The sequence below is a fragment of the Homo sapiens genome, chromosome 12, assembly GCF_000001405.40.
Source record: "Homo sapiens chromosome 12, GRCh38.p14 Primary Assembly".
Classification (NCBI taxonomy): Eukaryota; Metazoa; Chordata; class Mammalia; order Primates; family Hominidae; genus Homo; species Homo sapiens.
In genome coordinates this window covers 30403375-30547553 of record NC_000012.12, presented here as the reverse complement: position 1 = coordinate 30547553, position 144179 = coordinate 30403375, and the positions used below count along the sequence as shown (strand labels likewise).

The 144179-nt window shown below is 38.9% G+C and overlaps 1 pseudogene, besides 5 other annotated features; it reads right to left on the bottom strand.

Moving 5' to 3' along the window:
- Positions 8946-9115: an enhancer, noted in NCBI's record as "experimental_28118 CRE fragment used in MPRA reporter constructs". NCBI's record gives its function as "activates a minimal promoter by MPRAs in K562 erythroleukemia cells, with activity observed for the non-introgressed 12:30691457 or rs140383347 variant allele {active_cell/tissue: K562}" and the evidence as "EXISTENCE:reporter gene assay evidence [ECO:0000049][PMID:34662402]".
- Position 9030: a transcriptional cis regulatory region, noted in NCBI's record as "Neanderthal adaptively introgressed variant 12:30691457 (GRCh37/hg19 assembly coordinates) or rs140383347 in the experimental_28118 CRE". NCBI's record gives its function as "modulates activity of the experimental_28118 enhancer by MPRAs in K562 erythroleukemia cells {active_cell/tissue: K562}" and the evidence as "EXISTENCE:reporter gene assay evidence [ECO:0000049][PMID:34662402]".
- Positions 27101-92635, bottom strand: LOC100422352 (transmembrane O-mannosyltransferase targeting cadherins 1 pseudogene; annotated as a pseudogene).
- Positions 50107-50276: an enhancer, noted in NCBI's record as "experimental_28085 CRE fragment used in MPRA reporter constructs". NCBI's record gives its function as "activates a minimal promoter by MPRAs in K562 erythroleukemia cells, with activity observed for both the introgressed and non-introgressed 12:30650296 or rs77349035 variant alleles {active_cell/tissue: K562}" and the evidence as "EXISTENCE:reporter gene assay evidence [ECO:0000049][PMID:34662402]".
- Position 50191: a transcriptional cis regulatory region, noted in NCBI's record as "Neanderthal adaptively introgressed variant 12:30650296 (GRCh37/hg19 assembly coordinates) or rs77349035 in the experimental_28085 CRE". NCBI's record gives its function as "modulates activity of the experimental_28085 enhancer by MPRAs in K562 erythroleukemia cells {active_cell/tissue: K562}" and the evidence as "EXISTENCE:reporter gene assay evidence [ECO:0000049][PMID:34662402]".
- Positions 61967-62501: an enhancer, noted in NCBI's record as "H3K27ac-H3K4me1 hESC enhancer chr12:30637986-30638520 (GRCh37/hg19 assembly coordinates)". NCBI's record gives its function as "activates a minimal SCP1, AML or CMV promoter by ChIP-STARR-seq in naive H9 embryonic stem cells {active_cell/tissue: H9 hESC(naive)}" and the evidence as "EXISTENCE:reporter gene assay evidence [ECO:0000049][PMID:30033119]".

Genomic DNA, 144179 nt, shown 5'->3' with positions numbered 1-144179 from the left:
GATAGTCACCAATTTCATCAATTTGGATGGTACTGATTTTCTTTCTCAAAGAAAATAATATTTAAAACATCATAAATGATATCCTAATTTTACATGTAAGAATAAAAGCTAGGCTGCTGAGTTTTAAATGAATTCATTATATTATTATAATCATAAATTATATTATTTATGTTCTAGAAAACAGGAAAATTCTAAATGTACCAGAAAATACAATCTTCTTTGAACTTGTCATATTAAAAAAATTATTAAAACTGAATTTTATTGCAGGCAGGCAGTCTATTAGTCAATGAGAATGAAATCATGTTCTTGAAACCAGGAATCCCGAGAGGACCCACATATCCTCTGAAAGAAGCCAACTGCTCCTGCAGGACCCGGGAGACACCCAAAATACTGTAAGTGCCCCAACTGCTGAAGTAGAAAAAAGAGATCCTCCACACACGCGCACTAGGGAAACTCAAGGTCTGTTTGTTGGAGGAGTTTTTGACCTTACCTGGAGCTGAGTCAATTTAGAGAGCAGGCGGGGCGTGATGGCTCACACCTGTAATCCCAGCACTTTGGAAGGCTGAGGTGGGCGGATCACGAGGTCAGGAGTTTGAGACCAGCCTGACCAACATGGTGAAACCCTGTCTCTACCAAAAATACAAAAATTAGCCAGGTGTGGTGGTACGCACCTATAATCCCATCTACTCAGGAGGCTGAGGCAGGAGAATCACTTGAACCCAGGAGGTGGGGGTTGCAGTGAGCCGAGATCTCACCATTGCCCTCCAGCATCGGTGACAGAGCGAGACTCCATCTCAAAAAAAAAAAAAAAAAAAAAAATTAGAGAGCAGAGTGAAATACAGGGGTAGAGGAAGCAGTGGGAAAGGTCTTGAGAGCTCTCTGGATCCCCAAGCAGGCCATTCCAGCCTGGCAACACAGGGATCCTTCAGGAGGGCAGCCAGAGGTGCAGGGGAAAATGCCACAGGGAGAAGAAAGTCTCCAGCTGAACTTTGTAACAATTTGAACCTGGCAACCTCCTGGCCAGAACTTGGGAGGGCATGAATCTGGTGTGCAGACTCCACAGGTGGGGGAAGAACCAAGCCCTTAGCTTTTGCAGCTGGGAAGTGGGTAGCCTGGGGCAAGTTCTCAAGCCCTGCTCGCCCACTGCCTGGAAACAGACTCGGGGCTATTAGGAGGGTCATGTGGGAGTGAGACCAGCCCTTTGGTTTGCGTGGGAGCTGTGTGAGGCCTGTGATTGCTGGCTTTTCTCCACTTCCATGACAACCTGCATGACTCAGCAGAGGCAGCCATAATCCTCCTATGTACACAACTCCATTCACCTGGGAACCTCACCTCCCATCCCCCACAGCAGCCACAGCAAGACCCACCCAAGGAAAGTCTGAGCTCAGACACGCCCAGCCCTGCCCTCACCTGATGGGCCTTCCCTATCCACCCTGGTAGCTGAAGACAAATGGCATATACTCTTGGAAGTTCTAGGGCCCTGCCCACTGCTGGTTCCTCTCCATACTACCACAGCTGATGCTCTCTGGAAAGCGCCACCTCTCAGCAGGAGTCCAACAAGCACAAAAGTAGAGCATTAAATCACCAAAGCTAAGAACCCTCACTGAGTCCATTTCACCCCCCTGCCACCTCTACCAGCACAGGTGGTAGTATCATAGCTGAGAGACCTATAGATGGTTCACATCACAGGGCTCTGGGCAGACAGGCCTCAGTACCATCCTGGAGCTGGGCAGACTTGCTGGGTGGCTAGACCCAGAAGAGACATTAACAATTACTGCAGCTCTGCTCACAGGAAGTCACATCAATAGGAAAAGAGGGAGAGTACTACATCAAGGTAATACCCCGTGGGACAAAAGAATCTGAAAAACAGCCTTCAGCCCTAGACCTTCCCTCTGACAGAGCCTACCCAAATGAGAAGGAGCCAGAAAACCAACTCTGGTAATATGATCAAACGAGGCTCTTTAACACCCCCCAAAAATCACACTAATTCACCAGCAATGGATCCAAAACAAGAAGAAATCCCTGATTTACCTGAAAAAGAATTCAGGAAGTTAGTTATTAAGCTAATCAGGGAGGCACCAGAGAAAGATGAAGCCCAATGCAAGGAAATCCAAAAGATGATACAAGAAGTGAAGGCAGAAATATTCAAGGAAATAGATCACATAAATAAAAAACAATCAAAACTTCAAGAAACATTGTACACACTTATAGAAATGCAAAATGCTCTGGAAAGTCTCAGCAACAGAATTGAACAAGTAGAAGAAAGAAATTCAGAGCTTGAAGACAAGGTCTTTGAATTAACCCAATTCAACACAAACAAAGATAAAAGCATAAGAAAATGTGAACAAAGACTCCAAGAAGTCTGGGATTATGTTAAACAACCAAACCTAAGATAATCAGTGTTTCTGAGCAAGAAAAGAAATGTAAAAGTTTGGAAAACATATTTGGGGGAATAATCGAGGAAAACTCCCCTGGCCTTACTAGAGACCTGGACATCCAAATACAAGAAGCACAAAGAACACCTGGGAAATTCATCACAAAAAGATAGTCACCTAGGCACATTGTCATCAGGTTATCTAAAGTTAAGATAAAGGAAAGAATCTTAGGAGCTGTGAGACAAAAGCTCCAGGTAATCTATGAAGGAAAACCTATTAGATTAACAGCAGATTTCTCAGCAGAAACCCTACAAGCTAGATGAAATTGGGGCCCTATCTTCAGCCTCCTCAAACAAAACAATTATCAGCCAAGAATTTTGTATCCAGTGAAACTAAGCATTATATATGAAGGAAAGCTACGGTGTTTTTCAGACAAACGAATGCTGAGAGAATTTGCCACCACCAAGCCACCACTACAAGAACTGTGAAAAGGAGCTCTAAATCTTGAAACAAATACTGGAAACAAATCAAAACACAACCTCTTTAAAGCATAAATCACATAGGACCTATAAAACAAAAATACAAGTTAAAAACAAAAACAAAAACAAAAAACAAGGTACACAGGCAACAAATAGCATGGTGAATGCAAAGGTACCTCACATCTCAATACTAATATTGAATGTAAATGACCTAAATGCTCCACTTAAAAGATACAGAACTGCAGAATGGATAAGAACTCACCAACCAACTATCTGCTGCCTTTAGGAGACTCATCTAACACATAAGGACTCACATAAACTTAAAGTCAAGGGGTGGAAAAAGGCATTTCATGCAAACGGACACCAAAAGCAGCAGGGGTAGCTATTCTTATATCAGACAAAACAATCTTTAAAGCAACAGCAGCTAAAAGAGACAAAGAGAGATATTATATAATGGTAAAAGTCCTTGTCCAACAGGAAAATATCACAATCCTAAACGTATATGCACCTAACACCGGAGCTCCCAAATTTATAAAACACTTACTAATAGACCTAAGAAATGAGATAGACAGCAACACAATAATAGTGGGAGACTTCAATACTCCACTGACAGCACTAGACAGGTCATCAAGACAGAAAGTCAACATACAATGGATTTAAACTACACCTTGGAACAAATGGTCTTAACAGATATATACAGAACATTTCATCCAACAACTACAGAATACACATTCTATTCAACAGCGCATGGAACTTTCTCCAAGATAGACCATATGCTAGGCCATAAAATGAGCCTTATTTTAATACCACTATTAAGAATTTGAAAACTTCTTTAATCACATTCAATATAACCAAAAGAACAACACTAATTGACATTGCTTGGGCTTTTTCTCCCTTTGTTTAAAATGTCATTTGTTGAGCAAGGGTTGTATAGTATTATCTACTTGAGGCTGTTAATTTTTCATTACAGTGTTTTGTAACTGTATCCATGAGACCATAATGCATTGTTTTGTGCTCAAATTGTGTTTTGTAATTAAACCATTTTGAATGACGTGTATTTTGTAAGCATTTAATATTTATGCTCTTTAGAATGGAACACAGAAAACAAACCTTATAAGGCCTGATTACATTAATCTGAACCAATAACCTGTGTGGCCCACAAAGTATAATTCTGCTAAATGTTTTTTAAAACACCTTTTTTTCTAATTAAAATCTTTACAAGTGAATACAAAATACAAAAGATAAATGAAACAAAAGTTGGTTCTTCGAAAAGATAAATAAAATCAATAGACCATTACCAAGATTCACCAAGGAAAGAAGAGAGAAAATCAAATAACCTCATTAAGAAACAAAATGGGAGATATTACAACTGACACCACTGAAATGCAAAAGATCGTTCAGGGCTACTATGAACACTTTATACACATAAACTAGAAAACCTAGAAGAAATGGATAAATTCCTGGAAAAATACAACCCTCCCAGCTTAAATCAGGAAGAATTAGATACCCTGAACAGACCAATAACAAGCAGCAAGATCGAGATGGTAATTAGAAGATTGCCAACAGAAAAAAGTCCAGGACCAGATGGATTCACAGCAGAATTCTACCAGACATTCAGAGAAGAATTGGTACCAATCCTTTTGACATTATTCCACAAAATAGAGAAAGAGGGAACCCTTCCAAATTCATTATATGAAGCCAGCATCACCCTAATACCAAAACCAGGAAAGGACATAACCAAAAACGAAAACTACAGGCTGATATCCCTGATGAACATAGCACTGTTAGCGGGGCATGAGGGGACCGAGACTGGCCTTGCCAACTGCATGGGAGCTGGGTGAGGCCTGTCACTACCTTCTCTAAATCTTGAAACAAACCCCAAACCTCGTAGAAGAAAAGAAATAACAGATCAGAGCAGAACCAAATGAAATTGAAACAATACAAAAGATAAACAAAAAGCTAATTATTTGAAAATATAAACAAAATTGATAGACCATTAGTGAGATTAACCAAAAGGAGAAGAGAGAAGATCCAAATAAACTCAATTGGAAATGAAATGGTAGATATTACAACCAATACCACAGAAATACAAAAGATTATTCAAAGTTACTATGAACATCTTTATGTGCACATACTAGAAAATCTAGAGAAGATAAATAAATTCCAGGAAATATACAACCCTCCTAGATTAAATCAGGAAGAACTAGAAATTCTGAAAAGACCAATAACAAGTAGCAAGATTGAAACAGCAATAAAAAAATTGTCAACAAAAATGTGTCCAAGATCAGATGGATTCACAGCTGAATTCTATGAGGCATTCAAAGAAGAATTGGTGCCAATCTTACTGAAACTATTCCAAAAGATAGAGAAAGAGGAAATCCTCCCTAAATCATTCTAGAAAGCCAGTATCACCCTAATACCAAAACCAGGAAAGGACATAACAAAAAAAGAAAACTACAGACCAATATCCCCGATGAACATAGATGCAAAAATCCTCAATAAAATACTAGCTAATTGAATCCAACAGCATATCAAAAAGATAATCCACCATGATCAAGGAGGTATCATACCAGGGATGCAGGGATGGTTTAACATATGCAAGTCAACAAATGTGATATTTTGTATAAACAGAATTAAAAACAAAAATCGTATGACCATCTCAATAGACACAGAACAAGCATTTTACACAATCCAGCGTCCCTTTATGATTAAACCCTCAGCAAAATCGGCATAGAAGAGACATATCTTAGGGCAATAAAAGCCATCTATGACAAACCCACAGCCAACGTTATACTAAAGGGGGAAAAGTTGAAAGCATTTCCCCTGAGAACTGGAACAAGACAAGGATGCTCACTTTCACCACTGCTATTCAACATTTTATGTCCCAGCAATCAGACAAGAAAAAGAAATAAATGGCATCCAAATTAGTAAAGAGGAAGTCAGATTGTCGCTGTTCACCAATGATATTACTGTGTACCTAGAAAACCCTAAACACTTATTCAAAAAGCTCTTAAATCTGATAAATGAATTCAGTAAAGTTTCAGGATATGAAATCAATGTACACAAATAAGTAGCCCTGCTATACACCAACAATGACTAAGCTGAGAATCAAATAAAAAACTCAACCCCTTTTACAACTGCTGCAAAAACAAAACAAAAAACAAAGAAACAAAAAAACATAGGGATATGTCTAACCAAGGAGTTGAAAGACCTCTGCGAGGAAAACTACAAAACACTACTGAAAGAAATCATAGATGACACAAACAAATGGAAACATATCCCATGCTCATGGATGGGTAGAATCAATTTTATGAAAGTGGCCATACTGCCAAAAGCAATCTACAGATACAATGTCATTTCCATCAAAACACCATCATGATTCTTCACAGAACTAGAAAAAAACAATCCTAAAATTCATAAAGAACCAAAAAAGAGCCCGCATAACCAAAGTGAGACTGAGCAAAAAGAACAAATCTGGAGGCATCACATTATCTGATGTTAAACTATACTACAAGACTATGTTACCAAAACAGCATGGCACTGTTATAAAAATAGGCATGTAGATCAATGGAACAGAATAGAAAGCCTAGAAATAAAGCCAAATGTTTACAGCCAACTGATCTTCAACAAAGCAAACAAAAACATAAAGTGGGGAAGGGACACCCTATTCAACAAATGGTGTGGGGATAATTGGCAAGCCATATGTAGAAGAATGAAGCTGGATCCTCATCTCTCACCTTATACAAAAATCAACTCAAGATGGATCAAAGACTTAAATCTGAGACCTGAAACCATAAAACTCCTAGAAGATAACATCATAAAAACTCTTGTAGACATTGGCTTAGGCAAAGAGTTCATGACCAAGAACCCAAAAGCAAATGCAACAAAAACAAACATAAATAGATGGGACCTAATTAAACTATAAAGCTTCTGCACAGCAAAATAAATAATCAACAGAGTAAACAGACCACCCACAGAGTGGGAGGAAATATTAGGAAACCATGCATCCAACAAAAAACTAATATCCAGAATCTACAAGGAATTCAAGCAAACCAGCCAGAAAAAACAAATAATCCTATCAAAAAGTGGGCAAAGCATAAGAATAGACAATTCTTAAAAGAAGATATACAAGGCCAGGTGTGGTGGCTCAAGCCTGTAATCCCAGCACTTTGGGAGGCCGAGGTGAGCGGATCACGAGGTCAGGAGATCGAGACCATCCTGGCTAACACGGTGAAACCATGTTAAAAATTACTACTGTATAGAAATTTTAGTAGAAAAATTGTATAGAAATTTTACTACTGTATAGAAATTTTTTTAGTAGAAAAATTGTATTTTTCTACTAAAAATACAAAAAATTACCTGGGCGTGGTGGCAGGCACCTATAGTCCCAGCTACTCGGGAGGCTGAGGCAGGAGAATGGTGTCAACCTGGGAGGCAGAGCTTGTAGTGAGCCGAGATTGCTCCACTGCACTCCAGACTGGGCGAAAGTGCAAGACTGTGTCTCAAAAAAAAAAAAAAACAAACAAAAAAAAAAACAAAGAAGATATATAAATGGCCAACAAACTTATGAAAAAATGCCTAACATTATTAATTATCAGGGAAATTCAAATTCAAACCACAATGTACTACCACATTATTCCTGCAAGAATGCCCATAATTAAAAACAAAACAAAACAAAACAGATGTTGGCATGGATATGGTGAAAAGGGAACACTTTTACACTGCTGGTGGGAATGTAAACCAGTAAACCACTATGAAAACAGTATGGAGATTCCTTAAAGAACTAAAAGTAGAAGTACCATTTGATGCAGCAATTCTATTATTGGTTATCTACCCAGAGGAAAAGAAGTTATTACAGGTAAAAGACGCTTGCACATTCATGTTTATAGCAGCACAATTTGCAGCTGCAAAAATATGGAACCAGCCTAAATGCCCATCAGCTAGTGAGTGGATAAAGAAAATGTGGATATATACACAATGGAATACTACTTGGCCATAAAAAAGAATGAAATAGTGCCATTTGCAGCAGCCTGGATGGAGTTGGAGACCATTATTCTAAGTGAAGTAACTCAGGAATAGAAAACCAAATATCATATGTTCTCACTTATAAATGGGAGCTAAGCTATGAGAATGCAAAGGCATAAGAATGATACAATGGACTTTGGGAACTCAGGGTGAAGTGTGGGAGAGGGTGAGGGACAAAAGACTACACATTGTGTACAGTGTGCCATGCTCAGGTGATGGGTGCACCAATATCTCAGAAATCACCACGAAAGAATTTTCCATACAACCAAACACCACCTGTTCCCCCAAAACGATTGAAATAAAAAAAGAGATAAAAAAACCCCAACCCCACAATGAGATATCACCTCACAGATGTAAGGAAGGCTTTTTCAAAAAGTCAGAAGATTAGTGTTGGTGAGGGTGTGGAGAAAAGAGAACCTTTGTACATTGTTGGTGGGAATGTAAGTTGGTACGGCAATTATGGAAAATAGTATGAAGATTTCTCAAAAAATTAAAATAGAACTACCATATGATTCAGCAGTCCCACTTTTGGGTATGTATCAAAAGGAAAAGAAACCCCATCGTGAAGAGATATCTGCAATTTAATGTTTATTGCAGCATTATTAAAAACAGTCAAGATATGGAAACAACCTAAGTGTCTTTTTTTAATTAAAAAATTTTTATTTAGAGACAGGGTCTTGTTTTGTCACCCAGGCTAGAGTGCAGTGGCATGATCATAGCTCACTGCAGCCTTGAACTCCTGGACTTATGCTAACCTCCCACCTTGCCCTTGCAAAATGCTGCGATTACAGACACCCAGCCGATAAGTGCCCTTTGATAGATAAAAGAATAAACAAAATATTGTATATACATGCATTTTATTTTATTTATTATTATATATTTTCTGAGGCAGAGTCTCACTTTGTTACCCAGGCTGGAGTGGAGTGGCACGATCTCAGCTCACTGCAACCTCTGCCTCCTGGGTTCAAGCAATTCTCCCGCCTCAACCTCCCTAGTAGCTGGGATTACAGGCGTGCACCACCACACCTGGTTAATTTCTTGTATTTTCAGCAGAGACAGGGTTTCACCATGCTAGCCAGGCTGGTCTTGAACTCCTGACCTCCTGATCTGCCCGCCTCAGACTCCCAAAGTGCTGGAATTACAGGCGTGAGCCACCGCACCCAGCCTAATCCTGCCATCTGTGACAACATGGATGAACCTGGAGGACATTATGTTGAATGAAATAAACCAAACAAATAAAGATAAATGCTGCCTGATACATGTGGAATCTAAAAAAGTTGAGCTCATAGATGCAGAGTAGAATGGTGGTTACCAGGAGCTGGGAGGTGGAGAAAGTAGGGAGAGGGTATGTTGCAGTTAGACAGTGTAAATCTGTTCTAGAGATCTGATGTACAATATGGTGACTATAGTTAAGATTAATGTACAGTCATGCACTGCGTAACAACATTTTAGTCAACAACGGACCAGATATATGATGGCAGTTCTCATAGGATTATAAGGGAACTGAAAATTTCCCATCACCTAGTGACCTTGTAGCTATCCTAATGTCATAGACAACACATCACTCATGTGTTTGAGATGATGCTGGTGTAAACAAAGCTGCTGCACTGCTGGTTACATGAAAGTATAGCACATACACAGCATAATATTTGATGATGATAATAAATGACAAGGTTACTGGTTTATATATTTATTATACTTTTTATTATTTTGGAGTGTTCTCCTTCTACATTAGAAAAACTTACTGTAAAACAGCCTCAGGCAGGTCCTTCAGGAGCTATTCCAGAAACAGGCATTGTTATCATAGGAGATGACAATTCCATGCATGTTATTGTCCCTGAAGACCTTCCAGTGGGACAGGATTTGGAGGTGGAAGACAGCAATATTGATGATCTTGACCCTGTGTATGTCTAGGCTAAGGTGTGTGTTTGTGTCTTAGTTTTTAACAAAATAGTTCCCAAAATTAAAAAAATTAAACAATAGAAAAAAGCTTATAAAATAAGGATATAAAGAAAGAAAATACTTTTGTACAGCTGTACAATATGTGTTTTAAGCTAAGTGTTATGACAAAAGAGTCAAAAAATTTTTAAAAATTTAAAAGTTAATAAAGTAAAATGTTACAGTAAGCTAAGGTTATTATTGAAGAAGAGAACATTAAATAAATAAATTTAGTGTAGCCTAAGTATACAGTGTTTGTAGCCTGCAGTAGTGTACAGTAATGGCCTAGGCCTCCACAGTGACTTACCACTCACTCGCTGAGTCACCCAGAGCAACTTTCAACCCTGCAAACTTCATTCATGTTACGTGCCCTGTACAGGTGTATCATTTTTTGTCTTGTTTACAGCATTTTCACTGTACCTTTTCTATGTTTAGCTATGTTTAGATACACAAATACTTACCATTGTGTTACAATTGCCTGTGGTATTAAGTCAGTAACATGCTATACAGGTTTGTTGCCTAGGAGCAATAGGCCATACTACATAGCCTAGGTGTGTCATAGGCTTCCCACCTAGATTTGTGTAAGTGCACTCCACGATGTTCGCACAACAATGAAATCTCTTAATGATGCATTTCCCAGAACATATTCCCATCATCAAGCGATGCATGAATGTATTATATACTTGAAATTTGCTAAGAGAGTAGATGTTAAGTGTTTTTACCACACACAAAAAGGTAACTGTGTGAGGTAATGGATATGTCAATTAGCTTGATTGCGGTAATCATTTCATGATGTGTACATGCATTAAATCATCATGTAGTATGCCTTAAATGTATACTTTTTTTATTTTGTCAATCATATCTCACTAAATCTGGAAAAAAATCCATATTCTCTTTTAAACCTGCACTGCATAATTCACCTGGGGAGGTTTTGTGTGTTTATGGGAGCTCATGCAGATTATGGGGAGGGCTTTTGTTTATTCTTTCCATACTTGAAAGATTTCCACAGCCTGCAGCTGCTAACACACTGAACTATTTGCTACTCAAAATAACCAAACTGTATTTCCCCACTCGGCAGGAAGCACTGACCCACCTCTCAATCCTACCTGTGTCCCAGGGTCCAGATCAATGGCACTTCCTGCGTATATTGTTCCTCTCATCGCCCCTGCCTCGGGTCTTTGGCATTTGCATGACTCTAGGCATTATTGCTTTCTAGTTTGGATAACAGATAATGATGTTCTGTCTCTGCACCAAGAGCACAATCAGGCTCACACTGCCTAAGCCAGAGAATGCATACCACTAAACAGATTATATTTAGCTTGGTCCACAAAATAAAATTATTTAATAAGTTGTAAACACTGAGAAATTTTACCAAAAAAAAAAAACACCAAACAACCCCTCTAGTCTTTTGGCTTCTCTTGGAAAACCAGAAGGTCTGGCATCAAGACTCAGACTCCTTTAATAGATACCGTGAACAGAAACCTACTCCCCATTAAATGAGGACTTACGCTCTTCATTTCACTTGAATTTCCACCGCAGGCATTTGAATGTGCCACTGCTTGTTTAGGCCGTGCTTGGCAGAAGATGCCCAAACTCATTGTTGAACGAAACACACAACCAACAAAGCAAGCATATCTTCTCACTTACCAAGTTGCCTTATTTATTTCTGGTACCTTCCCCATTCTTAAGGGCTTTAGTACAGCCTTAATAACAGTTGACAGCACTGTCTCTTTCAATCCTAATTTGATTCATTTGCGTAGCATGTCATGTTCTCACATGTTAAACTGAGAGCCTGCCCCTGCCACTAATTCATTTCTGGTCACTGTCCAGCAGGGATCAAGAGCAGCCAATTAACTTTCATAGTTGTTTTTAACCACATTTTTAGGGTTTCTTTCTCTGTTCATTAATTCACTTTTGAGGGGAAGTTTTGAGTCCATTCACGTGAGGCATTTTAAGTAGCTCTGATTTAGACAAGTGCCTCGTGATCCTGTCTACACTGCTGTGCTTCTGTCATCTTAACTTGTGGCGGGACAGTGTTACCCGCTAGCAGACAGACCAGGGTCAGTAAGCCACAGATCATGCCGTGTCCTGGAGCCACCTGAGACCACCACTTGCACCTACACCCAAAGTCAGGATAAAACCAGGTGCCCTGGAGAAGTCTACTTGAATTATTCCTCAATAGAAAATTAAGCCCTGTAGAAGCTGAGTGCAGCTCCTCACAGTGATCCAGACCACACTCATAGCTACTAGTTGAATACACCATAAGAACACTTACTTTATAAGCTTTTAGATTTCAAACTACACATTTTTACAGCTAAAATCATCTCATCAGATTTTCACCTTTACATTATAGCTGGTGGAACTGAATTAATATATGTAAACCACAGAGATTCAGCCATGATAAAATAATTTCACAACTTCATAGCATAGCTATGAGGACAAAGTAAGTGACCCAGCATAAATCTCACAGCAATACTTTCTTTTTCTTTTTCTTTTTTTTTTTTTGTTTGAGACGCAGTCTCGCTCTGTCGCCCAGGCTGGAGCGCAGTGGCGCCATCTCGGCTCGCTGCAAGCTCTGCCTCCCGGGTTCACACCATTCTCCTGACTCAGCCTCCTGAGTAGCTGGGACTATAGGCACCTGCCACCACGCCCGGCTAATTTTTTGTATTTTTAGTAGATACGGGGTTTCACTGTGTTAGCCAGGATGGTCTCGATCTCCTGACCTCGTGATCCACCCGCCTCAGCCTCCCAAAGTGCTGGGATTACAGGCTTGAGCCACCGTGCCCGGCCAGCAATACTTTCTTTAAGATGTTCTGAGTACAGACATTTTTCATAACTGTCTGCCAAATTGCTGCTGCTGAGTATTCAACCAGAAAAATGAAAAAGAAATGTAGTGATAATTAAATTAACAATTTCTCATAGACCTTTAGCATGTGAATAAATGTGTTAGAAATTCGCATCAGGTGCTGTGAAGATCCAAATGCCATCCTATCCTCCACCTGCTGTCATTGGCTCCAGCAGCGTGTCTACCATAAAGAGTTGCTTAAAACAACAGTCTGTGAATACCTTAGATTTCAAAAGCATCATTTTAACCAAACTCTGTGAATTGAAAGTAGTTTTCCTGAAAAGAAATATTAAAATCCATTCCCTCACATTGTAAGTTTTAGAAGTAAAATATGACAGTAAACAGTTTTTCCAAAGTGCAATGACTAACTTTTTAACTTTCCCCCACTTTTTTGCCACTTAAAATGAGCAAAGACATCATTTTTTTTTTTGGCCTAAAATATTTTACTCCCATTTCTGGATTTCTGAGCTGGATTTCAATTCCAAGTCCTAAAAGGTATCCCAAATGACCATGTGTTTCAAGAGCTAATCTTCTCTTTAACAACTTCGACCTCGAGAATAGCCTCATAACTCTGGCTTAATGGAAAGTGTTCTCAGTAACTGGCCTTCCCTTTCTCTAATGATTCTAAGTTTTGTTAACTTAAAAAAAATCACTCAATTATAAGTTTGGAAAAGAGAGAAGGAGACTTTACTTTTTATAAAGGGTTTTAGCCTACAAGGTGGCCATCCTGCAGGCTGGGAAGCATGCCTCAGGCCAAGACCAGCAACAAGCACTTGGAAGGAGGAGGGGAGGGGTAGGAGTTTTATGTTGAACTGGTTGGCAAAACATACATATTCAACAGCTTACAGGAGGAGCTATGAATATTCATGAAGACAATCTTGGCACATGTATATTGAACAAACATGTATGTAACATATGACCTATGTTCACTTTAGGGTGGAGGCTGAACATTTCAATGCATTATAGTTAGGCCTTATATATCAAAAGGTCTTTTCAGGGCGTGAAGGCAGGCAAGTGCACAGTCTCTGTAAACTGGTCAGGAGCAGTCCGTGGTGGGTGGTCTTCTCATCAGGAGAAAGATACTGAAATCAGTTTCTTGTCCAATCAGAGCTGTACTTTTGGCTAATGGAACAGGGCATTAGTCAGCATCCGGGAACGGATGAGTTATAATTGTTTTAATATTGCTGATCTTGAGGCCAGTGCTTGTTTAGCTACCAGGGAAAAAGAAAAAGTTTGTGGCCATTAGAACATAGTTTATGCTCTAAGTCTAGGGGTGCATGACTTAACCTTTGCCTGACACGGCCTTTTTATAATTTCACATCTGTCCTGTTTATACTTTCACATCTTATTGCCACAAAGAGTCTGGTCAGCCTTATGATCTCTATTTTAATATTAATGCTAGTCAGTTGTGTCTAAACTCCAAAAGGAAAGGGTATAACGAGGCATGTCTGACCTCCTGCCATGTTTTTAAGGTTTTTCTGGGGTCCTCTTGGCCAAGAGGGGGGTCTGTTCAGCTGGTCGGGGGCTTAGGATTTTATTTTACTTTACAGTTTGAAGAATGATTAAGGCTCTACTTATAAAATATATGAAAGGGAAGCACTGTAGAAGGGAAATTTGAAAAATCTTATCTTCATATTCTCTGGGAAGACAATGCATTATTTTTAAGTAGTCTAATTACTGAAGCTCAGTTTCAAGCAGTTCATCTTCCACTGAATTCATCAAGTTATAAGGTTCCGAACTAAGCCTGGCCATTCGTGGTCTCTATTGACTTCGTGGGTTCAGGAGGAAAAGAAGACAAAGCATACATGGGAAATCTTTAATTTAAAAAGCACACTTCCTGGAGGTCAGCCCTGAACAGCCACACTGTCTGCTGCATACGAGTTCCCAACCAGTCACTGGCTCACCGTGCATCAGCCTTGTAGACAGCAAGTTGAGGGGCAGTGTTTCATAGTGGGGTCTTCTCTGCAGATTACAAACATTTGCAGTGGGGTGAAAATGAAAGTGAGCCATGGTGGGAGAACAGAACGCACAAAATACCCCCTTCTTCCCTTCTTATGTAAGGGAATTACCTACTTTGGCATGTTTTTTTATAAAGTGAGAAAGAAAAAGTGAAAAATTGATTTTCTGAAGAACGTGAAGGACACTTGAAGAGTATGTTTCTCTTGGCACAATGAATACATTTGGAAAACTGTCCTTGTGACTTGAGTAGCAATGGCTTGGAGGAGAAATGGGCATTTACTTAATGGATGGTCTATAATACTGTGTACCCTAACTGTCTAGAAGAGATAGGGTGGGGTACACTAAGTGGTGAAGCAGCTGTGGAAGGGGAGATGGATCCGTGAGCTGCCACCTCTGGAAACTTGTCTAGTGCTCTGACCTCACAGTGGTGTGTCTGAACTGCTTTCTGGAAGTCCCTTCACTCTTATCCCTGCTGTAAGGACATAGCCTGAGTTATCTCCCCAACAGAGAGCTCTAGAAAGTTGAGGACCAATGGGAGTGTAGGCTTATGCTAATTGTTTTCCTAAGAAACATGCAATCCAAAACACATCAGTTCAAAAAACAAAGCCAAGATACCTCTTCCTTTACACTCTCTATGAAACCGTTCTCCCACTCATTCATCATCCTTGTGCACATTTACGAGAAACACTTTTCGGTATTTGTTCTCTCATTCATCCTTCATGAATAGTTTAATCTGGTGTTCTCTCTACTTACCTACCCAACAAATGTTTTGTTTTGTTTTGTTTTTCTAATTTGGAGTTTTCTCAGCACCTAGCAGGATGTGATCAATATAACTGGGTGACAATTTAAGCAAGAATGAAATATCACTTTAAAGAGGAAATGCAAAGAATTGTAAAAGTTAAACACAAGGGTAATGTGAACCATGAGCTACAAAGACAGAGGTATAGCACTGCCAGGAGACCATAAAAATAGCCACATGGCAGGCGATAGTAGCTCCTATCCCTCTACTCCACACTCACTCTCATCTCAGCCATGTTTGCTTTCCTTCTCTGCACTTCCAGGAACTGACTTTTCTGTTCCTGGAATCTTTACGGTAAGGTACAGTTTACTTTGACTTGCCCGTTCACGTAGTGGCATGAGTGAAAAATACCCAAGTGATTGTACTTGTAAAAAAAGAAAAACTGGCCCTGGATTCTGTAGTCTTGGTCTCTACTGCAAACTTACATTTTATTGGCCCAATTTTTTTTTTTATCCCTGTGCCGGGTGAAGACATAGACTAAAATGCATGAAAAGAAAATATTTTATTGGATGTGCTGTTTAATTCATCAGTGTATCTTTTTCAATAGTTCACAAACCTGGGGCTAGTAAGTAATGACTTTTAGGCAGTCAGAATCATAAAAGAATATTGATTTTTAAAATATCTTTTACCGCCTATGACTATAACCTGGGGCAGAACTAGGCAGCTTATAATGTTTGTGGGCTTGTAAATGTTTACAAGGCTATCTGTAAAGCCAGTTCACCATGCCAGAGGATCAGAGGACTCAGGAAGCCAGAGACCACCCCCTTTCCAAATCCAAGAATTTCCCTTTCTTTCTCAGTTAAAAAAATTTCTTTGCTGCTTGACACAGTGAGGCTGTTACCTTCTGTTGGACAAAGTTTTCATCTTTAACTTCTGTGGCACTGCATTCCCATTGTTCTCTTTATTACCCACTTTTCCTTCTCTTCCCTACTTTCCACTCAGCCTCATTTACCTATTACTTATAAGACCTTGGACAAGCCACTAAACGGTGCACTTTGTCTGTAAAATAAGAAAGTTAAAAATATTTCATTAAGGTTCATCTTTCAACATGATTCTCCATTTTATTCATTCTCTTGGAGAATGTACCTGTTTGTTTCGTTTATGATCTATATATGAAAAAGTCCTAAAATTGTATTTCTAGTCCCAATTTCTCTCACTCTAAACTATCCAGATACCATTCCAATATAAATGTTCCATTAATATTCAAGACTTTGGTGTTGACCACTGCCAGTGAGAGTAGATAGGAATTGGTACCCTCTTTTGGAAGCAAATTAATAATATGTCTTAAAAGTCATGAAATATATTCAGACTTGTTGACCCAGGAATTCTGCTTCTAGGAATCTATCATAATAATTAAAAAATATATTTTTGGAAAACCGTAAGCATAAATATGCTCATTGCCCCTTTCCCCAAATGGAAAGGAATCTAAATGACCAATAGAAAAGGAATTAGGTAATGTATGATACATTAACTTGATAAATACTAAAACACTCTTAAAATGGTTTAGTTTCATGTGACTACATGGAAATATGTGCAATATATAATGTAATATAATATAATATAATATAATATAATATAATAATATAATAGCATGTGAGGGAAACCAACTATAGCTCTTACAAAGTTCTTGCAGAAAATATACCAAAATTATAATAATTGTGTGTTCAGGTGTCAGATCATACAAAAATATTAGGTAGTATGTTGTTATAGCATAATCCTTAAAGAATCATGGTTAATGGCTAACATTAGCATTTTTTTGGTATTTGGAAAATGGAATTTAAAAATAACAGACTCTCAGTCTCAGACCAAATACTAGGAAGGATTATAACACCCATGGATTTTTTGTCACTGAAGGCAAGAAACAGTGGTTAATAGAAGCAATGAGACCAAGACATTCCAGACTCCTTTGCTAGAATTCATTAGCTTTGATCAGGGGAATGGTTTGAGCACAGTATTTGTCAAAACATTTTTGACAGCCTTGTGGATAAGACTGTGAAATGTGAGCTGGATGATAATAACTTGGGTAAATTCATAGCTGGTTGAGAAACACCAAGAATCTTGATTAAGACATAGATCAACTCGAAAAGTAGGTTCTGCAGACTCACAACAAGGTACTGATGATCTATCTGGTGCGGATCTTTTTAGCATTTTTGTCAATCACTTAAATAAATAATCAGAAGGTGTTCTTGTCAAATGTGTCCAATTAAAATAGCTAGAAAGATTTTTTTTTTACAGTGGATGTCAGAAAAAGAAGAAAAAAGTCCTGCAAAGCCTAAAATTTTAGACCAATGTCAAGAAGATGAAACAAAGTACAGGTAACCATGACTCCTTCAACCCATGTTTAAAAAGTTGGCTCCTCAGCTGTTGGGTGGGTGAGACTTGGTTTAACCAAAGTTCGTATGGACAAAAAAGATTGCCAGAGGTTTTAGTTGATCGTATCTCCAATATGAGTCACACAGTTATATAGAGGCAAAAACCAGAAAAAGTCATCTGGGGGTAGTATGATAGAGTCCAGAGCAAAGGAAGTAACTATTCTCACTTTACCCTCAACTTCTTGAACCAGAGCTTCAGAAACCTGTTTAATTCCAGGTGTCTTATTTTAATGAGGGAAATGGACAATACAAAGGTAATGCAAGCAATATGACCAGAAAGAAAAATGCATGGATACCAGGACAAATGAGGAAGAGGTTAAAAAAAGTGTTGTGACAGCTGGGCTCATATACATAGCAGGCTCTCAGGTGAAAGAGGATGGAGGTCCGACAGAGGAGTCAGTGTTTGCAAACAATGCTTTCTTTTCTTTCTTTCTTTTTTTTTTATTGATCTTAGCTCCATTATTTACTTCTTTTCTTTGTTTTATTATTATACTTTAAGTTCTAGGATGCATGTGCACAACGTGCAGGTTTGTTACATATGTATACATGTGCCATGTTGGTGTGCTGCACCCATTAACTCGTCACGTGCTGTAGTGCCAGCAATGCTGGGCTGCTGCACGAAGTGGAGTCACCATGAAATGAATTCCTTTGCTGCTAATGAACGAGTCAAACTAATTTTTCCTTACTAGCATCTCTGTGCCTGATATGTGTGTCTAAAACATTCTACAGAAATCAACACGTGAAGAGGGAATCTTTTTTTTTTAAATTTTTTACTTTAAGTTCTGGGATGCATGTGCTGAATGTGCAGGTTGGTTATATAGGTTTACATGTGCCATGGTGGTTTGCTGTACCTATCAGCCCGTCATCTAGGTTTTAAGACCCGCATGCAAATTAGGTATTTGTCCTAACACTTTCCCTCCCCTTACCCCCTATCCCCCGACAGGCCCTAGTGTGTGATGTTCCCCTCCCTGTGTCCATGTGTTCTCATTGTTCAACTCCCACTTATGAGTGGGAACATGCGGTGTTTGGTTTTCTGTTCCTGTGTCAGTTTGGTGAGAATGATGGCTTCTAGTTTCATCTGTGTCCCTACAAAGGATGTGATCATGAAGTCAGGGAGGGGGAAAGCTGCTCTGTGTAGTTTGTCCTGAAATAAATAGCCCAAGGAGGTGAAGTGAGAACTTTGTAATCTTTCAATGGCACTCACAGATCTCATGGCATTTTAGAGTCAAATTGAAGGTACGAAAGATTGGCAAAGGATGTGTGACCTTTGGATTTAGGAAAAGGTGTAGTCTTAATAATGTGCTGTTTTTCTTAGAAACTGTTCATAATGTCAGCTATGTGAAATGCAAAACTGCTTGTCAGTTTACCCTTGTGATTTATTTAGCTGAAACCTATCTTATTATTGATTCAAAATATGGCACCTGCCATTTCTTAAAGATAAATGAGGTAAAAAATCTATTTTTTGGACCATTTTTAACTTCCACCTCCAACTGAAAAATGTCAAGAGTAAGAATGAATGTAAAAACACAGCAGAGATGGACTAAACTCAATTTCAAGGTCGTTAAACATCTCAATCCTTTTTTTAAATAGTGACTTCTCATAAACTTGAAGCTCATTAATTTTGAATTGTTGATCATTTCAAGGCTAAAATTCAGCTTTGTCCTCTTTCAAATAAAAGTTAAAACTTCAGAGTATTATTAAAAAGATAAACTGCTTTTTCAAAAAAAATTCGTGTATTAATGCTAATTTCTAATACAAATACTAATTTCAAAAGAAATTTGAATTTATGGATACATAGTAGTTATACATGAGGTGCATATAATATTTTGATCCAAACATACAGTGTATAAGGATCAAAACTGGGTAATTGGGATATCTATCACCCCAAACATTTATCATTTCTTTGTGTTGGGAACATCCCAAATGTTCTCTTCTAGCTATTTTCAAATACGCGATAAATTATTTGTAACTATAGTCGCCCTATTATGTTAGCGAACACTAGAACTTTTTCCTTCTACCTAGCTGTATGTTTGTATCATTAACCACCTTCTCCTCATCCCTTTTCCCAGCCTCAGGTAATCACCATTCTATTCAACACTTCCATGAGATCAATTTGTTTAGTCCACACAGAGGAGTACAAACATTTTATTTGTCTTTGTGTGCCTCACTTAGGAACTTTAAATTATTGATTTAAAGTAGTGGTTGGTGGTTAGTTGATGTTGGGGATACTAAAAAATAGTAAACAAAAAGAAACATTAACGATCATTTAGTATTATTTTTCAAAATTGGAAACAGGCCAAGGAGAGGACAAGCAAGTCCTTGCCTAAGCTAGTGCTGCTGGTCACTGGAGGGTGAGGTCTAGAACTCAGGTCCCGTAGTTCGTGGTCAAATGCTCTTTATATAACACCACGGGGCAACTGAAACTCAAAGTAAATTAAGCCAAGGAATATTGCATTGAGCGCCTCGTTTGTAGAATGTACTGTGCTAAGTCCTGGTAAGAGGACTGAGTATACAGAGAGGACACAACACTTTTCTTTCTTTTTTTTTTTTTTTTTTTGAGACGGGGTCTCACTCTGTCGCCCGGGCTGGAGTGCAGTGGTGCAATCTCAGCTCACTGCAAGCTCTGCCTCCTGGGTTCACGCCATTCTCCTGCCTCAGCCTCCCGAGTAGCTGGGACTACAGGCATATGCCACCATACCCGGCTAATTTTTTGTATTTTCAGTAGAGACGGGGTTTCACCATGTTAGCCAGGATAGTCTCGATCTCCTGACCTGATGATCTGCCCGCCTCAGCCTCCCAAAGTGCTGGGATTACAGGCCTGAGCCACTGCGCCTGGCCACACATTTCTTAAAGAAACTCAGGCTTAGCTAGGAGATAAGTCTGAAAACCTAAAAAATCAATAAAGGCAGAGCCCAATAAAAGCTGTTCTATTATAGCCAAAGCAGAGAGGTCCATGTGTCCAGTTCTCTAATGATCTGTCTTGAAAAAAAAGAGTAAAATTTAGAACACAGGTAGGAATGGTGGACAACCTATTCTTCATATTCTTTATCTCTTAAAAGAGTAGCATGTGAGAATGGGGCAGCAGAGAGTTCTAGGGTTAAATTCTCTGGTGAGAATGGATAGGGGGTCTATGCTTGGTTGGAAGTTCACAGTTTAATGTGCGTGACAACCGGCCAGACAAGGCAATGGGAGGATCCTTTCATGAAAATAAAGGACTCAGGGCTGAGTGGGCTAAGGAATATAGGTGGATAGAGCCACATTTTCTTCAGAAAACCTGTGTCTGCTTCAACACACAAGACAAGTAGGTGGGTGAAGTCTGATAGTATATACCATAGAGCGTAATCAACGTTATTTTAATTTAAGTATTTATTTAAACATGCATTAAATTAACTTATCGTAGCCACGGAAAAACTCACTAAAATATCTATTTACTTTCCGATGAATTCACCATGATTAATTAAATGCAAATTGTACCCTTATGTAACTGACCTGCCTATATCATTAGATATAGGCCAATTGATTCATTAGATAGAAATCATTAGATTTAAGCTGTAGGGCATTTGCAAAGGTGGTAAATTTGATTCTAAAGACATTCTATGTGGCATAAGCATCATAAAGAATCTATTGTTCGTTTAGAGTATATCTATGTATCTATAAAACTATGTATCAATTTAGAGAGGACAACTAACTTTAAAAAAATCTCAATAGCAGGAGAGCGTGGAACTAGAGCATTGAAAAGTAGTATTAAATCATGTAGAAACAAGTTAAAAAGAGGGAGGGGAGGTCAAGATAATCTCTATTTCTTGCCACTAGAAATGTTGTCTTTCAGGAGCACATCCTCTGTGATCTTCTGAGATGTGTTAAGGTATATGTTCTTTCTGCTTGTCAATAATTAATCTTATTTTGAGGTCACGCGTCCTCATCCATAACCAATTCCCCAGCAAAGACTGATGAGTAAAAGGCAATAACACCTGAAAACAACCTTATGTTTTTTCCAGATAGATTTTGCCCCAAGGTAAATGACAATATATGAATGGCTGATAGATTGTCCTGGCCTAAAACCCATCTACATACACCACTGGAATAGTGAATTTTATGTGAGAAATCTAGGCTTGTAATTTTTGTCAAGAAGAAAATTGACATAGATATTAGATGTCTGTTTTGAGTCCCCCTAAAATTAACATGTTGATTCCCTGATCCCCAGTGCAACTGTATTTAAAGATAGGGCCTTTGAGGGAGTAATTGAGGTTAGATGAGATCATTAGAGTGGGGCCCTAAACCAATGGGACTGCAACCTAATAAGAAGAGGAAGAGACATCAGAGATCTTTCTCTCTCTCCGGCACAGAGAAGAGGTCATGTGAGGACACAGAGAGAACTGTAGCTTTCTGCAAGGCAGGAAGAGAGGCTGCACCAGCAACCAACCCTGCCGGCACCTTGACCTTGGATGTCTGGCCTCCAGAACACTGAGAAAATAAATGTTGTTTAAGCCACGCAGTTTGTGGTATTTTGTTATGGGATCCCAAGCAGACTAACACAAGGTCCAACATGAACTATGAATTAAAGCCCATAGCGTAAAAATCTATGCAATATTAATTTATAAGATTAACAGTTAAATTAACAAATTTGTGTGAAATTGAAGGAAACAAATGCCTGCTTAGCCAACAATGAAGCCAAACCGGAAAATGCACTTGCGAACCCTGGATCAAATTTAATAAAATATTTCAGTAAGATGTTTTTCACTTGGGACTCACAGCCTATGGGGAAAGGGGTTTACCTTTATTAATATTTTGTTTAAGCACTTTGAGAATATTTAAAAATCTCTCTTGTTTTAGCACAGATTTACTATGGATTTTCACTGAAAGTTGATTAAACCAGACTTTCTCAAGGTGCTGACAGATTCTCTGCCTCTGAATCCTCGGTAGAAAGAGATGTTAAGATTTAAGTGGGGCTGCAGGTAATTCTGTATTTTTTTTTCTACTGCATTCCTGCCATGCTGCTTGGGAATTTGTTTAGTATTTTACAAGTTGTTCACAAGACTTTCACTTGATCTTCAGCAGAGCATCTTCCAGGGCAATACCAGTGGCCTGGGAGCCTCAGGAACTAGTTTCACAATGCTCTGGAGGAAGAATGGGACTTTAAGGTACTAGTCACACTGCTGCAGGCTGTGCTCCAAGGGTGGTTGAGGCACCTGCCAGTGACAGGCCTCGCCATGTATGAAAGATGGAGGAATTTCATGTACAATTTATGAAACTGTGAGGCATGTGCAACTTCAGCAGAAAGGAAAGATCAGCTATTCTAATGCTGTATTTGTACCTGAAAAAGCTAGTTTTGTCTTTGACTGCTGGCTCAGAAAGACTCCAGGCCCTCAAAGTACCACTTTCTTGGTGAAGATTCTTTCATTGGTGCCACAGGGAGCCATCAGGTCACTATCCAGGCATTAATGTCTTTACAGCCAAAATGTTCAGGTATCAATCCACTGTGCTACTAACTGAACTTCACAAATGCTGCTTGAAGCCCTGCTCAGTGCTGGGCACGGTCCTTGGAATGTAGTGCGGTGAGGGGTGGAGCCCTCTTAACTATTGACAGCACCTAACCTGGGCTTGCTATTTACAGTCAGCAATCATCTACTGAGCATCACTCTGTAAAAGGTATGCTCTTACATTTTTGAAAAAATTATTTTCATATTCAGGAAAACTATCTCACGTGCAGAGACACACGTAGGCTCAAAATAAAGGGATGGAGGGAGATCTACCAAGAAAATGGAAAACAAAAAAAGGCAGGGGTTGCAATCCTAGTCTCTGATAAAACCGACTTTAAACCAACAAAGATCAAAAGAGACAAAGAAGGCCATTACATAATGGTAAAGGGATCAATTCAACAAGAAGAACTAACTATCCTAAATATATATGCACCCAATACAGGAGCACCCAGATTCATAAAGCAAGTCCTTAGTGACCTACAAAGAGACTTAGACTCCCACACAATAATAATGGGAGACTTTAACACTCCACTGTCAACATTAGACAGATCAACAAGACAGAAAGTTAACAAGGATATCCAGGAATTGAACTCAGCTCTGCACTAAGTGGACCTAATAGACATCTACAGAACTCTCCACCCCAAATCAACAGAATATACATTCTTCTCAGCACCACACCGCACTTATTCCAAAATTGACCACATAGTTGGAAGTAAAGCACTCCTCAGCAATGTAAAAGAACAGAAATTATAACAAACTGTCTCTCAGACCACAGTGCAATCAAACTAGAACTCAGGATTAAGAAACTCACTCAAAACCGCTCAACTACATGGAAACTGAACAACCTGCTCCTGAATGACTACTGGGTACATAACGAAATGAAGGCAGAAATAAAGATGTTTTTTGAAACCAATGAGAACAAAGACACAACATACCAGAATCTCTGGGACACATTCAAAGCAGTGTGTAGAGGGAAATTTATAGCACTAAATGCCCACAAGAGAAAGCAGGAAAGATCTAAAATTGACACCATAACATAGCAATGAAAAGAACTAGAGAAGCAAGAGCAAACACATTCGAAAGCTAGCAGAAGGCAAGAAATAACTCAGATCAGAGCAGAACTGAAGGAGCTAGAGACACAAAAAACCCTTCAAAAAATCAATGAATCCAGGAGCTAGTTTTTTGAAAAGATCAACAAAATTGATAGACCGCTAGCAAGACTAATGAAGAAAAGAGAAAAGAATCAAATAGATGCAATAAAAAATGATAAAGGGGATATCACCACCGATCCCACAGAAATACAAACTACCATCAGAGAATACTATAAACACCTCTATGCAAATAAACTAGAAAATCTAGAAGAAATGGATAAATTCCTTGACACATACACCCATCCAAGATTAAACCAGGAAGAAGTTGAATCTCTGAATACACCAATAACAGGCTCTGAAATTGAGGCAATAATTAATAGCTTACCAACCAAAAAAAGTCCAGGACCAAATGGATTCACAGCCAAATTCTACCCGAGGTACAAGGAGGAACTGGTACCATTCCTTCTGAAACTATTCCAATCAACAGAAACAGAGGGAATCCTCCCTAACTCATTTTATGAGGCCAGCATCATCCTGATACCAAAGCCTGGCAGAGACACAACAGAAAAAGAGAATTTTAGACCAATATCCCTGATGAATATCAATGCAAAAATCCTCAATAAAATACTGGCAAACCGAATCCAGCAGCACATCAAGAAGCTTATCCACCATGATCAAGTGGGCTTCATCCCTGGGATGCAAGGCTGGTTCAACATATGCAAATCAATAAACATAATCCAGCATATAAACAGAACCAATGACAAAAACCATATGATTATCTCAATAGATGCAGAAAAGGCCTTTGACAAAATTCAACAGCCCTTCATGCTAAAAATTCTCAATAAATTAGGTATTGATGGAACGTATCTCAAAATAATAAGAGCTATCTATGACAAACCCACAGCCAATATCATACTGAATGGGCAAAAACTGGAAGCATTCCCTTTGAAAACAGGCACAAGACAGGGATGCCCTCTCTCACCACTCCTATTCAACATAGTGTTGGAAGTTCTGGCCAGGGCAATCAGGCAGGAGAAAGAAATAAAGGGGATTCAATTAGGAAAAGAGGAAGTCAAATTGTCCCTGTTTGCAGATGACATGATTGTATATCTAGAAAACCCATTGTCTCAGCCCAAAATCTCCTTAAGCTGATAGGCAACTTCAGCAAAGTCTCAGGATACAAAATCAATGTACAAAAATCACAAGCATTCTTATACACCAATAACAGACAAACAGAGAGCCAAATCATGAGTGAACTCCCATTCACTATTGCTTCAAAGAGAATAAAATACCCAGGAATCCAACTTACAAGGGATGTGAAGGACCTCTTCAAGGATAACTACAAACCACTGCTCAGTGAAATAAAAGAGGATACAAACAAATGGAAGAGCATTCCAAGCTCATGGATAGGAAGAATCAATATCGTGAAAATGGCCACACTGCCCAAGGTAATTTATAGATTTAATGCCATCCCCATCAAGCTACCAATGACTTTCTTCACATAATTGGAAAAAACTACTTTAAAGTTCATATGGAACCAAAAAAGAGCCTGCATTGCCAAGTCAATCCTAAGCCAAAAGAACAAAGCTGGAGGCATCACACTACCTGACTTCAAACTATACTACAAGGCTACAGTAACCAAAACAGCATGGTACTGGTACCAAAACAGAGATATAGACCAATGGAACAGAACAGAGCCTTCAGAAATAATGCTGCATATCTACAACTATCTGATCTTTGACAAACCTGACAAAAACAAGCAATGGGGAAAGGATTCCCTATTTAATAAATGGTGCTGGGAAAACTGGCTAGCCATATGTAGAAAGCTGAAACTGGATCCCTTCCTTACACCTTATACAAAAATTAATTCAAGATGGATTAAAGACTTAAATGTTAGACCTAAAACCATTAAAACCCTAGAAGAAAACCTAGGCAATACCATTCAGGAGATAGGCATGGGCAAGGACTTCATGTCTAAAACACCAAAAGCAATGGCAACAAAAGCCAAAATTGACAAATGGGATCTAATTCAACTAAAGAGCTTCTGCACAGCAAAAGAAACGACCATCAGAGTGAACAGGCAACCTACAGAATGGGAGAACATTTCTGCAATCTACTCATCTGACAAAGGGCTAATATCCAGAATCTACAATGAACTCAAACAAATTTACCAGAAAAAAACAAACAACCCCATCAAAAAGTGGGTGAAGGATATGAACAGACACTTCTCAAAAGAAGACATTTATGCAGCCAACAGACACATGAAAAAATGCTCATCATCACTGGCCATCAGAGAAATGCCAATCAAAACCACAATGAGATACCATCTCACACCAGTTAGAATGGCGATCATTACAAAGTCAGGAAACAACAGGTGCTGGAGAGGATGTGGAGAAATAGGAATACTTTTACGCTGTTGGTGGGAGTGTAAACTAGTTCAACCATTGTGGAAGTCAGTGTGGTGATTCCTCAGGGATCTAGAACTAGAAATACCATTTGACCCAGACATCCCATTACTGGGTATATACCCAAAGGACTATAAATCATGCTGCTATAAAGACACATGCACACATATGTTTATTGTGGCACTATTCATAATAGCAAAGACTTGGAACCAACCCAAATGTCCAACAACGATAGACTGGATTAAGAAAATGTGGCACATATACATCATGGAATACTATGCAGCCATAAAAAATGATGAGTTCATGTCCTTTGTAGGGACATGGATGAAACTGGAAATCATCATTCTCAGCAAACTATTGCAAGGACAAAAAACCAAACACCGCATGTTCTCACTCATAGGTGGGAACTGAACAATGAGAACACATGGACACAGGAAGGGGAACATCACACACCGGGGCCTGTTGTGGGGTGGGGGTAGTGGGGAGCGATAGCATTAGGAGATATACCTAATGTTAAATGACGAGTTAATGGGTGCAGCACAGCAACGTGGCACATGTATACATACGTAACTAACCTGCACGTTGTGCACATGTACCCTAAAACTTAAAGTATAATAAAAAAGTGAAGTAAGTTGCAAAAAAAATTATTTTCATTTTTAATTGACATATAATCATTGTACATATTTATGGAGTACAGTGTGATGTTTCAATTTCAACTTTGTGTAATGATCAAATCAGGGTAACTGCCATATCCATCACCTCAAAAATTTATCATTTCTTTGTGGTGGGAACATTCAAATCCTCTCTTGTAGCTATCTTGAGATATGCAATACCTATTGTTGACAATGGTCACCCTAGTGTGTAGTGGGACATCAGAACACATTCTTCTTTTCTAATTGTAACTTTTGTTAAATTTAGCCTAAAACTGCCTCCTTACATATTTCAAGCCCAACCTAAAGGTTTCTCAGTACCTAGTGAACTGTAACCTTACTGGTTGTGTAAACAGATAGTAGCCTACTCTTGTGCCAATTAAATATGGCCAACTGTTCAAACTGAGGTTGTTCCCGGAACAAAGCCAGGTCCGGCTGCGTTTTCTCAAGGCCCAATAAGGAGAAGCAGACAAACTAGGAAAGAAGGGAATTTATGGCTATAATCGGATGCAGGGAGAAGGCCAGAGATAATTCCAGCAGACCAACTCGAAAGTGTTACAATTTTCTTAGTGCTTATATAGGTTGGGGTTATGCGCCTGTGTGCAGTGTAGCATTCGCCTAAGTCTATTGGTAACTAATTTTGTTTCAACTAAAAGGTCAGAGGCAAACTAAGTCTGATTAAAAGGGCCTCAGTACCTTCAAGGCCTGTCTGCTGTGGTACCAGAGTGATTATTTCTATCTTATCTCCTTTACAGCTTGGTCCGGAGAGCTGCCTTAGACTCTCCAATGAATCTATTCGAACAGCTGCCTCTGTTACCTTGACTGTCTCAGATTTCGTTGACCCGAGACGGGTCCTGGCACTAGGAATGAAAGACTGTCTCTATTATTTTGGTTTGCTCCAGGTTAGGGAGAAGCCCACGCAAGGCTCCTACTGACCATATGTTTCATTTCTAGCTTTGCTGTCTGGGCGCCGATTTTGCCGGGTTTAACTATTTGCTCAATGTTAAGGCAGCTCTGTGAAAATTTGTCTGTGTAACTGGAGTGCTATGCAGGCCTGTCTGTGTGACTGTCATGCAGGCCTGTTTGTGTGTTTGTCAGGGAAAACTGGCCTGCCACGAGGTTGCATAAGGCAAATGCGGAGCGGTAAACGACCGGATCGCTTCTGTACCTCACTTCCGTTTTCTGTAGGCCACTTTCCTTTTTCTGCCTGTAAATCTTCCACCACGTGGCTGCGCTGGACTCTCTCTGTGCCTACTCTGGTTTGGGGGTTGTCTAATTCGTGAATTGTTCCTTGCTCAATTAAACTCAGTGAAATTTAATTTGCCTTAGTTTTTGTTCTGAAGTGCCTGAAGCAGCTTGTTACAAGGGATTTCACATAGAAGGCAGTTTGCTCTCACAGACCTTGAACAAAATTGTATTTCCCACACAGACCTTACTTGTTAATGACTCAGTTTAGCAAATATTTATCATTGTTTGTTCTGTGCCAGGCACTGTGTGAAGTGCAGGTCTTAGTGATTTCCCTAGGGAAGTAGCCAAACACGTGACTCCTTGCTTATTGTGATTAGGCCAATTACTGTTTTTTTTGGTTTTTGTTTTCTTGAGACGGAGTCTCTCACTCTGTTGCCCAGGCTGGAGTGCAGTGGTGCGATCTCGGCTCACTGCAAGCTCCACCTCGCGGGTTCACGCCATTCTCCTGCCTCAGCCTCCCGAGCAGCTGGGACTATAGGCACCCGCCACCATGCCTGGCTAATTTTTTGTATTTTTAGTAGAGAGGGGGTTTCACCGTGTTCGCCAGGATGGTCTCCATCTCCTGACCTCGTGATCTGCCCGCCTCTGCCTCCCAAAGTGCTGGGATTACAGGCGTGAGCCACTGCACCTGGCCAATTCCTGGTCTTAAAGTTGCATGTTTATAATAAAATTACAGCTGTACTTCTTTCTTTTTTGAGACAGGATCTCGCTGTGTCATCTAGGCTGGAGTGCAGTGGCACCATCATAGTTCATTGCAGCCTTGATCTCCTGGGCTTAAGTGATCCTCCCACCTCAGCCTCCTGAGTAGCTGGGAATGCAGGAACACGCCACCACACCCAGCTAATTTTTCTACTTTTTTGTGGAGACAAGGCCTTGCTGTGTTGCCTAAGCTGGTCTCGCACTCCTGGGCTCAAGCAATCCTCCTGCCTTGGCCTCCCAAAATGCTGGGATTACAGGCCTGAGACATCACACCAACTTTGTACTTCTCTTTTTTTTTCAAGTATATAATACATAATTATTACCTATCATCAACCTGCTGTCCAGTAGGTCCCTGCACTTCCCTTAATGCAGCTTTCTTGTTGATTCATTCATTTACTCAAACAACATCTAATTCATTTGATAAGAAAGACCTTTAGGTGGTATGCAAAGCATTGTAGAGGGCTATTATGTATAGATGTGTGCATTTATGTGTGCATATATATTTGTGTTTTCACACAAAATTATGTCTGGAAGAAATCCTTTAATGGGAATTTTTAAAAAGAAAGATCTAAAATGCTCCTGGTAATTTTCCTCCTGGTGTTACAGTTAGCAGAGCTCCACTTCTGAAGTTTCCTAAGTCTTTATCAACATCACCTTGGGAATTATCGCAAGGACAAATACAGACTTAGGAAGCCAAGGTTGAAATTTGAATCCCTCAGGACATGTGATCTCTACCATAATTTGACTTGGATGCTATTCAGAGTCTGCTGAGGAATATAATTTTTTTTCAATATTTTAAATTTTCATTTCAAATGGAAGTTTGTAAGACTTTTTGTACTAAGTCTCTAGAATAACTGGCACTTAAGACAATCAGTGAATTTAAATACTTGGGGTCCTCCATTAATAACAAAGTCGCATGCTAGGAGTTCTGCTTCTAATGAAAAACTACACCTCTTGAAATCCCTTGAGGGGGTGACATATTTCCAGGAAATTCATCTTGTTGGGTAATTTTGTTTTGCATGGGACTATTAAAAGATGCCTAGACTTCAGGCGTAAGACTTCTTAGCTGTGCATTCTAGGATAATCCTACTTTTTCTTGGGGATCTTTTGGGGGTAATTAGTCACTGATTCAGGCTGACTGGTTTCTTATACCTTGAAAGTTTAAAATGTTTTTGTAGGAAGTCTTTGACATGGAGAAATTGATCAGTAATAATTTAATATTTTAAAATCAGCGTGAGTTATAATATACACACTATCAAATACACATTTTAAGTGCATAATTCAATGAGTTTTGATGTGCGTAAGTACCACTACAGTGAAGATATAGGACATGTCCATCATCCTAGAAAGTCTCCTCATTTACTGCGTACTAATTCTCTGCCAGGTACTTTGCTAAGTGATTTATTTGCATTGTTGCTTTTAATTTTCCTTAAATATTAGAAACAGGCTATTATGGGCTGAATTTTGTCCCCCACCCCCAAATTCATATGTTGAAGCCCTAACTCCCTAATAACTCAGAATGTGACTGTATTTGACAATAGGGCTTTAAGAAAGTAATTAAGTTAAAATGAGGCCATTAGGATAGGCCCTAATCCAATCTGACTGATGTCCTTATAATGAGAGGAAATTTAGAGGCACATAGATACCAGGGACATGCACACACACGGGAAAGACCATGAGAGGACGCAGTGAGAAAGCAGCCACCTATGAGCCAAGGAAAAAGGCCTCAGAAGAAACCAGACCTGCTGACACCTTGATCTTAGACTTCCAGCCTCTGGAACTGTGAGAAGATCCATTTCTGTGGTTTCCATCACCTACCCAGTCAGTGGTATTTTGTTATGGCAGCCCTAGCAGACTAAGACACAGGAATTAGCTTAGCTTTCCTTTTTAACAATAAAAAAACATAAAACGCGGTGTAGGAATGCCACAGAATTTGCCCACAGTCACCCAGTTAGCTAGGAACTTTGCTTAGGGTAGGGCAGTGGTTGGGTCCTTCATGTATCTGGCTCCGAGTCCGTGCTCTTAATCACGGCACATACTGACTCCTCAAGTACCCAAACACGCTAAATAGTCTGAAAACTTCTGGTAAAGGTGTTCAGTTGACATTAATAGAACTCTTAGGGGCTCTGGGTTAAATGCGATAAGCACCTTAGGGTAACGGTGGCTCCCGGATCAGCACCAACATCACGTTTTGCCATCCTGTATTTTCTTGTCCGTTCAATAACTGTCGGGTGGTAATCTATAATTCTCGATGATAGAGGTTCTCAAACTTTGTTACAGATTAGAATCACCTGGAGAGCTTTTAAAAATGTAACTAACTGGGAGGCTGAGGCAGGAGGATGGCTGGAGCCCAGAAGTTTGAGTCCAGCCTGGGCAACCTAGTGAGCCTCCCATCTCTAAAAAGAAAAATCAATATCTAAATGGCCCAGTCACACTCCATACCAATTAACAAGAGTGTCTGGGCATGAGAGCCAGGCATCGATCATTTTAAAGAGGTTCCTACATTATCTTATTGTGTAACAAAGTTTGGGAAGTGGTACCACTGGCTGGCTGACTTGCTGTATCTAACAAGACACTTTGAAAAGGGATTTGAGAAACACCAGTTACAGAATTAAACAGATTTAGCAAACCACTTGGTGGCAGTAAACTCCCTATTAACCACAATATGAGTCTACGCTATGGGTGGGCTTCTTAATTTCTATTCCTTTGTGGGAATCTTTTAAAATGTTTTCTTTACTTTTTGATCCCCAAACAATGTCAATTCTCAAATGAAAAAGGGTAAGTTTTCCTCCTTTTTTCTGCCAGACTAAATTATGCATAAAGACTAGACATTGCAATCTCTTATAAAAAATTGACTTTTGAGAGTTAAATTGTAAAAAGTCTGAATTAGAGAATCTTTTAGGAGCACGTATTTTTCTATGGCTGTATCATCCAGTCTGAATAAACACACATAGAGAAAAAAATTGAATTACATTTTGTGCACTCCTTTATATGTTCAAGATGTCACAATAACTTGGAAAAAACATCTACTATTCCATAGAAATATCTTTAAATGTTCTCCACAAAATTTGTCACGGTACTTTCTTCATCTTTTATCCATTTAAGGGAAGACGAAAATGCCTAAAAATGCAATTCAACAACAATTATAAGTAACTAGATCAGGTGTTCACATATTTGGAACTGAAAAATTTGAGCTTGGTCAATGAAAAACCTCAATAGGCTAGTTAATTATGATGTAAGTGGATTTAGTACTTATGCTGGTCCTGGTGAAAATGACAGTCGTATGAGTTTTTAAAACACTGAATTCCACACCAGGGTTTGTCACCAACGGCTGTGCAAGCCTGGGCAGGCTGCTTAAACTCCCTGAGCCTCAGTTCCGCATCTGAAAATGATTAGATAGTCAGAAAGAACCCCCCCGCCCCGGGCCTTTTTTCTTCCCTCTAGAATTTGGTAAAAAATGATATAAAGTGCCAAGTTTTCCAAGTGCATCCCTGGGAAATATAGTGGTGATACAACATCTAGTTTTGGGGGTTGGGAGGTGGTCTTCTGAATCGACTTTATGCACAAGCCATATATAAAAACTTTCTGGAGGATATAAATTCATATTACATGGTGGTGATAAAAGAAACTTTCTTCAATTCACAAATCAGAGAGGAAATCAGTTGTTCCCCCTCGTTTGGCTAATTAGTCTACAGTATCAGATTTGGGTCGTTGCAGCAACCCCATAAGGCAGCCTGGGAGACTCTCCCACATGGTGTGATTAGAAAAGCGTTGGTTGCCTTGGTGCATTTTACTCTCCCCTGCTGAAGACGGAAGAGTAAAATTATTCAAAAGTTCTGGCTCTGTATAGAGGAAGAAAAGAAATGGAGATTACTCACATAAGAGGCCTCACACAGGGTCTGGCAGAGAGTAGGTACTAGTAATTTTAGTTTCAACCCTCTTTGCATTTGGTCCTTTGAAATACCTTGTATTCATCAGCTCTTTGAGGCAATTGCTTCTGAACCCCAGCAGGCAGCTGCTTCCCACATTATGGGGATTCCTCTGCATATTTGGAGCCAGTTCCCTGTTAAGGGCAACTCAACTTAGGCAAGATGGGAATTTAGTCCCAAGTCTAAATCATTTCAATATTTATGCACATATTTTTGCCAAACCATTACCTGATTTGATGGAAAGCATAAAAAATAATGCTCTAAACATCAACAGAAAACATACAACTAAAATTATACTTGGTCAGGCGTGGTGGCTCATGCCTATAATCCTAGCAGTTTGGGAGGCTGAGGTAGGAGGATTACTTGAAGCCAGAAGGTCAGGACCAATCTGAGCAACATAATGAGACCTCATCTCTACAAAAAATTAAAATATTATCTGGGCGTGATAGTGTACACTTGTAGTTCCAGCTACTTGGATGCTGAGATGGGAAGATCACTTGAACTCAGGAGTTCAAGGCTGCAGTGAGCCATGATTGTGCCACTGCACTCCAGCCTGAGCAACAGATCACGACCCCATTTCTAAGATACACACACACACACACACACACACACACACACACACCAATTAATACTTGCTATGGTCTGAATGTTTGTGTTCATTCGTATGTTGAAATCCTAGCCCATAAGATGATGGTATTAGGAGACAGGTCCTTTAGGAGGTGATTAGATCACGAAAGCAGAGCTCTCATGAATAGGATTAGTGCCCTTACAAAAGAGGTCCAAGGGAGTGCATTTGCTGCTTCCACCAAGTGAGGACACGGCAAACTCAAAGTGCCATCTACGAGCCACAAAGCATGCACGCCTTCACCAGAAACCAGATCTGTCATGATCTTGCACTTCTCAACCTTCAGAACTGTGAGAAACACATTTCTGTTGTTTATAAGCCACCCAGTTGATGGCATTTTGTTATAATAGCACAAACAGACTAAGACAATGGGGAAAGACTAATATTGGGAACAAGACGAGGATGTCTATTCTTGTTACTTTAATTCATCATTGTACTAGAGGTCCTAGTCTGTACAATAAGGCAAAGAGCCAGGCACAGTGGCTTACGCCTATAATCCCAGCACTTTGGTAGGCCTAGGTGGGTGGATCACCTGAGGTCAGGAGTTCGCAGGCTGGCCAACAAGGTGAAACTCCGTCTCTACTAAAAATACAAAAATTAGCTGGGCGTGGTGGCAGGTGCCTGTAATCCCAGCTACTCGGAAGCCTGAGGCAGGAGAATCGCTTGAACCCAGGAGGCGGAGGTTGTAGTGAGCTGAGAATCGCGCCACTGCACTCCAGTCTGGACAACAGAGCAAGACTCTGTCACACACACACACACACACACACACACACACACACACACACTATATATATATATGTATACAGATTGAATAAGAAGTAAAATGATCTTTATTTATAGACGATATGATTACATATGTAGAAAATTCCAAGTGCTCACCAAAAAAATAATAAAATCTACTATAACTAGTAAGTCAATTTAGCAAAGTTGCTAGATAAAAGGCCAATATGCAAAGATTAATTGTTTTCCTATATACTAGCCATAGACAATTAAAAAAAACTGTAAAAGATACAATTTACAGTAGCACCACAAAAGCATGAAGATAATTTAGGAGACATTTTAACAAAGTATTTATAACACCTCTATGTTGAAACTATAAAACGTTCCCACAAGGAATTAAAGAAGAGCCAAAAAAATGGAGAGATAAACCATGTTCTTGAGTTAAAAAACTCAAGTTGTTAAGATGTCATTATGCCCAAATTAATGTATAAACTAAGTGAAATCCCAATCATAAATTTCAGGAGGGCTTTTGTAGAAATTGACAAATTGACTTTAAAATATAGAAGTATACAGAATAGCCAAAACATTTTGGAAGACTTAACTACCTAACTTTGACATTTAACATAAGGTTACAGTAATCAAGACAGTGTAGTCTTGTCATAAATGCAACATTTAGATGAATGAACATAATAGAGTCCAGAAATTGGCTGACACAAATACAGACAATTGATTTTGGACAAAGATGCAACGGCAATTCAATTGGGTAAGGATAATCTTTTCAACAAATTATGTTGAAGCAATTGGACATCAATATGTGGAAAATTAAAAAATTCAACTTAAACCTCATTCCTTAGACAAAAGTTAACTAAAAATGGACCATCGATCTAAACATAATTTTTTTTTTTTTTTGAGACGGAGTCTCACTCTCGCCCAGGCTGGAGTGCAGTGGCGCGATCTCGGCTCACTGCAAGCTCCACCTCCCAGGTTCACGCCATTCTCCTGCCTCAGCCTCCGAAGTAGCTGGGACTACAGGCGCCTGCTACCATGCCCACCTATTTTTTTTGTATTTTTAGTAGAGACGGCGTTTCACCGTGTTAACCAGGATGCCTCGATCTCCTGACCTCGTGATCCGCCCACCTCGGCCTCCCAAAGTGATGGGCTTACAGGCATGAGCCATCGCGCCTGGCCTAAACATAAAATTTAAAACTATAAAAGGTTTAGAAGAAAACATACAGAAAAATCTTCCCTATCTGGTGTTAGGCCAATAATTCTTTAAATGCGACATCCAAACTACAATTTATAAAAGAAAAATTTGAAAAACTGGACTTCACCAAAATTTAAACTGTTGTGCCTCAAAGGACACCATCAAGAAAGTAAAAAGGCAGCCCACAGAATATTTGTTGTGGGCGAAAATATTTGTAAATCATATATCTGATAAGGGACTTACATCCAGAATAAAGAACTCGTATACTGCAGTGATCGAAAGACAAATAAGCCACTTTAAAAGGAGCAAAGGATGTGAACAGATACTTCACTCAAAAAAGAAATATGGCTTGCCAATAATCACATGAAAAGATGCTCAATGTCATTACTCACTAGAGAAGTGCCAAGAGAAACTACAATGATCGACTACCTCATAGGCATTAGGACGGTAGCCCAAGCTATAATAAAAAAAAGATGGACAATAAACAAATATTGGAGAGGATGTGAGAAATTGGAACCCTCATTCAATAATAGGGAAAATGTAAAATGGTGCAGTCACTTTGGGAAACAGTTTGGTTAACTCCTCAAAAACTCAAAGTTACCATATGACCCAGCAATTCTATTCCTGGATATTTACCTGAGAGAAATGGAAATATATTGTCCCACAAAGCCTTTTTCCATGAATGTTGATAGCAGCATTGTTCATAGAAGCCAAAAAGTGGAAACAATCCCATGTCCATTAACAGATGAATGGATAAAAATGTGGTATATCCATGGAATGGACTATTGTTTTGCCGTAATAGGGAATGAAGTACTGATACACACTGTAACATGGATAAGCCTAGAAAATGTGCTGAGCATAAGAAGCCAGACACATATGGTATGATTCCATTTATATGACATGTTCAGAAAAGACCAAATCATAGAGACAGAAAGTAGATTAATGGAAGCCAGGGGGTGGAGGTAGGGGAGAATGGGAGCGAGTGTTAATGGGTACAGAGCTTCTTCTTCTTCTTTTTGTTTTTTTTGAGACGGAGTCTCCCTCTGTCACCCAGGCTGGAGTGCAATGGCGCGATCTCTGCTCACAGCAACCTCTGCCTCCCGGGTTCAAGTGATTCTCCTGCCCCAGCCTCCTGAGTAGCTGGGATTACAGGCACCTGCCACCATGCCTGGCCAATTTTTGTATTTTTAGTAGAGGCAGGGTTTCACCATGTTGGCCAGGCTGGTCTCAAACTCCTGACCTCAGGTGATCTGCCCACCTCAGCCTCCTAAAGTGCTGGGATTACTGGCATGAGCCACTGCACCCGGCTGGTACAGAGCTTCTTTTTGGGGTGATGAAAATGTTCTAGTGTGAGATCATGGGGATGGTTGCACAATTTTGTGAATGTACTAAAAACCACTAAATTGTACTTAAAAAAAAACCTAAAAATTGACAAGGATTACTCAGGCCTGTAATCCCAACACTTTGGGAGGCCGATGTGGCAAGATCTCTTGAACCCAGGGAGTTTGAGGTTATAGTGAGCTATGATTGTGCCACTGCACTCTAACCTGGGTAAAAGAGCAAGATCTTGTCTCTTAAAAATAAAAACCTATTAAAAACCCACCTATGCACAATTACACTGATATAGTTTGGATGTGTGCTCCAGCCCAAACTTCATGTTGCAATGTAATCCCCAATGTTGGAGGTAGGGCCTGGTGGGAGGTGTTTGGATCGTGGGGTTGGACTTCTCACGAGAAGTTTAGCACTATCCCTCTGGTGCTGTCTTCATGATAGTAAGTGAATTCTTGCGTGATTTGGTTGTTTAAAAGTGTGTGGCACCTTCTCTCTCTCTCTTGCTCTGGCTTTCGCCATGTGATGTGAAAGCTCCTGCTTCACTTTCTGCCATGATTGTAAACTCCCTGAGGCTTCCCTGGAAGCAGATACCAGTGTTATGCTTCCTGTACAGCCTGCAGAACCATAAGCCAATTAAAGCTTTTTTCTTATAAATTACCCAGTCTCAAGTGTTTTTTTATAGCAGTGCAAGAAGGGCCTAATTCAAACACCATGTAGCTTTCAAGGAGACGCACCTGTCTAAGGTAAACTTAGACATATTACAGTAAGTGCCCTTGGGGTGGAGGGGAAAAATAAAATAAGAACAACAGCAACAAAAACCCACAAAAAACTGTAAAAACAGAGAATACATCAGTGGTTGCTAGAGGGGGTAAGGGCTGGGCAGGATTTGACTACAAAAGAGCAGCATAAAGAAGTCTTTTGACCAGTGATGAAATTGTTCTGTATCCTGATTGTTGTGGTGGTTTCACAAATCTGTACATTTGTTAAAACTCACAGAATTGTACACCAAAAGTCATTTTTTAAAATGAATACAAAGTTTTTTTAAAAACAGTGTTCTGAGGCACCTATGTTTTTGTATTTATTATCTCTTAACCCTTTTCCATTTTTTCATAAAATTCCTGTCTTACTCTATGTGAGCAACCTCCCTTAGTTTGTTTTTTACTGCGGTAAGCTTTTATCAATTTGTTGGTTACTTCTCAGCCCATGTAAGGTGAGCTGCATAAATATTATTCAAGCTTTTGTAGGCAGAATTTCAGAGATAGATGGACCTTACATATTATTTACCTATTCACATATAAAGGTGTAGATTGCTTTGACATTAGAAGCTGCCTTAAAATGTTTTCAGCATTAGGCTTGAATATAGTCATTTGCCAGTAAAAACCCAAGGCCTGTGTTCAAAGGCAGAAGCTAATGATGTACAGGAGCTTCCATTCTGGGTTCATAATGTAACTGAACTCAGGTCCAGGCCCCTCATTGCTTCAAAGCCAAAATTTAAGGGACAAGCTTTTGGCAAAAATGAAAGTTAGCTTTATTTGCAAAGCCAACAACCTGGGGGGAAAGAGTGAACTTGTGTTCAAAGATCACCTCTCTGAGTTGTGCCTCCAGATCAGGAGGTTTTTAAGGCAAATTAGTGGGGTGCAAATGATGATCAAAGCATTCTTGTGAAATGTACATACTCTCAGGCAGGCAGTTAAATTATTACTTTCCTGGTCAATGTCCTGTGGCCTTCTGCAGGTGCTGTCAAGCTGTTCTTATCAGGCTGGTCAGCCATTCCCAGAGTCATTGGTCAGCGTATTTTCTTTTATCTCTGTTGAAGGTCCTGTTTTCCTGAGGCTGTTTTTAATGAATAATCTACAAACTCAAGGAAAACAATAATTATACTCAAGCAAACAAGCTTTTAACATGGAATCAGTACTGTTACAGTAATGCTTGCTGTCTGATGTTGACCATGACCATTATGGGTGGTATTACCACTTGCGTCAGGCTCTGTTTGCCGTGTATAATTTTAAGTGTCTTTTTTCAGAACATTGACTGTATTTGTAATTTCTGCCATACGTCAGTGGTGATCATCTTATTTTGGTTCTTCCTCTAATGTTGTAATATTGAAAAAATTGATATTTGCTCTTCATCCTGTTTCTTGACATATGTTCAAGTCAAAATAAAAATGTAGAGATGAATAGGGAATTCAAATTTAATGTTTTATTTGGGAAGGAAGAATTGTGATTTGGGGTATACATGCAGACTGGGTGGTCTTCAGTATGTCCGAAGAACAAAGAGGAGGATGGAGGTTTTACAAAAAGGAAAAATGTTATGTGTTACTCTTTGAGAATGTTCATTGGCCTAGTAAGGTTCTGGGGAGCTGGCAAGTATTAACTGGCGAGTGATGGTGGTGGGTAAAATTTGCCTTAGAATTGTAGGGGGTCATTTCAGCAGCTATAGATCAAACTGGTTCCAGGTTATAATAGGCAGTTTCAGTGGCTGGACTTGAGAGAATCGCATTTTTGGAGCAATGTTACATGCCTCCAGTATGGGGGCTGGGCACTGGAAAGATCAAGGTAGGGTTAGAGAGCTCGGACTTTCAGCTCCAACCCCCAGCCTCCTGGGAGGGGAGAGGAAAGGGGCTGAAGGTTGAGTTGATCACCAAGGGCCAGTAGTTTAATCAATGATGCTTACATAATGAAGTCTCCATAAAAACCCAAAAGGACAGGGTTTGAAGAGCTTCCAAATAGCTGAACGCATGGAGGTTCCTGGAGGGTGGTGTGCACTGGGAGGGCATCGAACCACTGCACCCCTGCCCATACCTTGCCCCACGCATCTCTTCATCTGTATCCTTTATAATATTTTTTATAATACCCTTTATAATAGACCAGTAAACATGGACCCTGACTTCTGTGAGCTGCTCTAGCAAAGTAATCAAATCCAAGGAGGGGGCTGTGGGATCTCTGATTTATAGCCGGTCAGTCAGGGCATGGGTAAAACAACCTGGGACTTCAGATAGGCGTCGGAAGTCAGGGGCAGCCTTGTGGGACTGAGCCCTCAACCTGCAGTGTCTGACACTATCTCCAGGTAGATAGTGTTGGAATTGGATTGGAGAATGCCCAACTGGTGTCTGCTGAAGAATTGATTGCTTGCCTCTTGGTGGGGACCCCCTCATCCAGTATTTGGTTACAAAAGTCTTCTGTGTAGATTGTTGTGGTGTGAAAGCAAAGGAAAAACAGTTTGTGTTTTCCACTCACAAATGTTCTTTGTGAGGCAGGGAATACGCAAGGGTTTCACCATAGCAGCTCTCTATCTGAAACCCTTGCTAGAGATGACATCACATACATTTCTCTGGGAATATATGTTTCTTCTGTGCCTGTGTAAAATTTAACATCAGAATAAATCTAACTGTGCCAATATCATAAAAAAGAGGATTGTTTATTTCAGTTGTAACATTGAGCTTTCATTTTGATTTCAACTGACTTTGTATTTCACTTTCAGTTTTTGATGACTATCTACGCACAGGCTATTTATAAGTATTTATAAATACTCCTAATTAAAGTATTGTAGGACTTTCTCTTCAGTTCAGCTAAAAACCAGGTTCTTGTCACACGACCAGGAAAGGTTAGGCTTGTGGACACCTAGAAGGGTGAGAAAAATGGAAATTATTGGGTGAAAAGGAAAAAGACTCTCCACAAAGCAAGAGGGGTTCCTGTTAACAGATCCCCATCTCACATATTGAATCCCAGGTCACCGCCCAGGAACAGGAGAGGCCAGGCTCCTCCCGGCTGCAAATGGTGTGAACTTCTCGAGGCCCTGCCCCATCCTCCCAGTGCACAGGCTGGTAGAAGGTTCTCTGGGGAGACCTTTTTACTTGGCTGTCTCGAAAACATAGAAATATCATACATTTTCGACACGCACATATGAATCACACAATAATCATGGTAGTTAATATTAGATTTAGATAATGAAAACATCCTTTTATGTACTTCCTTTGTCTTTTTTTTTCTTCTTCAGTTTTCTATTTTTCAACTAACATGTTGCTTTGTGTTTCATTGAAGATGTACTTTCTGATTTCCACATAGAGCTGCAAATGTCCAGTTCACATCACAACACCAAGGAGAAGCAGCTCCTTGTTTTTCCTTTCGCCACTTCACCCTCAGGTCCACCCTCAGCAGCCAGCTCTCTGGGATAGTCCTGATCTTCTCCCAGCACAATCAGTTAAAAATCCCATTGTAAATCCTGCTGTTGGGTAAATGGAAGTCAGTGCGTCAGAATGGCAATAAGCACTTACCAGAATGAATTGTATGCAAAAAAAATCTGATGCCTTTTCTGTAGGACTGTCTAAAAAAGAGGAAAATGGTTTAAATACTCATTTTATGCACTACTAGATATGTTTCTGAAAAACTGTGTGTGAATGGAAAACTTTGAACCTATTTCAAGTGCATAAGGGTACCTGACTACATAAATAAAACCTCTGGAGAATTCTTTTCAAAATGGTAGAATTAATCTCTATTTAGTCACTTTCTTAGTTTGGAATTTTATATGGTAGAACCCTCTGCATGCTAGAATGTGGTGAATTGTTTTTTTTCTAGCTTTAATTTTTGACAACCCTTTGAGAAGCCAGGAGAAATTAATCTAGATGTTGAGGACAGAGAGTCCATTTCAGGCTTTCTCATTTTTTGGCATCTTATATGGGGCAAATCCTTGTGAAGAGGGTTCAGGGTGAAGAGGGCTAATTAGGCCTCATGATTAGGGGAGGAAGGAACCACAGGATAGAGCCTGCGGGACGGAGCTTGTCAGGGAGGGCTTGGAAGTGCAGAGGTGACCTTGGATGGTGCAGACCAGTGATCTTAAAAACATTTCAGCTATGGAACCCATTCTTCAAAGAAGTCGTACTCAGAAGTCTGATACATTAAACATGTAAAAGCCAAGCTGCTCTGCCTGAAGCGATGTGGGGAGCCTGGAGTCCTGCTGAGGAAGGGTATTTTGACCATGCTGTTTAATGCGTGTCACTGATTAGAGGGTAAAGCAACTGCTACATAAGTCTGTCTCTTCTATGCACCAGCTGTGTGACTTGGGTCAGCTGCATCACCTCTGTGAGCCTCAGGGCCCTAATCTGTGAAATGAAGGTTAAGCACTACCTCTCTAGTTTCATGTAAGGGCTTAAGAAACTAACACGGCACTGTGCTTGACACAGGTTGTCTGTACATGATAATTTGACAAATGTTAAAACCATTGCTCCTTCCCACCAACCCATCAGCTTCCTACCTGACCTAAAATTTCCATCCAAAAAAAAATCACTAACAGATTTCACAACAAAGGCAGGGGGACTTGTCTCCAGAAGGAACCATTAACATGGAAATATTGCCTCTGAAGAGAAAAGTTTCTGTTGTTTCTTCTCTGGGCTTCTTTAGTTGACATTCGGGTTTAAGAGTTGATATTGTTAGAGCCATAATCACAAGCACAGGTTCTTAGAACTGTGATAAAAGAGCACCGAGTCAACAAGTTTTACATGTATGAAAACTGAGTGTTCAAGAGGTTATTGCGTACCCAAGGCCAAGCAATCACAGTGGAAGGACATGGATTATTCACATTTCTAAGTTCTGATTTAGATTCATTTTACTATTAGGTTGGTGCAAACATAACTGCAGTTTTTGCCACTAAAAGTAATCACTTTTATACCAACCTAATATAAGAAGCTGTTTTTAGAAACTGGAAGCAAGAATTCACTGAAAAGAGGCACAAGGAAAATTTCTGAGCTGATGGAAATGTTCTTTATCTTGATGGGGATGTAGTTTCCATGGTTTTGATGCATTTCTCAAAATTCATTGAACTGTACATTTAAGATCTATGCAATTTACTATAAAAAATTATGTCTCCATTTAAAAATGAGTAAGTGTTATGTATCCCCCCAAATTCATGTGTTTAAATCTTAATTCTCAGTACCTCAGAAAGTGACCTTACTTGGATGTAGGGTTTTCACAGAGGTAATCAAAATAAAATGAGGTCATTAGAGTGGGTCTTAATTCAATAAGCCTGCTGCCTTTATAAGAAGGGAATATTTGGACACAGAGGCTTATGAAGAGATGACAGCCATCCACAACCCATGAGAGGGGTCTGAAACACGTTTCTCTCCCAGCCCTCAAAAAAGAACCAATCCTGCCAACACCAAGATGTTGGCAGATATACCTTAAATAAAGGTATTTTATATAAGGTGTATCTCTTATAAGGAACATAATATTTATTTTTTTTCCTTTCAGACAAGATCAGTTGTGTTCAGGGTGGTATGGCCATAGATGGTTTCTTCTTTTCAATTCAGACTAATAATCTTAATTTTTAAATTGAAGCATTCAGTCTATTTGTATTTAATGCAACTCCTGACATATTTCAATGTATTTACTTTTTTCTTAATTAACCAGGCCAGTTTTGTGTTCTTTTTTGCTGTTTGGTATTTATATTATTTTGATTTTATAAATGAGCAATCCTTGACTTTGAGAGGTAATACAAATTAACTAAGTTCGTATCCTGGTAAATAGCAGAGTTCCTGAGGAAAGAAAACAGAAAACTGGCCAACAGGACAGTGTGGTAGAGGAGAAAGAGCTCTGGGATTAGAATCCAAAATACCAGCTCCCCACTGAACTGCTGTGTGACTTTCTCCAGTCTACTTCCTTTTCTGAAAGTTAAGAGTGATGATACATATCCTACCAACCACTCTGAGTGGTTCAGTTCACATGAGAAGTGAAAGTGCTTTGTGAATTGGTTTTCCACAGGACTGGGCCCTGTTTGAGGGGTGGAAACAGGAGGTTGGTAGAGAGACCTGCCCAAGGTGACTGAAGAAAGGATGGGGAGTCATCACGTGAGGACAGGGATTTGAGGGCAGGCAGCTCCCGCACAGCAGGCGGGCTCCAGAGGCAACTCATGGAGTGTTGCACTTCTTTGTTTATTTATTTTTTCCTTATTGCTATTAATCTAAAATTGTTCACGTTTCTCTTTCAGAACACTTTTAGATTGGAAAGATTTTGATCATCTCAAAAGTCTTGGATATAAAAATTCAGTCTGTGTGGCAGGGAACAGCTCACTCCTGACTGGTTGAAGATAGGAGGTTGAAGAAATAAATGAACTTGAAGCAGACTTGAAGTTTCATGCCTGAGATCCTAAAGTAAGATAATGTTTGTAAGGCTGATTGCTAATCAAGATGCCTTATTTCTCAGATTTTTTTAATCTGAATTATTCCTTCCTCAACCAACATCCCGATTTAGGAGCTGTTATAAGTCATCACTCAAGATAAGGATTTAAAAGGACTGGATTGCAAATGCAGCCAGCAAAGCTTAGAAGCCTAAAGGGGTGGGAAAATGAACTCCCCAATATGGGAAATAAATGGCAGTTCTGATGATTGGCAAAGCGGTCTGGCTTCTTCCAGAAATATTTATAAAGGCATAAATTAATGGCATTCCAGTTTCTCAAGGAGAATGAAAATAAAAATCCCCAAACATTCTAATTTCTCTAAGAGAATATAAACATAAAAGCAAGAGGGTCCTAACAGTGTCGCTCGTATCCACAGTGCTTCTGTGCAGAACCGTCTTCTCTGCACAGTTTCCTGCAGCCATCATGGCAAAAAATAGAATGATGGGAAAGATATTCCCTTCCAAATCAGGAGATTCCATGCTATGGGTTTCTTAACAACCTTCTCAGGTTAAGAACTTCAACAGAAATTGTAAGTTGAATAGATGATCTGGCGAGGAGGGGGATAGAGAGTCACTTGCAATGTCATTTCAATAATTAACAATCCGTTTATATACAAATAACTCCCAAATGTTGAGAAAGTGGGAAAGTACTTTCACCACCATTTTATAGATAACTCAGTTTTATATAAAAAGCTAAGCATAAACATATTCTAAATGAACTGAAAAAGTCCTGAATAAAAACACGTTCTACATGAAGTGAAAGAATTCTCATTCTCACCTTATACAAAGCATTTAAATGAATTTCTTTGGAACAATTCCGTTTGATAAGTTTCTAATATGTAAGGTTACTTATTTTCTCCTGAGAACAAATACAAGATTTCTGGGTCAGAGACACGCTGATTGTTTACTTATAGGATATCTTGGTGTTGGTTTTCCAGTCCCCCGTTTCCCCTTTGGGTGATTCTATGGGAGCAGATGTCACCCTGGATGTACAGAGGTGTAGAAGGAGAATACAATATGGAAGAACTCCCAAATTGTGAATGCAAGTGCTTATATAGGAACTGCTGGTTCCTATACAACCTATTCAAATGTTGGTTCAGGTGCTCCCTCCTTTTTAGGGGGAAGGAGGGAAACCTTATGTTTTTAATGCAAAGAAATCCTCTGTTGGAAAAAAAGCAAAAGGTCCTAGATGTTATAGCTCTTTAAAATATAAATGTTAGGCTCAGGAATTTATTACCATTTGAACTGTAAATAAAGAAACCCAGAGGCAAATAAACCTGTAAATCTCTCAGGAGTAATTCACTGTCTCCAACTTCCAAGGCGTGGCTGTTGATCAACTTGTTGTTAACCCAAGTTGCTGGTAGTTTTTGCTCAGGAAGCCATGACTCTGCGGAACACAAAAAATACTGGTTATTTCTTAACACCATAAAATGTATTTTGGTAGCATTGTATTTCCCATGCATGGACAAGTAATTATTTTATCTGGAGGCTGCACAGCATAAGAGTGTAGAAGATAATGGTGAAAAGTAACTGGATTATGAAAAGTCCTGAATGCTAAAAAGTTTGGACAATATATGTGTAGACAATGGGTAATCAATGAATATCTCTGACCTCCTAAATTTAGAGGAGGAGTGTTATCAGATACAGAAGGAACAAACTACGTGACCACATCAGCACAGAATAAGAGACTTTCAAAAAAGTGAGGGTCAGAGTCCGTAGGAGTAAAAAAGTAGGAGAATAGGAGGAATGGGAATGGCAAGAGATTCAACAGTGTCAAACCCTTCATTTTTGAGGAAAACAAGAGGGCTGAAGCCCAAGAGAAGGCCCTTAGGAATTCACTTTAGATGAACTCTGTATTCTCTCTCTCTTTTTTTTTTTCTTTTTTTATGAGACAGAGTCTCGCGCCATCTCTCAGGCTGGAGTGCAGTGGCTCCATCTCGGCTCACTGCAACCTCTGCCTTCCAGGTTCAAGTGATTCTCCTGCCTCAGCCTCTGGAGTTGCTGGGACTACAGGCCCCCGCTATCACGCCTGGCTAATTTTTGTATTTTTAGTAGAGACAGGGTTTCGCCATGTTGGCCAGGCTGGTCTCGAACGCCTGGCCTCAGGTGATCCACCCGCCTCGGCCTCCTAAAGTGCTGGGATTACAGGTGTGAGCCACCATGCCCAACCGAACTCTTTATTCTTAGTAAAAGTTCTGAATGACGTCATCTGCTGCTGAGTGTGTATGGGGCATAGAGAAAGGTAGCAAAGGGGCACGATGAGGAAAGAAAGTATTTATTCACAGAAGAAAAATTTTAATTTTTTCATCATGTTTTCCTTAAAGTTTTCTAAGTGTTGCCATTTATCTCAAGTTTGTCATATTCTTGAAACCGTGGAGCCCTACGTGAAGGCCTAGCAAAAGCTGAAAGCAGGCAGTGGGGTTACCTAGGGTTGGGGCCTGGTCAAACAGTTACAAGAAGAATCAGCATGTGAAAAAGTCTAGGGTGACACTACACACATTAATGAGATGGCCGAGTGTGGTTAAAGATGGCTTAGGGATTGTGAAGAAAGTGAGAAGCAGAGAGACCAGAAACCCTAACAATAGTAACAACCAGGGCCAGCATGAACGAGGGAGTGGAAGTGGAGAAACCCTGCCATTTAAAGTCAAGGAGTGGAATGCAGGGTTAAGGTCTGAGAAGAGGGTGGTGAGTACAGAGAAGAGTTGAGCAGCTTCAGTTCTTGATCATAATCCCTCCAAAGATCAAGGTCAGCAAGAGTGAGAGGGTGGAAGAATAGGAAAAATGGTAAAGGAAAGAGGTTCAGGTAAAAGGGGCACATTTCAAGCTTTGGGTATTAGAAGAAGTCTCAGTGATGAAGAGGTCGATGGTATAACCATGCTGGGGAGGAGGCATTAAGGCCCTGGATTTATGGAGGCACAGGAATCAGGAAAGGGATGAGTATGTGTTGGGCACATTTAAAGCTGAGTGGGATATAATGGACAGGGAGTACAATGAGAGAAAGGAAGGCTGGAGATATGCTGGAGATGAGTGGGTCTTTGGGGCACAGTTACATTTTACTCTAAGATGAGGATGTAGAACTTGTCATTCTCAGAGTTCTAACTGGAGTGCTGGCATGACAACATGATGCAGTGGCTCTCTGAAAAGCTTTTCCTTAACTTACTGGGCTTGGCACTATGGATTCTGTGGAGCTTCAGTTAGAAAGTAGGAAAGGTTTGAACTGCAGTCCTGATATGATAAAAGTGAAATGAAAGTTGGTACAGCTGGTATATTTCAAAAATAATTGTATTTCAAAAATAATTGCTTGAAATTATTTTTCAGGATGTGAAAAAGTCTAGGGTGACACTACACACATTAACGAGATGGCCAAGTGTGGTTAAAGATGGCTTAGGGGTTGTGAAGAAAGAGAGAAGCAGAGAGACCAGAAACCCTAACAGCAGTAACAACCAGGGCCAGCATGGGATATATTTGAATGTATTTCAAAAATAATTGCTACTAAAAATTATTACATTTCTTATTGTTCCTTAATTTCTTAAAATTTAATTTTCTAAAGAATCAGAGTAAAACACATTCAATATGTGCTATTATCAAAATAATATTGCACATATTTTAATGAGTATTGCTTGTAAAGCTTATTCTAACAATATTTATAATATCACTGAGGATAGTATCAAGGAAGGGGAGGTATGGCATATATGAGAAGTTGTTTTTATCTTTAGTTTCAGTAGTACACATCAACAAATATTTCACCCAAGACCAAATCTAAATATTCTATTGTAATATTCTGATCCTTTAGAGACTTATGCTCATCCATACAAAGTTCATGCTAATCTTGCTTACTTTCAGAAACCATAATATTTTTACACTTTTGTCTCCAAGCAAAATCAGCGGTAATTAATGTAAATTGAGGATGCCATTGTGGAGAGCTGTTTCTTACCAGTCTCTCACACTGTAACTGTCCTGCATAGAATCTTAATGGATTCACTTCAAGTTTCCGTGAAAGGGTCATGAGAGAAGCTTAATGTGTTTGTGTCATATCAGGATCAGTGTGGTCTGTTGCTACAAAAAGGCCCAAAGCTGGCCAGGCTTATAGTTTCAAGGCTCCAAATAAAATTTATTCTCAGTGATCTCAGATGTTCCTGTGGGAATGGCATGTTCTGGTAGAACCATGTCTTTAGAGTTTTTAGGCTGGACAAAGCCGCACATTTCTGTCGTAGCCTAGATCATTAATAAAGAACTCTTGGCAGTATCCCAGCTCTGAGGTAGGCATGGGGAGTAGAGGCAGTAGAATGTGATGCTTGTGTTTATGATTTGACGCTGGGCTTTGGAAACTTGCTCATCTCTCTATCTTACTTACTTTATATTCTTATTGTCTTAGTCTGTTTCAGCTGCTATAACAGGGCACCACAAACAGAGTAGCTTGTAAAGAAGAGAAGTTTATATCTTACAGTTCTGGAAGCTGGGAAGTCCAAGATCAAGGCAGGTCAGTGTCTGGTGAGGGCCTGCCTTCTGGCTTATAGATAGTGTCGCCTTGCTGTGACCTCACATGGTGGAAGGGATAAGGCCTCTTTTATAAGGACACTAATCCTATTCATGTGGGCTCTGCCCTTGTGACCTAATCACCTCCCACAGGCCCCACTCCTAATATCATCATCTTGGCAGTTGGAATATGTATTTTGGGGGAAGACACAAAAATCACACCATGACACTTACATTAATTCTTAGTTTCTTTTTTACTTTTTTTTTTTTTTTTTTTTGAGATGGAGTCTCACTTTGTTGTCCAGGCTGGAGTGCAGTGGCGTGACCTTGGCTCACTGCAAGCTCCGCCTCCTGGGTTCATGCCATTCTCTTGCCTCAGCCTCCCAAGTAGCTGGGACTACAGGTGCCAGCCACCACACCCAGCTAATTTTTTGAATTTTTTTTTTAGTAGAGATGGGGTTTCACCGTGTTAGCCAGGATGAGTCTCGATCTCCTGACCTTGTGATCCCCCGCCTCAGCCTCCTAAAGTGCTGGGATTACAGGCATGAGCCACTGCGCTCAGCCTAGTTTCTTATATTCGTAATATAAGAATACTGATAGTACTTACAAGAATGCTCTAGTCTAGTCTAATCTCATCATATCTAATGAGCAAACCTGGGTTTTAGAATAAATATTACATTCCAGGATTACAGGATTTTTTAAAAGGTAAAATCATGATTGTCATGCAAATATAAACTAAACATATATTAAAGATTTCATTTAACCCATTAATGAGAGAAACAGTACAATATTGTAATTATGAAAAAGGAGAATTCAGAGGAATGCTGAGATGAATTTCCAAATAGAAATAAAACTGGTCAATATTTACAGGGCAATAATCAATTGCATTCTTCTGAAAACAATCTACATTGCTGTAGACAAGAATCATTTGTATTACATCAATTCTCTACAAGTCTTTCATAACTTTTCAGATATAAATTATATAAAGGACAATGGTTTTTAAAGATACAAATTTAGACTGGGCGCGGTGGCTCACGCCTGTAGTCCCAGCACTTTGGGAGGCCAAGGTGGGTGGATCACCTGAGGTCAGGAGTTCAAGACCAGCCTGGCCAACATGGCAAAACCCTGTCTCTACTAAAAACACAACATTTAGCTGGGCATGGTGGCGCATGCCTGTAATCCCAGCTACTAGGAGGGCTGAGGCAGGAGGATCACTTGAACATGGGAGGCGGAGGTTGCAGTGACCTGAGATCATGCCACTGCACTCCAGCCTGGGCAACAGAGTGAGACTCCATCCCCTCCCCTGCCAAAAAAAGATGCAAATTTAAAAAAGTTAGCTGCCCACTGAGAAATAAACAAAATTGATTATTAAATAAGTAATATTATTATTATTATTAAATAAGTAATACCATTAATTAAGTGAAAATCATGTTGAAAATGTCTCTCTTTCTGCCTTTGGCTCATTGCTGTACTTTAACAGCAGATATATCTTAAGGAAGAGTACTAAAGCTCAGAGTCATCTAAATGTGATGATCTCTGCTGTTTTCTAGGTCACCTCTCTCTGTTACTGAGGGATGCTGGCTTAGGAAATGTGCACTAACTTTATTGTCTCCATAAGAAATATATACAATAATGCATCAATTAATGATAAGCACCAAGAAATGCAGCTTAGGCAATTTCATTTTTGTGCAAACATCATAGACTGTACTTACACAAACCTAGATAGTATAGGCTACTCCACACCTAGGATATATGGTAGAGCCTATCGCTCCTAGGCTACAAACTTGTACAGCATGTTACTGTACTGAATACTACAGGCTGTTGTAACACACTGGTAAATATTTCTAAATCTAAACATAGAAAAGTTACAGTAAAAATTCAGTATAAAAAATAAAATATGATATGCCTATATAGGGCACTTACCATGAATGGAGCTTGCAGGACTGGAAGTTGCTCTGGTGAGTGAGTGAGTGGTGAATGAATGTGAAGGCCTAGAATGCTGTTGTACACTACTGTAGGCTTTATAAACACTGTACACTTTGGCTACACTAAATTTATATAAAAAATTTCTTCTTCAATAATAAATTAACCTTAGTTTACTGTAACTTTTTGACTTTGTAAACTTGGAATTTTTAAAACTTTTTGACTCTAGCAATGGAACTTAGCTTAAAACACAAACACACTGTATAGTTATACAAAAATATTTTTCTTTCTTTATATCCCTATTCTAAAAGTTTTTCTGTATTTAAAATTTTGTATTACTCTTTCAACTTTTTTATAAAAACTAAGACAAAAGCACACATTAGCCTAGGCCTACACAGAATTGGGATCATCAATATCATTGTCTTTCACCTCCATACTTTATCCCACTGGAAGGTTTAGGGGCAATAACACACATGGAGCTGTCATCTTCTATGACAACAATGCCTTCTGAAATACCTCGTGCAGGACCTGCCTGAAGCTGTTTTACATTTTTTTTATAAGTAGAAGGTGTGCACTAAAATATTGATAACTATTATAAAATGGTAAATATATAACTATGTAACAGACATTTATTATCAAGTCTTATGTACTATACATAGTTGTATGTGCTAGACATTTATATGACTGACAGCGCAGTAGGTTTGTTTACACCAGCATCACCACAAACACGTGAGTAACGCCTTGCACTATGCCCACATAAGGATAGCTATGATATCACTAAGCAATAGTAATTTTTCAGCTCCATTATAATCCTATGGGACCACTGTTGTACATGTGGTCTGTGGTTGATGGAGAGGTTGTTATTGGGGCATGACTGTAGTTAGGAAGATGCTTTTTCCCAAAGAGACAAAAAGACATCATCATAAAATTAAATATAAATTTCTGCATTTGAGAGTTACTTGAGCAGCTTAGAGACAAGCAACTAGGATTCAAAGACCCGAGTCTTCTACAGCCAAGGCCAAAGTCATTTGATATTGTCAAATCTCAGTTGTTTTATTTAAATGGGAATGGTCACAATAATACTAACCTCAAAATGTTGTTAGAAAGATGAATTAAATAATTTATGTGGAAGAACCCTATAAACTGGAAAGTTTTATTCACATGGTAGCTGTCATTACTATTTTAATCTACTAGATTGAGTTACACTGTCTGTACCACAGAGAAACAGGCACTCTGCATGTGGAGGAGCAGATGGTAAAGTGGGGCGGTAACCCCACCTCTGAAAGTAATTTGCTATGTGACCCTGGACAAGTCATTGAACCTTCAAGGCTTTCATTGCCTCTTTGTCCCTTTTTATTTAGCGGACGAATTGTGAGTTTCTACTGAAGTAATAACTGCCACTCAGAAATCTACAAAGTACTCTACAAGTGTAAAACATTGTCATTAGTGTCAACAATGTGTTACATTTGATTTTACCAAAATGGAATTAGATTTTTTTATTTATTGGTTATGTATAAATATAAAATATTTTTCTTTATTTAATTCATACATACCAATTAAAAATAATATGTGACTCAAAAGGAAAGTCCCCAGTATCATTCTCTTGCTCAGGATTTGGCTAATGAAATATGAGAGAATCTCTGCTATCATTTTCATTTGGAGTCAAAATTTTCATAATGTTAAAACCACAGCTGAAGGAAATCTCCCATTAAAGTGAAATGGCATTTGTAGCTAGGTCATTAAGGGTGGTTTCTTTAGAAAGGATTGTCTAAAAAAAAAAAAAAAAAAGACATTCACGTGAGTCCTGAAATAGGATTTTAATGATGCTACATGGCCCAGGAAGCCAAAAAGTAATTTAAAGGAATTTTTCCAGCTTTTTTGTGTTCTGATCCCAAAGTAGTACATATGAGATATAGCAATGATTTTAAAAAATGTGCCCATAAAAACTTAAAAATAGTAGAGTAAAATAATAAGCATCATATGTTTCTAAAAACTAATATATCAATAACTAGTACTCATATTCCCCAATTCCTTGATTATTTATTTTATTTTATTTTTTCTGAGACAGAGCCTTGCTCTGTCGCCCAGGCTGGGGTGCAGTGGCGTGTTCTGGGCTCATTGCAAGCTCTGCCTCCTGGGTTCACGCCGTTGTCCTGCCTCAGCCTCCCAAGTAGCTGGGACTACAGGCGCCCGCCACCATGCCCGGCTAATTTTTTGTATTTTTAGTAGAGACAGGGTTTCACCGTGTTAGCCACGATGGTCTCGATCTCCTGACCTTGTGATCCGCCTGCCTCGGCCTCCCGAAGTGCTGGGATTACAGGCGTGAGCCACAATGCCCGACCTCCTTGATTACTTTTTATTTTCTTAGGGAATTTCCTGGTGCAAAAATGGTACAGCTTTCAAAGCATTCACTCCTTGATTGAATTTCACCATTTTTAGTTTATACCAAATTATAGCAATAGATTATATGATTTTCAAACTTATTTAGCTTGTACTGTTATTAGGAATTCTAGAGTAATTATTGAGATGTGACATAAACACTTATACATAAAAAGGCAAACCCAGCTTTATCACCACATTCAAAACAGTTTACTAAATTTTGAGTTAAAAAACTTTTAGCTTATTTTTGAAGACAAGTTTAATGGTAATTCTAGCTTTTCATCTTTGCTGATAAAATGGGGTGTTACACTAGCATGACGTGGGATAACCAAACTTCTGACGAGTCATTTGCAACAACATGGATGGAACTGGAGGTCATTATGTTAAGTGAAATAATCATGGCACAGAAAGACAAACTTTGCATGTTCTCACTTGTTTGTGGAAGCTCAAAATTAAAACATTTGAACTCATGGAGATAGCGAGTAGAAAGACGGTTACCAGAGGCTGAGAAGGGTAGTGGGTAGGGTAGGGGGAAAGTGGGATGGTTAATGGGTACAAAAAAATAGAAAGAATGAATAAGACCTTAGTATTTGTTAGCACAACAGGGTGACAATTGTCAATAATAATTTAATTGTACATTTTAAAATAACTGAAATAATATAATTGAATTGTTTATAACACAAAGGATAAATGCCTGAGAGGATGGATACCCCACTTACCATGATGTAATTATTATGCATTATATGCCTATATCAAAGTATCTCATATACTCCATATGTACCTACTATGTACCTATATATATGAAAAATAAAAAATCAAAAAAAGAAACATTGTAGGCACTTTAAGATGTACAGAAATGAACACATGGACATATATTTATCTTGTCCTTTTGAAACTTCTAAACATGGAAACCATTTCAGTATGAGTGTTAATACCCTGACAAGTAGAAATAAACATACCACTATTTTCCCTTATTCCAATCATCTAAACCTTTGTTTTGCCATTTATATTGACTTCCACATGACTATTACGTTCAGAAGTTCAACCTTTATTTCCACCCCTACTCACCCACTACCACTTCCATCGTGGCCATTGCCACCATTACCAACATGCCTAACAGAAATACCGAGATACAACACACAGAACTCCACTTGTCCCAGTCTTCAGTAATCCTGCATGTGTTACCAATTCTTAAGTGAGTAGTGAGTGAAAGAGCAAAACCCGTTGATTGTCTACAAGTTATTCATAAGAGCAAAAGTTACCACTACTAATTGCAGTTGAATCTCACACCCTCTGTCCCTTTTTAGTACAAATTGTAGTCAGAAATTGCAGTAATGCTATTTTGGTTATAACACTTCAAGGCATTGCCCCCCTCATGTGTTTTCTAGACCAATGCTTTCCCAAAAGTATATTCATGGAATGCTTTATCCTGGGAAAGCTCTACCGGAAAATTTTCTTGGAAAATTCTTTTGTTTTTGTTTTTAGAGACAGGGTCTTGTTCTGTTGCCCAGGCTGGAGTGCAGTGGTGGAATCATACCTCTCTGCAGGCTTGAACTTCTGGAGTCAAGTAATCATCCTACTTCAGCCTCCTAAGAAGCTAGGACTACAGGTGCACACCATCACACCTAGCTAATTTTTAAAGATTTTTTTTTGTAGCATCAGAATCTCGCTATATTGCCCAGGCTGGTCTTAAACTCCTGGCCTCAGGTGATCCTCCTGCCTCAGACTCCCAAGAAAATTCTGAATATTCCTTTCCTGAAAAGTCATGAGTTAACATCTATTAATGATTCTTGTAACAAAGGAACCTATTTTGTGTAACTCAGCATTTCCTAAGTTTATTTGACCACTGGACTCCTCACTGACCTCACTTAATGGGCAGCTATGAACATCCCTCAGACCTTGTATTTCCAGGAAAGACACTCCGGTAAATGCTTCTCTTGACTGACAAAAGAGAGAATCCATTTAGATGAATGACACATCCTCCCTAAACTTGAAAGTCCCAATAGCTCCAGGAAGAGGCGGTGGCACCACAACTAAATGAGTGTCGAGAAGGAAAGGGTTTATTTGAATCACAAGACTGCTTGATCAGTGATAAACATTCCACTTACTGAGGAAGAGTAGACTCTTCTTGTCAAGATCTTGTCAATCTTGGCAAGAGCTGGGTTATGCTGTGGATGGAGCTGGAGAGCCCTTTGACTGCATTTTTTGTCCCTGCTGTGTCTCTTGTCAGGGTTTCAAGGTTGTTCGGGGCACTCGCATGGTGCAATATGACTTAAAAAATAAGAAATTTATTTTCTAATTAAATTTTTTTCTGATTTATGTATTTTTATTTTGGTAAGATAGATATAAAATTTACCATTTTAACTAAATTTAACTAAAAACTAGAAATGTTAAACTACAATTGTTCAAATACCCCTAAGTGTGGCATAGTTTGCTTGTTCTCTTTTTCCCCCGGGTGTTCCATGACTAAAATAAAAAACTGAATTTGTCCTTTACTTTCACTTTAGAAAGGATATGAATGTGCCAATCTTTATGGTCACCTTTTTTGTTTTTTAAAAAATAGTTTTTTAAAGGTTATTTTAACATTTTACTGCTGGAGATAAATTTGGCATTGATCTGATACATATTAGTATAAATATAGCCCTTAAGTAATGGAAGATTTAGAAATATTTACAGAGCTAGCATGATTAAATAAACTTCAACCTTTTATGGCTTATTGAGATACTTTCAAGTTCTTTTGGTAGAAAATTCTCACAAGGAGCAGAGTTTCTGGCCTGGTGGTATTGCTGACAACCTGCTTATCTAGTGCCTTCTATTTACACATGATGGTGGGAATTCTGTGGTTTGGATACGAGAGATTTACATAAACACCTTTGGATCAGGGCATCAGTAAAGCTGGTGTTACTAAGAAGAAGGCTACACAAAATTCATGCATGAAAAATGAAAAATAAATCGTATCTCTAAAACGGTACTTCAACTGGATTCATTATTTTGTTTTATTTCCTTCTTCTGCCACGAGGATACACCTTGTCTGATGTAGTTCATAGCATGAAAATCCTGGCAAAACACATAAAAATAAAAATATTAAGTGATGCACAATTCCATATAAAAAGGCCAACAGTCCCAAAGTTCAAAACCAAGTTCAAAGGAGGTCTCCATGTGCATGCATCAATACAGAAAATTTGGGCTGCTATAGGAAACAAGGGGATCAGCTTACTTCCTACACAATAAAAAGCCAAATTAGCACAGCTACATAATGTAGCTGTTTCTGCTACATTTAGAGTGGACATATTTGGCAATTTAATAGGTCCTCTTCATCTTTGTTGCCCAAGGAACAAAACTGTGGAGCTAACTGAATGTAGAAAAGCCAAGATAATGTCCGAGTGATAAAAGCAGGACCTGTGCTTGTCTAATCCCTTGATAAGCAGAAGCCATCCTTGCTCCCCATTCTGCCCTATTTAAGAAGATCAATTTAATTTTGGAGCAGAAGAAGTTCTACTAAAAGGCCAAAGAAGACAAATTGCATTAGCTTAAAAGGCCCATACTCCAGCTTAGGAAGCTGTTTTGAGAAACATACTGTAAGAGGCAGCTGGACAGAGAAAACACACGGAGCTGCTACTTCTTTGCGAACATCTCTAATTGGCAAAGACAGTTCTAGGGCTTTTTCTTTTTCTTTTCTTCTTTTTTTTTTTTTTTTTTTTTTCCTGAGATGGAGTCTTGCTCTGTCGCCAGGCTGGAGTACAGTGGTATAATCTCCGCTCACTGCAACCTCTGTCTCCTGGGTTCAAGCGATTCTCTTACCTCAGCCTCCGGAGTAGGTGGGACTAGAGGCGTGCGCCTCCAAGCCCGGCTAATTTTTGTATTTTTAGTCGAGACAGGGTTTCACTATGTGGCCAGGCTGGTCTTGAACTCCTGACCTCGTGATCCGCCCGCATCGGCCTCCCAAAGTGCTGGGATTACAGGCGTGTGCTGCCATGCCCAGTCTCTAGGGCCTTTTATATTCACCAAGCATATGTCAGCAGTAACTGAGGGACAGCAAAATCCAAGAGCTGTCCTGAGAAGTGAAAGAATATTGTAACTACCACCACCCCTCCCCACCACACACAAAATCCTTATGTGCTGAAAATAATACTCCTGTGCACCTTTCATGCCCGTGAAAGATCCTGGTTTCTAAGGCTCAAAAAGTACACTGTTACTCCCTGGAAGTGATTACAAAAAGCATCCTCAGCCAGAACCTACTTGCTTAGGTAAAGCTCTCTGACCTCTAACAGATTTAAGGCGTGTCCAGTGAATACGCTGATGGCAATTCCCATGCTCATTGTTTCCTTGATTTCAAGCAAAGCATCCCTGGGACCTTCTCTTCCCTTTATTACAGAAAAGACATTTTTAAAACTTGATCTTTTTCTCTTGATCCTTATTTCTCTGGATTTGGGGACCTTGGAGTAAACATCTGAGGTAAAAGCACTCTGGGAAAAGTCAGACCAAATTTTATATGAGCTTCTCCCTCAGGTTACCCATGTGTTAAGGTGCCTGATTGCTCTCCAAGAAACTGGTCCTCTCCTGCTGGTCCTCAGCCCACCTTCTGAGATTTTATATTCACTCATGATTCCACTGCCAGGTGGACAGTCATGATCACTAACTACAGAATTGTTTTTCTCTTCTTTTTCTTTTTGATTAGGAACAGAAAATAAGTTTACTCTGAGCTCTCCAAACCAGGAGCAAACATCAAGATGAAGAAGAAAAAATATATAAGCACTGTGAGCAGAGAAGTCCTTTAATATATATTGTGCTCAGAGTCTGAGTAGAGACTTTGTTATAACAAATAGCCCTGGACTAGAATAGGCTCGTTGGCATTTATTGTAATTTACTGATTTTATTACCAAGCACAGTCCTCCATATGGATAATATGTAGACATTTTTTTTGTTCTTGGTAATAGCAAAGGTCTGCAGGTAATATCCTCTCGTTCTCCAGGAAAAAATTTCTGCATACTTAACCCAACCACAGGCAAGCACTACATTATTTACAAAACAAAGCTGAATTTTATTAAAAATATTCTTCAAGGGCAAGTAAAAGTTATCACTTTGATTATAAATTTAGTTTTATAAAACATATATTTTTCTCTATCACACACTCATGCAAAGATAAAACCTACTTTGTGTTTTTCTTCTTTAATTAAACGTGTTTGAATTATATTGGAGCTCAAGGTCTTCAGAAAAGCCAAGTGGGGATTATTTCTACTGGAAAGTTGAATAATTTAAGAGATTTGTTCCCATGTCAATTGTCAGAATAAATGTAAGCATATCTTGAATCTGACTTCTTTAGGTATGTCATACAAAGGTTCTGTTTGTAGTTTTTTGTGAACCCATAGAAAGAAACTTAGAGTTCCACTGATATAAAAAACAAATACTTCACTGAACTGGAAAAGACTGGTGAGTTCTAGCCCACTTTTGAAGACCCAGTGTGAATACCATTTGGTTGCTCTCAGCATTTAAAAAAATCATTTTTGCTCATCAGATGAATTAAAAACTTTTATTGTAAGAGCACGTATAGCATACTCAAGCAAAAAAATTTTTTCACTTTAAAAGACAAATATAAGTACAGAGAAAAATAATTCTGCATAAATAAGAGACAGCTGTCACAGAAAAAATCTGTAATCTATTGATAATGTTAATCTAATATTGGAAAGCTTAAATGTTTGATAAACATAACATGTATTTAAGCATTTAAGAGGCTCTTAATTTGCATCTAACAACATTTCATTAAGCAAAAGTAAAGTAGGTAGGCAAGAAAATTATTTCCTTTCCTCCAAGCCATTGCATTTGCTTAAGAGAAAAATAAAATGCAGGAATAAAATAAATCCAGATGATCTAAAATAGTGGTAATGATATCATACATTTGTCTTGCACTTTGCAGCTTGTAGAATACTTTCCCAGATATTATATCATTTAATTTTCTATTTTTTAAGTTAAAATGATTATTTTACTTACTTTATAGTTTAGTAAACAAAGTCTAGGAGAAACTAAATAAATTATGAATTATAACAAACAAAATATTATCTCAGAATCACTGGTGTTTCTATAGTGTTAAGAGGCAGAGGATTTTGGTAAATCTATTTATTTTCCCCAAAAATATGAGCAACGGCCTAGCCGTCAACATAAGTGACTACAGTCCTTTGAGCTATAATCATATAGCTCAGTAGCCACATAGCATATGCAGCATATGCTATGTCTAAATATGCTGCTACCAACTGTGGAATAATTGTTTTTTTTTTTCCGTGGACAGTCCATTCAACTATAATATCTTGGCAAATAGTACTCCAAGAGAAGTAAAACATTTCTAAAGAAACTGAACTAGGCCGGGCGCAGTGGCTCACGCCTATAACCCCAGCACTTTGGGAGGCCGAACTAGGCAGATCACTTGAGGTCAGGAGTTCAAAACCAGCCTGGCCAACATGGCAAAACCCTGTCTCTACTAAAAATACAGAAATTAGCCGGGTGTGGTGGCATGTGCCTGTGATCTCAGCTACTCAGGAGGCTGAGGCAGGAGAATCGCTTGAACCCGGGAGGTGGAAGTTGCAGTGAGTCGAGATCGTGCCACTGCACTCCAGCCTGGGCAGCAGAGCAAGACTCTGTCTCAAACGAACAAACAAACAAACTCAACTAATTAGATTTCTTATTTAACTGGAAAAATGTGCTGCCTATCACAAAAAGTGAAAATTACGTCTGTGAAAACTATTACATAATAGAAAACCTCTTTAGAATCAATAACACTCAGTAAATAAACTTGGCTTACCAGGTGTTAATATAAAAATTATGTAGTAGTAGTGCTTTTGGCTCTACTATTTTTAAGCTCTATCTTTGACCAAAGAACTATAGGCTTGAATCTCAAAAAAAGTATCATATAGAAGACCATAAAGAGAATAGCAACTGATAGAAGTTATGCAACTAAAATTTAGATTTATTTTTTATTTCAAGCATTTCCTTCAGAGTTTGCACAATCTGTTCAAAAGTCATGGATGCCATCAGTTTGTCATTGTTCAAAGTGATTTGTAAGAAATTTCAGTGTTTAGGTAAAATTGCATCATGTACTCTAGTTTGCAATTTCCTTTGAGTGTGCCCACCCTGATTTGCTTGTCTGATTTTCATTCTCAATTTTTATTTGTTGGAGGTTATCTATACTTAAGGTCAGATATTTATTTTCTATTTTTTGTTGAGAAAAAAATCAAAGAGAAAAACATGACTGTTTAAAAAAATCATTCAGAAAACCTCAATTTTTCGTGACTAAAATATAGCCCAGGTAAACTCAATTTCAGGATGCAGTACCGTATTTTCACCATGTTAGCCTTTCCCCTGCTCCTCCCTTATCCCCAGGAAGTAATGATCAATCAACCTAAGCTGAACTCCCCTCCTGTTCAGCTCTGGATCACACAGGGGATCCCGAAAACCTCCCTTCTATTAATTTGCCAACAAGATTTAAAATAAAACCAAAGCTGAAGAGGCAGGAAATGAATCCTCTAAATAGTTGACTCTTCTGAGAGTTGAGAATCAACCCTGTAAGTACCAGAAGGTAGGACATTTATCAAATGAAATTCTTTTTAAAAGACAGTCTCATACTTCTCTGCCTTGTAAATGGAATATTGTGAATGTAACTTATGCTATTCTTGTTTTGAGGGTAGGATGGATGGAAAGCTGCTTTGGTGAAGTGGAAACAGAATGGGATTGCAGCCCTGGGCTCCATTATGACTATGGCACTTTCCAGCTACGTGGCTTGGATTTATGTCTGTGCCCAAGTTTATTTCTCTGTAAAAGTGGACCCAGTAGCACATCTTGCTAGGCTGCCAGTGAACCACTGAGGTGATTTTTGTACAAGTACCCATGGCCACACCCACTACATTCTGACTAACAAATATGGTTATTTCTTCTCTGAGCCCATTCCTTCAAATAACCAGTGTGTTTTAGGATTCTTGGATCTTACTTGTAGAGATGAAGAGGAGCTTGTGGAGCTGTAGGACCTCTTGAGTGTTGACTCAGTTGTCACCCCAGGCCTAATGAACCCATGTCAAGCTGAAACATCCAGCTCTTCCCATCTCCCATGGCTTTCTCATCTTCCAAAAAAATAATTTTCTTCATTGCTGTCAGCAGCCTTCAACTTGCTCCCACCAGTCAAAACATCATCTATTAGTACTTCTTCATAATTAACAGTGAACACTCAAGGCATCTTGCATTCATCTGTTTCTTCCACGATGTGTGTTCCTGGATGACAAGTGTTCTTGGGTTCCTGAGTCAAAAAGATTGACAATGAAATTTGTTAATCACACAGTTCACATGCTAAAAAGCAGCATCAGTAGTGTGCATGTACATGCAGTTTTAAGTTATTCAACAAATATTTATTGTAGGCCTACCATGTGCTTCATACTGTCCTATGTGCTGGGGATATAAACAAAGATATAAGCTCTTGTGGAGACTACCTTCTAGAAGAGTGAGGCACACAGTTTACATAACACCAAGTATATTAGAGGGTGATGAGAGTTGTGTAGAATATAGATCAGTGCAAAGGGACAGAAAGTGCTGGGGCGGCAGGACTGTTGCGATTTCATGTGGGGTGGTCAGAGAAGGCCTCAGGAAGAAGGTGACAGATGTCTTGGAGGAAGTGTGGAGGTAAGGCATGCAAACACTAGGGGAGAAGCACTCTGGGCAGTGGGAACAGCGAGTGTAGAAGCCCAGACGCAGGGCCGTGCCTGTGGTGTGCGTCCCAGGGGCCTCAAATCGCCCACTGTGGCTGGAGCTGAGGAACCACAGAGGGAGCAGCAGGAAATGGGGACAGAGAGGGAATGGCCATGGCAAGGCAGACAGTCAGGGCTTCCACTCCGGATGAGGTAGGGCCGGTGCAGGACTCTATTAATGGAAGAGTAATTTGAACCAGGGATCCATGAATCCCCCAGGGTGCCTTGGTGGTGGAGGCAGGAGGAGGAGCGGAAGTTGTGGCTGTGGCAGGGCTGGGAAAATGGCGGCTCCTGGGGAGAAGGAGGAGTGAAGCAGTGAAGGCAGCGGTCAGACTCTGAGTGCAGTAACTGCTGATGCAGTGCTCAGCAGCCGGCCAGGGCACCTTGCTAAGCACTTCACAGGAATTCTCACAAGAACTCTGTGAGGTAGCTGCCACTACCGATTCCATTTAAATGGAGAATCTAAACAACATCCTGTCAAAATTGCCTCATTGACTCAGAATAGATCGCCTGTTAAGCTAGTTTTTGGTGTGCAAGAATGGTATGAAGGAAAAAAGTCTTCGAATAAAAATTATAGTGCTATGATTTTAAAGTATACCTACACGTGACCACTATAAGACTAAAAAGATTCTCGTTTATATTTTACGTAAAACACTGCTTCTTGGATTTGGTGAACAAAACTGCCAGACTTAACACAACATGTATAGTGAGAATGTAATTTCATCAACAGAAGACACAAAAATAATGCCAGAATTTCACATGAGATATCATAAAGGATGTCCAGAGCTCTAAATGTGAGGACCAATACAGTGATAACACCACTCCAGCTGAGGCGCCGTCACCATGTGTCACACCCGGGCAACAAGTGGTGTTGGAATTTTAATTCCTTCCAGAAGCACATGGCAGCTGGCATCTAAGGCCATCTGTAGTTATGAAAGTTATTTTAAAAGTTTGTCCAAAATAAGCTACATAAATAAGTGGTGTTTTTTCCTGATTCAACGGTTTCTAGTTTTTACAATGTTCAAACTGCACGTTTTGTTGAGCATTCATAGGAAATTTGATACAATAATTGTACTGAAGGAACTTAGGATATCATTAAAAGGTAGGTTAATTGGCAGCTGCAGTGAGCTTTTGTCATATACCGTTATAGCTCTAATATATGATATTTCATTAATGTTCACACATTTATTTCTTTCTAAAATAAATATTTTTTTCTTATTGAAAAAATATATATCCAAGTCTTATAGAATTTTCTTGATAAATTCTGGTTGTCCACACAAGCAGGATGATTAAGTACTGTACCAACAAGCATTATTATAAGAAATGTCTACTTTATGAATTAAATAACTTTCAACAAAACATTGTCAGCCCCTTACTTTACCATGTTTTAGCAAATTAAAGAGTGGGATAGGGTTTCATTTATACAGAATCATGAAATGTATGCTCCTTACATTTTAGATACACCAACAGAAAACAACACGATCAGGAACTTCAATCCTGTTTCAGCAGTTTTCTTTTCCTTCATATTTTCTGTTTAAGACATCAGTAACAGACATATTAGGAACATATAAGGCCATTCTAAAGGTCTCACGAATGCTTAGGCGCACTTGAGTCTTCCAAGGAGCAGTGTAATACATCTTCCATTTGATTGCAATACGGGGGGAGAAAATCAACTTTAGTTGATTTACTGTATATTTCATGCTGAAACGGTGTGTGTGAAGAGGAAAATAACTGTCTGGGTGACTGAGGATCTCAGCCCTTTTATCAGGATTAAATCCTGCCGTGTGGCTGATATCCAAACACCTGAGGCACATCAGCGAATCTTGCAGTACTGGGTGCAGCAGGGCGTTATGAGATGAAGTGGTAGGAAGGACATCTAGGTGAACAAATGTTCAGTGGAACATGGGGTCATATTCTGGTGATACTGGAGAGACCAGCCTGACACATTGGGCAGCCTTATTCTGTATTCCCAGATGCAGGATTCTTGATGCCCAGCAGAAAATAACCAAAAATTGTCATCTAATGAGTCTGAACAATAGTAGAAACCATAGTTTTTACTAATTTACCTAGAGTTGATATATTTTCTCTTTTAAATAACGTCCTATTAAAAAGTCACCAGATTACTAGAGAGTCTCCAATCCTTCTGTGAAATTTACTGAGTTATGCCCGCATCCACACTTCAGGAGTGCACTGCTCTTTTGTAAGCCTGTGTACCTGTTTCCACTGATTGAGTTGTTTGATTGCCAGTAGTCAGTTGTATTTATTCCTGTTTATTTCAGTTGTATTTTAAAAATCATAATCGTATAATTCAGTAAAATATCCTCTAAACAGATACAATCTGAGTGTGACAAGAGTTGTCATTTCGGTGAAAACCAAGGAAATATTTTACAAAAGCTAAAAAAGTGAAGTTGCCAAGAAATAGAAAACTGCTGTTCAATTAGGTGTGGAGATGATGTAAAAGACTGGAGGAAAAAAATCATGAAATTCATAGATTTTCTACTCAACTTACTTTGCAAGAATCTTTAAATTTTTGTTCTACTTTGAAGTTGTCCAAACTGATAGTAGTCGTAGATGATGCATTTTGGATATAGTTTATGTGAAAATGGTGATTTGGTTTTTTAACTGATGGGTTCTTATTGAAAAGCCTTTGCTCAACTTTAAAATGTGGTTGAATGGAAGTACATTTGTATGTTTTAGGCTAAAACAGTGTTCAGAGTTATATATTGTCTGCTTTATCCACCTTAACTTTTAAAATTAATTAACCAAACTATTGGCCAATCAGAAGTTCTCCAAGGGGCATCTTCTGACCCACAGGCAGGGTCACTGTGGGTTAATATATTAGCAAAGGTCTTTTGTAAGAGTTCTGTGTTGGAAGAACTGAGATATTGGGTGGTCTTTGAACTCTCTACTCCCATTAAGTGGAGTTGAATGGCAGAAACCTTTCCTGAAATAACTCAATGGTCAGAAAGCTTTGGAAGCATATCGCAGATCTACCAGTGGTTTTCTGATTTTCCATCATATATGATCCCAAGCTTTATAGGACCCAGAATAGGTATAAGCATGAAAGCTGCTCTCACAGCAAAGCAAAGCAAAGCAAAGCTAACATTCATATTTGTTGAAAATTTAAGTTAAGCATTCTTTCTTTCTTTGTTTGTTTGTTTGTTTCTTTCTTTTTCTTTTCTTTCTTTTTTTTAAATGATTTAGGGTTTTAACTGAATCTGTAACTTAATAATGCAGCACTTTTCCAGGGGAGGTTTCTCACACTATACAAAAATACTTAAATTGGCTATGGCTAAAGGGAAGGTGCAGAGGCAATTCTGCAAGATTGTAAAAATAAAATAAAAATGTAAAAGAAACAATAGAGTCATGTTGTATATAATTACCAGTTTACTATGAGCTAGTTTGAGAAATATAAGCCAGCCAAAAAAAAAAAATGATTGGCTGGCAATAAATACAATTTGAATGATTAACTTCACTACTGCTTTGGGAATCTGTACAATCACTGATAGCTGTAGTAGATGATTGTTGGAACTGATTTTTAGATCCTTTAACTTTGTATTTCCCCATTATTCTCCTTCTTGCTGTCTGCAAATATGGAGAAAATTAGATTCACTGAAATGGGAAGGGAGACACTTAGAAGGGGAAAGACTTCCTCTGTCAGCCAATTTCATAGGAAATTAGCAATATCAAAATAAAATGAGCAATCTTCTGGTCATCTAGATTAACAATCACCAAAATGATGAACAGTCACAGTATCTTTTCCTTTCTCTCTAATGATGATAAAAAGTGAAAATTTATTTTAAAAGACACCAACATCCATTGAACAGTCATAGCAGGGGACTGCACACTATAAGGAGGATGCTCTCAAACCAGACAGAGTTTTGAGTCTGGACTGAGAGCACAGAATATTTCACCAATCACTGTATGATATATTTGTAGCTTTATTTTTTTTGTTTTTCATTTCTCAAGAGACATACATTTTACAAAAGCAGAATTAATGCAGCAACATATATTTTTATGCTTTCACTGGTGATACCTCAAATTATCTAACTGCAATAATTATTTTTTTATTTTTTTGAGATGGAATCTCGCTTTGCCACCCAGGCTGGGGTGCAGTGACGTGATCTCTACTTACTGCAACCTCCCCCTACTGGGTTCAAGCGATTCTCCTGCCTTATCTTCCTGAGTAGCTGGGACTACAGGTGTGTGCCACCATGCCCAGCTAATTTTTGCATTTTTAGTAGAGATGGGGTTTCACCATGTTGGTAAGACTGGTCTTGAACTCCTGACCTCAGGTGATCTGCCCACCTCAGCCTCCCAAAGTGCTGGGATTACAGGTGTAAGTCATCATGCCTGGCCTACAATGATTCTTTTAAAACAGCTACCAGTGAATCATACCCACTATTCCAAGTGTCTTAAAGCCTGCCTCACTTTACCCATTTAAAGATGACAGCAAGTACACTTTAAGAATGAAAAATAAAATACTAAAACATTTCTTTTCATCCAATTTTTTCAGGTAAACTTAGTATTCATTTTCTCCACACAATAATGCAGTGTTAAATGTTACTTCATTGTTAAAGTAAAAATATACCTGATCTGTGCCCTTAAAGTTTAAAATGATATTTTCTTATTGCTAAAGTATAGCATTTAAAAATGTAAAATTCAACAGCATCTCATCAATTTAAAATAGAGTTGTAATCTTTTGGTAAACTGCTTCCCAGAGAAAGAATATGACTGTTCTTTCTTAATATACTTTCCCAGAGGAAGAATATACTTTCCCAGAGAAAGAACATGATTGTTCTTTCTAAATATACTTAATGCTTTAAGTATATTTCCCACTCCTCAATTAAAACATGAAGGTTTATTCTTACTTTCCATGGGGAACTTCCATTTCTTGTGATCTGGAGAATGTTTCTGGTGGCTAACTTTTTGGGTACTGTTTTAAGTTTGGGCCCTGGTGTATGTTAAGTAATTCATGAATAATATGCTGGCACAGAATACTATTCCAAAAGATAGTATAGAAGCAAAACCCAAAAAGCATTCTGGTGAATGATGATTTTTAAAACAAAGCTTTAAGAACATCTTGGTAGGAATTTTAGAAAACAGACTCTCAATATCCTAAGTGAAATATATTATTCAGTTACCCATACCTACTGGTATATGTGTATATGTGTGTATTAGTTCATTCTCACACTGCTCTAAAGATACTACCCAAGACTGGGTAATTTATAAAGAAAAAAGGTTTAATTGACTCACAGTCCCGCATGGCTAAGGAGGCCTCAGGAAACTTACAATCATGGTGGAAGGGGAAGAGGCATGTCTTAAATGGTGGCAGGCAAGAGTGAGCAAGAGCAGGGTAAACTGCCAGATTTTGTGAGAACTCACTCACTATCACGAAAACAGCATGGGAGAAACTACCCCCATGATCTAGTACTTCCCACCTGGTACCTCCCTCAACACGTGATGATTAGGGGATTACAATCAAGATGAGATTTGGGTGGGGACACAGAGACAAACCATGTCAATATGTTTTAAGCATTTACAAAAGTGGAATTGTATTAGAGAAGTCAACTAAATATGGGCCCATTGGTGGGGTACAGAATCCTGTCAAAAGGACTTCTCTTAGTGTATTCAATAGAGGAGAGAACTCACCTCGCTTTATTGTACTCTCATGTATTTTATTCATCAAGTCTCCATGTGTTAAAGGTCAAATATATTTCTTATCTGGAATCTTGAGAGATAGCCACCATGAAAACTCTGCATGGAGATATGAAAAGAGTCTCTGAGAGTACCACAGCTATGGGCTTTTCTTAAGAATGAAATACAGCCACAACTATAAGCATGTTTGATATGCTGCATCCCATGATGGCTATGAGGAGTACATCAGAGCTTTTTACCTTGGAAAAGTATAATTACATACATGTTTTCAAAAGCCTTAAAGTCAAAACCTGGCCATGAAGTGCCTTCTCATTTTACTCCTAATTTAACACACATGTAAAGGCATCTTCATTGCTTTAAATGTTTCCATAGAAATCTTCCTCATGCAGTGGCAAGCCAAGATTTTCCCATACACTCTATTAATAATTCACTGGAATACATGCCCTGAGAACTTACCACTATATTTTTAGCAACCAATTTCTGTCTTCCTGCATATATATACTCAACTGAGTGTCACTTCACTGCATAATGTGTAGCACTGGAAAATTTTCCAGGAAACACCAAGAGTTAGATGCAAAGTAGAGTTATTGAATTAATACCAGACTTGAATATTGAGCTAAAAGACTCACAGTCCAAGAGCTACACCACCTCCAAGGATCAGTTCACTGTCAAGAGAAACAAACAAACTCCCCATATATTGGGATGGGATGAGTGAAATAAGTATCTTCAAAGTACAGTGGCCAGTACCCTTCCTGTATGGTTTATGTGAGGGCCGTTCTATAGCGGTAGGTTCCTTCCTTGTTCTGACCTGGGTCTTCAGGAAATTGGCATAGTTGTAGTAAACCTTGGCATTGTGAGGCAGATTTTGAACTCCAGACCTAAAATTAATGCATTTTTTTAAAAAGCAGTAATGAATTCTAATTAGGAATGTTGTCAGTTTACTTCACATTTTACTTACAGTTGTATGGACCTGTATTTGAAATAGTCTGTTTTCTCTAAGTTAGGACATCTTTAAGTTTGTGAATTATATGAGACAGTAAACATGCATATATGGAATATGAAAAAGACAGATGTGCATCCGAACAAATGTACTGTGTATGAACAAAATGCCCTCAGCAGGTAAACATACGGCCTTTGCTTGTGCCTAAGACATAGCAGGAGCCTTAGTAAGTCTCTGTCACCTCACCTGAGGCATCTTCTGGGAGCACAGCAAGGCCTAACGGTAGACCTGAGAGCATATCATACAACAAGAGCTGTACATAACCTCACAGTTATCAGGCCAATGTGGCTTTCCTAATTTATGATGCGGGGGCAGATGCACCCACACTGGGGCTACTGCACAGTTAGGCCCTGCCAAGGCTGGTTACAAACCCTCTTCCTTCTAGGGAGAATTGCAGCATTAAGCCAGCCCTTCTTTCCTTTTGTGTCTGTCTTGTGGGGGCTTTTTATTCATGGATACTTGATGAAATAGCCTAAGGGATCTCCGAATGCACAATAAAGAGCCAGAGAAAGAAAAGATTTGGTGGTTTTCATAATGAGAATAGCTCATAACAACAACCTCCTCTATAAAACATGAGACATAATATCTGGTGCCCTCTATTCTGTTTTCTTTCCCTTTATTCTTTTCCACCATTCTTGTTTCCTTCAATGTGGGAACCCGTGGAATTGGTTAGTGTGAAAGACTCTCTCACTCTTCTCCCAGCTACAAAGTCATGGTTTCCTCCTTGGTACGCAGAGTTCCCAGGGGTACCATGATGGAAAAAAAACACATTCCAACCCTAGGGGTATGCAAGGAGACTTGCAAAGTTCCTTAGTTACTCAATTTTGGTGGACAGTAATATTGCGCTTGATTGAGAAAATGATTACGTTTGTCCTAGTCAACAATGAGAACAATGGAGCTCAAGGGGCACGCAAGGAAGGAAAAGGTGAAGGACTGTGCAAACCATAGCAGAATCATTAATAAAGGAAAATTCCAGAAATGAGATGGTTCTGGACAAATTAATTTTCAAGCTTTTCTGTGATCTGAAATAATTGATGTGGTCATTCAGTATATATGAAGGGCCTGCTATGTCCCAGGTGCTGTGCCAGATGCTGAGGACAGTCAGAGATCCTGCCTTCAAGGATGTACTTGAGGGCAGGAAATATGGGCAATGACAAAATGGCTTGCAACAATGGTGATAAGGGTGCCAAGGGAGCAGAGAAGTGGATGCTTATCCAAGATGTGGAGAACAGGAAAGGCTTCTGGGAGTCAGCGTCAGCTAAGCTGAGACTTTAAGAAGAGATAAAAGTTAGCTTCTAGAAGGGAAGAGGTATCTAGAGCAGAATGTCTTAACCAGAAGCCCCAGGGAAAAAAGAGCATGAGGCTTCTGAGGGATTACAATAAATGAAGAGTGGCTGGATCATAGAAAGCTAAGTCTGGAAGTAAAGAGGCCCTAAAAAAGTCTCCTTTTTGAAAATTAATTTTTTATTTTTAATTTTTGTGTTTACAAAGTATGGGCATATATTTATGGAATACATGAGATGTTTTGATAAGGGCATGCAATTCATAAAATAACATCATGGAAGATGGGGTATCCATCCCCTCAAGCATTTATCCTTTGCGTTACAAACAATCCAATTATATGTTTAGCTATTTTTAAATGTATAATTAAATTATTAATGACTACAGTCACTCTGTTGTGCTATCAAATACTAGGCCATATTCTTTCCTTCTAACTATGTTTTTGTACACATTAACCATCCTCTCAACCCCTCCACTACCCTTCCCAGCCTCTGGTAACCATCTTTCTACTCTCTCTCTCCATGGGTTCAATTGTTTTGATTTTTAGGTTCCACAAATAAGTGAGAACATGTGATGTTTGTCTTTCTGTACCTGGCTTATTTCACTTAATATAATAACCTCCAGTTTCATCCATGTTGTTGCAAATGACTGAATTTTTTTTATGGCTGAATAGTATTTTGTTTGTATAAGTATCACTTTTCTTTATCCACTCATCTATTTATGGACACTTGAGTGGCTTCCAAATCTTGGCTATTGTGAACAGTGCTGCAACAAACATAGGAGTGCAGATATCTCTTTGATATATTGATTTTCTTTCTTCTGGGTACATGCCCAGCGGTGGGATTGCTGGGAAGTATGGTAGCTCTATTTTTAGTTTTTTGAAGAACCTCCAAGCTGTTCTCCACAGTGGTTGTGTTAATTTACATTCTCACCAACAGTGTACAAGGGTTCCCTTTTGTCCACATCCTTGCCAGCACTTGTTATTGCTTGCCTTTTGGATAAAAGCCATCTTAACTTGGATGAGATGATATCTCATTGTAGTTTTGATTTGCATTTCTCTGATGATCAGTGATGTTAAGCACCTTTTCATATGCCTGTTTGCCACTGAGAAATATTTATTCAAATATTTTGTCCATTTTTAAATCAGGTAACTAAACGTTTTCCTAGAGAGTTGTTTGAGCTCCTTATATATTCTGGTCATTATTAATCCCTTGTGAGATGAGTATCTTGCAGATGTTTTCTCCCATTCTGTGAGTTGTCTCTTCACTTTGTTGATTTTTTCCTTTGCTATGCAGAAGCTTTTTAACTTGATATGATCCCATTTGTCCATTTTTGCTTTGGTCGTCTGTGCTTGTGGAGTATTAATAAATCTTTGCCCAGACCAATGTCTTGGAAATGTTTCCCCAATGTTTTCTTGTAGCAGTTTCATAGTTTGAGGTCTTATATTTAAGTCTTTAATCCATTTTGACTTGACTTTTATATATGGCAAAAGATGAGTCTAGCTTCATTGTTCTGCATATGGATATCCAGTTTTCCAGCACTATTTATTGAAAAACCGTCTTTTCCCCAGTGTATGTTCTTGGCACCTTTGCCAAAAATGAGTTCACTCTAGGTGTGTGGATTTGTTTCTGAGTTCTCTATTCTTTCCATTGGTCTATATATCTGTTTCCATGCCAGTACCATCCTGTTTTGCTTACTGTAGCTCTGTAGAATAATTTGAAGTAAGGTCATGTGATTCCTTTACTTTTGTTCTTTTTGCTTAGAATAGCTTTGGCTATTCTGGGTCGTTTGTGATTTCATATACATTTTAGGATTTTTTTTCTATTTGTGTAATGAATGTCACTGGTATTTTGATAGTGATTGCATTGGGCCTGTAGATTGCTTTCGGTAGTATGGACATTTTAACAATATCGATTCTTCCAATCCAGGAACATGGAGTGTTTTACTATTTTTTGTGTTCTCTTCAATTTCTTGCATCAGTGTTTTATAGTTTACATTATAGAGATTTTTCGATTCTTAATTTCTAGGTACTTGATTTTATTTCTGGCTATTGTAAATGGGACTACTTTTTAAATTTCTTTTGCAGTTTGTTCACTGTTGGCATGTAGAATGCTACCAATTTTTGTATGTTGATTTTGTATCCTGCAACTTTACTAAAATTTGTTTATCAGTTCTAATTCTTTAGGTTTTCCAAATATAAGATCACGTCATCTGCAAACAAGGGTAATTTGACTTCTTCCTTTCCTATTTTGATGGCTTTTATAACTTTCTCTTGTCTGGTTACTCTAGTTAGGACTTCCAGTACTATAATGAATAACAGTGGTGACAGTGGGCATCCTTATTCCAGATCTTAGAGGAAAGGCTTTCAGTTTTTCCCCATTGAGTATGATACTAGTGTGGGTCTGTCATATATGACTTTTATTATGTTGAGGTATGTTCCTTCTATGCTCAGTTTGTTTATCACGAAGAGATGTTGAATTTTATCAAATGCTTTTTCAGCATCAATTGAAATGATTGTATGGTTTTGGTTTTTATCCTTCATTCTGTTGATATGATATATCACATTGATTGATTTGCATGTGTTGAACCATTCTTCCATCCCATAAATCCCATTTGGTCATGATGAGTGATTTTTTTAATGCATTGTTGAATTCAGTTTGCTAATATTTTGTTGAGGATTTTTGCATCAATATTCATCAGGGATATTGGCCTGAAGTTTTCTTCTTTTGATGTGTCTTTGGTTTTGGTATTAGGGTAATACTGGCCTCACAGAATGAGTTTGAAAATGTTTTTTTCTCTATTTGTCACAATACTTTGAGGAGTATTGGTATTAGCTCTTCTTTAAATGTTTGGTAGAATTCAGTAGTGAAGCTATTGGGTCCTGGGCTTTTCTTTACTGGAAGACTTTTTATTACAACTTCGATCTCGTTACTTGTTACTGGTCTGTTCAGGTTTTGGATTTCTTCATGTTCAATCTTGGTGGGTTGTATGTGTCTATGAATTTATCAATTTCTTCTAGATGTTCCAATTTATTGGCATGTAATTGCTCATAATAGCCACTAATGATCATTTGAATTTCTGCGTGTGTTTTTTTTTTTGAGACAGAGTCTTGCCCTGTCGCCCAGGCTAGAGTGCAGTGGCGCAATCTCGGCTCACTGCAACTTCCATCTCCCAGGTTCAAGCAATTTTCCTGCCTCAGCCTCCTGAGTATCTGGGATTACAGGCACGCACCACCATGCCTGGCTAATTTTTGTATTTTTTTAGTAGAGACGGGGTTTCACCATGTTGGTCAGGCTGGTCTCGGATTCCTGACCTCGTGATCCACCCGTCTTGACCTCCCAAAGTGCTGGAATTACAGTCGTGAGCCACCATGTCTGGCCTGCAGTGTCAGTTTTAATGTCTTCTTTTTCTCTTTTTTTTTTTCCTCAGTCTGGGTAAAGATTTGTCAATTTTATTTATCTTTTCAAAAAGCCAACTTTTTGTTTCATTGATCTCTTACGTTGTTTTCTTCATTTCAATTTTGTTTATTTCTGCTTTGCTCTTTATTATTTATTTTCTTCTACTAATTTTGGTTTTGGTTTGCTCTTGTTTTTCTAGTTCTTTAAGATTCATCATTAGGCTGTTTATTTGAAATTTTTCTTCTTTTTGATGTAAGCACTTATAAGCTTCCCTTTTAATACTGCTTTTGCTGTATCGCATAGGTTTTGATGTGTTGTGTTTCCATTATCATTTGTTTCAAGAAAAATTTCAATTTCCTTTTTAATTTCTTATTGATCCACTGGTCATTCAGAAGCATATTGTTTAATTCCCATGTATTTATATAGTTTCCAAGATCCCTCTTGTTTCTAATTCCATTTGTGGTCAGAGAAGATGCTTCATTTTATTTCAATTTTTTTGAATGTTAAAGACATATTTTCTGACCTAAAATATGGTCTATCCTTGAGAATGATCCATGTTCTGAGGAGAAGAATGTGTATTCTGCAGCCATTAGATGAAATGTTCCATAAATATCTGTTAGGTCCATTTGGTCTATAGAGCAGATTAAATCCAATGTTTCTTTGTTCCTGAAATAAGTCTTGTGAGCCACACTGTTTAACAAGCAGGGGTGAGTCAGTGGGGTGCTTTAAATAGAGAAGTGAGACCAATAGTTTAATATTTTAGAAGATTTCTCTGAAAGTTGTTGCAGTAAGAAAGGAGAGTGAGAGAGAAAGAGAGAGAGAGGTGCAACACTGAGATCCAGAACAACAGCAGTGGGTATAGAAAGAAGAGGAGGGATTCAGGAATATTCATAATATTCATGAAGCAAAGTGATATGACTTGGTGATAGACGATTCCTTGGCAACAACTCTGCATGGTCAGTCGATTGCCTTCCTCACTCCTTTCTTCCCTTCCTTCCTTCTCTCCTTCCCTTGCTTCCTTCTCTCCCTTCCTCCTTCTTTTCAATTTTCTATTTAGTGGAATTTCTTCAGAATAGAAGAATCTTACTGCATCTTTCATTCAAAGTCCTTGATTTTCACAAAAATATGGACTATTTTTGATGAAGAGTACTGTCAACTAATTGATATTCTTATTTATTTCTACCTTTTATGACATTGATAGAATGCTCCTTACTTTGATTTTCAGATATGAAAAACACAATAGAAAGATCAACAGCATTATTTAATAACCAGATGTATAATACTTTAATAAGAAAACAAATTTTCCATTTTCTAAATTTCCTCTTTTTTTGCGCCTCAACAAGTGGAAGTTTAAATTGTTGGTTCACTTTGTAGTTCTTAAGCTACAACACAAGGCATTTGACATTGGCTTTGCTATGTCAACTGAAAAAATCACACAACTTATAAATTTAGAAAAGAAGAGCTTTGTTTTTTATAAAAGGTTGCAACTTGCAGGGTGGCTATCCTTACACAGCACAGCCTCCAGCAGAGACATAGCAGGCACTTCCAAGGAGGAAAGGAGGAGACAGGAAACAGTTGGCTAAGTGTACATATTCAACAGGTTACAGGAGGAGCTATAAGTATTCATGACGGGGGTCCTAATGCATGTGTACTAAACAAACCTGTAGGTTACATATGTCTTATGTTCACTTTGGGGTGGAGACTTAACATTTAAATTTATTACAGTTAGACTGTATACATAAAAAGGTGAAGCAGGGACACAAAGACACTCAGCGTGTGTGGCCTCTGTAAACTGCCCAGAACCAGTTCATGGTTGGTAGTCTCTTATCAGGAGAAAGTTACTGAAATCAGTCTCTTGTCTGATCAAAGATGTAGTCATGGCTCATGGAACAGGGTGGGGGTCAGTTAGTCAAACTTCGGCAATGGATGAGCTGCAATTGTCTTAATATTCCTCATCTTGAGGCCAATGCTTATTTAGCTACTAGGAAAAAAGAAAAACCTAGTGGCCATTAAAGCATAGTTTATTCTTTATGTGTAGGGTTGCATGACTTCACTCTTAACTGGCATGGCCTTAGATCCTGTATATAATTTGGTGTCTTATTGCCAAAAAGAATCTTTTCCATCAGTCTTATGATTTCTATTTTAACATTAATGATGGTCAGGTGTTGTGCCTACACTGCTAAAGGGAGGGATATAATGAGGCATATCTGACCTTCTATCCTGTTATGGCTGGGAATTCAGGTTTTAAGGTTTCTCTGGAGTACCTTTGGTCCGGAGGGAATCCATTCAGTCAGTTGGGGGACTTATGATTTTATTGTTAGTAGTCAGTTAATATTGTAGGCAGTTTTTAAATTCTATAAAAACATTTTGTTGATTTTTTTCCCCAAAAGGGTCATGTCAATCCTTATGTTAATTTTTATTAAACTTGTTTGGACTTCAAAGTTGGTAATAAAGTGACTTTAAAATAACAATAATTAGGACTAGTTTGTTTATTTAAAGAGATTGTAGTTCTTTGACTTTACAAGAGAATAAGAATAGCAGCTAACGTTCATGAATGCCTACTTATGTGCCAGATGCTGTCCAAAGCACTTTACCTGTATTAATTTCTTAAATCCTTGTAACCCTATCATCCTAAAATTATGGATGGAAAACCGATGAACAGAGAGGTTGAGTATCTTTCTCAAGGTCACACAGCTGGTAAGTGGCAGAGCTAAGATTTTAACCCAAGTACGTTGGCTTAGTTCCTGCTCCCTCACTTTAAGGAATTGACAACAGAAAAAAATAATAGATGGACTGAGTCTGTTTGGAAGAAAACTGCCTGGATTAGATTAGAGGAAAAGGCCAAGTGAAGGTGCTGGGAGTTGCTAGAGGAAGAAGTTACTGATGACAGTCTCACTTCTGGCAAGTCACACTTCTGGAAGTCTTAACCAGAGAAATGAGGGAAGAAAAAGAAATAAAAGACATCCATTTAGAAAAGAGGAATTAGGCCGGGCGCGGTAGCTCACACTTGTAATCCTAGCACTTTAGGAGGCCAAGGCGGGCGGATCATGAGGTCAGGAGATGGAGACCTTCCTGGCTAACACGGTGAAACCCTGTCTCTACTAAAAATACAAAAAATTAGCCGGGTGCAGTGGCAGGTGCCTGTAGTCCCAGCTACTCGGGAGGCTGAGGCAGGAGAATGGCGTGAATCTGGGAGGCGGAGCTTGCAGTGAGCCGAGATCGCGCCACTGCACTCCAGCCTGGGTGATAGAGCGAGACTCCATCTCAAAAAAAAAAAAAAAAAAAAAAAAAAAACAAAGAAAAGAGGAATTGAAATTAGCCTTGCCTGCTGATGATATGATCGTATATCTAGAAAAACCTAGACGTCACCAAAAAACTCTTAGATTTGATAATCAGTTCAGTAAAGTTACAGGTTACAAAATCAATGTGCAAAAATTAGTAATGTATTTCATACACACCAATAACAATCTAACTGAGAAAGAAATTGATAGCAACAAAAGATAGACAAATTTGTAGGCATACAGGGACTGTCTCTTGATTGGTTCCTTCTGAATAATGCCCTTTAACCAATCAAATGATGTTTTTTCCAAGACCGCCATGGACCAATCAGCAAGCATTCCCCCATTTAAGCCCATAAAAACCCTGGATTCAGCCTCACAGATGGCTACCCACTTTTGGGTCCCCTCTCACAGCTGAGAGCTTTTTTTCTGTCACTCAATAAAATTCGACTCTGCCTTACTCACTCTCCAGTGTCCCTGCACCTTATTCCTCCTGGTCATGGGACAAGAACCCAGAACTCGCTGAACTGCAGGGGCAAAAGATCTGTAACACTCCTGCTTGCCGAGCTGTGGGTGGTGGGAGTAAAAGAACTGTAACCCTCCCTCCCACTTGCCTAACAATGGGAGAGAAAAAGCCCCTGGGTGCCACTCCCTCCCACTCACTGATCTGTGGGAGCAAAAAAGCTGCAACAAATTCAAGAAGGCAATCCCATTTAAAACACCTAAAAAATATGTAGGAATAAATTTAACCAAAGAGGTGAAATATTTCTACAAAGAAAGCTGCAAAAGAATGGAAATAAATTGAAGATGACAAAACAAGTGGAAAAACATCCTATGCTCATAGATCAGAAGAAAAAATGTTATTAAAATGATCATGCTTTCCAAAACAATCTACAGATTCAATATAATCCCTGTGAAAACATCAACACCATTCTTCACAGCATTAGAAAAATAAAATCCTAAAATTCATATGGAACTGAAAAAGAGCCCAAGTACCAAAGCAATCCCAAGCAAAAGGAATAAAGCTGGAGGCATCATATTACCTGACTTCAAAATATATAGCAAGGCTCTAATAACCAAAGCAGCATGGTATCAATATAAAAGTAGATACTCAGACCAATAGAACAAAATAGAGAACCAAACAATAAAGCCATATGAATACAGCCAACTGATCTTTGACAAAGCTGACAAGAACTTACATTGGGGAAAGGACACCCTCTTCAATAAATTGTGCTGAGAAAATTGGATAGCCACCTGCAGAAGAATGAAACTGGACCCCTACCTCTCACCACATACAAAAATAAACTCCAAATGGATTAAAGACTTAAATGTAAGGCCTGGAACTATAAAAATGCTAGACAACAACCTAGGGGAAAGTCTCCTGGATAGTAGTCTAGGCAAATAATGTATGACTAAGATCTTAAAAGCAAAAGCAACAAAAACAAAATTAGACATATTGGACTTCACTAAACTAAAAAGCTTCTGCACAGCAAAATAAGTAATCAGCAGAATGAAGAGACAATCTGTTGAATGGGTGAAAACATTTTCAAAGTATTCATCATACATTGGATTGATATCCAGAATATACAAGGAACTCAAAGGGAAAAAAACCCCAAATAATCCCGTTAAAAGGTGAGCAAATGTCATGAATAGTCATTTCTCAGAAGAAGACATATAAATGGTGAACAGTATATGAAAAAATGCTCAACATCACTAATCAGAGAAGTGTAAATCAAAACCACAATGAGATATCATCTTACCCCAGTCAGAATGGCTGTTATCAAAAAGACAAAAATAACAGATGTTGGCGAGGATGCAGAGAAAAAGGAACTCTTATACTGCTGGTGTGAATGTAAACTAGTAGAACCACCATGGAAAACAACATGGAGATTCCTCAAAAAACTAAACATAGAATTACCATTTGATTCAGCATTTCACTACTGGGTATCTACCCAAAGGAAAATAAATCAATATACAAAGGAATATCTGCACTCATATGTTTACCGCAGCACTATTTACAGTAGCTAAGATATGGACTCAACCTAAGTGTCCATCAATGGATGAATGGATAAGGAAAATGTGGTATCCTGGAATACTACTCAGCCCCAAAAAATAATGAAATCATGTCATTTGCAGCAACATGGATGGAACTGGAAGTCATTACCTTGAGTGAAATAAGCCTGGCACAAAAAGACAAATGTTGCATATTCTCACTCGTATGCGGGAGATAAAGAATTAGAACACATGGAGGTTGAGAGTCGAAAAATAAGTAAGGGAGACCTGGAAGGATAAGCAGGCAGGAGGTGGGAGGAAGAGAAGTGGGTTCAAGGGCACAAGCATATAGTAAGTTAAAAGGAATAAATGAAGTATTAGATAACAGAATAGGATAACTGTTTTCAACTAAAAATGTATTGTACTCTGATTATGAGCACCCTGAATACTCTGACTTGATCAATGCACAATATATGCACATTACACATTTTCTCATGTACCCCATAAGTTGGTACACATTTTAAAAATACTCTAATAAAAACCCAGAAATTTGAAAAAAAAAAAGATTTTTTTCAGATAATGTTCCAAAAATGTTTTAGCAACTTACATTTCTGCTTGGCTTGCATATAAAAGTCGATTCCCCTACACCCTTACAAGCACTGGAAAGTATCAGTCTCTTTTATATGTTGCCAATCTAATGTGTTACATAATTATATCTCATCATTTTCATATTACATTTCCCTGACAACAGTTAAAAGTAAGGTTGCTTGTGTTTTCATACAATATGCCCATTTGTATTTCCTCTTTGATGAATTGTCATTTTCTTTCCCCCTTTTTAAAATGTCTTTTTCTAATCAATTTGTAGGCAATCTTTGTACATTAGAGCTATCAATTCTTATATGTGTTGCAAATATTTTATTAAAACATCTTTTACCACATTTTACATCTTATATAATTAAATTGTGCTTTTATAAGTCCTCTGAAAAAAGGGCATTGAACAGGTTCTCCCTCAGAGCCTCCAGAAAGAATCAACCCCCAAAACACTTGATTTTAGACTTCTGGCCTCCAGAACTGTGTGAGAAAAAAAATCATTGTTGTTCTGTATTATTTTTAGCCACCTTGTGTAGGGCAATTTGTTACTGTAGCCCTAGAAAACAAGTACAATGTCTAATTTAAAGGTAATATCAGCAGAGAAACGTTGTACAATGTGTTGGAGCCTGTTTGGAAAATATATTTGGACAATATGCACTTTCATTGAAATTTGGTTACATTTTTGCATATAAAGGATCGTTTGAACCTTAGGACTCAGCTAAGGATGTGCCAGTTAAAATACACTAACTAGGAGCTTGATGAAATTTCAAATAAGTGAAAACTGAAAGGGAGTGTGGGAAGTAAGAGACCCACCCAAAGAAAACAGAGCACCTGAAAGCAGCAGAGCCGAAACTTAAAAATGGCTGCTTCATTGATTTTCCATGTACACAAGTGAAGTAGCATTGGTAATATAATTTAATATGCTTCCTCGAATGAATTAAGAATTTAATCACAGGAGCAGGTGCAAGATGGTAGAAATGGTTTAAATTTCTGATTTCTATTTAAAAATTCCATTTAAATGTAGAATGCTGAGTAAGATTAGGTTACAAAGACAATACAGGTTAGAAGATCACCAGCTTCCTAATGCATTTAAAAGCATTTCTATTACTGTGCTGATATGAATGCCTTTTTATTGGAATTGATCTTTTAGTTCTCATTCGGTTAGCATAGTTGCTCTAATTTATTTTTCAAATGAGAAATATGCAAAATGGTCCTGTGGAAATGTGAAAAGATCAGAGCACTGCTCTGTGATGGCAAGAGGACGTATCATATTTGTATTAATGAAGCAGAAGTGGGTAACTAAAAGCCCAAAGACACACTGCTTTCCGCCGTAAGCTCCACTGTAACATTTCCCACTGTCCTTTTCCCATCTTTCATTTTACAATGAGCAAGTTTCAGAAAAAAAAATACAAATGGGATAAGTGCAAAACATTCCATGTATCTGTAGCTTCCAATGTTATTCCTCTCTCCAGAGTCAGGCTTCTGTGTTTACTTTCTTAATGTCCTGGGTTCGTACATTTAAGCGTTTTAATTGAAGTATGCAAGTGTTGACATATTTTTTCCATAAGGAAATGTAAAAATCATTGAATTAGGGTTCTTCAGAGAAATGGACCCAATAGGATATTCATGTTTATATATCTATTATAAGGATACTTTCTTTTATTGTCCTTTGCAGATATTGTTTTTTTTTTTTTTCACAAATTGAAGGTTTGTGGTACCCCTGTGTTGAACAAGTCTATTGGCACCATTTTTCAAACAGCATATGCTCACTTTATGTCTTTTCATCACATTTTGGTAATTCTCACAATATTTCAGATGTTTTTATTACTATCATATCTGTTATAGTGATCTGTGATCTATAAACGAACTTAAACTATAATCGTTGTGTTTTCTGGCTGCTCCACTAACCAGCTGTCCCTTCACCTCTCTCTCCTCAGGCCTCCCTATTTCTGGAGACACAGTGGTATTGAAATTAGATCAGCTAATAACCCTACAATGGCCTCTCAGTGTTCAAATGAAAGGAAAAGTCGCACATCTCCCACTTTAAATCAAAAGCTAAAAACGATTACGCTTAGTGAGGAAGGCATGTGGAAAGCTGAGATAGGCCAAGAGATTGGCTTAAAGCGAGGCCATTTGTGCCAAACAGTTAGCCAAGTTGTGAATGAAAAGAAAAAATTCTTGAAGGAAATTAAAAGTGCTACTGCAGTGAATTACATGAATGATAAGAAAGACAAACAGCCTTATTGCTGCTATGGAGAAAGTTTTATTGGTCTGAATGGAAGACCAAACCAGCCACAACACTTCCTTAAGCCAAAGCCTAATCCAAAACAAGGCCTTAACTGTCTTCAATTCTGTGAAGCCTGAGAGAGGTGAGGAAGCTGCAGAAGAAAAGGTTGAAGCTGGCAGAGGTTGATTCATGAAGCTTAAGGGAAAAAGCCATCTTCATAACATAAAAGAGGTGAAGCAGCAAGTGGTGATGGAGATGCTGCAGCAGGTTATCCGGAAGATCTAGCTAAGATAATTGTTGAAGGTGGCTACACTGAACAATAGATTTTCAATGTAGACAAAACAGGCTTCTATTATAAGGATATGCCATCTAGGACTTTCATAGCTAGATAGGAGAAGTCAATGCCTGGTTTCAAAGCTTCGAAGCACAAGCTGACTCTCTTGTTAGTGGCTAATATGGCTGATAACTTTAAGGTGAAACCAATGCTTGTTTACCACTTTGATAATCCTAGGCCCCTTAAGAATTATGCTAAATATGATCTGCTTATGCTCTGTAAGTGGAACAACAAAGCCTGGATACAACGTATCTGTTTACAGCATGGTTTACTTGATATTTGAACCTGACCATTGAGACCTACTTCTCAGAAAAAAATTCCTTTCAAAATATTACTGCTCATTGGCCGGGCACAGTGGTTCACACCTGTAATCCCAGCACTTTGGGAGGCTTAGGTGGGCGGATCACAAGGTCAGGAGATCGAGACCATCCTGGCTAACACGGTGAAACCCTCTCTCTATTGAAAATACAAAAAATTAGCCAGGTGTGGTGGTGGGTGCCTGTAGTCCCAGCTACTCAGGAGGCTGAGGCAGGAGAATGGTGTGAACCCAGGAGGTGGAGCTTGTAGTGAGTCGAAATTGTGCCACTGCACTCCAGCCTGGGGGGACAGAGTGAGACTCCATCTCAAAAAAAAAAAAGTATATATATAGATATATCTATATCTATCTATCTATATCTATATCTATCTATATCTATATCTATCTATATCTATATCTATCTATATCTGTATCTACCTATATCTATATCTATCTATCTATCTATCTATCTATCTATCTATCTATCTATCTATCTATATTACTGCTCATTGACAATATACCTGGTCATCCAACAGCTCTGACGGAAATGTACGATAAGATTAATATTATTTTCATCCCTGCAAACACAGCATCCATTCTGTAGCCCATGGATCAAGGAGCAATTTAGCCTTTCAAGTCTTATTTAAGAAATAAATTTTGTAAGGCTATAGCTGCTCTAGATAGTGGTTATTCTGACAGATCTGGAAAAGTAAATTGAAAACCTTCTGGAAAGGATTCACCATTCTAGATACCATTAAGAACATTCATGATTCATGGGAGGAGGTCCAAATACCAACATGAACAGCAGTTTGGAAGAAGTTGATTCTAATACACCTGGATGACTTTGAGGGGTTCAAGACTTCAGTGGAGAAAGTGTCAACTGAGATGTGGTGGAAATAGAAAGAGAACTAGAAGTGGAGCCTGAAGATGTGACTGAATTGCTGCAATCTCATGATAAAACTTAAACTTGAATGGATGAGGACTTGCTTATTATGGATGAGCAAAGAGAGTGGTTTCTTGAGATGAAATCTACTTCTGGTGAAGATGCTGTGAACATTGTTAAAATGCCAACAAATGATGTAGAAATTCCATAAACTTAGTAGTAAAGCAGTGGTGGGGTTTGCGAGGATTGACTTCAATTTTGAAAGAAGTTCTACTGTGGGTAAAATGCTATCAAACTGCATCACATGCTACAGAAAAATATTTCGTGAATGGGAGAATCCATCAATGCAGCAAACTTTTGTCTTATTTTAAGAAATTGCCACAGCTACCTCAACTTTTAGCAACCGTCTCTGATTAGTCTGCAGCCATCAACAGCGAGGCAAGACCCTCTCTACCAGCAAGAAGATTACAACTTGCTGAAGCCTCAGATGATCATTAGCATTTTTTAGCAATAAAGTATTGTTAATTTTTTTTCATTTTAATTTAAAAGGTCTGTAAATTATTTTTTAGACATAATGCCATTGCACAATTAATAGACTACAGTATAGTGTAAACATAACTTTTATATGCACTGACAAACCAAAAAAATCGTGTGGCTTGTTTTATGATGATACTTGTTTTATTGCAGTAGCCTGGAACTGAACCACCAATATCTCTGAATTACCCCTGTAGATAGATAGATAGATAGATAGATAGATGAGAGAGGATTTATTAGGGGAATTGGCTTATGTGATTATGGAGGTGGTCAAGTCCATGATAGGCTGTCTGCAAGCTGGAGACCCAGGAAGGCCCATAGCATGTCTCAGTCCAAGTCCACAGGCCTTAGAACCAGGGAAACCCATGGTGTAACTCTCGGTTCAAAGCTGAAAGCCTGGGAACCCAGTGGACTGTTGGGGCAAGTCCCAGAGGTCAAAGACCTGAAGATCTGATGTCCACAGACAGAAGAAAAAGGCTGTCCTGGCTCTAGAAGAGAAAGTGAGCAAATTGGCCTTTCCTCTGCCTTTTTGTTCTATCCTGGTCCTCAGTTGACTAAATGGTATCCATCCATAGTGAGCGCAGATCTTCCTTCCTCAGTTCACCAATTCAAATGCCAGTCTCTTCTGAAACACCTTCACAGACATACCCCACTACCTGGTAAAGCCTTTAATTCAGTGAAATTGACACCTAAATTTAACCATCCCAGTCATAAATTATTTCAGTAGATCCAAAACCATTATAATCACAGCAAGTCAAGATTCTAATAAAAACCTTTCTTTCAAGTTAAAAAAGATTCTTTATTTTTTATTGAGATGCAGTCTGGCTCTGTCATCCAGGCTGGAGGGCAGTGGCGCCATCTCAGCTCATTGAAAGCTCCGCCTCTCGGGTTCACGCCATTTTCCTGTCTCAGCCTCCTGAGTAGCTGGACTACAGGCGCCTGCCACCACGCCCAGCTAATTTTTTGTATTTTTAGTAGAGACGGGGTTTCACTGTGTTAGCCAGGATGGTCTCGATCTCCTGACCTCGTGATCTGCCCACCTTGGCCTTTCAAAGTGCTGGGATTACAGGCATGAGCCACCACGCCCGGCCTCAAGTTAGAATCTTAATTCCCTTTTCTTACATCACGTAGTCATAGAACTGGAAAAATGATAGAAAAACAAGTTCTGGCAATTGTACCTTCATATTTAAAAAATATTAAATTACTCTTTTGACATTACTGTGCAGAAGATCAAGAGGACATCTTCAAATTTCAGATGAGGAAACAAACATAATTTTTTAAAAAAGTAGTGTTCAGCCAGAAGCTGAGAGGAGTAGAAACAGAAAATTCATTTCTCTCTAAATTTTGAAACCTCTTTTGACTTGGCCCCTAGTTTGACTGTGACTACACTTTTAAGAGCTAGTTCTTAGGGAATGCTTGTTATGAATCAAGCTCCAGACTAAACACAACATTTCCTTGAATTCACTCATTTAATTCTATCGATAACTCTATCAGGTGGGTAGTCTTGTTCTCATCCCCATTTTAAAGATGAAGAAACAGAAGCACAGAAAGGTTAAGTATGTTTTCAAAGGTCACAAAGCTGGAAAGCAGCCGAGTAAGAAACTGAAGAAACCTTCAAGTCTTAGCCATTATGTTTAACTACCTCCTACACATCATCAAGGTCAGTCCTGAAGATGAGCCATTGTGTGATGTGAATCCAAAAGGCACCACAGGACACCAGCAGCACTAAGATTTTACTCTCACAAAGTTTATATTCAGTGCAGCAGGAGGTCTGCTGCTTTCTCTGGATCAGGAATGCAGAGGAGAATAGCAAAGAGGAACATACTTCCTGCAGAGGTAGTAGATAACCTAGGCCAGGGGTAGGGACACTTAAAGAGCCAGATAGTGAAGATATTTGGCTCTGCAGGCCACGGCCATCTCTGTTGCTTGACTCTGTCATTGTAGCATGAAAGCAGCCATGGAAAATACACAAACAAATAGGCATGTCTGTGTTCCCATAAAACTTCACTTACAAAAATAGGTAGAGGACTAGATTTGACCCAAAGGTTATAGTTTGCCACCCCGTAGTCTGAAGTGTAATTTTTTTTGTCCTTAAATTGCAGTGTGGTCAACACCCTCAGGAACTCATCAACTTTTTCCCAATGAATAGATAACTGGGCATCCGAGGTGTCAGGGAATATCGTCCTCAGTGCTAGTCTTTACCTCTGATTGAGGCCATGGATTCTTAACCTGTAGTCCAGGGACTCTCCTAAACAACTCTTAGAGAGCCCATGGACTAGATATAAAAGAAAATATATTTTATGTTGTGTCTTTCTAGGTATGCTTAAAACTCTGGAGGAAAAATCAATCAAATTATGTCACTTCAGTAATGGTTTTAATCCAAACAAGTGCCAGGTAGTGTGGGCTGTGACACCAGCTGAAGATGCGTAGCCATCACCAAGCCTGAGTTAGTACATCATATGGTTTCTTGTTATTAGGAATTAACATTTTTTGCAGTGTGGTCATGATTATGAATATTTCTCCTTGCTTATACTTGGTCTAATTTAGGTTGGAAAACATAAGAATAGAAGTTTATGTGTTCTTTCACTTTTAAATCAAATGTGAGCTTAAATTCTGGCTTCTCTTACTGGTTATGTCAGCTTGTGCAGATGGCTTACTCTTGTTGAGCCTCTGATTCCTCATGTGTAAAATGGGATTATAAAGATGGAGTTAAAATGTGTAAACCATTGAGCACAGCATCCCCATGAATGGAAGCCCTAATTAGCAGTGTTATGAAACCTGATGGGACACAGTGGGCTTATGCTTCTTGTGAATAAAGCTCTTGCCACTGGAACCTGTTGGGGACCCAGTCATCTCTCTCTTGAAAATACATCAGACAGTGGGATCTTGTTTGTGCAAAGAAGCTCATTTGAAAAGGCTGGAACTTAACCAAAATTTGGATTTTCTCCAAGACAAAGGATTATGCTAAGGTATTCTGTAAGAATTCTTCTAGTACTGCCAAGCAAAACCACTCCACATAATTAGAGAGGCCTTGGTAGAGCCATGTATCCTAGGAATGGTTGAGTGGGTTTATAGTTTGGAACAGAGGAGACACTGAAGCAGGGCCACTGCCAAAACTTCATCTTCACTCAAATGGTTGACATTTCTGCTACTTTTCTGAAGCAGATTGTATTCAAATTGGCAATTAAGCCTTCAACATGCAAGTGAAAGAAATCACTGACATATCTCGGTATAGCCAGCTCTTGGGTTGTGACCATTATGGCTAATTTGGGATTTATTCATCCTTTGAGGCTTAGTGCAGGACCCAAAAAGAAGCATTTCTGAATGCCCAGCTTAGTGCCCTGCCTGCACAGCCCGTGTTGACTGCAGGGTGCCCAAGACTGTCTCGTGCTGCCAGTCCCTCTAGTGCAGGGCTCAGGTCTCACGGCCCCTGTATCTTGGCACTTAGGTCATAGTAATGACACTAATAGCTTACATTGCTTTACCACATTCCTGCAATTTACATGTTTGTTTCATTTGACCTTTATACGATCTGACTTACAGATGAAGAAATGAAAGTCAGAATGTTTAAGTAACTTGCTTAAAGTCACACACCTAGTAAGTGGTAAGCCTAGGAGAAGAGCTCAAGAGGTTTGACTCCAGAGTCCACATAAACCAAAGCATTTATATTTCACTTTACATAGCAATGCATGTTTATTAAACTCATCCAAACATTACTCAGCATAGTCAAATTTATGAAGACATCTGGCTTTGAAGGAATAAGTGTATATTTAAAGTCTTAGATTCTTAAATATTATTGTAGGACACCGACTTTTTTTTAAAGATGATATTCATTTTTTTTAAATAGTATTACTTTTTATTTGCATATTAACAAAATTCTTTCAAGTGCTCTCCACTGGCCTCTAAGACTACAAATCTCTTTTATCACAAAGGTGTAAGGATCTTCTTTTAATAATCAAATCTTGACTTACTACACACTCTCAAAAAGAACAACACCCTTCTAGATGCATGGTCAAAACCAAGAAGATTTCTTTGAATTCTTGGCATCAGGTTTAGGATTTGAACCTCAACCCATTATCCTTGACATAGCTTCTGCTTTCTTTCCAAAGGCCCAGTCCCCAGGCTTGCTTAGATTAAGATATGGTTGCTTTTCAGGCAAAAGCTTAACATAGGGCAGAGATCTCTTAAAGTTCTCTGTAAAAACTCTCATAGCGGAATAGTGAAAAGAACGTTTAAGAAAAAAAAAAAAAGACTAAAAGGAAGTTACATTTCTGGATGCTAAAATTTGTTTTACAGAAAGACTGGCCCTGAGTAGTGAGAGAGAACATGTCCAAAGTGGTCTATGGTCATGATGCTAAGGTAGACTGGTATGATGGAAACTGAATGAAACTCAGAAGCAAAGGTTAATTTCAAAGCTCCCTACCTAGTACTATGTAGCATATTAAGAAATGGAAGGCATTAATGTCAAAGTGAATTTTTATTTTCTGAAAAAGTAAAATTGTCAAGTTTTAAAATCAGGTACATTTACTTTAAAATAGTTTATCAGAAGCAGAATATAGAGAATATGCCATTGTTTTTGCGGTACTGGAATAGGTTTTTCCTTCTTAGCCATACCTGATTTTCCCTGGGGAGTCCCTCAAACTTCTTCTGCTCTCTTCATCATGGACTCTAACCTGGTGGGGACAAGGGTAGGTGACCCAAATTCAAGCTCAGCTAATGGAATTCTCTCTTCCAGGACTTCCATTGAGGACAGACAGAAGCAATGGGAGTTGATCGATTTGTTTAGCGGTGGTTTAGAGCTTACTGTCCAGCCTCCTGTAGTAGTCAGCTCATCCTGTAGATTGCTAGGGCTGCCATAACAGAACCATAACACAACACTCTAGGCTGGTGGCTTAAACAACAGAAATGGATTTTTTTTTTCACAGTTCTGGAGACTAGAAGTCCAGATTAAGTTGTGGGCAGGGCTGGTTTCCTCTGAGGCCTCCCTGCTTGGCTATCAGATGGCTGACTTCTTGCTATGTCCTCACATGGTGTTTCCCCTGAGCCCACCCACTCACCTACAAGTGTTGTCTCTCTGTGTGTGCAAATTTCCTTTTCTTATAAGGATAGCGGCCAGATTGGATTTGGTCCTAACAGCCTTGTTTTAACTTAAAACATCTTTAAAGGACTATCTCCAAATATAGTTACATTCTGAGGTATTGGGGATTAGGGCTTCAACATACAGATATTGGGGGACATTAGTCAGCCCATAACATCACCCAGTTCTTATTTGCCACAAGCCAGCTTCCTCAATGTTCCCTTCAGTTTTGTGAGCCTCCCTCACCTTTGCAATATATTCGTCTTCTCCTTGAAGTTATCGAAAAATCAGTTTCTGTTACTTGCCGCTAATATACACCCAGTGTAGTATAGACAGACAAAAGTTTCTGTGAGATTATGTAAACCCTGACAGGCTACAACAGTTTGGCATAGAAATGTTCAGTCTTACATGCACTCATATGTTCACCGCAATAGCAAAGACATGGAATCAACTTAAATTGCCATCGAGATGGATTAAATAAAATGTGGTACATATAACTATGGAATACTACACAGTCATGAAGAAGAACAAAATAATGTCTTTTGCAGCAACGTGGATGCAGCTTGAGGCCATTATCCTCAGTGAATTAATGCAGGAACAGAAACTCAAATGCTGCATGTTCTCACTTACAAGTGGGAGCTAAACACTGGTACACATGGACACAAAGATGGGAAGAGTAGACACTGGGGACTATGGGTTCTATGCTCACTACTTGGGTGATGGAATCGTTCTTACCCCAAACCTCAGCATCACACAATATACCCAACAAACCTGCACATGTACCCCCTGAATCAAAAATAAAAGCTGAAATTATTTTTAAGAAGTTCAGTTTTTAAGAACTTTTTCTTGTCTGAAGTTTTTGAATCAAAATCTCCATTCAGTGGCAGCTGGTGAGAGAGATACTGAGAGATTGAAATGATTGGGATGAGCTAATGGGACACTTATGACTGGAATTACTGATAAAGTTATATTATCCAAAATATTCACTTGTGATTTAATTTTTTCATTTATTTGTATAAATGATAAAAGCTGCCTTTTCAAACATTATTAAATATCATTTTAGATATTTCACAATAGACACAACTTTTTCTCTGTGACATAGGGAAGAAGGAGGATGCAGATGAAAACAGAACTTGCAAAAGAGAGAGCGAGTTGAGGGCATTCATTCCACATGGCCTCTTTCTTAGCAGAGTAGACATGGCACCTATGAACTCTCATCACAGACTTTAGGCACCTCGGATATTTTATTTCATTTGATGCTTACAACTAAACTCTAGGGGGCGTCAAAGTTTTCCATGGAGTAAGGCCATGGGGATCAGGAAAAGCTATAAAATGAACAGAAGAAGACAGGGACATATGAGTCATCAGCTAGAGAGGAACAAGTTTTACAACACAGCTGAGGATAAGGAGAACAAATTTGTTGAGGAGTAGTCTATTTTTAGGACATTAGCCAGCAAAACTTGTGGCCTTTTAATAGGAAAAAGAACAAAGATTAGAAGAGTGTGTTCAGTGTTGGGGATTAGCAAATTAACAAAGAAAATCAAGAGAGGGAGGTAGGGGATAGTGGATGAGATAATGGGTACACTTCTAAAATGACCAACCACTGGGTATCTGCTCAGAAGGGAAGCAAGAGAAACTGGGCTGATAGAATTGGCCACCTCAGTTTTAATGGGGACAGACAGCTGATTTCGTAGGAATAAAAACTGGAGTAGGATACAAACTGGCAATTCATTGGAGTTGGGGCAGTTAAAAATGGTGTTGAGATACAAGCAGGAGCCAGGTGAAGATCCCTGGAGCTGGAGAAATGGTGAGGCAGAAACTCCAGACACACAGTGTGATGGTAGCGAGCCCCAGAGAATGTTTATACTCCACTACACATACAGGGCTGGGAGGGATGTCAGCAAGATGGCAGAATAAGAGGCTCCAGCCCTCATCCTCCCAATAGAAATACCAATTTTGGCAACCACCCATAGACGAGAATACTGCTGTGGGAGCCCTGGAGTCCAGCTGAGACTCCCTACTGGACCAAAAAAATCCAAGAGTGGATGCATTTAAAAGAAGAGCAGTTTCACTTTACTTGTGTCACCCTCCCTCAGGGTGGCGCAGCTTGGTGCTGAGAGACCCCCTCAGCTTGTGATTTCTCTCGAGTGGGAAAGTGAGTACTCGACTTCCCCAAACTTGTGGGGTCCTGCCCAGGAGGCCCACTTCTGTCTCACTCCACCCAGAACACTGAGGGATGTGCACAGCTGAATCATCCGTGGGCGTCATATTTCCTGACTTTAAGTTATACTACAAACCTACAGGAATCAAGACAGTATTGTACCCGCATAAAAGCAGACACATAGACCAATGGGTCAGACTAGAGAACCCAGAAATAAACCCAGGCATAAACAGCTAACTATTTTTCAAGAAAGGGGCAAAGGGCCGGGCGTGGTGGCTCACGCCTCTAATCCCAGCACTTTGGGAGGCTGAGGCGGGTGGATTATCTGAGGTCAGGAGTTCGAGACCAGCCTGGCCAACATGATGAAACCCCGTCTCTACTAAAAATACTCAAATTAGCTGGGCATGGTGGCAGGCACCTGTAATCCCAGCTACTCTGGAGGCTGAGGCAGGAGAATTGTTTGAACCCAGGAGGCGGAGGTTGCAGTGAGCCAAGATTGCACCACTGTAGTATAGCCTGAGTGACAGAGCGGGACTCCATCTCAAAGGAAGGAGAGAGAAAGAGAGAGAGAGAGAGAGAGAGAGATCTACTCTAATGCATAGTGCCTAAAACTAATAATACTGTATTGCATCCTTAAAATTTGCTAAGCTGGTAGATCTTATGTTAAGAGTTCTTACTGTACGCACACACACAAAACCCAACAAGAAAAGGGGCAGGAGGAGACTTTGGGAAGTGGTGGATATGATTATGGCCTTGACAGTGGTGATGGTTTCATAGGTGTACATCTAACCCCAAACTCACTGAGATGTATACAATGAATATGTACAGATTTCTATACGTCAGACATATCTAAATGAAGTGGTTAAAGATCAACATTATTATATTTTAGAAACAGCTTCTACCACATAAAAAAACATCAGGACATGAAAAAGTCTTTCCTCATTTAGCACCTAGGCAACAGAGCCCAACTTAACATCTTGGAATATTCTAAAGAAAATGTACTGCATTTCTTTTTCTTCCTTCTGTGGGAACACCTGTGCCTATTGCTTGACTGAACAATGAAATTAGGTTTATAGGTTTTATTTTGTTTATAGATGATTTTACAGCCCCACTCATCATTAATACTGTCTCCATTTGAATTCACAGACTCAAAAAACCTTCCCACTGGCCTTTTCTTCATAAATTCACTTTAGAAGCAGGTTGTTGGATTTCATATCATATCATCTGAAAAAATTAAAGATCTTAAATAAATTATATCTTCCATTCAGAGCACTACTAAACTACATTTTCTTGATTAATAGATATTACCAGTTCCATATTACCTAGTGTGTAAAGAGACATGTAAGCAAAGAAATAAATGGTGATTTATTTTTCTTTAAGTTCTTGGATTAAGATTTATTAATTCATTATAATGTTTAAAATGTATTATTATTTACTGTTATTTATTTATATAATTACTTACTTTTAACTGACAAATAATAATTGTATATATTTATGGGATACAATGTGATGTTTTGGTATACATATATATATATATTGTAAAATGATTAAACCAAGCTAATTAACATATCCATTACCTGACATACTTGTATTTTTTGTGGTGAGAACATTAAGAGATTTACTTTTGGCTGGGCACCATGGCTCACGCCTGTAATCCCAGCACTTTGGGAGGCCGAGGCAGGTGAATCACGTGGTCAGGAGTGGCCACATGGTGAAACCCCGTCTGTACTAAAAATATGAAAAATTAGCTGGGCGTGATGGCAGTCGCCTGTAATCCCAGCTGCTTGGGAGGCTGAGGCAGGAGAATCTCTTGAACCCAGGAGGCAGGAGTTACAGTGAGCTGAGATCATGCCACTGCACTCCAGTGCAAGACTCTGTCTAAAAAAAAAAAAATTACTTTTATAAGTCTAATCATATCTATATAGGGACTTTCTGGACAGCCAAATTTATTCTGTTTCAGTTTTCCAAGAGAAAAGCAGCAGCAGCAACACAGTGGACACAATCAGGGTGGGGCCCCACTTTAATTCAGTCAAGTGCAAGAGCTTGCTCAGTCCGTGTACACAAAGGATGCAGTAGCCCATGCTGGAAAACAGGGTGGAAGGAACGGGATTACTTTGGGCATGCAATGAAATCTGCCTGAGCATTCTATCCCGTATAACTAACTTTGAAAAAGTGCTCTTTCTTCTCTTGAGAAATATTTACATGTTATTTCTCTAAAGGGCTACACTAGCGTGTATGCTAGTCCTTCACGATCACAGAGCAGCATAAAAGGTTCGTCTCCAGCCCTCTAACTGCCCTGAATTTCAATAGCTCAGGCATTATAACAAGCCCCACCAGTATGTTCTCAGATTCTACTGGACCTGCTCACTCTTGCTCCTGTGTGCCTCTGCCCTTGTGTAACACTACTGGCATCACGTGTCCAAATTTGGACTCTATGCTGCAGCAGGTCACATCACAGCTTTGGGGGAGACCATCCCCGAGAGCTTCCTTGCTGGTGCTGGGAGAGATTCTGGTCACCAAGGGGCACTGGTCTCTAGCTCCCAAGATATCCCCTCTATGGCCAGCCAAAACCTTTATACTGAAGGAAAATCCACCCACAGGCTCACTCCTGAGCTGCACAGCTTGGGGCTCATACAGACAAGCATTATTGCTTAGATTCTCTTGCTGATTCTGACCCAGCTTTCCCGACAGGCCCAGAGAGTTCACATGTTATCTAAGAGGGACTTTGGTGTATCAATATCATGTCTCTAAAAGCCTTTGGCTTGGCGGATGGAATGTAGACCCTCATATTATGTATGCACCCATAGAGATGCTTCTTGGCTCAGAAGAACATCAGTGTGATTTTTGTACATATTACCGTGTACAGTTTAGCAACAATCTGATTCTTTGCAAAGATGAAAACTATAAATAATTATAGAATATTTTGAGGATGAGACATGCTATGGTAAAGAAATTCTATATTGTATAAAAAATATTTTCTGTATATTTGGGAACGTGTGTGTATATGTAAATATGCATCTATCTATCTAAATAATGGGTGTGTATGTAAATATGCATTTATCTAAATAACTTATTCAATTATTTATTCATTCAGTCATTCATTCTTTATTATGTGTCCATTAATATACGAAACTTGCAATGTGAATAAAACAAAGCACCCTTCTGTCAAAGAACTCTAGTCTACTGAGCTAGAGTGGTGTGGATAAACAGAAGATGTAAATATTCTCATTCCTAAACCTGCATCCTTTAAAAATGCATCTTTCCACTTTCCTTCTATTCATCTGTTGAATTGTCTGAGCTTTCATATCAAGGTAGAAAGGAAAGAAAGAAGCATTTGAGGTTTCTGGCTTTAGGGGAACCGATAAGTCAATCTGAGTTAGAGCCTCCAATCCCAAGCATCGAGTCCTATAAGCCAGTTGGTCCAGCACCCTGAAGTCAGAGGAAGTCAGTACCCTCCTATCACTGGGTGATAATAGCTTGACCAAGGAGTTTGCCCGCATCCCACCCTGTACCATCCATTAATGTCAAAAATACCTTGCGTAAATCTTGCACACACCAGAGCAAAACGTCTCTAATATAAAATTAAAAATTGAGAAACCCTTCCTCCTTCAATGAATTCCCATGTTCCACCTTAAATGCATCAGGATTTTCTAAAAGCAGCTTGCTTTTGTCCAACAGATCATGCTAATGTGCCCAGCTAAGATGGCTGCCGGACAGCTCTTGGCAGGAAAGAAGCTGCTCTTGAGATTGAGAGGTTGCCTGCCAGTGTCCAGAAGTCAGCAGACTTAGCACACCACTGGTTTTTGGAATAAATTTTATGGAACATGGTAATGCTCATTCATTTATGTGTTGTTTATGGCTGCTTTGGCACTACAATGGCAGAGTTGAATGGTTGAGACAGAAGCCATGTGGCCCACAAAGTTGAAAACAGTTACTATCTGGCCCTCAATAGAAAAATTTTGCTGACACCTGCTAGGGTGGACAAGGTGCTTCCATGGCCATACTGGGACATTTTGGGTGCCAGGTTTTCATTCAACAAATAGTTACTGAAAGCCTATCACAAACCCAGCTCCTTTCTAGGCACTGAGGTTACATAAAAGAACAAAAATACACAAAAATTCTTACTCTCCATAATAGTTTCCAGTTACGTTCTTCACAACAAATCAACAAAAACTAGGTGGCTTAAAACAACAGAAATTTATTCCTTCACAGTTTCAGAGGGCAAAAAGTCCAAAATTAAGGTGTCAGCAAGGGTGGTTCTTCTGGAGGCTGAGGGACAATTCATTCCGTGCCTCTCTCTCTCCTGGTTTCTGGAGGCTGCCAGCAACCCTTGGTGCTCCTTCGCTTGTAGATGTGTGACTCCAATCTCCACCTCCGTCTTTATATCACCCTTCTCCTCTGCATGTCTTCTCCTCTCTTCTCTTATAAGAACATTTGTCATTGGGTTTAGGGCTCACCCTAATCCAGGATGACTTCTTCTTAAAATACTTAAATATATCTGCAAAGACCCCTTTTCCAAATCAGTTCATATTCTCAGGTTCTCGGTGAACATATCTTTTTTTGGGAGGGCACCATTCAACCCACTCTACACTGATAAAACTTATAAAAATATTTGGAAGAGAAGATGCCATAAATGAACGATAAGGAAAATACAGTGTAGCACAGATGATAAAATGCTCTGGAGAAAAATAAAGCAAGGATGGAACTAGGAGAATGTTGAGATGGGGAGGACATTGCAGTTTTGTTTGTTTGTTTGTTTGTTTCTTTGTTTTGAGACAGAGTCTAGGTCTGTCACCCAGTTTGGAGTGCAGTGGTGCAATCTCGGCTCACTGCAACCTCCACCTCCCAGGTACAAGCGATTCTCCTGCCTCAGCCTCCTGAGTAACTGGGATTACAGGCATGTGCCACCACACCTGGCTAATTTTTGTATTTTTAGTAGAGATGGGGTTTCGCCATGTTGGCCAGGCTGGTCTCGAACTCCTGACCTCAGGTGATCCACCCGCCTTGACCTCCCAAAGTGCTGGGATTACAGGCGTGAGCCATCGCACCTGGCCAGACATTGCAGTTTTAAGTAGGATGGTTTGAGAAGGCATCATGGAAAAGGTGACATTTGAGCAAGCTCTGCAATAGGAGAGGAGCAAGTCGTGCATACCCATTTGGCACCAATGCCAGTTCTTCCCTTCCCACTTATGCATAAGGTGGTGCTACTAAAAGCAAACCTGTCCTGGGCATGCACTAGGTGCCAAAACACTTTCCATGTATTTTCTCATCTCATTCTTCACCTTGCATGTAAATATTTTTTACTGGTGAAGACATTGAGGAGAAGTTGTTATTTTTACTTAATGTTTCTTCTTCTCTTCTTCTTGCTCCACGTCCTTGTCTATATTTGGTGGTGTCAGTTTTTCTTTTAGCCATTCTAGTGGTTACGAAATGGCTTTGTTTTAATTGCCATTTCTCTGTTAATAGAAAACTTTTCATTTAACCATAGGGCATTCATATAATTTCTATTGTGAACTGTCCACTTAAATCTTTCATTTGTTAAAATTGTTCATTTTTCTTATGGTTGTTGTTGGTTTGTAGTTGTATATGTCCACTGAAATCAAGGTTGTTGAGGAAGAAATAATTTGATAAAGGTTTATTGGAAACCAAATGTAAGGATCGACCCAGGAAGACACACCGAAGTTGGGAGTGTTCTAGGGTCTGTTACAAGTTGGATGACTTTCATAAGAAAGTTTAAGAGAAAGGAGGCGGACTCCTCATACCTGAGTTGTTCTTTTTCATTGAAGGGTACAATATAGAGGTTACAGTCATTGGCTACAGATTGCAACATACAGGCTAAAATGCCTGCCTGCAAGACAACTGGTAAAACGCCATGATTCAGAAACAAACCAGTAAAATTTCATGATTCAGGAACAAGCCAACATCCTTTTCAATGCCAGTAGTTTATACATAAATCAGTATGTCAGCAACTCATGATAAGATTCCTTACTTAGGGACAGGATGCTGCCATGAATCACAAGACCTCCCCCAGCTGGATGAATTTGGAAGCTTGCCAAATGTGACCTATGGTTATCACATACAATAGATAAAAGTTCTTTGTCAGACATACACTTAAATATGTTTTTCCAGTTTGTGGCGCACCTATTTTTTTTTTCATGATGTCTTTTGATGAGAAAAATTTAATGTTGATAAGTTCCAATTTAAATGTTCTTTTTTTATGGCTAGCACATTTTTTATCTTGTCCAGTAAATATTTGTCTACCTCATGGCAGAGGAGATATATCACTATATTTTTAAAGAACATTATGGTTCTGGATTTTACATTTAGTTATATGACATATCTTGAATTAGTTTTGCAGAAAGAGTGAGAAAACGGTCAAAGTTCATTTTGTTCTATAGGGATATCTAGCTGTTATAGGACCATTTGTAGTTCACTGAACTTCTTGGCTATTTGGGATATCTTTAATACATTTTGGAAAATTCTCAGTCATTACCTTTCCAATACTTCTTCCCCTTTCTCTCTGTCATCTCTTTTTCAAACTCCAATTATACATATGTTAGGTTGTTTGATTTTGTCCCAAAGATCTCAGGTGCTGTTTTTTCTCCACTAGTTTTTTCACCTTTTGTTTCAGTTCAGATACTTTCTATAGATTTGTCTTTAGATTTATTCATTATTCTCTCTACTTAGTCCAGTCTGTTGCAAAGTCTACCTGATGAATTCTTTTTTGATATTGTATTTTTATTTCTGCTTGATTATTTTTTATAGTTTCCATGTCTGCTGAAATTACCCATCTCTTCCCATTTATTTTACTCCCTTTTTACTATATTCTTTGATATTTCTATTATAGTAGTTTAAAAATCCTGATCTGACAATATTATCACCTAATATTCTGCATTTATTCACTATTTTCTCTTTTGCCCACAGGCCATATTTCTTGCTTCTTTGTGTGTCCCATAATTTTTTATGTTAGACATTTTGTATAAAAGAATGGTAGAGACTGAAGTAAATAATATTTACCTCCATAGAAATCATTATCCTTCTTGAATCAGGCTGCTAATTGAGGAGTTCAGTCAATCTGATATACTGCTAATCTGAGCCTAAATTTTCTTGCAGTTTTGGTTTGGGTCAGTTTATCACTGAGTTCAAATGCTTTTAGAGTAGGATCAAGACTTTCTCCCTGTAAACTTTGGATGTGAGCTCTCATGAAGTCCCAGAATTATCCTCATGCTTTACATCCAAACAACCAGCTTTCCAAACTGTAGGAAGTCTCTGTCTAGTTTAGAGTCTGGATGTCAGCTCTCTACACAGTTGGAAAGTTTGCTCTGATATTCATACTTGCCCAGGCTTTTGTACCTTGGGAGATCTCATTCTGCTGTAAATGCTTGTCGGGGGGGCCTTATGCAACTCTCTTGTCCCACATAGAATATCTTGGATTGATTTTTCTCAGCTGTCTGTTCTGTCCCAAGTATCAGGTAAAGATGCATAATAAAGAAATGGGGAGCGAATATAGATTTATTCTGTGGCTTGGGCTCCTTGGAATTATAATGTTAATTTCAGTTCAAAATTAGCTGCTAAATATTTATTAAAATTTTAGCTGATTTCTCCCCCTTCATCTATGTCATATTCTTTCTCCCCCCTCCATTGCACTAAGGACAAGAATACCCATTAGCCTTTTCTTGTTTATGAAGGGCTTTTCACTTTCTAGAGTTTAGGCCACACAGGTTTCCTTGCTTCCTTAGCTCTCTGATTGATTTGAAAAAATTGTGATGTTGTAGCTTATCTGGTTTTTTGTCTTTAGTTTTTATTAGAGTATGTTTGGCAATCTTTTATGACCCTCTATATCTTAACTGGCAGCAACATTCTATACTTGATTTAAAATTGTTTTTCTTTTCGTCTTGCCATTCTTAGAAAATAATTCTTGTTATGAAGCTAGAGACTTTTTTTTTGTGCTTAAGATGGTCATGACAGCAATGCATGACAGATACATTCAGGATGAGGACCCATCACATATATATTCAGGTGCACTTGATCTTAGAACTGTGAAAATTGCATGCTTACTTATGCACTAGTGTTTTTAGAATGGTTCTTCGAGAAGCCCAAGTTGTGCTTTCCTGCTTCTCTAGTGTATTATTCTATGAGAATGTTAAACAAACCAACATGCCTGTGCTTGATTCCTGGATACTCCGTGATTTCTGTTATCTAGACCCTCAAAATCTGAAGCTACCTACATCCAATTAGACGGCTCAACCTTGTCCAGTTCAACATAATCTGTATAATACTACTTCAAATCACAAAACAATTGAACTTTAGTGGTAGGTGAAATCTTAGAAATTATATTACATTGTGGCACCAGAATTTTAAGAATTTTTCCTCCCAAATAACTATTTTTAAACAGTTACTTAGGTTTAATTTAAATGCTATGAAATTCATCTGTTTTAAGTATACAATTTAATTACTCTCAGTAAAATCATAGACTTGTGTAACCACCACCACAGTCCTGCTTTGGAATATTTCTCCTCCTCCCCCGCCAAATCCCTCATGCCTATTAGCAGCCACTCCACATTCCCATTCTCTAGTTCCGGCAACCCCTAATTGACTTTCTGACTCTACAGATTTGTTTTTCTGGACTCATATAATATCTGGCTGCTTTTTTGTATCTGGCTTTTGTATCTGGCTGCTTTCGCTGATATACTTTTGTATATACTTTCAAAGAATTGTGGTAAAATAAACATAAAATTTACCATTGTAACCATTTTTAACTGTACAGTTCAGTAGTGTTAAGTACAGTCACACTGTTGTGCAATCAATCTCCACAACTCTTTTTCATCTTGCAAAATTAAAACTCTCTACCCACTAAATAATAACTTCCTAGTTTTCCCTCCCCCAAACCCCTGACAATCACCAATCTACTTTCTGTTTCTATGAGTTTGACTCCTCTAGGTACCCCATGTAAGTGAAACTATACAGTAGTTGTCTTTTTTGGTGATTGCTTCTTTTATTTAGCATAATGTTCTCAAGGTTTATCCATGGAGAATGTGTCAGAATTTCCTTCTTTTTTAAGGGTGAATAATATTGCATTGTATGTACACCCCACATTTTGTTTATTCATTCGTCAACGGACATGGACAGAATTTTAGATATCTAAAAAACATTAAGGAGATTCTCAGAGGGTTGTCAAGTACGAATACTAATAATTAAAATTCATACTCTAAATTTTATCAAATAAGGATATTAAATAAAACTATCATCTGCCAGATCTGTGAATAGAGACGTTTAATTAGCCTAACTCAACAATCTAGAATCAGTATTAGTCACCTTTGCTGGAAGTCTGAGACTAGCCTTGAACTTCAGTTTTGATCTGAAGCTTCTACTCAGTTCCTGAGTCTCACCTCATGACTTCATGTGGACGGACAAACATCTAACCTGCTCTCCTGGACTGCAGCCTCTCTTGGTAAGCCACCTGTACTACACCCACTGAAGAGGGAAGTCTGGCATTGCTCATGTCACCCTTCTCAGTGGACAGGACCCCATTTTCTCCTGATGCATATTTTTTGTTGCTGATTACCCACGTGAACTTCTAAGCATCGCCTATTCCTGATGCTTATGAGGATGTTTCATTACCTCCCATGGAGGTCCCACACCAGTGCTTTCTGACCACTTCCTAGGGCCACTGCCAGACTGTTCACAGAGCTGGTCCCATGACAGAAGGACTTCCTCCCTTTCCTGCCTCATCCCAGGGGCTGAATCATGTTCAAGAGCCGTGCCTTCCCCGTCTGGGTCTGTCTGCTGAAACTGAGCAGATGTGGAAAGTCATGTCCCAAGACATAAAAACCTTTGAATAAATGGCTTAGAGGGAACTCCTCAACATATTCTCTATAACATTACTCTAAATCACAAAACAGTTAAACTTCAGAAGTAGATGAAATACTAGAAATTATGTAACTGAGAGGCATCAGAATTTTAGATTTTTAAAAACCATGAGGGGACTGTGACAAGGTTGTCAAATATATTAATAATTACTAATTATTAACCAATACCCTTAATTTTTAAAATACAGATACTAATAAATAAATAAGGATATTAATAAATAAGGATATTAATAAATAAGGAAATTAAGGTTAATTAATTTCAAATAAGGATATTAATAAATAAACCATCTGCCTTTATTATCATTTCATAAGAGAAAGGACATTCTCATACAATAAAACAGAACAGGCATAATCTTTGAAGTTAAAAATTGTATAAATTTAGCTTTATAAAAAATGCATTACATTATATTCTTTTAAATTTAATTTGGCCACAGATCAGTAAAAATTGTCATAAACCAACAGTCCACAGTGTTTCTTCTATCAGCATTTAAAGAGGAAGGCCAACCTTTTCATTTCACAGATCAGAAACTGGTAATGTGGCAAACTTTAATGATTTTCCAAGGTGAGTAGCTAGTTCAGTGTTTTTTGGACTACATTGGCCAAATTAATTTTCTGATAACAGAAAATGTCTTCCTTGTTGATGATAACACCGGCAAAAACTAGGTCCGGTCTCAATTAACCATCTCTCTTCTCCAGTGACTCTGAAGCATCAGAGGTTGCAAGCAAGCACGGACAGCGCCTCTGAATGGGCCCCACCTCCCATATTTCACATAACACCCCTCATGTCATATCTCAAGAAATAAATGCTGGAACCTTGTTTTTATTGTGGTTTCTATTCAATTAAAATTTTTTATTTTATACTGACCAATATGATTTGAAATTTTTACTCATAATAGAAAATAAGAGAGGGCCACACTCTTTTTCAAATTCCCCATGTCTCGAGTATCTATAAGCTTAGAGACTGAATACTATAAAGAGCATCTTCTTAAATTCACAGCCATTTTTAGTGTTTCCTCTCTTTCCTCAAATATTTATCCAATTTCTGTCTGTATTCTCAGTTATTCTAAGTTCTGTCCTATATATAATTCCCCTCTTTGCTAATTCTGTCTCCATCTGCCACCCCCCATGCCCCGTTCCAGTCCATTCAGGTTTTCTTATTAGCTTAGGATTTTCTCTTTAGTACCAAAGTGAGCAAATTATCTTATTCTGGCATGTGAGTGACTGACCAGAATCTATTACTTACGCTGACATCTCTCATTCACTATTTTAACTTCTTAATTGGAGGAAATTTCAGCCATTTGAAATATGGCTAAAACATGAAAAAAGGACCCATGAAATTATGTCTCCTGCTGTATAAAACTAAGGACAAAAAATGTGTAATAAATCAATTTAAGCCACAAACATACCTGCTTGGTCAAAAACAACACCCAAAAAACTGACAATTCTTACCAGAATAAAAGATTATTCCCATATAGTTTGCTGATGAAATTATGACCCTAAAATTACACCGTGCTAAGCTGGAGGCTGATCATATATAACCATTCCCGTTCCCTTTATCCAGATATCAATGTGCAATTGAAAGGAAGGTGGTATTTTAGGTGCTTTTGAGGTTAGGATGGAGGGAGAATAGACCATAAGTGGCTTATTCGGTGTAAGACATTGTATCAGGTTGCCGCGCAGAGCTGCCATAACAAAATACCACAGACTGGGTGGCTTAAACAACAGAAACTTATTTTCTCCCAATTCTAGAGGCTGGAAGTTCAAAACCAAGATACCAGTAGGGTTGGTTTACTCTGAGCTCTCTCTCCTTGGCTTGCAGATGGCCACCCTCTTGCTGCCTCTTCACATGGTCTTTTCTCTGTGCACACACATCGCTGGTGCCTCTCTGAGTGTCCTAGTCTCTTTTTTTTTTTTTTTGAGATGGAGTTTCACTCTTGTTGCCTAGGCTGGAGTGCAATGGCATGATCTCGGCTCACTGCACATGGGCCTCCCAGGTTCAAGCAATTCTCCTGCCTCAGCCTCCCAACTAACTGGGATTACAGGTGACTGCCACCATGTCCGGCTATTTTTTTGTATTTTTAGTAGAGATGGGGTTTCACCATGTTGGCCCGGCTGGTCTTGAACTCCTGACCTCAGGTGATCCACCGGCCTTGGCCTCCCAAAGTGCTGGGATTACAGGTGTGAGCCACCGCGCCCAGCTCTAATCTCTTCTTGTAAGAACACAAGTCACAGTGGATTAGGGCCCACCCTAATGGTCTCATTTTAATGTAATTACCTCTTTAAAGACTCTGTCTCCAAATACAGCCACCTTCTGAAGTTACTGGGACTAGGGCTTCAACGTATGAATTATGAAGGGACACTGTTCATCCCATAACAGGTATTAATAGAGGAGTATAAATAGCACATTTGTTTTGCTCATTCTGGGCTGTTCTTACAAAGGAGACCAAACCAGCCCCTTAAGATTAATGGGGACTAACCCAGCCTCCAGTGAGGGTAAATCAAACTTCTATGGTGTTCATAGATGAGCATTTAAGGACAGGATTTGCCTTCATACTAACTTGAAACAAACTTTTAGTGATAAAGAAGACCAAATTCCTCCTACAGAAGAGTTACCAACTGGACTTTTTACTCCCGTCTCCTATTGTTTTCTTCTATCTTTGGGAAAGCACAAGATTTGTACCAAAAGACAGAAAGTCCTATATGCAGGAATGTCCCTTCTCAGAGTGCTGATAGTTAGAATAACTGAAATTTATTAAACACTTACTCCACCAAAAACTATGTTAAGTACTTTATACAATTACTCATTTAACCCTTACAGCTTTCCAGTGGGGATGGTGTTAGTATCAACTGCATTTTATACCGATGTATTAACTGAGATGTTGAAGTCATCACAGCTAGTGATTGAGGTGGATTTAAATTCAAATCCAGTTCATCTAACTACAGGAGCCATGCTCTAAACCATCACACACTGTATGTGTCAACTGAGATAATGAATATAAGTTGCTTGGCGTATGTCTGGCATATAGTTAAGGGCTCAGTAAATTTGATATTACTTTTAATGATAAAATAATATTAATGAATGTAATAATATTTTAAAGTACTTTATAACGTGTCAAATGTTCTGAGTGAAAGTTAACCCTCTGATAGTCAGGAGACCCTGAATTTCTTGAGGGCAGGCACTGTGTGCTGTTTATTTTTGTAGCCTGGGAGTCTAGAAAAAAGTGCCTGCTATGTCACATGGGCTCTAAAAGTATCTGCTAAATTAAGGATGAATATACTTACTGAAGTAATTATACCAGTCACATATATTAACTGAAGGCTTAATTCAATCCAATGTTAACCTGAGTACTCCCAAAGAAAAGCTTACTCAAACCGTTGATGCCTGACCTACCTACTTTAAAAAGATCTATGTCCCCCTCACAGGACCGCATAAGAATGGCATTTTAAGGCAGAAATAGAACACTTTGAATTACTGTCCTATTTTTAGCCCACAGGCTAAAATGGCTGGCAGGTCAAAACACTCACACATACCCCTGACACACATTTGCCACCCAGAAACACAGGATGTTGGCACAATATGGTCAGTGATGGTTACACGTTGTTCTGGGCTGGCTCTATAGCAAGCATGCTTCTTGGTTCTGACCCCTTTCAGAATCCCTGTCCCCCTAAACCCTTCTTTTCCAGGGAGCAAAGCAACTGGACAGAATCAGTACACTAAAGCACATGGAGAATTTATTAATAATCACGTCCTCAGAAATAGAAGGCATTTAAACAATAACAACAACAAAACAAAGCCCATCAGGAGAAACAAATCTTAGCATAAAGGAAATTAGTGCTCATGGTAAAATTGGGGGCATGAATGAAGGAGATCACTTGAGCTGGAGAATTTCTTGGTACCTATCAAAGTAAGCCAGTAAGCATTTATTCCAGCATTTTTTTTGGAATAAAAAATTACGGCAGTAATTCGTTAAATTGAAAAAGAACTCTTCTCTGATATTATATATATTAATTTGTAAAAAGCTTTGTGCTACTTCTAATTAACAGAAAAAAATTTTGTTTATTATTGGTAAGTTGTAATGGACAGTGGTAATGGACACTATAAAACATAGTTTGTGTTTCCCTGTGTGTACAATAGATATGCATTTAAAGGGAGGCCTATTTAAAATTGACTTTAATATATTGTGTAGTATTATTTTTTCTTTTTAAAAAGTTTAACAAGAAAGCCGTGTAGAATTTTCCTATTACAATTTTAAATGTTTCTTGTGAACATTTCAAACAGCCTATTATGATTAATAGTTATAAAGAATAGCAAAAGAATTTCAAAAATATAAATAAGACTCTCTAATACAAACTACAAATACTTTAAATGTACAAAGTAAAAGATTTTAAACATCTTAAGATATTTGTCACTGGATTTTATTTAAGAACTTTGTTCTACTGACTACAACATATGGAGTAATAAAATTTCTGAGAGTGATTCCATATGATTTGGATGCTTTCCCTTAAGTAATTTATGGTTCTGTAAGTAATAAACTCATTTTTAAACCTAAAAAACCAAACCCTTTAGAATTAGAAGGAAGAAAAAGTTATAGCTTGTATTACAAGACTTCAACTCAAATGGATGCAATAGGACATTGTATTTCTATGACTCATTAACATTGAAAAGCAAGGTGAAAAACGGAGCAAATTTATTTTATTTAAAAGCTGCAAGCTATCTTTGTAATTTAGATTATACTCTGAGTTTACAAAGTACATATTGGTACAAGAACGTCAAGTACATATTTTTAAAAAAGAGTACACCTCTTCACAAGAATCCTGTCATGTCAAGAGTGAGTATTTCTTTCTAATGTTGAAAATAAATCCCCAAGAACGAGTGTTTTGTGGAATGTTCCGCATTAACTCTGAGCCTATTATAGAATAGTACATTGATGTTCCCTTTTTATAGGTGCACTTTAATTTTTTGAGACTAATTACTTCTTTCGATTCTTCAAAAGCTGATATGTTTTTACAAAAGCATTCATGTGTCTTCCCAAAGAGATTTCTAAAGCGAATGTAATATACCCTACTATTAATAATTCATCCTAAGAATTAAGAGTGCAACTATAAACATGACTCTGGTCAGGTCATTATCCATGTTCCTGGATAGCATTTTACACAATGAGCCACATTTTACACAACTGCCCCTCATGAAGGTTATTAGAGAACAGCCCTCACCGGGGATCCGAAAGAGGCTTCTCTTCACATCCTCAGCATCACACCTTCTTGCCTGACTAAAGTATTTTCCTCACTATGGTGGGTGTTCACGTCCTTGACTCAACTGAGCGCTGAGTGCTGGGCAGCCACCAGGTTGGGAGGCACTTTCATCCTTGAGGTGGGTGACAGGTGAGAGCACAGCCAACCTCCCTGTTTTCTCCTTACTCACCGCGCCCTGCAGTGGACAGGATGCCCATGGCACTGACTGCTGCTTGGACCATGGAGATGGGAAGAGAGTCATAGAGCAATCAGCCTCCCCAAGAAGACTGATGTGCAGATTGAAAAATCACAGGGCTGTGTGTTCATCCTCTACCAGGTTCTTCAGGCACCAGCGCAGTCTTTATTTCATGAAAATCACCCCAGTTGTAATGACATATGCATCTGTGTGTTTACTGCCTTTATTGTCTTTGTCTCACTAGACTGTGAGCTCCATGAATGCAGGGAGCTTGTCACTCGTGTTCACTGGTGCAAGACTTGCGCTTAGGCCCAGTGCCTGGTGCAAATGTTTGCTGAATAAATCAATTAAGTGAATGAAGGTCCTGGGCCTGAGAGAAAGCTGGGTAGGAGAGTGGGAGAAACTAGAGATGGCTTTCTGGTGGGAAAGAGTGAAACACAGAGTTTCAAAGATGAAAGCAAGAAAGAAAAAATAAAAGTTTTAAAATGCATTTTGAGGCTGGGATGCTTGGTTATATATGTCACCTTGGGCAGACGCGGAAGCGCTTCCATCCTTAAAGAGCTCCAACTATAAGATAAGACAAATAAGTATTGCTCAGGGCTCTGAGCTCAGCCGTGGGGCTGGGTTGCAAAGATTCCTCCAGGTCTGAAAGCTGATGTTATGTGAGTTATGACACCCTGTAGTACAAGGCCACTAGGGGAGCCTGTGAGGAGAAAGTGGGGATTCTGTGGTATAAGCTTTGGTATGGAGAAGCTACTACTCTCCACTTTAGTGGGGAATGCAGATCTGAAAAGGCTGGAAGCAGGCCAGTGTTTCTCTTTATTTTAGAATATATATGTGCAACCTGATAGTTGCTACCAATATGGGAAAAGAAAGGTATCTTAACAATTTATATATATTCCGAATCAATAAATGTCTTTTTAAAAAATACAAAAAAAAAAAAAAGAAATATCCACTTAAGATCATGGCAAACTATCTAAATTCCACGAACCTTTAACCCAAACTTTGATTGTCCATACTGCTAATTTTCCTCCCTCCTCTCTAGTCAGATCAAATAGACTTAAAATATTTAAGAGAATATTTCTCTAAAATAACAAGTGAATTTGCCAAGCAGAAAATTGGGAAGTTAGGAAAAAATGTTTCCCTTAGGACATGTCTAGATTTCCTAGGACAAGAAAACTGGGGGGACAGCCCAATCGTGGATCTTGGAGATCACAGATAATGACAAAATTTGCTAAACAATGTATAGTCTATTTCAGCCTAACGGTTTTAGATGAAACTCAGAAACAATAAGGAACTAGACAGGGGGGTTTGGGGGCCTTTTCCATGGAAAGTGGTTTAGCTTTCAGAGAAACTAATTTAATTTTTAGAAAAAAAGCCCAGTGAAAACTTATTCCTAATTACACAGGGAAAAGGAAAAGAAATTATAAATAAAACATCTAATAATATACCTAGTAACAGTTTATATTAATATACCTATGATCAACTATGTGACTTCAGGAAAATTACTTTTGTATGCTTTAATTGGATGATTAGTTAAAAATAAAGGTGTTGATAACCTGACTTATCCTGTCTGATAGCAAACTTGTGTAAACAAGAGGTGAGATAATAATATATTCCGTGTGGCAGATATTACTGGGCTTGATTTTCCTTTTCTGGCTTGTGAGGATACAGAAGAACATTCTCCTGAGCTGCAAAGAGGTAAATCTCTTCTCTCGACACCCCTGTTAGGGTCTCCAAGGTGACCAAGTATAAGCCTGGCCGCCATCAGCACAGCTGCATATCTGGCTAATCAGCTGACAGCAGCCTTTCTCAATTCCATAGACTACTGCAGTTGAATTCCAGCTCCAGGCAAAGTATAACCTGGAAGCTCCTTGCTGTCGCTTTCTCTTCTTCCTCCTAGCTCAGCTTCCAGAGCATGGGGCACAGCTGAGAAAGCACAAAGATAGCACACACAGGTATAGGCAGATGCAGACACATACACACAAAGACCCAGACTCCAATACTGAGGTGAGAGAATCTTGGGTCAGGGTTAGAAATAAAAAAATTTAATGGTTATTTGCTAAGAAACCGAGTCACTTCTGCCACAGCTTAATAATTCTGTTTTTGGCTACATCCCTGATTAAGACCTGAACTGCCACAACACCATGCTGCAGAGGGGCTTAAGGGCAGCCCTCCCATGACACGAGCACAGGTCATATCTGTATCTCAAACGCAGACCTGAATAAAAGACGCTTTAACATTTTCTCTCTCTGCGGCAACAGGACAAAACTGAACTGGGACAGATCTCAACAGCATGGCTGCCAGCCTACACTTTACTTGGCTCAAGCTGGTAATTCATTTTGTGATTTTCATAAGCTCTAAAATTCACTGATAAAATTTAAATGAAGAAATGAAACAACTGGGAGACTAAAATGGAATTGTATACTCCATTAGTCTCTTAGACAATTCAAATCTTGCTTTTAAAAGAAAAAGCAAAAAAAAAAACCACACACACTTTCTCCCCCCAGGAGGCACCAATGACAGGTGAAGGCAGATTAAAATTAAAATATTTATAAAATTATACGACAGGATGCACAATTTTTCTACCACTTATTGTTGATTGTCGCATAGAAGATGGTGCCTTTGCTTTGTAATCTGAAATCAATAAGGAAAAGGAACTAAAAGTAATCTAGAGTTTTCCTTGGTGAAGATCCAAATATTTTAGAGCTGCATTTCCTGAAGGTAGCCAAATGTTCATCATACTTTATCAAACAAATATGGTGAGAGGTTTCTGGCTTACTTCATGACATGTAAGAGTAACAATAAAACCAGGAAGCTTTTATTTTAGCAGCTAAAAGGAAGAGAAAGATTTACTAGCATAATAGCTTCTGGACGAGCTACTATTAATAGTAGATTTGATTCCTGCTGTCTGTCCTGTATTCATGCAAAGCAAAATCTTCTATAATCAGAATATATCACATCTCTTTGGACAAGATCCAACTTCTTACTGTGAAACATATGGTTATAAAAGCATGGTGGATTATTTTGCTTCCTAAGAGGTGTTTAAAAAGCTACTTTCACAGATAACTCACTTGAAAGAATAGTTCACTTTTTCCATAATTAAATATACAGTAAACAGCCTACCTCTATTACTTAAAAGGGCAACTGTAAATGATTAGTACAATGTAGCAATGGATAGAAAAAGAAGCCCTGTGTTTAAAAATGGTGTGAACACCTGTGTTTCTATGAAGGCAGCAGACGTTCACATACGCGTGCATCAAGACATGAAAGATGCTTTGTAGCTTCGTAAAGGGACTGCTTTCCATGAAATGGTATCAACTTAAATTTTAAAATGTATTCAAGAGAGAAAACTTTCTATGGTCCACATGAGGCTTGAAAATATGGAAAAGATGCAGTGAGAACTCAACACAGTGATCACTAATTGGGAGTTATTTTTTCCTAGAGTATTTCTTCAGGATGGTAGAAACAAATGGGTTTAGCTGAAAAGCAGAGTAAAACTGGTTTTCCAGCAACACTTGTTAAATTATTACCAAAGAAAGACCTTGTCAAATATGGCTCCTATCTATTAAAAAAATGTGGCATCTACATAGAGATGATTAGAGTCTACTGGCCGAAGTTACTAAATTACAAAGTTACTGTCAGAATGAATTATGATAGATTTGAATGACTAGAAATTTTCAGTGATTCCAGGAAGACTGATAAAAATATTCCTCTTACTGGGTCACACTTTAATACCAAATACCAGATTCCTGATGTTGCAAATTAACCTAAGCCAATGTGGCTGCTTAAAGATTGCCACATCCTTTGTAAACACTGGGTCCCTTGTGTTTACAGCCAGATGGGATGTAACATTGAAAGTAAGCCATGGATAAAATGCAGCTGGAAGTGCAAATGTTTATCAGCAAGCAAGTACAAAGCTAGTTTTACACCATCTGCTCTTATGAGCTCAGAGAAGTCCTTCCTCAGGCTTATGGCTCTCCCACACAACTTTGCATGGCAGGCTTTCTCTGAGGACAGGGTACTACCCCAAGGCAGAACAGCCTATCTTCAAGTTATGTTGAGCTCAGAGCCTTTGTGAAGTGTGGGGACCAAATAGGGCTGAGTTCTAGCTCTGTAAGGCTGCTGGGCTTGCTGGGATCCTAGACCCTTGTCATTCAAGGATGATGGTGCTTGTACAGTCTTTCTAGCCAACCATTTATTTTGGCCACAGCTTATTTCAGCAGAGTATCATTATTTTCTAACAACCCTCATACTGAAGGACAAACTTCTGGTATGGATTTTGACAGCAAAATTGGAAGTGTCTGTGTAGGCCCTCAAAAGCATGGCCTCCTGAGCCGGGTACTTTTAACTGCTAACTAACCACTCCTAGAAGTAGGGTAAAGTTAACCTCACGTGCATGCAACACAAAGTTGACACTGATAAATCTTAAATTGTCACACAGACAACATAATGCCTCATTCGGTGGTTTTGTTCTTTCCTGTTTACTTTTGTGCCTCATATTTTCCTCCCAAGGCATCTGTTGAATTACGCTGCTTCTGCTCCTAAATGATTCACTGGAGAACTTGAAAACTTCCGAGGGAGACAAAATGATGAATTTGTGGAGAGTTAATAAGATGTCATTTTTATTTTACATGGGGGAAACTGTCACTTAATATATGATGAATAAGCTCTTGTAGATGAAATGTCCTCTCTACATGCTTATCCTTTATGAGTGGCTTGCAGTGTACCTTATTCCATCACAAGTCTTCACAGACATAGTTACTGCTGAGGCAAAAACCAACATGCACAATTCTAATTACAGCCTCTGTCACTGGTACTAACAAGTAATGTTTCTACCACTTAGAAACCAGAATACACATGAAATGCCTATGAATCCCTTTCTGGTTATTATCTTACACTTGCTGTTGACTGGTGAGAAATTCTCCGTAACTTTAAAATAAAAGGTTCAAAAGGAAACCCTATTAAGGTGATGTTGTTAAAGGAATAGCTCTGTGAAGATTTGTTTGGCTGTTGTTATTCCTGAAGGTAGAAATAAGGCAACTGAAACAAATTTTAAGTAGTGCACCGAAAGAGCCATTACAAGTATGTAAAATTTACCCACCCACTCTCATATATCTGAGTTAATACCTCTCAAATGATTCTGAGATGTATTTGATGACAGAGTCCTTATTTTGAGTAAACACTCTTAGTATGTTGTATAATGCTAGAATGCACTTTGAAAAATGCTTGTAATAAACCACTCTAGGCAGAATGAGATTAAAAGGAAAAGTTCCCACATAAGAAGATTCTAAAACCTCTCTTAAGAAACCACACATAGGCTCAAAATAAAGGGATGGAGGAAGATCTACCAAGCAAATGGAAAACAAAAAAAGGCAGGGGTTGCAATCCTAGTCTCTGATAAAACAGACTTTAAACCAACAAAGATCAAAAGAGACAAAGAAGGCCATTACATAATGGTAAAGGGATCAATTCAACAAGAAGAGCTAACTATCCTAAATATATATGCACCCAATACAGGAGCACCCAGATTCATAAAGCAAGTCCTGAGTGACCTACAAAGAGACTTAGACTCCCACACAATAATAATGGGAGACTTTAACACCCCACTGTCAACATTAGACAGATCAACAAGACAGAAAGTTAACAAGGATATCCAGGAATTGAACTCAGCTCTGCACCAAGTGGACCTAATAGACATCTAAAGAACTCTCCACCCCAAATCAACAGAATATACATTTTTTTCAGCACCACACCACGCCTATTCCAAAATTGACCACATAGTTGGAAGTAAAGCACTCCTCAGCAAATGTAAAAGAACAGAAATTATAACAAACTGTCCCTCAGACCACAGTGCAATCAAACTAGAACTCAGGATTAAGAAACTCACTCAAAACCGCTCAACTACATGGAAACTGAACAACCTGCTCCTGAATGACTACTGGGTACATAACGAAATGAAGGCAGAAATAATGTTCTTTGAAACCAACGAGAACAAAGACACAACATACCATTATCTCTGGGACACATTCAAAGCGGTGTGTAGAGGGAAATTTATAGCACTAAATGCCCACAAGAGAAAGCAGGAAAGATCCAAAATTGACACTCTAACATCACAATTAAAAGAACTAGAAAAGCAAGAGCAAACACATTCAAAAGCTAGCAGAAGGCAAGAAAGAACTAAAATCAGAGCAGAACTGAAGGAAATAGAGATACAAAAAAATCCTTCAAAAAATTAATGAATCCAGGAGCTGGTTTTTTGAAAAGATCAACAAAATTGATAGACCGCTAGCAAGAATAATAAAGAAGAAAAAAAAGAAGAATCAAATAGATGCAAAAAAAATGATAAAGGGGATATCACCACCAATCCCACAGAAATACAAACTACCATCAGAGAATACTATAAACACCTCTATGCAAATAAACTAGAAAATCTAGAAGAAATGGATAAATTCCTCAACACATACACCCTCCCAAGACTAAACCAGGAAGAAGTTGAATCTCCGAATAGACCAATAACAGGCTCTTAAATTGTGGCAATAATCAATAGCTTACCAACCAAAAAAAGTCCAGGACCAGATGGATTCAGAGCCAAATTCTACCAGAGGTACAAGGAGGAGCTGGTACCATTCCTTCTGAAACTATTCCAATCAATAGAAAAAGAGGGAATCCTCCCTAACTCATTTTATGAGGCCAGCATCATCCTGATACCAAAGCCTGGCAGAGAAACAACCAAAAAAGAGAATTTTAGACCAATATCCCTGATGAACATTGATGCAAAAATCCTCAATGAAATACTGGCAAACCGAATCCAGCAGCACATCAAGAAGCTTATCCACCATGATCAAGTGGGCTTCATCCCTGGGATGCAAGGCTGGGTCAACATATGCAAATCAATAAATGTAATCCATCATGTAAACAGAACCAAAGACAAAAACCACATGATTATCTCAATAGATACAGAAAAGGCCGTTGACAAAATTCAACAACACTTCATGCTAAAAACTCTCAATAAATTAGGTATTGATGGGACGTATCTCAAAATAATAAGAGCTATCTATGACAAACCCACAGCCAATATCATATTGAATGGGCAAAAAGTGGAAGCATTCCCTTTGAAAACTGGCACAAGACGGGGATGCCCTCTCTCACCACTCCTATTCAACATAGTGTTGGAAGTTCTGGCCAGGGCAATCAGTCAGGAGAAGGAAATAAAGGGTATTCAATTAGGAAAAGAGGAAGTCAAATTGTCCCTGTTTGCAGATAACATGATTGTATATCTAGAAAACCCCATTGTCTCAGCCCAAAATCTCCTTAAGCTGATAAGCAACTTCAGCAAAGTCTCAGGATACAAAATCAATGTACAAAAATCAAAAGCATTCTTATACACCAATAACAGACAAACAGAGAGCCGAATCATGAGTGAACTCCCATTCACAATTGCTTCAAAGAGAATAAAATACCTAGGAATCCAACTTACAAGGGATGTGAAGGACCTCTTCAAGGAGAACTATAAACTACTGCTCAATGAAATAAAAGAGGATACAAACAAATGGAAGAACATTCCATGCTCATGGGTTGGAAGAATCAATATTGTGAAAATGGCCATACTGCCCAAGGTAATTTATAGATTCAATGCCATTCCCATCAAGCTACCAATGACTTTCTTCACAGAATTGGAAAAAACTACTTTAAAGTTCATATGGAACCAAAAAAGAGCCTGCATTGCCAAGTCAATCCTAAGCCAAAAGAACAAAGCTGGAGGCATCACACTATCTGACTTCGAACTATACTACAAGGCTACAGTAACCAAAACAGCATGGTACTAGTACCAAAACAGAGATATAGACCAATGGAACAGAGCAGAGCCCTCAGAAATAATGCCTCATATCTACAACTATCTGATCTTTGACAAACCTGACAAAAACAAGCAATGGGGAAAGGATTCCCTATTTAATAAATGGTGCTGGGAAAACTGGCTAGCCATATGTAGAAAGCTGAAACTGGATCCCTTCCTTACACCTTATACAAAAATTAATTCAAGATGGATTAAAGACTTAAATGTTAGACCTAAAACCATTAAAACCCTAGAAGAAAACCTAGGCAATACCATTCAGGAGATAGGCATGGGCAAGGACTTCATGTCTAAAACACCAAAAGCAATGGCAACAAAAGCCAAAATTGACAAATGGGATCTAATTCAACTAAAGAGCTTCTGCACAGCAAAAGAAACGACCATCAGAGTGAACAGGCAACCTACAGAATGGGAGAACATTTCTGCAATCTACTCATCTGACAAAGGGCTAATATCCAGAATCTACAATGAACTCAAACAAATTTACCAGAAAAAAACAAACAACCCCATCAAAAAGTGGGTGAAGGATATGAACAGACACTTCTCAAAAGAAGACATTTATGCAGACAAAAAACACATGAAAAAATGCTCATCATCACTGGCCGTGAGAGAAACGCAAATCAAAACCACAATGAGATACCATCTCACACCAGTTAGAATGGCGATCATTAAAAAGTCAGGAAACAATAGGTGCTGGAGAGGATGTGGAGAAATAGGAACACTTTTACACTGTTGGTGGGACTGTAAACTAGTTCAACCATTGTGGAAGTCAGTGTGGTGATTCCTCAGGGATCTAGAACTAGAAATACCATTTGACCCAGCCATCCCATTACTGGGTATATACCCAAAGGACTATAAATCATGCTGCTATAAAGACACATGCACACTTATGTTTATTGTGGCACTATTCACAATAGCAAAGACTTGGAACCAACCCAAATGTCCAACAATGATAGACTGGGTTAAGAAAATGTGGCACATATACATCATGGAATACAATGCAGCCATAAAAAAAGGATGAGTTCATGTCCTTTGCAGGGCCATGGATGAAACTGGAAATCATCTTTCTCAGCAAACTATTGCAAGGACAAAAAACCAAACACTGCATGTTCTCACTCATAGGTGGGAACTGAACAATGAGAACACATGGACACAGGAAGGGGAACATCACACTCCGGGGCCTGTTGTGGGGTGGGGGGAGGGGGGAGGGATAGCATTAGGAGATATACCTAATGCTAAATGACGAGTTAATGGGTGCAGCACACCAGCATGGCACATGTATACATATGTAACAAACCTGCACATTGTGCACATGTACCCTAAAACTTAAAGTATAATAATAATAAAATAAAATAAAAAAAAGAAACCATCTCAGAATCTGGCAACTGTTTCCTATATCTGAAATATGTCATTTTTGCAATATTATAAACCCACTTCTTACACTTCCATTCTTGCAGAGATGAGAGCACTGGGTCACCATTGTCATCATGAGACATCATTATTTATTTAGAAAACGTTATTGCAATGTCCAGCTACTTGCTCTGCAGCAGCAGCAGTTAGTCTTTAATCTCCAGCAAAGAGTAATCACCTTTGTGACTCCACTTGGAATACTGTGGTGCTGAGGGGCTACTGTGGAGACACATAGGGGTTAGGTTCAAAGTCAGTAAATAAAGCAAACATCACACCCAGTCAAAAGTACTCTTGAAAGTCCTTTTAGACTGGCTCCATGTTGGAAACTGACATACCTATATCTCAAGAAGCCAAACCCAGAGAAATCATTCCTCGTAAGCGGGACAAATAGCTGTTTCAACAATTGAGCACTAATTGTATAGAGGCCATGTTGTATGAAGAAGGCTTATCTGTAAACACTAGAATCCCATTCACCACAGCAAGATGCTCACACCCTGAAGGCTCATGGGAACTGAGATTGCCTGAGAAGGACAAATCCACCCCTTTCATCTTCTGCTCTCTCCTGGACTATCGTCATTGAAGGCAATAACCAGAAATCTACCTACAGTACTTAGGGTGTTCCTCCCTCTCTCATCTTTTTAGTATTTCTTTTTTATTTCTACCAATCCAGTATAATTAATCTGTGTAAATATACCTGGGTAATATTTCAGTATCATTTTAATTAAATTTAAAAGATAAATATATATGTGTATATGTGTATAATCCAAGACAGGGTAAATCTGCTCAATTTTGTTTTATTCCTTTCCATACATTTTGTCATTTTGTTTCCTTTCTTTCTTTTTCTTTTTTTTTTGACAGCGTCTCACTCTGTCATCCAGGCTGGAGTGCAGTGGTGTGATCTCAGCTCACTGGAACCTCTGCCTCCCTGGTTCAAGCGATTCTCCTGCCTCAGCCTCTCAAGTAGCTGGCACTACGGGTGCACACCACCACGCCCGGCTGATTTTTGTATTTTTAGTAGAGACAGGGTTTCACCATGTTGGCAAGTCTGGTCTCAAACTCCTGCCCTCAGGTGATCCACCCACCTCTGACTTCCAAAGTGTTGGGATTACAGGCATGAGCCACCGCACCCTGCCATGTTTTCTTTCATTTCAATAAGCATTCAGCAAGTGACTACTATATGAAAAGAGTAAAGGGATTTGGGGCAAAAAGCTAAAGACTACATTACTTTGACTCTCAGAGACTTCAAAATTGATGTAGACACAAACAAAATTATAATCTGAGTAAGACTATATTAAGTATTGCAATTGAAACAGAATCCCCTTAATTATCATGTGTAACTCCTCTTAAAAGTTCTCTTCACTGTCATTGGCAATGGCTCTCTTAGTAATACAGGGCCACTGATCTTCCTTCATCCCACAAACTCATATGCAGTGCCAAGTGGGTGCAAAGTATTACTGTGCAAAATGTTATTCTAGGATCTCTGGGACATCAATGAGCCAAACAGAGAAAAAACAAATCCCTACCTCCATGGAGAACATGTTAACTGAGGTGGGGAGTGAGGTTTTTTAAGAGACTTGACAGGCCGGGCTTGGTGGCTCACACCTGTAATTCTAGCACTTTGAGAGGCTGAGGTGGGTGGATCATGAGGTCAGGAGTTTGAGATCAGCCTGGCCAACATGGTGAAACCCTGACTCTACTTAAAATACAAAAATTAGCCTGGTGTAGTGGCACACGCCTGTAATCCTAGCTACTCAGGAGGCTGAGGCAGGAGAATTGCTTGAACCCGGGAGGCAGATGTTGCAGTGAGCTGAGATTGTGCCACGGCACTCCAGCGTGGGCAACAGAGCAAGACTCTGTTTCAAAAAAAAAAAAGAGACATGACAAACAAATACTTCAATTATGTAATATGTTAAAAATGTGATAAACGGTGCAGGAGAAAAAAAGGCAGAACATGAAAAGGAGTATCTGGAACATAAGTAGGGATTCGTTGCAGTTTTACAGAGGGGCTCAAGAAGGGCCTCCTGGGAAGGAAATAATTCAGCAAAGACTTGAAGGAGGAACTCTTCAAGGGAAGAGTATTCCAGGTGGAGGGACTAGGCAAAGCCCCTGGGTGTGCTGTGCTTGCTGTGTTCAGGGGCAGCCAGGAGGCCAGTGTGGCTGGTGCCCAGTGGGCACGAGGTGAGGTTAACAAGTGATGGGACAGGGGAGATGGTAGGGAGGGAGTTGAGCTCAGACCACATCTGATTGTTACTGAAATGTCAGGGTTCAGTCTAGGTCCTGCTGCTTGAAGCATTGAAAGCCAATCACTGAGACAACACATATTGCCAGGGAAGAAGGATTTAATTGGGTGCTTCAGCTGAGCAGATGGGAGATCAGTCTCAAATTCATCTCCATGACTGAATAAAATTTGGAGTTTATATAGCAGGGGAGAAATGTAACTGCTTGCAGGAAAACAAGAATTAGGGAGGGGTAAGAAAGAGAAGTCGATCAACAGGAAGCAGGCGGTCAGTTAAGCAATCATGACAGGTGAGTGGTCTGGCATCTCATTGTCCAGATGCAGTGATATGGCAAATGTTTCAGTTCCTTGATACTATCTGGGAGACCTGATGGTTGGTTTCCTATGGAAGAAACTCAGATCTAAGACAAATGCAACTTTCTCAAGTTTTAAGACTGGGAAGTTCAATCTCTGTCTTTATTCAAAAGAAACAGTAAACATTAGTTCTATGGGACAAGTAGACCAGTTTCAGTCCCCCTACCCTTTCTATTTATCAGTCTCTCAATCATGGGGAATCTTTCTGTCGATCTTTTGGGATGCTTCATGCTGAGAAGGGACGTTGTGGGCAGCTCCATACCATGGGTAAGGAGTCAAAGGTTAATGTAATACTATAGTTTTCTTCTGAAATAGTCTTTCTCTCTCAGTCCCCCAATTCCACCAAGGGAAAATCATAGCAGGACCAAACTACTTACAAAATAAGCTTCAGTCCCATATATTTGGCCTGATTATCCACACAAAGTGCAGCAAGAATCATTGTCTATACAGGCCTGGCTTTGTAGGAACCTCTCAGAAGGCCATTTCAGTCAAAGCCCTGGAAGAATAACCAGTTCCTTCAGCTGTGTCCCATTATAAAAGAAAACAGGTTATTATTAAATATATGCAAACAAACACATTACCGTGAATTAATAATATTCACAAATAGTTTATGAATTCTGGAGAAATAAGGCAGAGAAAGAGAGAAATATGCCTTAAATTCTGTTTACAAAGAGTATACTCAATTGTTAAAGGCTATAAATAGCTTGAAAGAAAAAAATTCTTCAGACTCTAAAAAACAAAACAAAAAGAATCAGCAATATTTCAAACAAAAAAGTCATTTTTTAAAAATTGTTTCAGCCTTCCATTAGTTTAGTCCATGCAACCAACTCCTCCTCTGCTTCATATTGGATTAGCAATCTTTATGAACACATCAGCTTTTTAATTAGAGTCCTGAAAGTTTTCTCTCTAATCTTATGGCACAATCTCCAAAGTTATCAGAAAACTGCATTCAAGAGTCCTTTTCATGAGCTCCTCCAAGAGGCAAGTCTTGGAGTGTAGCTGATTATAAGTCACTTTTTGAGAGGAATCAACACTAAATGACAACCATAGATGACAAAAGTCTTAGGACATTCATAGTTACAGACAAAGTTGCCAGGGAAATTTAGTTATTTCTGTGGCATACAACAGTTTACCATAATAATCATAATAATTACTATATATATAAAGACATGTCAGAGTTTCCAGAATATCATAAAATCCACGTAACCCAAAGAAAGTTAAATATTACCTCATATTTGACAATGCTTCATGTATAATGGTAACAAACAAACCAAATATGTCTCTCTTGGGCTTCAGGGGAACTAATATCCCTAACAAAGTTAGTTTGAGCTTAAAAAAAGTGAATTTGGAACTTGAAATTTTGCTTTTGGAAAGTTTGTGAAATATCAAAGGTTTAATGCACTTGCTATCACAAAATAGAATCATAGGTCATAAAATATTCATTTAGCCAAGATGATAAAACAAAAGTGTTTACTCTTTAATAGAGAGGAGACTCAGTTTTCCAAACAGTAAGACCTAAATACAGCATGAAGCCAACCAAAGCTGGCTCTCCTCCCTTCTTTTTTCCCCTGCAGTTTACTCAAGGTAAACAAAAATCTTTTATTATCTCATTTATGTTACACAAAGATTTCGTTCAAAGAGAAAATCAAATTTTACCCTTATATGGCATACTACCAATGTTAAAGTTCATTTTAATGAAACTTTATAAGCAAATCTATCTAATTTGCATCAGTTTGACCATAAAGTAGGATTTCCATAAACCTTTTATAACACTTACAATTTTCTATTAAAGAGTAGATTGATGTTCCAAGAAAACCCTGTTACTCTGACACAGGGGGCCCAGATGCTGGCCTTGCATCTGTGTACTTTTGATATTAATGTTAACTTTACAGAAAAACTCTGAATTAATCTTATTCCTCAAAATCAGCCCTGACAAACTCATGTGTTCACCTATTCTGTAATAGTCCCTGGGCCTAGAGAGACTGAACAGTTTTAATTTCTGGCCCTGTGTCTCATGAAAACAGTTCATTTTGATTGTCACCTTTTCCAGGGTCTAAAGATGAGCTTTTGACTTGTGTCAATGTTCAATATTTAGCAAGAGTCAGTGCCGTTTCCAGACCCAGGAGTCAAAGCCCAGTAACTTAACAGCACAAGGATTAGTTCATAGGACACTTATATTGCAGAACTTGCTAGTATTTTCTCTAACATGTCACAAATTAAAACACTGATTTGGTGTCAAGTAGTCACTGGCTGCAGCACTTTCAAACACTGTATTAGTTAAATTATTCATTGCATGTGTTTCATTGCTAGTGACAGAACTGTGACCAAAAACATAAAGTGATAGGTCCTATGTCAAACTCATCAAAGTAAACAATGAACTTTTCTCTCCATTATTAAAAAAATGGTAAATGCAAATATCAGTTTTGAAAACAAAACAAAGACAAAATGAGAAGAAACACACAATTTCTTTTCAGCTATTTTTAAAAAGAGCATCATCACACATTTTTGAGATTGGTTTCTAGATACAGTACTGACAACTGTTTAGGTAACTTTTACCATTAGAATCTTCTAGCCAGTGGAACATGTTTATATTTTGTTTTCAAGTACACACATGAAGGCCCAATAGTGATAAAAGGCTTGGGATCAAAAATCACTGAAAAGTCTCATATTTTTATTGCTATTTAATCTAAGTGAATGTCACTTAATTTTGATAATGGTAAATTACAAGTAAAGGAGCTTGAGAGAAATCCAAGTCAGTATAATTTCTTTAAGGACAAGGCTAATCCTTCCTGAACATTAAAACTTTGTACCTGAGTCATAGATTTTCCTCATTACCCAAAGGAAAAGATCTGAAACCAGCTGAAATTATTGATTGAATTGAATTACCTTGGAAACAGACACCATTTAAACATTTTTATTCTCACCTACTTTTTGTTTTCTTTTTTTTCTTTTTTTATTTTTTTTGAGAAGGAGTCTTACTCTGTCACCCAGGCTGGAGTGCAATGGCACCATCTTGGCTCACTGAAGCCTCTGCCTCCTGGGTTTCAGTGATTCTCCTGCCTCAGCCTCCTGAGTAGCTGGGATTACAGGTGTGCACCACCACACCTGGCTATTTTTTTTTTTTTGTATTTTTAGTAGAGACAGGATTTCACCATATTGGTCAGGCTGGTCTTGAACTCCTGACCTCAAGTGATACGCCTGCCTCAGCCTGCCAAAGTCCTGGGATTACAGGCATGAGCCACCATGCCTTGCCCCTCACTTACTTTTTCAAATAACAAAATAATGTGCTATTTCTGTTCAGAACCTATAAAAATAAGCATTTAAAAATTTATTTATTGCCTGGAACCTTAAAGCTCTCCTAGCTCTATAGGTTGTCAGAGATGAGCAAACCCCATCAAATGTTAAATAGTTGGTGTGCTCTACCAATTTTGGGAGGCTTGACAAAGGTAGCTTAGGAATTTTAGATAAAATGAACAAATGATGAATTGTTCAAAATGCATAGGAAACAAAATCACTGTTCATAGAACCAAATAAAAGCCTTCCATTAGAAACTTGAAAACAATGGTCTTATACATGTATTAGAAGTAAAATCCAAAGGAGAACAAACAGCAAATAAATGAAAATTAGGAGCAAAGAACAAATAAATAGGAAACCAACCTCAAATTTTTATCCTACTAGATTTACCTTGGAGGCTGCAGTGTTATTCAGAGCCTAAAAACACATGACAGATATTTTGTTCCTGGTACACAAATTAAGGTCTTTAAGTCCACCAACACCACTATAGCTTTTGTGCAATTTAGAAATTTACTTCAGGCATGTGACTGATAAGTATTTTAGTGCTAGTAGTATCTATGCAAAACAGCAAAAACAGTGTGAAACATAGCAATGCAAACATGCATGTGAAATTTGACTCTGTGCTAAATATGGATTTATGCTTAACTATATTAAAAAGAATTTCCAAATTACCAATATGTTTCTTTATAATATTTCTTATTTTACCTTCATCAAGACTAAGAGCTTTAACTATGAGATATGCTAATTAGGCAAATTTTTCCAATTTTCTGTCAGGTTTTAAATAAAATTTTACTATCTAAATATTTTCAACTTTCTAATTTCTTTGTATGTGTATGATGACAGACACACAGAGAAACAGGAAAAACACTACATATGACTTACACAGACCATCTATGACATGCTTGTGAAATGGAGAGTTCCCTGACCCCCCCCCCAGCAGGATGTGCAACAGGGGTGTGGCTTGTCTATTTAGTCATGCCACCGCTCAAACAACTTATGGGAGGGGGAACACACAGATGGACAGGGCAGGGGCTGGGATGCTGAGCACCAGCCCCACTGCAGTGCCCGGTGGTGGGAATCTGTGACCCCTAGAACCCAAGTGGGCGAGTGTTACAATGCACTCTTTTAGCCTTTCCATCCATGGACAGTTTAAGTGTTAACCAGCTCAGTGAACCCTCTGCCTTTTTGCAAGGGCAGAGGGCCAGTGTGACAGCTTTTTGTATTCCAAGCTCTTGTCCAGAGTCCTGGAAGAATCAGGTCACACACAGACTTGAAGGATGGTGAATGTGGGGGTTTTATTGGTGGTGAGTGTGGCTTTCAGCAGGTTGGATGGGGAACTGGAAATGGAATGGAGTGGGAAGACGATCTTCCCCTGGAGTTTGGCCATCCAGTGCTGATTCTCTGACCATCCCCAGCTGAACTCCTCCTGATGTTCCTTCCCTTCTCTCCTTCTCTGCCACTCTTCTGCTCTTCTGTTTGTCTGCTTGTCTCCTGCTGCTGGAGCCTAGGGTCTGGGGATTATATGAGTACAGGATAGGGGGGCATGGTGGGCAAGAAGGCAACTTTTGGGCACAAAAACAGGAATGCCTGTCCTTATTTAGGGCCACAGGTTTCTCGGTTTGAGGGTGGGGTCTTTGCTGGGGAACCACCCTCTTCTACCCAGTATTTCCCTGTGTCCTGTCCATATCATTTGGACCTTCTTCTGAAGACATTTCTATTTTTTTATTTTACCAATAATTTTTAAGCCAGCTTTTAAATTAAAGATTTACTTAAATCATGTGAACTTAAAAATTGCTTGGACTTATTTATTTATGAGCACTCTTTTATTTATAAGCCATATTGGTATCCTATAAAAGCAACACAACATCCAGATGCACGTACACACACACATACAAACAAAGATCCAATAGCTTTTACTTCAGAATTCTAGCCATGAGACAGCAAAACAAACTCACTGGTCTATGAACATGTTCACATGGCCAAACTTTGTCCTGATAGAGTCCAATGAAGGATCCGAACCAGAATTTTGGGTAAAGCAATTTCCATGGTAGTGTGATTTGGAAAGGCAAACATCCCCAGACTCCAAAGAACACTGGGGGCAAACAGCATCACAGAAAAACACCACCTGGAACCTACTGACCAGGCCTAACTGTGCTTAGAACAGCAGCATAAAAGCTTGAATACATGGAACTCCATCCTACTTTCCTATTCAACAGCAAACTCCAGATTCCAATGAATATTGGGACCAAACAGTATTACAAAAGAATATCAGTTTATTGAATTCTAATTTCCCATGACTATATTGACAAATGCACAAACAAATAATTATCAAAACACAATCTCACTGCCTTAGCAAAAGACAAGCGCCAAGAGTACCCAAACTGAAGCAGTCAGGGTGCTTCCTCTCTCCATCAGTTGGACTTGATCAACTTACAAACAAAAATTCCTTAAAAATTTCCCAAGTTGAGAGGAGCTAATCCTGTTGTCTGGTACCCACGAAAGACATTCACTTGCCTGGACACACACACAACATTTACACACAAACCTCCATGAGTGTCCAAATGGAAACAGTCAGAGTGCTTCTCTCTCTCAGTAATTGGGCTTGTCAATTTGCATACAGAAATTCCTTTAAAATTTTTCCAAATTTAGAGGAGCAGATCTTGTTATCAGGGCCCACAAAGGACACTCACCTATCTGGATGCAGATGTCAAGTTTCAAAGGCTGTTCTTCCTAGGCAATTAGGAACAAGGTTGGGGCCAGCAGTGGTGGGGTTGCAGAGAGAGAGAGACCAAGACTCCCCTCTGGCCAAAAAAGGGTTGAACAGCTGCTAAGGAGGGCTTCTGAAACTCTTCTGGCCCACAGTAGCTGAGACACAAGGAAAGACTTTCAGGTCAGGGAACCAAAATCTGTTACTGAAACACCAGAGGTTCAGTCTGGGTCCTGTGGTTTGCTGCACAGAAAGCCAATTGCTGAGATAATATGCATTGCCAGGGAAGAAGGCTTTAATTGGGTGCTGCAGCCAAGAAAACGGGAGATCAGTCTTAAATCCATCTCGCCGACTAAAATCAGGGGTTTATATAGCAGGGAAGAAATGTAACTACATGCAGGAAAACAGGAATTAAGCACGGATAAGGAAGTGGAGTTGATCAACAGGAAGCAGGCGATTGGTTAGACAATTGTGATGGGTGAGGGGTCTGGCTCCTCATTGTCCAGATGCAGTGATCTGGTAAGTTTCAGTTACTGGATACTATCTGGGAAGCCAGATGGTTGATTTTTGGCAAAAGGAACTTAGATAAGACAAAGTAACTTTCTCAAGTTTTAAGACTGGGAGGGCTACCTAAAATATCAATTCTGTGGGCCAATTGGGCCAATTTTATGTTCTTGTTTGCCGTTGTTAAGCTTTTACTCTGAGAGAAATAGGAAGCCACTGGAAGATGTGAAGCAAAGAAGTGACACAATTTGATGTGTTATTCTGGCTGCTGTACTAAGAATAGACTGGAGAGAGAGCAAAAGGTTAGAAGCAAGGAGATAAATCAGGAGAGAATACAGAGACTTGGACCAGGGTGGCAGTGAGGAGTGAACAGATTCTGGATATACTTTGATGGGCAGACTAGACAATTATTTAGTGATGGATTGAGAGAAAGATGTCAAACATTTTGGCCTGAGCAACTGGTGGTATAGTTTTTCCATCAACCAAGAAGCCTGTGGTGGGGGTGTAGGGTCATGAGGAAGGACTGGAAGCACGGTTTTGACCCCGTGAAGCTGGAGATGAATCTGACATCCAAGTACAGATGCATTTCCAGCACTTTTATTTCTGAAAACCTTCAGGTCTCTTACATTTACTTCTAATTTTTTCTTATAACGTTTCAGGAAAAAAGGTAGGAGACCTGGAATCATCAGGGTTTCCAAGTGTAAAAAGTAGCACATACAGACACATACAGAAATTATATAATCTGTCTAAAGATTCAGAGTTAAGCACCAACCCAAATTTTCTTTCTTTCCTTTATGCTAGGCAGATACTTTTAAAACAAATGTTGTCTGGGAATTGTTGTTGGTGGGGTATTCTTCTCCAGGCATTTGGGTATGTCTGTTTTTTTTTTTTTTTTTTTTTTTTAGAGACAAGGTTTCACTCCTGTCACCCAGGTTGGAGTTCAGTGGTGCAATCTCGGTTCACTGCAACCTCCGCCTCCCAGGCTCAAGCCATCCTCCCACCTCAGCTTCCCTTTTAGCTGGGACTACAGGGTTGTAGCATCACACCTGGCTAATTTTTGTGTTTTTAGTAGAGATGGGGTTTTGCCATAATGTTGCCCAGGCTGGTCTCGAACTACTGGGCTCAAGTGATGTGCCCACCTGGGCTTCCCAAAGTGCTGGGATTACAGGCCTGAGCCACAGCGCCTGGTCTTGGGTCGGTCATCTTTACCTCTCCTTCATAGACACTTTAGGCAGCATATTTAAGGCTAAATAGAAACAATGTAAGGATCTGGCCATTAATCACGTCAGTGTCCAATCCATTAAGCCCTTTCCAATAGGCTTTCTGTGTGGTGAACTTGCTTTAGCTGCTTTTATCCTTAATTTTACTTTCCATGATTTTCTTAGGACAGAAAAGGGTGTGTTCCTTTAAATAGATAATAAATACATATTTCACATTCTCAGTAGAAATAGGAAGAATGGCTTTAAGTATTACAAGAAAAATCTTTTCACCTTTAAAACAGTTTTCAAAAATTCAGAAATATGGCGAGACTAAGTAATAATAGGTCCTTTTATAAAAATATGATGGAGCATTAAAAATAATAGTGACTTGAAAAGCCAATTCTACTTTTAAAATGTAGCAATTATTTTTGGCACACTGAAATTATAATACAGATTATGAAATCTTGCTGGGAGTCATAAAGAGTCAAAAAATTTTAAAAAAGAGCAGAAACTAAGAAAAAGGAAAAAAGGTGGGCTTTTTTCTCTTCATAATCCAATGATCTAATTCTTCCACCAATAATGTTAGTAACTCTTTAAGGACTCAGAATAAATATGAGGAGGCAACTCTAGTAAGTCATTTTGTTATGGAATACTTTGCCTCTGGAAAATATATTTATTCCAGGAAGGTAAATAGTAAATATTCAACTATTAAGTGATGTGGAAAAACTCTGCTGGCCCTGGATCAAAAGACAACCAGGTACCATGTTGCAGGTGCTGACATGGTCAATGACTGTCTGAGGCCAATGCACAGGCAGTAAAGGGGTTTATCAAGACAGTAATGAGTTTAGAAAGGCAAATTTATTCAGAGAAAAGAGGGAGATACATTGCAAGGGAGCAGTGGGCAAGATAGCAGAAAGAAGGCTGTCTACCAAGAGGCAGAGGCTGGAGGGGAATCTTATAAGGTTGTGCTGCTTAAGCTGAATGCTTGCAGACAGAATGCTTGGGTGCAGGTGGGCTGTGAGCGAGGTGCTGTAACAGGATGCTTAGGTGCTAGTGCAACTATTTGCGGTGACCTAATTAATCAGAACTTTCACTCCTCTCTACCCCTATTTTTGTTTCTGCCAGCTAAGCCCACTTTTTTTTTCTTTTAACTCCTTAGGGCTCCACAGCATAGTCTTAGGAAGAGGGATTAGTACAAGATCGAGCCTAGAGCAAGGAGAATAACTTCACAGATGACATATTAATAATCGACTAAAATAAATGCCTTGACAAAGAGTTTGCTCTCCGACTTTGCTGTTGAACAAAAAGTTGCATTTCTATTGTTTGTTTTGTTTCAACCCCACCACCTAGGAGAATGAAAAAAATCCAGCAAAGGTTGCAAGATGTTTTATGAACAACCACAAAAGAAGATGATGATTCATTCCTATTTCCTGCCTATGTTATGCTAAATTTCCAAACTCCTTTAAAATGGTCTTAATGTTTTCCTTCTGTATTTTCATGCTCAGGTAATAACTACAACATCCATTTTTAAGTAACTCACTGAATATCCCCATTCTTTGTTCCCCTTGATAAACATTTAATTTTAGTAGAGTGTTTTTATGTTATAGTCTACCCTTCTGTTATATTTGAAGATACTGACTTCCCAAACTATGCTTCAGTTTTAAAAATCTGAAAGTATGTTATTACCATTAGCTCTTATGACAAGAATTTAAAGAAGTTCCCTGTCTGTCACCTGAGATGGAGGATGAAGGGAGGTGGGGAGGATTAATTTTCATAAGCAACAGTTACATACACATAGATTCTGATCATGCCTAGCTCTCCAAATATACAGACTCAAAAGAGGTAGCCAACTTGATTTCTTTTTATTTTATTATTATTATTATTATTGTTTTTATTATACTTTAAGTTCTGGGTTACATGTGCAGAACCCGCAGTTTTGTTACATAGGTATACATGTGTCCTTGTGGTTTGCTGCACCCATCAACCTGTCACTTACATTAGGCATTTCTCCTAATGTTATCCCTCCCCTAACCCTCCACTCCCCAACAGGCCCCACTGTGTGATGTTCCCCTCCCTGTGTCCATGTGTCCTCATTGTTCAACTCCCACTTATGAGTGAGAATATGTGGTGTTTGGTTTTTTGTCCTTGTGATAGTTTGCTGAGAATGAAGGTTTCCAGCTTCATCCATGTCCCTGCAAAGGACATGAACTCATCCTTTTTTATGGCTGCATAGTATTCCATGGTGTATATGTGCCACATTTTCTTAATCCAGTCTATCATTGATGGACATTTGGGTTGGTTCCAAGTCTTTGTTATTGTGAATAGTGCTGCAATAAACATAGGTGTCCATTTGTCTTTATTGTAGGATGATTTATAATCCTTTGGGCATATGTCCAGTAATGGGATTGCTGGGTCAAATGGTATTTCCAGTTCTAGATCCTTGAGGAATCACCACACTGTCTTCCACAATGGTTGAACTAATTTACGCTCCCCTGGATTTCTTTTTATTAAAGTCTGACATTTCTACAAAATGGAGACAGGAGCCCTTCTTAGTATTCCTGGATTTAAGCTGTGACAATTTCATGATGATGGTGATGATGATGATCATTACAAAGACTATGGAAACAGGTGACAGGTATTCATTGCTCCCCATGTGCTGGTTACTGTACTGAGTGCTTCATGTGGCTTGCCGTGGTCCAGCCTCACATGATGGAGCAGGGAGGCTCGGTGAGAGGGCTCACACATCTGGGCAGCGGCAGAGCCTGTCCTCAGACTCAGGTCAGTTCTAATCACTCCCCTCCACAACCTTCCCTCCCCTCAGCCTTGGGAGTCTTGCACTGGAATCCACGCAGCTCAACTCCACATGCACACAGGGGCTGCCCCCAACATGGAGGGGACTGGTTCCTGGGCTCATCAGAGAATAAGTGGTGAGAAATCCACTTTGTCACTCTGGGGATCTGACAGGGGATGCCTGTCATGATAACATCAATTAACTGACAAACTAGAAGGGATCTTAGCAAGCAATCCTCCATTTCCCTCATTTTTCAGCTGAGGAAATGGGAACCCTCAGAGGTGAAATGACTTGCCCATACTTAACATCTCATTGAAATGGGAAGAACAGAATAAACAAACCAGAGACCTTGCTATGAATGGATGTGCAAAAAGAGACACAGAAGGACAAGGACCTGGGTGAATGGACATTGGCTAAATCATCTTTGCCATATTAAAAAATCCCCTATGAATTTATAGCTTCTCTAAAAATGTTCAGTTTTTAAAAAATGCCTTCTTGTGTCAAGTCAGATTCTCTCTTAGTCACTCCCAGAGTTTGTTCATACTTCTCCCACTTCTGACACATCCAATCACAGAATTCTCCCTCTCTGCCTGCCATTTTTTTCCTTTGGACTCCATTAATCCTGCCCCATGATCCCAGATACCCTTACTCTTCTCCTCTGACACATCGCAGAGTGACCTCAGGACCTGCACATCCCATCCTCCATGGGTCCACGGCAGAGCCTCTTGAGGAAACCCAACTGTAAAGTGACACGTTGGGTTTTGAATTAGATAGAGGAATGATTTGTAGACTTTTCTTCAGAATATGCACCCCTTCAAAAAAAAAAAAAAAAAAGGAAGGAAAAGAAGAAACAGCTACACTTCACTAAGTTCAAATGCAGTGTTTGGAAAGAGAATGATAGTGATTTACACAGAAGCTCACAAGAAGGTTGAGGGAAAAGCTGCTCAACAGGATGAAAGACAAAGGCTGCACAGACTTGAAGGTAATATATGTAGTATGTGATCAAACAAATCACTGAAAAAAAAAAGACTATGGAAGACTATGGATAGGAGAAAAAAAATGTGTCTCCTGGGGTGGAGGAGTTACTGAATGTTTTGAGCTAGGGAGCAGATTTTTTGTGTGAAGACAATTTCCTAAGATTTTCACCCTGACAATGAATCACTCTGCAGAGAACAGTGATGGGCCATCTATGGGAGGGAAGATGATGAATGTGTCCAGAAGACTTGAGGTGACTAAGGAACACTTGTGGAAACATTCGCTGACACTTTCCTAAGCTCTGCGTCTGTGTACTACTTGGCACTGTGTAAGGGATGGCCTAGCCCCCGGCTCACAGGTCCACAGCTGGGTTTCTGTCTTTCTCGCATGCCCACCTGACTCCTCACCCTCAGCTTAACCCTTGAAAACTTTCCCCTCCTGGTTTTTCTGCTTTCTAAATTCCATCTGCCCCTCACTTATGAGTCACAGTCACCACTCAGCTGGGTAATTAGTCAGTGTTAACTCATCTCTGAGCAGCAAAAAGCTAAATCCTCAGGGAGGATGGATTGCTTCCATCATCACAGCCCCTCCCGCATAGAATTCTCTGCTGAGATACAGGAAGGTTGAGACACAGGCAGGCAAATTCATGACCTCACTTATTCCTTCCCTCTCTCACTTCATTCCACTGACTATTACTGAGTACCTATTGTAGGCAAGGCACAGTGCCAGGCAAGAAAACAGCTGGGCCATTACCAACACAACCATTTTTTCTCATTAAAAACATCCAAAGACATTTGGTGGCAAATTTCATTATGGTTCATGCAAACATAAGGAGAATGAGTCCTGTAAATTACCAAGACATCCTGGACTGAGCTGAAGATGAATTCTCACAGAGCTGTTCTACACTTACGTGCTAAGATGGCCTGTGAGTTGTATTATTGTTGATTTGAAAAGTATCTCCATTTTATTATTGCTTTATATGTGTGTATATTTAATGTATTTTAAATCAAAAAGGTATTCTGCATGTAAAGGACTTTCAGCTGCTTTCAGTTCAAATGAACAAACACTTAGTGAATGTCTTAATTCATTCATCCAGCTGTGCACTCATTCAGCTAACTAAATGAATATGTATAGTTGGGGCTTATATACTGATTATCAACTCAAGTGTTGTTACTATGCCAGGCAAGGGTGTAAAACAAAGAAAACTGTAGACAAGGCATAGTTCCCATGCTAGGGGAAAAAAAGGGATGTCTGACTCCACATTCTGGTGGAGTCAGACATCCTTTAAGTTTACACACATATGTGACCTTCGATTATTGTTACATCTAACATGATAAATGGGAAGTGCAAAGACTAAGATGTGCAATGGATGTGATGGGACCAAGAAGGAGGATCCTCTTTGTTTCCTAATAGAACCTATGAGATGAGAAATCAAATCCCAGCTTCTTAGCCTTTCACATATGGCCCCCACCTTTCCAACTCTGTAATCTTTCGCTTCCATATGCGAAGCCTGTGAGTAAAGAAATTGGCTTCCTAATTTTACTCAAACATGTCACAAATATTTCCAATTTCATGTCTTTGCTTGTTTCCTATTCTTGTCTAGAGCGTCAGAAACATTGTAGTGATGATTCATTTAAATTCTACTTTTCCTTTAGGTGGCTGGCACAACTGATATTTATTTTTTTTGTCATTGTTGATGAATGGAATATTCTTTCAAATGTAATGTGTTACTGAATTCTTTCATTCTTCAAATATTCATTGAATGGCTACTGCTGTACATGTTACTATTTCTTCCAGGCACTGGATTTACAGTGCTGAATACAACAAAGGTCTGTCCTTGTGGAGCTTATATTGTAGTTGAAGGAGGCAGAAATATACACATAAACAAAATGAGTCAGGTGGCAATTAATGATATAAAGAAAAAGGGGGCAGGTTAAGAAAGATGGTGGGGGATGGGGAGTGCCATTGTATATAGGTTGGCCTAGGGAGGTACCTGTGCTAAGGTGAAATTTAAGAGAGATTTGTTGGAAGTGAGAGAGCAAGTTGGTAGCTATCTGGGGGAAGAGTGTTTCAAAACAGGCTGGAACATAGTGAGAAAGGGAAAGAGGGGTAGGAAACGAGAGGCTTAGGCTCTGGAAGGACTTAGCTTTTATTCAGAATGAGGTGAAGCCTTCTGAAAGTCTTGAGCAGAAGAGTGACATTCTTTGGCTTACACGGCAAAAAACAAACAAACAAAGAAAAAACAGTTCTGACTGTGTGTGGCTATAGGTTACAAGGAGGCTAGGGTAGAAGGAGGGAGAGCCATTAGGAAGCTTTCATGATGACATAGACCTGGACTGGATTGTGGGAAGTGGAGAGAAGTGTTCAGAGCTGGATGTATTCTGGACATATTTTAAAAGTAAAAGTCAGCAGAATTTGCTATTGGATAGTTGTGGGACGTAAGGGGAACAGGACTTAAGATGATGGCAAGGTTTTTAGCCTGAGGAACTAAAATAACGAGCTTGCTATTTACTGAGTTTTCAAGATGTTTCAGAATGTTCGATGGTGGTAGGAACCAAAATGTTTGTTCTGGATATGTTGAGTTTGAGATGCTCTTTAGACATCCATTCAGAGATGTCAGAAAGTTGTCTGGAAATATGAGTGTGCAGTTCAAGAAGTTCAAGCCAGAGACTGAATTTTTTTACTTGTAAGTATATAGATGATATTAAAGCCAGGTGACTGTATTTAATGCCAAGAGACATAATCAAGACAGTGAGATAGGGAAGGAAGAATTTTAAGGATGAGATTTTAGGGTACTCCAACATTTAGAGGAAAGAAAAATGAAGAGGGACCAGCAAAGGAAGTTGGAGGGGCGAGTGAGGTGAGAGGAGAACCAAGATTGACTGCAGCCAAGTGAACGAGGTAAGTAGGAGTCACCTCTGTCAAATATCACTCAGGCAAAAGAAGATGGAGACTTAAAATCGATCAGTGGGTTAGAAAATGAAGTGGTCACTAGAACCTTTGACAAGAACTTTGATGGGTAGAAGTGATGGGATTAGAAGCCTAACTGGACAGAGATCAAGAGAGATCAGAGGAAAGGTATGGGCGCAATGAGTACAGACATGTATTTTGAAGCATTTTGTAAGAGAGGCGAGCATAGATATAAGATAGTGGCTTTTGGCAGATGTGGGAACAAGGGGAGATGTTTAAAGATGAAAGATATTACAGTTTGGCTATATGCCAGTGGAGATGATTCAATAGAGTGGGAAAAATGGATGATGCAGGAGAAAGAATGGCCATTGCTGGAGTAATATTTTTGAGTAGATAAGAGGAGGTGGGTCTAGCACAGACAGTTTATCCACAGCAAATGGAAGGAAGGCAGAGTCCAGGGTTAGAGGCACAAGGTAATTTGGGAGATGTGGTGAGAATTTGTGGCTGATTTATTCTAATGTTTTCTATATTCTCAGTGAAATAGAAAACCCAGCCATCCACTGAGAATAATAGGGAAGGAAGTGTTTGAGATGAGTGAAGAAGGTGTGAGAAATAGTTGTCTATGAAATGAGAGAGTAAATTGACTAGAGAATGAGCAGAATAGCATGGCAATATCAAGGGTCCACTTAATGTAGGTGGTCATGAATTTAAACTGAGATTACCAAATGAAATTACAGTGATAGAACATGAGTCATAATTTGCTGACATATAGCAAAACAATGACATAAAAGTAGCTGGGTTATAAAAATACCTGGGATAAAGCATTAGCAATAGCAATGGATCTTTAAACATCCAATTTCAGGTAAATCTAAATTCTGTATTTTCCAACACAGTCTGAAATGTATCAGTAAGCCCATTTACAAACTGTATTGAAATGACATATACAAAAAATCTCAGCTTTGGAGCATGGCCTGAATACCAAAGTTAGTCAAGGTTACTGAACTGGAAAACTGATATAAGCAAGTAGCAGAAAGTTGCCACCATAGGTAAATAGGTAGCATGTGGAGGAACCAGTTAAAATAGTGAGAAGAGGTTGAATCAACTGGGCTGGCTAAGACTGAGACAGTGGTCTCACCAAAGCCCGGGTTGGACAGAGTGACAATGGCAATGCCCAGGGCAGTGGTAGTCATGGATAGATGGCCCATGGCAATATATGATCAGTGTCTGTTCTATGAGTGACTGTGTGGTCTTGATGCCAAACCCATGCTGGTATGGGCAGTAATGGTAGAATGAAGGGGATTTTCCTGTCATGAAGTCATGAAGGGGATGGAGAACATGGTTTTTGGTGAGTAGGAAATGAAAAGTGAAATGTGGTCTAGGAAAAAAAAATGATTAGCATTGGCATAGAGCCATTCACTACTCAATGTGATCTTAATTGCCTAAGTCCCACTTTATTTTCCATTTGGTATATTAAAACATGATGCTTATTCCACTAAATTTCATGATTACTTTTTCTGGAATTGGCCAAAGTATTCCAGAGTGATCTATTTGCAACAAAAATTACTGCTCAGTTTACTGTACATATCTATGACAGTGCAAGGGTCTGTCTTATCCATAATCTACTCCACATCTTTTTGGGGAAGAAGATGAGATATAATAAGCAAAAAAAATTTTACAGTAAATTTTAAGCAGACAGACTAAGGTGGCTGCCATGATCCCTGCCTCCTGTTGTTTGTGTGTTTGTGCAATCCCCTCCCCTTAAGTGATGAAGAGGAACTGGACTTGTAGCCTTTAGTCTATAGCAAAGGTGAGGGGTTATCATGTCTGTGATTATGGTACATTATTTAAATTTTCATGTGCTAGTAGGCTGATAGTGGAGATGCTCCCTCTTACAGGCTTCTTTTTTTGTGGGCACATAGAAGATGTATATATTTATGGGGTATGTGAGATGTTTTGATACAGGCATGCAATGTGAAATAAGCACATCATGGAGAATGGGGTATCCATCCCCTCAAACATTTATCCTTTGAATTACAAACAATCCAGTTATACTCTTTTTTTTTTTTTTTTTTGAGACACTGTCTTGCTCTGTTGCCCAGGTTGGAGTGCAGTGGTGCGATCTCGGCTCACTGCAAGTTCCGCCTCCCGGGTTCACGCCATTCTCCTGCCTCAGCCTCCTGAGTAGCTGGGACTACAGGCGCCTGCCACCATGCCCGGCTAATTTTTTGTATTTTTAGTAGAGACGAGGTTTCACCATGTTAGCTAGGATGGTCTCGATCTGCTGACCTCATGATCTGCCCGCCTCGGCCTCCCAAAGTGCTGGGATTACAGGCGTGAGCCACCGCACCCAGCCCCCAGTTACACTCTTTATCTTAAAATGTACAATTAAATTATTATTGACCATAATCACCTTATTGTGTTCTCAAACAGTAGGTCTTATTCATTCTTTTTAACTATTCTTTCATACCCATTAACCATCCCCACTTCTCCTTACAGGCTTTGAAGAAGTCAGCTGCCATGCTGTGGGATGGCCTATGGAGAGAGCCATGTGGTAAAGAACTGTGGGCGGCTTCTAGGTGCTGAGTGTTACCCCAGCTGACAGCCAGCAAGAAGTCAGGGACCTCCATCTTACAGCTGCGAGGAGATGAATTCTGCCAAGAACTGAAGGAATGCAGAAATGGACCCATCCCAAATTGGGCCTTCAGATGAGAACAGCCCTGACCAACACCTTGATTGTAGCCTCACAGAGGACCCAGCTAAGCTATGCCTGGACTCCTAACCCACAGAAACTGTGAGATAGTAATTGCGTGTTGTTTTAACCTGCTAAGTTTGTGGTACTCTGTTACACACAATACATAATAGCTCACATTCTATTTTTACTTTCTTGTTCAAATGTAAGTGTAAGAGAGAGATGCTTGTTTGACAATCTCTGTTTTTCTAACAGCTATCTGTGTGCTCTTTTTGTGAGTAGGTTGATGGGGGGTGTGACATGGACTGGCATGATGACAAATCATAACAAGGCTGAGAACAGGTATGAATGGAGATCCCTGAGACGATGCGCCCCTGCTTAAGTGAGGAGATGCACTAGCCCCACCCTACCCCATCCCTCCATTTTTACCAAATTGTCACCTTCATTGGTGATACTCCCATTGGTCAGGCTGCAGATTTGTCCCCAGGGGGACATGAGAACTAGGCTTGTTTTCCAGGTGCCAGAGCCTCAACTCATAATTTGTGTTGTTTGAGGGACTGATGTAAGAAAAGATGAATAGATAGATGGATGAATTGGAACAGACAGTCACCTCCAATAGGAAAAGAAAAAGCCTCCAAGTCACCCTGCCTGGGGCTGCTTCACTGCTTTGCATCCATGCACAAAGGACATCTTGTCGTGGTCATTACTAAGCCAGTCAGTTTTCTCTCTCACTCTTAACCCCACCCAAGTTTCTCCATTTACGAGCATGTCTCACAGTTGTAAAATAATAATAAAAATAATATTAAATCTCAAGACACCCTGTGAAAATGTAATGAAAATCCACTACCAAATACACTACCGATTAATAAAATTCAGTAATTTTTATTCCTGTGCTGGGAAGCTAAGTTAGAGGACATGGGAAATAGAGAACTATGCTATAAAAAATAGAACCAATGGCATTAATTCTCTTAAATAATCAAAATTTGACTGGTGATTTTCCTGATTTATGTCACTCTTTATTGTAAGCCAACATGCACAGTCCAGCTTGAATCTGCAAGAGTCATAAAGGAAACCTCAAGTGGATGTTCATACTACAGTCCTCCTGGGGCATAAACATTAATGGTTCATAGAAGAAAATAGAATTATCAGCTTTCACTGCTTAAATGCCTTTTATCTCTACTGTACATACATTCTGACAGAGTGATTACCCTAATCTCAAGTGTTGAGAACAAATTAGTTCATTTTAAAATTCATTATTTACAAAGGATTTAGTTCAATATTGAGTTTCTAAATGAACCTCTACATCACGTAAGATTAAATCCAGCCCCAGTGTATCCGGGGTGTGAATAGTAGTAGATGATGGAGAGGCATAGAATGTATCAAATTCTATAGTAGTCATAGTCTCACAAATAATTGGCACAGATTTTTTTTCTGGCAAATAACAAACTACCACTCAAGCCAGTTTCTTATGAAAAATAAAAAATCAGAATCAATTTCTAACTTTGTCTTGTAATTATTTATATTAAGTAACAAAATCTTGAATTCTAAATACTGACTCTTCTCAACTCTGTACAAAATTCTGGCAAATTCAAAAATCTATGCTTGCATCATTTACCTATATTAATCCTCCAACGTGATGTTTAAAAAGCCCAAAATATTCTGCAACCAGAACAATGTCTAATTTGCTTCTCAAACCTATAGAAATTGTGTTTGTTTTCAGTAAGTGTAAAAATGTATGAGACAAATGTTCCTTACTGGCCCATGGAAGGTAGGGTTTTGGGAAAGAAAGATAATGTACATGCTATTTTATGTTAATTGTTAATTGTTTTGTATGTATTACTCTGTAGCTTTATAAAACATAGATTATTTAAATATTAGTAAAAATTAAATAAATACTAAAACTAAACATAAATTAGACAAAGATTGCAAGCATAAAAATAAGGCCGAGCAGGTGGATCACAAGGTCAAAAGATAGAGACCATTCTGCCCAACATGGTGAAACCCTGTCTCTACTAAAATACAAAAATTAGCTGGGCGTGGTGGTGCGTGCCTGAAATCCCAGCTACTCAGGAGACTGAGGCAGGAGAATCGCTTGAACCTGGGAGGTGGAGGTTGCAGTGAACCAAGATTGTGCCACTGCACTGCAGCCTGGTGACAAAGTGAGGCTCCATCTCAAAAAAAAAAAAAAAATTGCACCAAAGTTAGGCATGAAGAATTGTTTGATTTTATCAAAGGAAAGATTTGTATGTCTTGCAGGCTCTTTATTAACTCAAAGCCTTTTTTTTTTTTTTCATTTCCCATCCCCACTCCCTGAAAACATACAGAGAGCAGTTAAAAAACCCCGAATTCTTTCTCCCCAGTCTTTTCCCACACCCTCTATGGCCTGGCCCCATCAAGAAAAAATATCTGGACAAAACCACCAACTGTCAACAAAGCCAAGGGTCTAGTAGGAAAGGAGGCATAGCAGGAGAGGGAAGAGTAAGTGAAGTTTAAAGAGATGGAGGCTTGGCCCTGCATGCCTGTGTGCATGCAGAGACACACACCCCTCACTCATACACTCCCCCATCTCTCTGACCTTATCTTTTTTTTTTTTTTTTTTAGATGAAGTCTCACTCTGTCACCCAGGCTGGAGTGCAGTGGTGCGATCTTGGCTCACTGCAACCTCCGCCTCCCGGATTTAAGCAATTCTCCTGCCTCAGCCTCCCACGTAGCTGGGACTACAGGCGTGTGCCGTGCCACCACGCTCGGCTAATTTTTTGTATTTTTAGTAGAGACGGGGTTTTGCTGTGTTAGCCGGAATGGTCTTGATCTCCTGACCTCGTGATCCGCCCACCTCGGCCTCTCAAACTGCTGTGATTACAGGCGTGAGCCACTGTGCCCGGCTCTGACCTTATCTTATACGGTTCTACAACATCTCACTCTGTTCCAGCCATTGCAGCCGCTTTTTCTGCTCTGCGAACATTCCAGCTCTTTCCTGCCTCAAGGCCTGGCTTTTCCTTTCTGGAATGTCCTTTACCAAATACTCACATGGCTCATTCCTTCACATCTCCACTCAAATGTCACCTTATTTTTGAGGCATTCCCTGACTTCTTCATAGCACTTATCAACATCAGACATATTCATTACAGAATACAAATATGTATGTAAATAAATAAATATTTACATGAATAAATACATTTATTATATATGTACTGAATATGAATATATACACAAATATTTATAGTCATTTATTATTTAGACTATGAACACCATAAGGGCAGACCCTTTCTTTTGTGTACTGTTTAAGTCCTATCAACTGAGAAAGTATGTAGCCTATTACAGGCACTCAATCCGTATCGAGTGAATGTGATAGGAAGGAAGAGTGAGACTATAGAGGACAGATTTCCCCTGATTATTAATCAAGATGAATTAAGTAAAACTGAGACTCAACACAAGGACAAAATAAAAGAAATATTTTGCACCCTTCTCTGAATTCTATGTATATCTACATGTATATGCTTGCTAATTCAATAAGAATGAGTTTTTCTAATAACAAACTGTTCTTATGTACTATTTTTTTTTTTTTTGATAAGGAGTCTTGCTCTGCCACCTAGGCTGGAGTGCAGTGGCACGATCTTGCTCACTGCAACCTCCGCCTCCTGGGTTCAAGCAATTCTCCTGCCTCAGCCTCCTGAGTAGCTGGGGACTACAGGCACATGCCACCACGCCTGGCTTATTTTTTGTATTTTTAGTAGAGATGGGGTTTTGCCATGTTAGGCAGGATGGTCTTGATCTCCTGACCTCTTGATCCATCTGCCTCAGCCTCCCAAAGTGCTAGGATTTCAGGTGTGAGCCACTGCACCAGGCCCTTATGCACTCTTTCAAAAATTAAGGATGTAGCTGGGGTTATAAGATCACTTCAAAGAAATTCTTACCAATATAGTCCATATATTACTTGGAAAACATTCTAGATCAACAGAGATGCAATATTACATAGGTGCTTTTGCATGTATCTCATTTGTTGTTCTTTTTTTCTCTTTTTTTGAGATGGAGTCTCGCTCTCTTGCCCAGGCTGGAGTGCAGTGGCATGATCTCAACTCACTGCAACCTCTGCCTCCTGGGTTCAAGCGATCCTCCTGCCTCAGTCCTCTAGTAGCTGGGATTACAGGCATGGGCCACCATGCTCAGCTAATTAATGTTTGTATTTTTAGTAGAGACAGGATTTCACCATGTTGGCCAGGCTGGTCTCGAACTCCTGACCTTAGGTGATCCACCTGCCTTGGCCTCTCAAAGTGCTAGGATTACAGGCGTGAGCCACCATGCCTGGCCTATGTTGTTCTTTTTTATTATAGAAAAAATATACTCTTAAAGAAAGACTTCTATTTTCATAAAAGTTTACTATTTATTGTCTCAGAGTTTGAAACCTTATTATCAGGGGTCCCAAACCCCCAGGCCATGGACTTTTATCGGTCTGTGGCCTGTTAAGAATGGGGCCACACAGCAGGAGGTGAGTGGTTGATGAGTGACAATTTTGGCGGAGCTTTGCCTCCTGTCAGATCAGTGGTGGCATTGGATTCTCATAGTAGTGTGACTCCTAATGTGAACTTCACATATGAGGGATCTAGGTTGCATGCTCCTTATGAGAATCTAATGCCTAATGATCTGAGGTGGAACAGTTTCATCCCCAAACCACCTCCTCCTTTATCCTTGGAAAAACTGTCTTCCACAAAACCAGTCCCTGGTGCCAAAAAGGTTGGGGACCACAGCTTGCTGCTTAAGATCCTGTCCTCAGTAACTAGTCATCATGAAGAAAACTGTCAGTTGTTCCTAGTTCAAGATTTTACTTACTAGCAGAAGAATCTGGCTTTTAAGAGCTGATTCCCTTCTCCCGTCCAGTGTGTAAAAAGACCAAGAAGAGAGAGAACAGGCCACAAAACCATGAGACAGAAGCCTTCTTTTTCTAAACTCTGAAAGAACAAAATAAATAGTCTAACTGGCCTCCAAGGATTGCCAGATGGATTAGTTAATGTCTGCAAATAATTTTTTTGATGAAAGCCACCACAGAAAAGCTAAATCTTACTATTACCTTAGCTGAAATACTTTGCTAATTTGTCCATGCTGCATTAAAGAATCTATAGAAAAAATTCCACACACACTAACTTAATGACCTTTGAAGGAGGAAATTTTCATTCATGCACACTGTGGAGAGGGCCAAGGAGTCCCTGAATGTGTGGTCTATTGACATCTAAGGCCCATATTTAACACACCTGACTGAGATGGAGGCCTATGGGGACTTGTTCCTCTCCTTAATTAGCTGGAAAGGAGTTAAGAAAAACCCTCACTTAGTTCTAGACCTACAAAAACAATTAGCCACACAAAAATAGAGAGAGACTTCAAGATCCCACTGACAACATTAGATCATTGAGAAAGAAAACTAACAAAGAAATTCTGGACTTAAAGTTGACAGTTGATGAATTGGACCTAGTGGACATCTACGGAATACACTACAGAGTACATGTTCCTCTTATCTGCACACGTAACATACTCCAAGATCAACCACATGCTCAGCCATAAAGCAAGTCTCAATAAATTCAGAAAAATCAAAATCGTACCACCCATACCTGTGGATGACAGTAGAATAAAAATAGAAGTCAATGCCAAGAAGTTGTATCAAAAACACACAATAGACCACTAGCAAGGCTAAAAAAGGAAAATGAGAGAAGAACTGAATAAACACAATCAGAAGTGACAAAGGTGACATTGCAACTGATTTCCCAGAAAGACAAAATGATCCTCGGAAACTATGATGAACACCTCATATCCATAAACCAGAAAATCTAAAGGAAATGAACGAATGAATTCCTGGAAACACCCAAATTTCAAGATTGAATCAGGAAAAAATTGAAACTCTAAATAGACTAATTTTGAGTTCTAAAATTGAATCAGTAATAAAAAAAACTTACAAACCATAAAACCACTCCCCCCCCAAAAAAACACAAGCCCCAGACCAGGAGGATTTATAGCCAAATTCTACCAGACATAAAAAGAAGAGCTGCTGCCAATTCTACAGAAACTATTCCAAAAACTCAAGGAGAAGGAACTCCTGCCTAACTCATACTGTGAAGACACCATCACCCTGATACCAGGACCTGGCAAAGACAACAAAAATTAAAACAACAGGCCTATTTAATATTCTTATGAGTTTAGACACAAAAATTCTAAATAAAATGCTACCAAAAAAATATAGCAGAACATCAACAAGTTAATTCACCATAATCAAGTAGGCTTCATTCCTGGGATGCAAGGTTGGTTCAACGTACACAAATCAATAAATGTCATTCACCACAAAAACAATTAAAAACAAAATCCATATAATAATCTCAATAGACACAGAAAAACTTTTGATAAAATTCAACATTCTTTCATGATAAAAACCCTCAACAAACTAGGCATCAAAGGAACATACCTAAAAATACATGAGACATCTATGACAAAGCCACAACCAACATCATACTAAATGGATGAAAGTTGAAAGCATTTCCTTTGAGAAATGGAACAAGACAAGGATGCCTACTCTCACCACTCCTATTCAACATACTATGGGAAGTTTTAGCCAGAGCAATCAGACAAAACAGAGAAATGAAAGGCAACCAAATAGGAAAATAAGAAATCAAACTCTCTCTCTTCGTGGATGATATGATTCTATACCTGGAAAACCCTAAAGAGTCTGCCAAAAGGCTCCTGGAACTGGTAAACAATTTCAGGAAAGTTTCAGAATAAAAAATCAATGTACAAAAATTAGTAGCATTTCTATACACCAATAATGTGCAAGCTGAGAGCCAAATCAAGAATGCAATCCCATTTACAATAGCCACACATACAAAAAAAAACTTAGGAATATGTCTAACCAATGAGGTGAAAGATCTCTACAATGAGAACTACAAAACACCATTGAAAGATACATATACAAATGCAAAAGCATTCCATGCTCAAGGATTGGAAGAATAAATATCATTAAAATGGCCATAGAGCCTAAAGCAATCTACAGATCCAATGCTATGCCTATCAAACTACCAATGCCATTATTCACGGAATTAGAAAAAACTATTCTAAAATTCATATGGAATCAAAAAGTGCTTCAATAGCCAAAGCAATCCTAAGCAAAAGCAACAAAGCTGGCGGCATCACATTACCCAACTTCAAACTATACTGTAAGTCTACAGTAACCAAAACAGCATGGCTCTGGTACAAAAACATATACACAGACCAGTGGAACAGAATAGGAAACCCAGAAATAAAACTACACACCTAGAGCCATCTGATCGTCAACAAAGTTGACAAAAATAAGCAATGGAGAAAGGACTCCCTAGTCAATCAATGGCGCTGGGATAGCTGGCTAGTTACTTGCAGAAGAATGTAAATGGACCCTTACCTGTGACCATATACAAAAATTAACTCTAGGAGAGTTAAATATTTAAATGTAAGACCTCTGACTATAAGAATTCTAGAAGAAAACCTAGAAAACACCATTCTGGACATTGGCCTTGGGAAAGAATGATAAGTTTCTGGCCAGGCACGGTGGCTCATGCCTGTAATCCCAGCACTTTGGGAGGCTAAGGAGGGCAGATCACTAGGTCAGGAGATTGAGACCATCCTGGCAAACACGGTGAAACCCTATCTCTACTAAAAATACAAAAAGACCTAGCCGGGCAGGGTGGCGGGCGCCTGTAGTCCCAGTTACTCAGGAGGCTGAGACAGGAGAATGGCATGAACCCAAGGGGTGGATCTTACAGTGAACGGAGATTGTGCCACTGCACTCCAGCCTGAGTGACAGAGCGAGACTCCATCTCAAAAAAAAAAAAAAAAAAAAGAAAAGAAAGAAAAAAGAATAAGTTTCTGAAAGCAATTGAAACAAAAACAAAAATTGACAATTGGGACCTAATTAAACTAAAGAGCTTCTGTGCAGCAAAATAAACCACAAACAGAGTAAACAACCTTCAGAATGGGAGACAATATTTGCAAACGATGCATCTGAAAAAGGTCTAATATCTAAAATCTATAAAAAAGACAATTTAACAAGCAAAAAACAAATAACCCCAGTAAAAAGTGGGCAAAGGACATGAACAGACACTCAAAAGAAGACATACAAGCAGCCAACAAACATGAAAAAGTGCTTGAGATCACTAATTATCAGAGAAAGGCAAATCAAAACCACAGTAAGGAACCATCTCACACAGTCAGAATGGCTATTGTGAAAAAGTCATATAATAACAGATGCTGGTGAGGCTGCAGAGAAAAGGGAACACCTATACATTGCTGATGGGAATGCAAATTAGCTCAGCCACTGTGGAAAATAGTTTGGAGATTTCTCAAAGGACTTAAAACAGAGCTATCATTCCACCCAGCAATCCCATTACTGGGTATATATCCAAAAGAGAAAAAATTGTTTGACCAAAAGCCATATGCACTTATATGTTCATTGCAGCATTATTCACAATAGAAAATACATGGAATCAACCTAGGCCGTCAGTGGTGGATTGGATAAAGAAAATATGGTATGTATACACCATGAATACTATGCAGCCGTAAAAATGAAATTATGTCCTTTGTAGCATCATGGATGCAACTTGAGGCCCTAATCCTAAGTGAGTTATGTAGCAGCATAAACAAAATACTGCATGTTCTCACTTATAAGTGGGAGATAAACATTGGGTACTCATGAACATAAAGATGGGAATGACAAACACTGCCCTAACACAGGGGTCAGATATGGAGGGGGCATCAAAAGAAAAACTACCTACTGGGTACATGTTTACTATCTGGGAGATGGGAGCCATACCCGAAATCTCATCATCACACAAGATACTTATGTAACAAACTTCCACATACTTCCTCTGTATGTAAAATAAAAGTTAAAATTATAGAAATAAAAATAAGTAGGACATAAACTTTGGGTACTCCTTAATGTAAAGATGGCAACGATAGACATTGGAACTGCTAGACAGCAGGAAAAACATGTAGCAGAGTGGCGAAGTAGCAAAGAGACAGTAGGAAGACATGATCCAACTATTACTTTATGCTATTTTATACTATGCTCATTACCTAGGTTTTGGGATTATTTGTATCCTAAACCTCAGTAACATGCAATATAACCATGTAACAAACCTGCACATGTACCCCCGAATCTAAAATAAACATTCAAAGTATAAAAAAGAAAAAAAGAAAAAAAGAAAAATCCTTACTGACATACCTATCCAGACTCCACTACATGTGCTCCTACAGATGAGTTTCAATATAGCAGACATGCAAAACCATGAGTGAAGGCCAGATTCTAATAATGCACATTCATTATTAACATTTCATGATGCTATCAAGTTTGGCTGTTTTTTTAGGTTGTACATAGTTCAGGTTAAAAAAAAGATGACTAA